The 144,179-nt window shown below is 32.9% G+C and overlaps 7 protein-coding genes and 2 long non-coding RNA genes across 9 annotated transcripts; 3 read left to right on the top strand and 6 right to left on the bottom strand.

Moving 5' to 3' along the window:
* Positions 1–14,469: 14,469 nt before the first annotated feature.
* On the bottom strand, positions 14,470–18,083 carry LOC134686071 (uncharacterized). The gene is made up of 3 exons (XR_010101527.1): positions 17,760–18,083; positions 15,638–15,683; positions 14,470–14,589 (listed from the first exon to the last, which is right to left on the bottom strand). It is a non-coding gene; the product is annotated as an uncharacterized LOC134686071 (long non-coding RNA).
* A 20,166-nt stretch (positions 18,084–38,249) lies between these two features.
* On the bottom strand, positions 38,250–54,813 carry LOC134686070 (uncharacterized). Its single transcript, XR_010101526.1, has 3 exons — positions 54,675–54,813; positions 38,967–39,085; positions 38,250–38,485 (listed from the first exon to the last, which is right to left on the bottom strand). It is a non-coding gene; the product is annotated as an uncharacterized LOC134686070 (long non-coding RNA).
* Positions 54,814–63,940: 9,127 nt separating this feature from the next.
* On the bottom strand, positions 63,941–78,109 carry LOC134687753 (putative ankyrin repeat protein RBE_0220). Its single transcript, XM_063548210.1, has 4 exons — positions 78,010–78,109; positions 77,264–77,360; positions 72,420–72,523; positions 63,941–65,244 (listed from the first exon to the last, which is right to left on the bottom strand). Exons 1-4 carry the CDS (start codon positions 78,107–78,109, stop codon positions 63,941–63,943), a joined length of 1,605 nt encoding a protein of 534 aa, XP_063404280.1.
* An 8,451-nt stretch (positions 78,110–86,560) lies between these two features.
* On the top strand, positions 86,561–87,109 carry LOC134687752 (uncharacterized). The gene has a single exon (XM_063548209.1). It carries the CDS (start codon positions 86,561–86,563, stop codon positions 87,107–87,109), a length of 549 nt encoding a protein of 182 aa, XP_063404279.1.
* Positions 87,110–94,777: 7,668 nt separating this feature from the next.
* Positions 94,778–95,722, top strand: LOC134687751 (uncharacterized). Its single transcript, XM_063548208.1, has one exon. The coding sequence runs from the start codon at positions 94,778–94,780 to the stop codon at positions 95,720–95,722; it is 945 nt and encodes a 314-aa protein (XP_063404278.1).
* Positions 95,723–97,907: 2,185 nt separating this feature from the next.
* On the bottom strand, positions 97,908–99,245 carry LOC134687750 (uncharacterized). Its single transcript, XM_063548207.1, has one exon. The coding sequence runs from the start codon at positions 99,243–99,245 to the stop codon at positions 97,908–97,910; it is 1,338 nt and encodes a 445-aa protein (XP_063404277.1).
* A 12-nt stretch (positions 99,246–99,257) lies between these two features.
* On the bottom strand, positions 99,258–100,292 carry LOC134687749 (uncharacterized). The gene has a single exon (XM_063548206.1). The coding sequence runs from the start codon at positions 100,290–100,292 to the stop codon at positions 99,258–99,260; it is 1,035 nt and encodes a 344-aa protein (XP_063404276.1).
* Positions 100,293–100,607: 315 nt separating this feature from the next.
* Positions 100,608–101,396, bottom strand: LOC134687748 (uncharacterized). The gene has a single exon (XM_063548205.1). It carries the CDS (start codon positions 101,394–101,396, stop codon positions 100,608–100,610), a length of 789 nt encoding a protein of 262 aa, XP_063404275.1.
* A 40,417-nt stretch (positions 101,397–141,813) lies between these two features.
* Positions 141,814–143,157, top strand: LOC134686069 (uncharacterized). Its single transcript, XM_063545759.1, has 2 exons — positions 141,814–142,003; positions 142,292–143,157. The coding sequence occupies exon 2, from the start codon at positions 142,292–142,294 to the stop codon at positions 142,772–142,774; it is 483 nt and encodes a 160-aa protein (XP_063401829.1). The 5' UTR covers positions 141,814–142,003; the 3' UTR covers positions 142,775–143,157.
* The last annotated feature ends 1,022 nt before the right edge of the window (positions 143,158–144,179 follow it).

Below are 144,179 nucleotides of genomic sequence, written 5' to 3'. Positions count from 1 at the left end.
CTCCCTTTTTCCAAAGTCCGATATTATTATATGCTTCTTGGACAATCAATCAGCGCTTTTTCTTTTGAGAACCGTATTAAAATACCAATGGTAGGATATGAATCTTGTATAAATGATTAAGACCGACTTAGGCTAAGTTGAGGAGTGGTCGGAGGGATCACGAAATCCCGAGATGCAGAATTTAAAGAAATTCATATCCCGAAATCCTGAAAATTGAAAAATATATTCCCGGATCCCGTAAGGATCAATTGCAATCTCCAAATCCCGAACTTAAAACACCCGATCCCGACGTCCCGAAAAAAGTCCTGCCTCCCTCTAATCTCTACCCTACATTTATTTTTGCCAAATCACTACTTTCACTTTCAACAATAAGTTTGTATGCCCCATTTATGGGCATTATGTTTTCTAGTCTGTGCATCCGTGCGTTCGTCCGTTCGTTTGTCCGTTCGTCCGTCTGTCCCGCTTCAGGTTAAAGTTTTTGGTCGAGGTAGTTTTTTATGAAGTTGAAGTCCAATAAACTCGAAACTTAGTAAATATAGTGCCGATGTGGCATCCGTGTACTATGGACACATTCTTGTTTCAACATGTTTTACTTATTTTGATATATATATGCAACTGGTATGACCCCTTAAATAGTAAAAATTTCAAAGAAGAAACAGTAGACAGAATACAGAGAGTCTCTATATATAAAAGTAGTATAATCGTAGTTTACATGTAGATTAACGCGAAAAATAATTATTGTCCTCTTTAAGTAGGTATTATAGTTGTGGTTCTTGCGATCTAAACACCATGATATGGAGAACACTCTGATTGGCTTATTCATTTTTCATTTGGGTTATCTATCTTACGATTTGTTGTACTTGTGCAAATATATGCAACTGGTATGACCCCTTAAATAGTAAACATTTCAAAGAAAACAGTAGACAGAATACAGAGAGTCTCTATATAATTAAAGTAGTATAATCGTTGTTTACATGTTGATAAACGCGAAAAATAATAATTGTCCTCTTTAAGTAGGTATAATAGTTGTGGTTCTTGCAACCTAAACACCATGATATGGAGAACGCTCTGATTGGCTTATTTATTTTTCATTTTTGTTATCTATCATACGATTGGTTGTACTTGTGCATGTTTCAAACAGGAAGTCTTATCTATGACTAAAATTCAGTCTAATGACGGAATCAATATCCGGACTCCTTTTTTGTCGTTTTTCTCCAAAAATAACTCAATTTGAATAATTATAAGAATGGATGACAAATGCGACTATGCATGTTACCTATAGAACATAGAGGCATGATGATTAATTTATCGTGGAAGGAAGAGAAGCGACACACAAAATGAGGTCTTCTCGTTTAATAGTATAGATAGGCATGATGATTAATTTATCGTGGAAGGAAGAGAAGCGACACACAAAATGAGGTCTTCTCGTTTAATAATATAGATATCTGGTAAGACTTGTACATGTGAGAGCGCTAACGAGGCAATTTTCCATAAATTTTATATTTCCAAGGAACATAGTTCTTTAAACAAAGTTGATCATCCACCATTTTAGAACTTGTCCAAGATATTTCTGATATTAACCTGTAGTTTAAGTTTTATAAAAATATTGCTAGAACTGTACCTATGAGAGCGCTATTTTTCATAAATGTTAAATTTCTAAGGGGAATTACTCTTTTAAAAACAGTTGATCGTCTACCATTTTAGAAGTTCGAGATATTGCTGATATTAACCTATAGTATAGGTTTTATAAAACACTAACAAGGCCATTTTTCATAATTCTAATGCTTCAAAGGAACATAACTCTTTTTAAAAAGCTGATTGGCCACCATTATATAATTTGTCTGAGATACTGCTGATAATAACCTATAGTATTACGCATTACGCAGGGGACAAAAAGATGTGGTATGTTATCCATTGAGGCTTCTCTCCACAAGAGACCAAAATTACACAGAAATTAAAACTATAGGTCACCATACGGCCTTCAACAATGAGCAAGACCAATTGCAGTAAGTTTAAGTGAACTTTTGAAGGATAATTTGACAGCTTTATTGAAGCAATAAAAACCAAATTCGAGATAGCAAAATGTAAAACGTAAGTCCCAATGAATTATTTTTAAACAGTTGCACTTTATCACTAAGGGTTATGGACATCAACTTGAACATGGGAAATTAGTTTTGATAAGATAAACCTTAGCCTTTGAGTGTTCAATAGACAATAGTCAGATTATTATACCATGGTGATAGTAAAAATATACAAAAATGAATTGATAGTTACAGATTCAGCTACACTTAAACCAGAACACTTTCTGGACCTGGTCACTTGTTTTATATACTCTTGATTTTTTGGAGATCAATCTTGGAAACATTTGTTGTTCATATCAAAGGTTATAAGGCATCGTTTTTCCTGATTTCATCCCCGAGGGTATCACCAGACCAGTATAGAAGTCAGCACTTCAGGGTTGACATGAATATCAATTATATGGTAATTTTTATAAATTTCCTGTTACAAAACTTTGAATTTATCGAAAAACTAAGGAGTTGCTTATCCCAGGAATAGATTACCTTAGCCGTATTTGGCACAACTTTTTGGAATTTTTGGTCCTCAATGCTCTTCAAGTTTGAACTTGTTTGGCTTTATAACTATTTTGATATGAGCGTCACTGATGCGTCTAATGTAGACGAAACGCGCGATAGTATATAGATTCAAGTTACTGGTTTTGAATAACATACAAAGTTGATGTATTATTTTACTAGGTTTGACTATTTTATCAATTTGTCTAAAAACATGAGTTGACAGTAGGAATTTCTGTAGATGGACTTTTTAGACTATTTTTTTTATTTTTTTATTTGTACATTTTGTTGATCATTGTATAATTTGCTCTAATGTTGTGTTTTTTTAGTCAGTAGTAAAAGAAAGATTTTTTTTTTGTTATAATAAATATGTAAGTATGCTACGAAATAGTTCATAATCCTTTGTCATATTACTGTGACATGGAATAAATAAACTCATCATAGATACCAGGACTGAAATTTTACACTTACGCCAGACGTTTGTTTCGTCTACACAAGACTCATCAGTGACGCTCGAACCAAAAAGTGTTTAAAAGGCCAAATAAAGTACGAAGTTGAAGAGCAATGAAGACCAAATATTCCTAAAAGTTTTGCCAAATAAAGCTAAGGTAATCTATTCCTGAGGTAGAAAAGCCTTAGTATTTCTAAAATTTAAAGTTTTGTTAATAGTTTATTTATTATCATGAACAGATCAATGATAACTCAAGTCAACACAGAAGTGCTGACTACTGGGCTGGTGATACCCTCGGGGAAATAAATCTTCACCAGCAGTGGCATAAATTTTCCGGAATATTATTTTCCCTAGAACAAATATTGCAGTATTTCTTTTTAATGAAATGAAGGGTTACGAATGTTTGATCCCAATAGAACTTCTTTTAGACAGAACAAATATGACAAGCAATTTGTTATCAATAACCATATGTCATCCATAAACTTTTAAAGATTCAGTCTATCATATGTCAATAGTGCTTGACCTCATTGTCAATGTTCAGTGACTACTTGAAATACTTTTTGAATGTTAATTTCTCCCTTATTATAAGTAATATAACAACTAAATTTGTATGTGCGTACCATGCAAGGTCCTCATGCCTGTCAGACTGTTCTCACTGGACCTCGACTTCATTTTATAAATCAGTTAACATGATTACGTTTTCGTGGGCCATATCTTAAACATTATAACCAAAAGGTCTATCATATTTGGTGGATGGAATGATTATCAGGTGTACATGTCCAACTGGCAGATGTCATCTGACCATGATGTCATGTTTATAGATCAGGTGTTAAAATTAAGTACTTATCTTTTGGTCTGTTTTTCTAATACTGTACATGCTGTTTGCAAAAAGTCAACTATATTTGGTGTATGTTAATATTTTACGATATACATGTCAGTCTATTTGGTTTTATTAGACTTTGAACCTATTTGCAAGGTTCACTGCTAAATGTTCAGTTTTCGTTTTTAAGCAAAAGGTCAACCATATTTGTTGAATTAAATGATTGTAGAGATTATATGTCTGTCAGGTATCATCTGACATTTCCCTATTTTAATGGTTAATTGGTCAATACTCAGTTTTCCTTGTAAACGTTTTTTCTTAGATACTTTACGTGATAGGTAAACTATAATACTAATATTTGATGCATGTAATGATTTTAAGGTGTGCATATAAAAAAGAAGATGTGGTAGGATTGCCAATTAGACAACTCTCCACAACAGAACAAAATGACACAGGAATTAACAACTATAGGTCACCGTACGGCCTGCCACAATCAGCAAAGCCCATACCACATAGTCAGCTATAAAGGGCCCGAAATGACAATGTAAAACAATTCAAACGAGAAAACTAACGGCCTTATTTCTTTAAAAAATTAACGAAATTTGTCTGTCAGGGTTCACCTTTCATTGAGATCATTTTCATGGTTCATTGGTCAATATTAAATTTCCATGTTTTTGTCTGTTTTTTTTTTATACTTAAAGCAGTAGGTCATCTATATTCGTTGTATGAATGATCGTATTAAAGGTGTACATTTATATCCGTTTTAATAGTCTGACCTTGACACTTTGTTTTTGGGTGGGGGGATCATAAATGTTAATGTGACAATTAAAACTTTATATTTGAGACTATCAACTTTAAATCTATGGTCAGTGTTGTAGGCAAGAGATTTCAATATGAGCACTATTGTATTTACTTGTTTTCTCTGTACCTTGAAATTGCTACTTATCAAGAAAAAAATAAGATGGTTAAGTACTCACGAACCTGGAAAAATATCACATTATGGCTGTCCAACATTTAGAATCTGTATAATTGTATATACATTGAGGTAATTTGATAAATGTGCAAAGGAAAGGAACTAGATTTTATCTATAAACGAGTGATATCAACAGGGCTATCGTGTAATAAAAGGAGGTGTCTTTCAGCGAGTGTCTTTTTCCGCAGGCTTGAGCATTCCAACGAATAAAAACCCATATGTCAATGTAGCAAATTTTATTCCTTATAACATGGTGGTTTTTTGGATATTATTATTTAATTTGATTTTTATAATATCACAAGCTGTTTGCACTCTAGTTGTAATACAACTGTTAGACAGTATGAGATTCGTCAAATAATTTCCGAATCTCATATTAATCTAACATTGACATATTGAATAAATGAATTATTTGATGGAGTCGAACGCACCTTTGATAAGCAAGCACGTTAATTTCAACAGGAAAACAAATCTCCAATATATGTAGGATTTCCAGGATTTCCAGGATCCGTATTCATGTTTTGGCAGCAGAGCTTACTAGTTTAAAGTAAGTGGTGTTTCTATATTGAAAACTTTGATGTCCCTGTTTCACAAAGACATTTTAAGCCGATTAATTATAACTGTAACATCGACCTAGATATTAACCTTGATATTTATTATCAATATGGATAAATTACCTGTTTATTTGATGAAGTCTATAGAAAATGCATGTAGTATATTTGACAATTTAACATTCACAATACACGGGGATGAAAGTAAAGCACAAATATAAATAATGTTCGAACAAAGTGATAATAAACAAAGTAAACGAAAATCAAAATCTACGGAACACCGAAATAACAAAAGAATGGCTGAATATATTCAAAAAGTTACAAAAGTAGATGCAAGTCAAGATAGAAATAAAAGTATTTTACAAGAAACTGTCAATATCGATGATGATCAATTAATGGAAAATGAAACCGCAAATATAAGGAGCTATAACACTATAGTAGAGAATGGTGACCTTGCATTACAGGAAAAGAATGCACTTTTTTCAAACATACATTCCAAAAAAGTTGAATTGGAAGATTTAAACAAAGTAACAAAACAACAGGAAATTAGTGAGCATCAATTATTCGAAACTATGAAAACAGATGATAACGATACAACAATACCAACTCAAAATGAAAATCAAGAGCAGTCATATGAATCTGATAAAAATGATGATGGAGATGATGATGATGATGATGGTGACGACGACAATGATGATGATAATGATGATGATGATGATGATGATGACGACGACGATGAAGACGATGATGATGATGACGACGATGGTCATAATGATGATATGATTGCAGTTGAAATCGACGATATCATTTCAAAAGCGGTGATAAAGAAAAGTAGACTGTTTTCTGATAAATTCATCGCGAAATTGAAAGGAACTGGAAATATTATAAAATATGATCGAGGATCTGATGAAGTAGAACAAGTGAATCCAAATGATGTAGATTATCAAATATATAAGAAAAATGTAGAACATGACTTTATGGACGTGAGAACTTATGGATTCCGTCCGAATGATACTAACGATAAACTTTTGTTGATGGCTAAATTCGCTTTTGACAAAAAACTGTTCGTTTGTATAAAATTATTGATGTTTATATTAGATAAATTTTAAATTTTGAGAATATTGATTTCCATGATTTCGAATAACTTTCTTTTCTGTAATATTTCAACTAGCAAGTCTTTTAGTAAACAGCTTAGAATGTCATAAAAAAAGTTGATATGTGACGGAATTGGAAAACCATCTGCATATATACAATATTTATGTTCATGCTATAATAACCATTGTGACTGAGAGTAATGTTTAGAAATATAAATTCGATTGATTGTTGTTGATTTTTAGATAGTTTTTTACTAAACTTCTTTTAAATTTAAAGATCAGAAGAAAAAAGATAAAAATTCTTAATGGACATGATGTAATGTATGAGAGTATATGTGTATGTAGGGTTGTTTGGACTATCTTCATAATATTGAAACGATTGTATCATGAGTATGTATAGATATGTAGTATGATGAATAAAAAATAAAAAAAGAACAAAATTCAAAAAAAAAATAAAAAAAAAAAAAAAAAATTCTTTATTTGCAAAAGTAGTTACATTCCATATCAATACACACATATGTACATTTTGACATACAATAAACATCAGAGAACAATATTCTAAGATAGTGACAAATAATCAAATAAATTGTGAACTAAGCTGCTTAGCAGATTTGAAATAATTACACTTTTTTACAACATCTAGATTTTGTTTGATATTAAAACTTTAGTTTTGTCATGTTTGACCACAAAAAAAATATTTTAACAATACTGCAGCCTTTCGATTCGAAAAAAAGGACAGACTAAAGTAAAATGGAACTCATCTTCAACAGTTTTCATATTACAAGTACGCAATATGTTTTCTCTTGGTATACCAAACCTAGAAAAATAACTTCATAGTACCACTACGTAGATTGTAAAAAGAAATGTGAGCAATAATTATAATCTATGTTATATTCAAAGCAAAACTCTAATTTTATATTTAAGTACATAGTTAGTTTCTCTCATTTGTGTTAGAGATGCAAACCAGCTTTGCATATACTAATCTTTTATTCTATCTTTTATAACATCTAACGATCTGTTTATATCAGACTACTGATACCATACACAGTTTAAACCAATACATAAAAACAGATGACGAACATCAGTATCCAAATACTAAATTTCTACTTACATGCATACAAAAGCAAACGCCCTAACTCGCCATATGAAATAAAAAGAATTCAATTTGATGTACATTTACAAAGGTTTAACATAGATCGTCAAAACCGTTGTAGATGTTTCAACAGCATTTCCTCAACGAAAACCCAAATTTCGATTCTGTGTTTGTAAATTTTTTCCGTTAGATTGTTTCACCGTAACAAAATATATGTACGAATCGACAAAGTTTAGTTCTCTCTTGTAGAATTATTTTGCAATTACCGGTTGCCATCCATTTTTTAAATCAACAACTTTCGTTTTGTTAACGTTCACCTGTATTTTCTATTTGTTACAGTAAAGAAGTAGTTTATCAAGTAGTTCTTCTAACATTTTAGGAGAGTTTCCAAATAATATCGTCTGCAAATGGAATCAGAACTTCATTAATATTTACTATGTCAACTGAAGGATTATTATTCATTTCTTCAATCTTATCACTAATCAGGTTCCCCTTATTTATCCTAAAATATTTACTTATGAGTCAGACAGTAAATCGACAGTTTTAACAAGCATTTTTACAGACGAACATACTGATCTAGCCTTAGTCACAAACCTTGAGCTTACATCACTCCGTAGTTGTTATCAAAATTTCTCTTGCACACACATACAACATGGATTAGTATTACGTTCATCGCAAACCAAAAAATGAAAAAAAAAATCACATATAATTCCCAAAGATGTTCAAACGTTTCTATTTGAAGACTGTTTTAAATATTGTTCGAACGGTATAATCAAGAAACCCTATTATTTGTTGAATATACTGGCTATTTGACATTTGACTTTTGGGACTTCAAAATCAATAGATGTTGCTATGGTCTCAAGGGACATTAGCCAATCAAAGTGGGAATAGGATTCATAAACATTTGTTTTTTGTCTAAAACTTCATTCAATCCAAAATGGTTGAAAATGACATTTCACATAATTTACCCAAAATTAGCCTATGTGACTGATCAAGTCCAAAATCAAGCAACCGAAATATTGCAAAAAAATCGGTCTTTCCATAACTTCTTTGAACCATCGACCTCAAGATAAAAAATCATCTTGTCCAAGTCCCAATGGTGCAGCACAAAGAAGTCAAACCTTTTGAAAGATACAAATTAACACCAATCAATAAACAAAATATATCAAAAACAAATTCATGTCAGGACGATTTTAAAAGAGAATGCATTTAGTCTTTTTTATAAAAAAATAAATTGAAAAAAAAACGTAGGAGTGAGAGTGATTAATTTTTGCAGATACGTTTTTAATTTATTCAGGATTGCGAGTAGGATGAGAGAATATTTTCTTGAATGATTTTGCAAAAATGTCATCAGTTTATTTTTTCTCAACTAACGCGGTATTTCTTGTCTTGACAAATTTTTTTTGATACATGTAAGCCGTAAGTCTGCTAGTTATGATATTGGAAATATTGTGTGTGGTTTTTTTTTAAACACAAAATGACACAATTTATCTAAGCTTTGGTAGCACTTTTGATTTCTGAATTGAAAATGTTCCACAGCAGAGGATCTCTTTAATAAACAGTAATATGACATTCATATGTCAAGTATAAATATAATTTTTTCGGTCATCAGAAGTCAAAATCTAAAAAATTATATATGTACTTCTCTTAGAAAATCTTCATAAGTTCTTTTGTAATTCGTAATTTCATCCTTACATTTATAATAATAATCATACTAGACTAAACATACATCCTCTGGTTCTACCGGCATATATCGTTCATCGGCCAATTTGTAGAATTCACACTTATTACTATCTTAATTCTTTTGTTGGTTTCTTGTTTCTCAAAAGCATCTGTATGAAAAAACTTCCTCAAACAACTTGATAATGATCTTACTGTAACCTATTTCTTCTTATAATTGTTCTAATTAAGGCTTCCACTCTGACATTTTGCTTTCGTCACCTGGGTGTACCATAATAATGTCTGCTCCACAATCTAAAAGTCAAATAATGAAAATTGTTATGAGACCAATATATTCTATAAGAATTCTACGCTTTCAAACACATTTCTCTTAGTAAGAACACTTTTAAACAACTAATACACATATAGATTTACGTGAATGTGTCAGGAAATATACGACAAGGCATCTAAAATACAGCTAGAAGAAAAGTTCAATTCTCCAACCATAGACATGGATTGCGTATAAAAAGTAATATAGGTATTCCTGAATTCTATAACAGTTTCGAATGATTCTTACCAAATCCTTTAAATGCATGAATGAATCTTTATGGCAAAAGCATATACATGCTATGGCTGTCTTCGTACAGATCTATAAGCTGGACAAACAAGAACAAAAAGGTATTCATCTTCAATAACACACATTTTACAACATTCGCATAAACAATTTTCTTTAGGAATATTATTTTGTTATATTATTCATCATAGATTTACAATCAAAACCCATAATATGATCAATTATAGAATGTGTTGATAACAAATGAAAATTAAAAATCCTCATAACTCCGTTCTGATTAAGCGAGAGTGTTTTCTTTTACGTTAGAAGTAAACCTAGTCTAAAAAATATTTAAAGGCAAGAAGCGTAAAGTAAAAATGTCGCGATTTCCTATGAAAAAGATATACGAAATATTTTGGCTGTTATTATTTTGGCGGATTCTAAAACTTTTATCAAAACCTTTACGTATTCACCTTTAAATTTGCGCAATTTATTTTGGCGATTCTGTTCTATCAGTGAAAATCAACACCCCGCGAAAATAACCCGCATTATGGTATGAGGACGTTAAGGTTGATATTCCTGTCGTGTTTGTTTGAACTTTTCATAGATGCTTTAAAGAATAAGCAACACGAACTTCGAAATGAATAGGGGCATGATCTTATGGGATATGAAACCATTTCCTGATCCTGTTAGTGGATTTATATTGACATGGAAAGAAGTATTCAACACTTTTGCCAGTTAGTTTTTAGTAAGAAAAGTGTTGCATTAAGTGTTTTCTTCCTGTCGATAACGTACGAAATTGTATTTCACAATAGGAAAGAACCAACACAAATATGGAAAAAGATTTATAGCATTCTAAAAAAACAACAGGTTCATGCAATATGCAATCTTGCAATAAAAACATACAAAATATTACTTAGTAAATAGTCGTTAACAATTTGAAGTCGCATCATATATACGTTCTCGACTCATTATGAAATTAACCTACATTTTAAAAATGGAATGTAACACTAAAGATTTTCAACAGGTGAAAAAAGAAAAACTTGATAGAAATAGTGTTTAAAATCGTCGGTAAAAAATTTAATTATAAGTATTGAATGCTTCTTTAAGTAATTTTATGGGGTCGTTAAAGCGTTGACCAGGCGCACATTTTAAGAGAGCGGAAGCGCTTCATACAAAATGTACTTCGGTCATTGATTTACCTCTCAATAAATTTACAGCATTTAATTCTTAAATCATATAGGAGAGGAATTTGTACAATGTACAATTTGTAAAACTGATTTTGTTTTCCAATCAAAGTAAAACTGTCATATTTGTGATTTTTATGTTATTATTTTCACGATTATATATTGTAAAAAAATTGAAAAAAAATGGTATGGGCTTTGCTAATTGTTGAAGGCCGTACCTATAGTTGTAAATTTCTGCTTCATTGTGATATTTGATGAAATAAAATGGTGATTGTAATAGGATTTGAAAAAAAGATAAAATTAACTGTCAGTACTCTTATACCGGTACTTATAAAGTCTCATTGCATCGTTTTGCTTTTTTTAATAGTACTTTGTTCTTCGTGATAAAATTATAAGTCACGCTCTTTTCACATGGTTAATACAGACTGATCATACGTTGTACTGTTACACCAATGTCCAAGGTAAGGAGAAGTGCCACAAGTCAGAGCCTGTATTATAGTGGTATTTGTTGGTTGCTGTTTGTCATATATTCTTTTCGTTTATCATTTTTGTCATGCTTTATGTTTTTGATTTTCTGGTTTGAATTGTTTCTCATTTGTAATGTTGGGGTAATTGTAGTTGGTTTAATAATAGTAAACGGTCGAAAAGCAACCTATTGATGCTAATATTCATGTCAGTCTGACTAGCGTCCTCGTTGGTAATCATACCACATTTCCCGATTTTTATATTGTAATGTTGATCATCTGGCAATATTTCACAAAATTAATGTTTCCGTTAAAAAGGCCATTGTTTGAGTTTAAAAATAGCAATTTTCTGGTACGAATACGGAACGAAATAGTAATGATCAGAACTAAACAGCTTAATTTGTTCTGACGCTCTTCATTCAACACATTTTTCAGTTGGATGATTCTAGATAGGTAAAGTGAAATTTTAAAGATGACACAATTTCAAGTGTAACATGCTTCCATTATGAACAAATATACGTTCAAATTCACCAAGTGGTATTAAGAAAATAGGAGTAAGTTACCTGTTAGATTTGTAGTCTGGTGTGCAAGTTTCATTTCCTCTTTTTCTTTTAAAAGATTTACACATACATCATGATCGTTTTTAGGTGACTCTTCATAAGTTTTTGCAATATCTGCATCTGCGTTAGTTGAGAAATAAAACAAAACAAAAGATTACACACGCTGTAATGTCTCGCATGTTTACTGATCATGTTTGAAATAATATTGAACATCTGAAGGGTAAAGTTTTAATTACAGTATTATATAAACTTATTATGTAAATGAGGTAGATAATCGTCAAACGAACTCTGCCAGTCAAACATACCATACAGCAAAGACATTTAACGTATTGCTTATTGTATCAGATAAACAGTTATAGCCACAAATAACAAACATTGACACAAAAAAGCTACTTAAAAAAACACGAGAAAACATTATGTCGGATGAACTCAGATATAAAAAAAATGTATAAACACTTGCAAATATACCAAATATAGGTGACCTACTTCCGTCTGAAAAATCAAGCTCGAAGAACTTAACATTGACCAAATTACCAAGAAAATGATGCCAACGACAAATGAACAAATGGATATAACCGGTTGTGCTACCAAATTACTAGCTGTCATTTTGTTTTTAACCTCTTTGTACACCATTTTTTTTTATCTGCAGTCTGCAGTAGCATGGGTTCGAATCCCGGCGAGGGAAGAACCAAAAATTTGCGAAAGCAAATTTACAGATCTAACAATGTTGGGTTGATATTTAGACGAGTTGTATATACATTATGTAAACAGCCATGTATCACCATCATTGATGGCGATCCGATGGATACATCTGTTGTAGGGTTGTCACTGACTCAGACGTACTTATGAATATAATTATTTTCTGTGAATGTATCTTACATTAATTTGTAGGATCCTTTACTATAGATAATTTAGCTGATCTGTAACAATAACATCTTCATACCTTATATATCATGTACTGTAGTACGCCGCTAGATTAAAACTGACGTGGAAAGGTAACACATGCCCACCGAAAGCTCTAGCGGGACGGCTGCAGTGCAGGCGATTTGGTGTCACGATATCACAGTAGCATGGGTTCGAATCCCGGCGAGGGAAGAACCAACAATTTGCTAAAGCAAATTTACAGATCTAACATTGTTGGGTTGATGTTTAGACGAGTTATATATTTGTAAATAAACTGATGCAGTTACTAAATTGAATTATATAAGTGTCAAAGAATGTAACTTTAACACACTAATGAGTGTTATAAAATTAGGGGTTATATTTTATATATTATTCACGCAATATTTCGCTAAACAAATTAGCTGCATCGGGCGTGTGATCTATCTAGGTGAAATCGGATGCATGATAAAAAAATATCTTTGTAGCTTGAGCTACACAAAAGTTTAACATATTGATTAATGATCTGTATAAAACAAATTTTTGACGTTTATTGTACATAAATATTTTTTTCAAAACATAAAACAAATACTAAAATAGTAGTTGTTTTAGTTAAATAGAAGTAAAATTGATGAGTTATTCCTTTGGTTTCGGGTAGAACTGTTTTTCATCCCTCTCATTAAGTAAACTCAGAAATGAGAAAAAAGAGAGAAAGGTTCTGGATGCATCAGCTACGTACTCTTGAACCTGATGGACTTAATGAGACGGACCACTGAACATAGAAAATGATAGTGCGAGTGGGGCACCCGTGTACTGGGGACACATTCTTGTTTTTTTCGTTTTTGGCAAATAATTTTTATTGCAACCAAAATGACAGAGGGCTTGAAGTTTTAAAGATGGACGGGAAACTATTCCAACTTTAACTTTATCTGACACGGATAAAACATTCTTCATACGCTCATCTGATTCAAACTTGAGTATTTTTTTTTATCTTTCTAAAATGTTTTGTTGCAACCAAATATGCAAGCGCTCCAGTTGAACAACTGCATTCTAGAACGCGAACAAATACCCGAAACTGAGAGACAACAGTCCGATAATTGTATGTCGTCATTAAATATCAGATCCTCGCTCTAAAAAGGGGAACTTGTGTTGCAAATATCCATAACTTATAAATGTATAAACAGGCTATTTGATTTTAGACTTTGTATTATCTATTAGTAAATCTTCCACTTATTTCTATTTCCAAATAAATTTTTCTTGCAAATCGTGATTTTGTATTGATAAGTCTGTATCTATTTGATAATAAATGTAAATCTGTGATAGTTGAGGAATAAAAGAAAAAGAAATTTCGGAATTACGTTAAATTTCATAAACAAATGCATAAAATGCATTAAAAGGGAATAAAAATGCACACAAGACAAGACGCACACGCGGAAATATTTTGTTTTGCTTTACTGATTATGATTGATTTCATGTTGATAGTCATAAAGATATAGTTTTACTACAAGTATCACATAAACTAGACCTAAACAATATACACAATTATTGCAATTTAAAGAACAGCTACAATAGTAATACCTTTATTCATGTTATATCACATTCAATACTGGATTTCCTACCGAAATGTAATTTTAAATACTTACTTCTTTTTTTTATACGCCTGTTTTGTTTAAGTTTCAGTATAAATACTACAGCTGCTATAATAAGAATAATAACTGAACCAATCACAGATCCAATTCTGCAAAATATATGTATGCACATGATGAAGGTGAGAAGAGAGGGTTTCCATAAAAACATAGACCTCAAAAGTAATGTTGTATTCTGATCCTTTGCTGGATGTCCTCTATTTTCAAATCTGTTCCCTGGAGAAACTTCAAGGGGATTTGGAGTCTAATACTTTATCTGATTAAATTTTGAATGGATTACAAACAAGGCAACATTGATTGCATATACATTTTCATTTTTGTTATCTGAATTATGCAGTAAAAAGGTTGGCAAAATGGAACCAAGAAAAGATCATGCATTTAAAGTTCATTCCCATGATTATGATTCTATTCTTAGTCTAGTTAAAACGGAAGCAATCTTTGACTCTTATAGGGCAATTTAGAAACAAAATTGCATTCCCTGACATATATCAGTTGAACAGTTGCAATTGTTGGTTTTTTAACTATTCTTTTTAACCTCTAATAATCATTAAATTTAATTACATGTACATGTCTACTAATAACCACTGGTATCTGCCATTTGATTATAAGTAACATTTTATTTTATTTTGCAGTAGTACATGGATACCCAGACTGGGTAGTTAATGAAAGAGTATTAGGATATGGAGATAATGTGACATTATTCTGTGTGATTGATGATTGCTGCAAGAAAACATTTGTTTAGGTAGCAAAAACGTCAAAAATAAGTCACGTTACTATAGACAAAATATGATCAAGAGGTACATAGGAAAGTACTAAATTATGTTATTCATATAAATGCAAATTTTGTTCACAGTACTGTGGTTTTTTTTCCAATTCAGAGATATTTTTTACTAGTACTGCCTGAAAGCTTTTGAATGAATACTTTGCTAATCGTACATATAGTATAATAAACAACATAGTTCTCATATTGATGCTTAATCTCTTTATGCAATTTTCTATGCTTCTTATTTTTTGTTTAAATAAATGAATATAAGTTATAAATATGTGCTGTGTTTGTGTTTAATAATTGATTTTAGCATCTGCACAATATTCATGCAATACTTGAGACTATATCGTCAAGACAATAAATCTCACGCTTACATTATTCCAGCTACTGGTAATTCAGATCCAGATCTTGTTTCCTCATCTGGAATCAAAAAGAACAATTTATTGACTACATTATGGATATCTTGTTTTGTTTCAACTACATTCATACCACTAACCTTTTCTCTTTTTATAATTGAGGTTCTGCAATCAAAGATGACAAAATTATAATGCACAAACAATGAAAATATTACCATCTGACCTCTATTCCGTTTACTATAATCATTTTGGTAGACAGAAAACAATATAATATCAATTTAAAATTGGCACTTATTTTGAATAATAAAAAGTCAAATCACAAAAAAAAAATGAACACCGAGGAAAATTCAAACGGAAAAGTCCCTAATTAAATGACAAAATCAAAAGCGTAGGCATTTTCTTATGTAGAAAACGGCGGATTAAACATGGTTTTAAAGCTAGCTAAAACTTTCACTTGTATGACAGTCGCATCAAATTCAATTATATTGACAACGTGAACAAAACAGACGTAAAAGGTACAAATGTCAAAAATAGGGATACAGCAGTCAACATTGTGTTATAATCTAATTAACAAGAAAAACAAACAAGCAGAAACAGGCATATATCAAATTTAACAACCTCATCCATTGCTTTTTTATTCTAGTATTTTATTTATTTTATTTGTGTACGTTAAATCAACCCATAAAGGATTGAAAGATTATAATTACTGGAACCGAATAGATTCACATTAACATTGACGTATAATCACTCATTTGACGTACATCACTTGGTCCGAATGTAAACGTCACACAGGTAAAGATATAACATAATTTTATCATTTAAAATATCAAAAGAATATTGTCTATAGTTCTTTTAGACAAATCATCTGCAAAATGTAAATTAGAAGTTTCCCTTGTCCTTCTTGCCGCTTGTCTATATGATTATTACGAATTTCTTCTACAAAAAGTCTTGTCTTTGTGTATCAAAGAAAACTAAAAGGATATTCAGGCAAATCATTAGCAAATATGAAAGACACGAATACAAATTTATTAGCAGATTCCGGCCATGTACTTCTAATTGTAGATCTAATTGTATTGTTTAGTAAATTTTGTTGACCGTTTCAGTGTATCTTTTTAAATTATCAAGATATTAGCCATAAATTTAGTGAGTAAAACTTTGCATTCCACACATTTCACCTCACCAATTATCAACTAAATTTAAACGGTCTTTAAGATATGATAATGTAGTGATTACATGTCGTTTATATTCTCAAAATCTATGGTCTTTTTAAGCTGTGGCAAAAATGTTGATTGGTTGGATGATGTGTTCATCTGACCAAATTTGTTGTTGAGGAAATTATTTTTTGGGGGGTGGATTGGCACCGAATAACAAACTATATGTATTTTTTCTCTAAATAGCTCAGAAGTAAGTCAAAATTTCAGTACTTTGATCCTACAGGATAAACCGTCAAGGATATCGTTTAAAACAATTTCTCTTAAATAACTTAATATGTTTATTCATATTTATAATCTGAAAAGGATATTATAAAAAGTAACCAAAAGTAGTTACTAATTTTGTATTTTAACAAAAACAACCACATGAAATCCTGAGCATACTAGTTAGAGTAAGATTTAGTTTCAATAGTAAATCATCGTAAATCGATAAGGAAAAATAAATCAAGGTAACAAAAAACAAAAAACTGCAAGCATCATCCGCTATGCGATTCAAACACAGTCAAAATATTAAAATTGTGAATCGCAGAATAGCACATAAATAGTAAAATTACATAATAGACCTGTAAGTAAATGAGTCGGTTATTACTGAAAGAAACATGTATCCCAAGGAAATTGTTATTTGAGACTGAATATTCTTAAATTGCATATGCATTGTCCATGGAAAATTATAAGTTATTTTAAGATGTAAATGTGAAGTGGCAGTCTAATTGGGGGAAATCTTACTTTATTTTAGGAAAAACTCGGCAATTGAGAAAATTGAAGTTCAACATTTATCATAAAGGAACAATTGTCAAATATAACAAAAACAAGTTGTTCTCAAAAATAAAAGCTCTAACGGAAACCATTTATTATGAAAATATGCTAAAGAAATGCAGAAAAGCAGTTCCGGTGAAAGATATTTATAAAGTGCTATCTGTAATATTTACCTCTGAAAGCTTCTGATTGAAGAAGAAACTTTTGTCTACTTTTTTCAAAACCGTACGAGCATAAATACTTTACATTGAAGTCATCTTCTTGAACATTCGTTATAACTAAACTGAATCCCGTGCTATTAGTTGTTGCAGCATACTTCTCCTTTTTAGAAGTTTTATATCGAAAGTCCCGCACATCTAAAAAGATTGTTGTATAATTAGGATCAAGTTTAATCCACCCTGCTGTTTTCTTGCAGCAATCATCAATCACACAGAATAATGTCACATTATCTCCATATCCTAATACTCTTTCATTAACTACCCAGTCTGGGTATCCATGTACTACTGCAAAATAAAATAAAATGTTACTTATAATCAAATGGCAGATACCAGTGGTTATTAGTAGACATGTACATGTAATTAAATTTAATGATTATTAGAGGTTAAAAAGAATAGTTAAAAAACCAACAATTGCAACTGTTCAACTGATATATGTCAGGGAATGCAATTTTGTTTCTAAATTGCCCTATAAGAGTCAAAGATTGCTTCCGTTTTAACTAGACTAAGAATAGGATCATAATCATGGGAATGAACTTTAAATGCATGATCTTTTCTTGGTTCCATTTTGCCAACCTTTTTACTGCATAATTCAGATAACAAAAATGAAAATGTATATGCAATCAATGTTGCCTTGTTTGTAATCCATTCAAAATTTAATCAGATAAAGTATTAGACTCCAAATCCCCTTGAAGTTTCTCCAGGGAACAGATTTGAAAATAGAGGACATCCAGCACAGGATCAGAATACAACATTACTTTTGAGGTCTATGTTTTTATGGAAATCATGATTATGTTGATTACAAACCTTCAATTTAATATTCCTATCTATGAAATAAACATTTATAGCTGACTATGCGGTATGGGCTTTGTTCATTGTTGAAGGCCGTACGGTGACCTATAGTTGTTAATGTTTGTGTCATTTTGGTTTTTTTTGTCGACAGTTGTCGCATTGGCAATCATACCACATCTTCTTTTTTATATAATGATTTTTTTGCACGCAAGCCATTTTAAGTTGAAAAGTGACATTAATTTTTTGGTCAAAATACTTGTTGAAAATTTACCAATCTGACATCCTCGGATTTGCAATAAATTTTCTTGGTCGCATTGGTGGGATGAGGGCAAAATACCAAGATAAATTGCAGTAAAGTAGGTTCGTCATACGTTTTCGACATTTTTAGAAGGGTCAATTTAATATGATTAAGGGGTCAAAACATATAGTGGGAGATATTATGGACATAATTGTGCAAATCGTGATACAAGCATGAAATTTGGTATAAAGGTTAACTAAGTGATACTTATAGGAAATCAACTGCTGGCCAGAAAATAAAACCAATTTTTCAAAATGGCCACCACACATTTTGGAAATGGCGTCATTACAAATTGGCAATACTACGTTAATCCTTTGAAAGGTGTGTTATATGTAAAATTTAATGTTAGATTTGATTAAAAGTGAATGACAGTACCTTAAGTACGACTAGACAATACATTAATGAAACTAAAGATGATTTCCGGTTTCAAAATGCCGGCAAAGAGGTCAAAAAATTAAAAATTTTATACTTTCAAGCAACTTGACATGGGATATAAACTTGATAAATCCTTGAAAAACGTGTTATAGGTATTATCCAATGTAAGTTATGATAAAACGTTAAAACAATTCCTACGTACGACAAAACAATAAATAAATGAAGAAAAATAGTGATTTCCGGTTCCAAAATGGAGGCAGAAACGGAGAAAATATTTTTAAAATTTCCATCAACTGAACAAGTGATAACACTCTTTGTTAAGTTTAAATACCTAGCTTGGTTAGAAAGACAGGTTGTTTTTCTTAAACTTATCTAACAGTAACCAATAAAAAAAAACGTATAAGGAAGGACAGAACGGTAGCATTTACAGTTACCAACACAGCCTCATCATTTCAAAAGTTCCCGACAGGATGATGCAACTTTAACGGCAGCCGAAGAAGTCCTTTTTGATTTCCAACTGTCATCGATTGTTTTCTGTCATCCAATCCTAGTGTTCATGAATTGGTACATGTACCTTTCAAATACAAAAATCAGGTTGAGCCAAATCTTGTCCTCCTTGATATGCTTCTCTTTGGATGTGCTCTGGAAAACACCTCTTGTAGGCGGAACTACATTACAATGCCGCCGCTTCCTGGGTAACAATTTACATCTTGCCTCGTTAACAGCAAATGTTGATGTTGTTCTGTCATACATGATGTAAACAAATGATTCTATGATGTCCATGTATGTGTCGTCTTTATACTTCAGCAAAGAAAAGAAACGTCCCATACATCTTGAAATACCTCAAATGTCATTCAAACTGACCTATTCCATTTCCCACGAAAATCCGACAAATTTTTACATTCACTGAATGCATGAACGAAAGGCATTTTTGCTACAAGAGGACCAAACGCATTTGATATGTAAGCCATCAAAAGTCTTCATTCCTGCCAAAACCTATCCACAGTTTGTTCCACCATATGTTTGTAGTGATGCAATTCTTAATACTACTACATCTGTGTCAGTGCTACCTAAAATTACTGTCTTACAAAAATTTTCATAATCATGCCGAACATGGAAAAACATTCGTATATCTGCTTCTCCATGCTTACAAGGGGTAGCTAGAAAGTATCATTATTAGTCTCTAAAGAAGAAATTCTGTCGGCAAGAAACTTGAAAAAATTTCGTTTCGTTGTCATCTTCACAGAGAAAACTACTCGTATCCCCTGGTGTTCTACCAGAACCAACTTTTGTCTCGTCACATCTAGCCTTTAAATTAATCATTTAGTAAACATCTAACACAATGTCAACTCTTGAATACTTATCGAAGCAAGATGCAAGGCAGTATGACACATTTGCAAAATCATCAAATATTGCTGCCCAATAAGGTGGCTTGGAGTTAACCATTGCTGCCTTGTCACCGATAAATGCGTCAGAATTTGGATTTGCAAATTGCAAAATGTTTTAAGTTTATCCATTTGCACCGATTTTATATCACTGTTTAAAATGACATCCTGAGAGAAAGGAGGATCAGTTTGTCTTTATGGATAAAGAAATACTCCAAGTCAATATGTCGACTGCGACAAGAAATAAAAGTCTAGAAAAGATATCGTAATCACTCTTAAGGTTCTCTAGCTTTGTTTTTGACAAAACTTTTACAGTTTTATTTTGCAGACATAATAGAAAGTTTTTCTTTTTGATCTGGTTATAAGAAACAAGTTCTCATTCGTTTTGCATTTGCTTCTAACGATCTTCGTATTGTTTACCTTTGATCTTTTTAAAGAAAACCTTTTGTGTTCATTAAGTCATTAATCTGTTATACATGTTATAGAAAGCCTCAAACCACTAGATCATGCAAGTTCGTCTGATAGTCTACTGACTTCTGGTCCAGCTACCATCAATACGTCTAAATGGGGTCTTCGATTAAACCTATGACAACAACATCGCCCTTCACAATTGCATTATTCTGGTTTGTTTTGCCTGATCAATTGTGCTCTAAGAAAAATATTTGCTGGTCTTGCGTACAGTGAAATTGTCATTTTCAAAATCAATTGCTACCTGTGTGTTATGTAAGAGAAGGGAAGCCATATTTCGGAGAAGGTCGGTAACGATCGAGAATAATTTACACAATCAAGACCTAGATAAACAAAGGCAACAGTAGTATAACGCTGTTCAAAACTCATAAATCGATGGACATAAATAAATACGGTATATGGACTGTTTGTACAAAATCTGACTCATGAAATGAGGATTCTACCAAATTCACAAGAAGTTCTTATTTTATAATTGAAGGTCAGGAATTAAACTGTGGTCGAGATGAATATATTTTCTTACACCAGTCTATCAAATCATTGAACGTCATGACATGATCATATTTTTTTTTATTTATCTGTCTTAAGCCGATATATATGATTCAAGCTAAACCACATAGAGTTATCTGCTGCGCGTGTCTAGTCCTAGGTGTATTTGAACATACACACAAAGAATATTCCGTTCTAAGTGTTGCAATATTGGTTTTAGTGTGATCACATGTTTATCTACTATCACGTAATATATCACCCAGCATTTTATAACAAATCGTTTCAATGTGCAATCCACCTCACATGACGATAAACTTATCTTCTCTGTACAAATCAGGCCATTCCCACTGAATAGCAATTACCAAAAGTGGCTGATCTGTCATTACTATTGATAATTCTCTCGTATTAACCACATTTTCCGCCTTATCCATCGAAAACATGATTATTGCAACTGAAAGGGCTTGTTGTTAAAAAGGGGCATCATAGATTTTACACTTACTTGAACATCTCTACAAGAACCTTTATTTTTAGAGTAATGAGATGAACTACGATTGATACCAGTTTGCCCTGGTAGTGCGTATGTGAGCCAAAATTTGTTCCTGTGAAAAAAGTTCCAGTGGACCTAATTTCACAGGTAATTTGTTCTGGGAGAACTTTTTACACAGACAATTTCTATATAATTTGTTCCATCTTTATGAAATAAGTTCCACACTTTACCTGGTGAGATAAGTTCTGGGTTGGTGAAATTTGTTCCTTACCTAGTGAAATAAGTTCCATGTTTGTGAGATTTGTTCCTTACCTGGTGAAATAAGTTCTGGATTTGTGAGATTTGTTCCTCACCTGGTGAAATAAGTTCCTTGTCTATGAAATATGTTCCACTGGTTTAACAAGTTATCTTATATACTGAGCACTTGTCATCAGTCAGTTTAAATTCATTATAAAAAAAAACATGTATTTAGTCTGTATTATATTGATAATTTAATAAATAAAAAATTTAAACATCCAATTTGGATCATGTGGAATTACAGCAAAAGTTAAATAACATACTCAATTAGTAATACTAAAAATGACAATTATGAACCAGGAAAGAGTAGAATAAAAAAAAATAATAAATGTCATTCCCCCCAAAAAGGTATCTTGGTCAAAGATGAACATTTGTACTTTAAAAAAAAGGACAAAGTAACTGATTAATTATTTTAAAAGACAAAGAAACAAAAGACACACTCTTTAAAAACTGCAATGACCATAGCTAAGTACATGTATGATAAGAACACCCATGACAGATCAACAGGAAACAAGGAGGTGGAACATATTTCATATGAAATTTGTTCTGGCGGAACAAATGTCACGCCGGAACAAATATTTTGTTACACGTACACATCGTTCAGTATGTCTATAAATAATTTGCGCATGCGCAAAATTGTTAAATCATGTGTATCATAACCTTGAAAAATGTTATCAAACCAAATCATAATATAATTGAAAATCCCTAAACACTAATTTAAGGTAAATAGTTAGACTGTTTTTTAATGAATTTTGTTACATTTTCGCGCATGCGCAAACCCTGTATATGTCAAATATTCATGTCTAGTGAATTCTTCACATGTGAGGGAGGTGGCTACCAAACCATATAGGTTTTTTTTACTCAAAGAAGGTGAACGAAAAATTTTCCAGAGAAAAATCAGTATTTTAAAACTGAAAAAACTGCCATTTTAGAAAAAGGCCGTGGCCATCTTGCTTTTTTTTTTTTAATGGCCAGCAGTTGTTTCTTAAAAAGTATATAATACTGATGCTTTGTGGTAATTTTCATGCTTGTATCATCATTTGCACAATTCCCTCGATTTTGCCTGCTAATATCTTCCACTAATAATGGCATCAGAAGAAGGGCAAAACATTTTCAACATGATTTATTTCAGATAATTGCTGTCGCAGAATAAACTTTGGATAATGAAAAAACGTTAAAAGAGAGAAAAAAAATAGTCAGTTGAGGACAAAGAGATGATTTCAGCTTCGCAATAGTGAACTTTCCATTTCTATGTAGCAACATTCCAACAACGTCTGCGTACGTAGTATAAATTTCGTTTCAAATTGGTACGATATTCCCAGGCTTGTATTTCCTTTCGTGATTTCCTTGATAGAGAATTGCTGTTCACAAGGAAGCTATTAAACCAAGAGTTCAAATAGTGAAGTTGAATATCCCTTTGTAAATTTTACGGAAGCCATCGCGAGTTGGTTGACCGTTATGGAATAACCGTTTCATAGATGATATCGGATATGTTCTTTACATCGTAACTACCCTTCCCTTTTTTACGATTGTGACCTACCGAATAAGACTTCTTACCGGATTTTTAATAACATAAGAAACACGACGGGTGTCACATGTGGAGCAGGATCCGCTTACCCTTCCTGCGCACCTGAGATCACCCCCAGTTTTAGTGGATTTCATGTTGCTTAGTCCTTAGTTTTCTATTTTTATCTTCTGTACTATTATTTGTCTGTACTCTTATTTGTCTCTAATTTGGGAACTAGGTACAGGGTATAAAATATTTAAAAAAAAAAAGATGGGAGAGACGAGAACTATTTTTTTTTTCTAATTCTTTGGAACGTCTTACTATCGATACCTACTTTTTACAAATTTGCACTACGTTATGCAATTGTTTTGGCTATTATTTATATGTGCTTTATGCTGAAGTTGTCCAACAACATTTTGATTCAAACAAAATATTTTTTTTCAAATTTCTACTGTTATACGGTATTTGATACCTTTTGGTTAAAACGAACACGCAAATCATTAAATGTACATCACATATGTGTATATATATTTTCAATAATCTTTTTATTTTTTCATTACAAACAAAAGAGCTAGATTTGAAATTAAAATAAACAAGAAAAATACACAATGTGAAGACAAGAGATTAGCCAACAGAACACAACAACAAAAATGGAATTGCAAGAATTCATATTGCACATTAATTTAGTAATTGCGGGATCTCTCAAGTACACTTTAATTAAAATTCGTTTTCTTGTTTATTTTCCTTTAAGAAAATATCAAAAACATTAGACTATCATATCCCCAGGTGGAAAACATATTGTTATGTATTACTTTTCTATCTAAAGGTACCAATAAGAGGATCTAGATTTTGCAGACGACATATGCCTTTTATCAACAACTAGAGCAAACATGCAGAACAAAACATCAAGACTACATGAGACTGCTATATCTGTAAGGTATAAAGATAAACTAGAACACACCCGTGATATCACGGGTCCATGACTGAATTAAAGTATATAACAATGCGCAAGCCTTACTTTAGTATTAGTATTGTCATCTGATAAAGTCATGCCGATTATAAGATACACAGTCTCTGCTTTCAAATCTTTCTGTTTGAACCCGTCGAACTGGAACTTATCAATTATTGGTAATATTAATTATTTGGGAATCAAAAGGTCCAGGAATGGAGTATTTTTTTAATCCACAGCATTGTCCTTTATTAGTTATAAATAAAGTTGAATTCTTTGATTCGCTATTTTACGTCATGCCCACTAACAAATTGAAAACTGTACCTATACGCCTTATTTTTAGTCCAGATTTTTAGTATTCATATTGTTATCTTAGAAAGTCTTACTAATTAAAATACAACAATAGTAACAATTTGACAATTTAGTAGTTTCAACCGTGTGATTATGACCCGTGTATATAGCATATTAATCATGAATACACAGTTTGGTGATGTGCCTGTCAGATGCGGAACGTACAGATAAGATTATAGGTAACAGGTGGATATACTATTGGTATCGGTATCGGACTCGACCCGGAATTTTTTAATTATTTGCAATATTAATTACGTGGAAAGCAAAAGGGCCTGGAGTGGTGTAATTTTTTAATCTACACCTTTGTACTATATTAGTTATATATAAAGTTGCCTTCTTTGATTTGTCGTTTTTACGTGGTGACGGATGACAAGTTGGACCTCGTTATTTTAGTATAATAGATGCACAAAAGACAAAGATAATTAGCCTTAATGACAAAACCAGTAATCAACCAATAACACTTAAAGGAAACAACATAGAAGAAGTGGAAAATATTTTACTTATCTATGTACTAATTTCAGCCAGGACAACGGCACTAGCAAAGATATAATGGCAAGGATCTACAAAGCCAGAACTTCTTTCTGCAGATAACGAACAGTATGGAAAACCAAATCAATATCCAGGTCCACAAAAATCAAAATCTATAATAGTAATGTAAAATCATATGGAGGGTTATAAAATCTTACTTCAACAAATTTGCAAGATCTTCTGGCCAAAATCCATCAGTAGTAAAGAACTATACACCTTTACTTTTCAACGAGACATCAGAGCAGAAATTAAAGAAAGGCGATGGAAATGGATAGGCCATGTTATACGAAAAGACAAACATGACATAATAAGGATAGGACACCAGAAGAGGGGAAGGAAAGAGAGGGAGACCGAAAGAAACATGGCGACGTACAATAGAGAGTGAACTAAAAATCATGGGAATGACATGGGGAGAAGCCGAAAGGCACAAGACAAGCAACAGTGGCGGCCGTAGGTAGTGGCATCATGTGCAAGTACGCACGAAGAGGTTTAAGTAAGTAAGTAAAAGTAGCAAACATAATTAACATATGAAGATAGAATAGGACGAAAACTCTAAGGTAAAAAAAAGAAAGGAAAATATCCAATGCGATGAAAGAGTTTGAGCAATATAACACAACAAAAATGTAAAAAAATAGTTTACATATTTCACATTAGTTTTATAAGTGATCGAATGATCGCTCAAGTATAGTTTGTCTTCTTGTTTATTGTTTAATAAGAATCAGATCAAATACATTAGACTACCATATCACAAGGTGGCAAAACTATCGTTATGTATTACTTTTCTATTTAAAGGTAGCAAATTAAGATATGAAGGTTAAACGTTGAAATTTGATGATCAAACATGGTTAATATTTTGTTTACCCACAGCTTGCCCATGGATAGATAATTAAACTACCTCACAACACTGCTTGGTTTAGTAGTATGGATATTAAATTGATTAAGGGGTGTATTAGATAAAAATTACTAAAATAAAGGTAGGAAAGCGAATGACTGTTTGGTGTGTGATATTAAACAAGGAGTGCGAATATGCAGTCTAAACAATGATTTATGTAAAATATCTAAATACTGTAACGTAAAACACGACGATATTGAAACTAATATTTTCAAAACGTGGAAACGAAACTGAAAGTACAAATGTACGAAAACATATTCCAATGGCATTTATAATGAAAATTTGCCTTTAAAAGTAAAATAATTATCTTAAAACAAGGTATATACACCTTCATTTGGTGGGTTTCAAATTATCAAGGGACATATATAATAAACCACAGACTGATCCACGGTTACCTTTTCCAATTTTAAAGTTTGTGATAACCACGTTTTACAATTACTCTTCAAGATTTTAAAATCATTTTCTAGCTATTATACTCACTATGAATGTTAAACATTAACCAAATAACACAGAAGGTGTCTGTCAGCACGATTTTCATTCTAATATTATTATTCTATTAATCTTCCGTTTGTTTTCAAAGATGAACATTGTCTTTTCGAATTACCTGACAATTATTTATGGTACACTGGGTACGTAACTAACAATTAAATATTGAACCAATCTATAAATATCCCTTCCGTTAAAGCGTTTACAAACAGTCAATTCAATATAATGTAGTGTATTTAAACTTATTCAAATGTAATTCTTAATCATAATGGGAGAGATTGTGCTTGATATTCATATGATGAAGACATAATCTTTCAATCAGTTTTATTGAGGTCTGGAGCTGGCATATCAGTAACTACTAGGAGTCCTTTGTTAATTTATGTATTATTGTCATTTTGTTTGTTTCTTTCGTTACCTATTCTGACATCGGACTCGCACTTCTCTTAAATCGAGTTTTACTGTGCGAGTTGTTGTGTGTTTTTTTCTACATTGGCTAGAGGTAAAGGGGATGGTTAAGATCTTAAAACATGTTTAACCCCGCCGCATGTTTGCGCCCGTCCCAAGTCAGGAACCTGTAGCCCTTTTTAGTCGTGTATCATTTTCAATTTCAGTTTCTTGTGTATGCTTCGGAGTTCGGTATAACGTCAATTGTCACTAAACCAGTGTAGTTATTTGTTTGGGGCCATCTGAAGTTTCTCGCTGCGTTGAAGACCCATTTGTGGCCTTCATCTGTTTTCTAGATCTACTCTATGGTCGGGTTTTTATCTTTTTGACACATTCCCCATTTCCATTCTTAATTTTAGCTCACTGATTGATGTCCATTGTGCATTTTAGACGTTTTCAATTATTGAAAAAAGTAAAATCACAAAAATACGGAACTCAGAGGAAAATCAATTTGGAAAGTCCATAATCACATGGCAAAATCAAAAAACAAAACGAAAGTGCTAATACGGCTTCACACACCATTTCAAATATTTTTTTTTTTTACTGCTGTATATACTAGTATCCTTTTAGTAGTTTTAGTTTATACACATTATTTAGATCTTTTAGTCAAGTCGTGTTGGTTAAAACAAATAATATTATTTAATTTGTTGCAACTGTCGTTCAAGTGAGAGGTTTAGCGCTATAAAACCAGGCTCAATTCACCTTTTTCTACATTTAAAAATGCCTGTACGAGTCAGGAATATGACAGTTGGTGTCCATTTGTTTTATGTGTTGTGTCATTTGATTTTGCCACGTGATTTAGGATTTTACGATTGAATTTTCCTCAGTATTTTCGTGCTTTTACTTTTCATTAACACATGGCATGAGTAAAATCTCTTTGTTTTTACTGTGCTTTAATCTGGATAATGCACAGCTTATGTGTGCATTAACTACCTCAGATATACTGCAGAGTTCAAATCTATTTTTACCTTTAGGGGCGGTTCCTAGATTTTGAAGGGGTGTTATTCTATCAAATTAAAAAAGATATCGCCGAGTGTTGCGAGACTAAGAACAATATTGACTATTTTTAGCTAAAACACGATACTTTGTCAAATACTAGGGTGACGACATGTTGGCACCTCCCATCCCCACACCCCAAAATCATCCATCTGCCTTGAAATTACGACAAAGTTGAACGTTGTACAAACATCGTAGTTTCAAAATAGGAAAAATGAAAGGTTTCTAATTCCTTTTTTTTCATCTTAGCTTTAACATAAAATGTATTATTATATTTTGTGTACAAGATAAATCTTAAATCAGTGTTTTAAATTCAAAAAGATGGTAATTTCTGCCAAAAAAGAAATGTATCTCAGAATATCCGAATGTAAGAATTCTGATTTGGATTATTTTTAGACTTAATGGAAATTATAACGACTTTTTGAATATCTATTCCCCATATTTTTGGATCGAATTCAAAGGGGATCATGTTAACGTTTTCTTTTAAAACAGGGAGATTAGCAGGAGATCAAACAGACTTCATTTAGATGGACGTATTTAAAAAAAATTAATACAGAAGATACAAAGCAATTTTGGGGAGAAAAGGGGGGGGGGGTAAAGATTGGAACGAGAAACGTACTTTCTGTTTATTCAACATTAAAATTTAGGTAATCTTCCTCGGTTTATCTTTCTCTTTTAAAGCATATCATTGAGTGAAAGAAATGCAAAAGCTCAATAATCCTTTCAGTTATGGTTTTTTTTCATACAAAGATTTGAAAGTACACATTTGTTTAAGTCTTAATTGTCACTTATCAAATAAAAAATGGGAATAGAATTGACAGAAACATTAAAAAAAAATTTACCATTAAATTGCAATTTTACAGTAAGTCTAAACCAAAAAAAAAGTTATCAATTTAAAACTTACCCAAGTCGTATTTCCCCCTTTCTTTACCCTGCAAGCCTACAAGAAACGTTCATAGGATCCGTGGATTGTGGAACATCGTCCACATCTAAAGCGTTCTCGTAAATTAATAGCGTCATGTGTTAAAACAGTTATTGGCCAATCAAATCGGTATGTAGAGGTTAATCTGCACGCTCAGGGGGACCCTCTAACCCGAACTCCTTCGTCGTTCGGGTTAATAAGATGATTGTTTTTTATTTGTATTCTTTTCAATAAAACAATTGTCGCAGTGTCCATGTAGGGGCGGGATCTGGCAAGATGACAAGGAGGGGGGGTTATATTGCACGTGGTACCACAGCAAAGTTGTGATTTTTATAATAGATCTCCTCTTGTATACCAGAGCGGCAGGTTCATTACTGCTACCAGGTTTGAATTATTTTATTCTCCGAAAACCTGGGAAAGCAGTATTAAGGTAATGGCCTACCGTAAGTGTGGGGTCGTGCTCCTTGTTCACTCTAATTCCACTAGAGGTCTTTTTTTACTTCTGTTACCAGAATTGCACCTTCTTGCCAATATTACAAATGCCGGCGGTTTGTATCGTCTTGCCAGACCTCGTTTACTGTTTTTTTCCTGCGGCCGATATTATTCCACATAGTGTTTCTTGAATTGTTCAAATTTTGGATAAGAATGTAGATGTGGATTCATTGCCTATGAGACAACTCAACTGTATAAACTTGGTGTAGACAACCAAAGTTGACCGAACAATCTTCAATAATGAGCGAAATCCATACCACTTGCGGGCGATTTATTCCACACAGTATGTCTTGAATTATGTAAATCTTTATTTAAATATTGATTATATTATTAAAAGATTTAAATCGAACTAAATATTATTGTATGTTCTTCACGTTCATACAATCTGTCGATACCTATTTTTTGGGTAAGCAGATTGTCACGTTTTTACCTTTTGTAAATGCCTTCTCTTCACTTTATTCGTCGGTTTTGGATTAAACATATTTTATTCATTTGCAACTCACATTAATCCCTTTCCAATTTGCGGGTGCGAGTGCTGCCTTGTATCGGCATTAGCCTGCGCTTTTGCGAAATCTACAAGGGTATCTTTAACGTGTAAGAGATATGGCTCTCTCTTAACACGGATCCGCCACTTATCTTCCTCTTCCGACGGACTATCATCGTTTCCTCAAGACCATACTCACAAATGGTGTCAAGGGAGAGCCCAAAATTCAGTCCCTGAAATTTTCATCCCAGAACGGGAATCGAACCAGGAACCCTTGTGTTAGTTGTCCGATGCACTAACCACTACACCACGGCTCTCGGTTGTGGATAATAACTGATATATAATGTAGTCATGATTTTTTATTATTATTTGTTACTGGCTTTGAACTAGTTTTCAGTAACTCTCAGATCTATATTGTGTGTCTTTTGTGTCTTTTGTTAGTTCATTTCGTACATTGTATCGATCTGAAAAATCAAACTGGATAGCTGAAATTAATTTAGTAAAGAAATCTATACCAAAAGACTGGGCAGCAATTTTAAAATCGGAAAATTCTATAAAAAGTATTGTTAATATAAAAAGAAACCAATTTATATTGGATGGTTTACCTATAAAATTAGAAGCATTAACAAATAAACTTTTATATAAGTCTCTGATGAATAAATAAAAATTGAACCAGCTATTGGACCCAAAAAATGGCTGCGTATATTTGATATAGATGATGTGTTATATCAAAACTATCTAATATATAAATTTTTATTCAGATATTTAAAAGAAAATAAACTTAGAATTTTTAGATGGAAATTACTACAACATATTCTACCTACAAAGAAACTTTTATGCAGGTGGAAAATTGTAAACAATAGTTCTTGTAATTTTTGTATATAAGAAGAAGATTATGATAACTTCTTTATACTGTGTCCGTATTTAAAACTTTTTTGGAATAAAATAAATGAAGTTTAAAAGAACAGTGAAATATCATTTAAGATAAAACTAAGACACTTAGTATTTGGATATAAAACTTCTGAAGAAGAATATTTTGACTTAAACTATTTTTTAACAATTGTGGGGTTTTCAATTTACAAAGCCTACTACATATCTTATCAAAAGACAAAAAATGTCAATGTTTTCTCAATTTTTCTCAATGAGTTCAATAGAAGAGTATGTTTGAAAATTAAAAGTAATGTTTTAGCAACTATTAGAAAACATATGAATAGTCATATTATGTGATTAAGTGATATTATCTAAAATATATATGATGTAAAAAATGTAATATGTATTTTGCAACTAATCACTACCCTGAGTGATTAGTGGATTGTAACAGGGAAAATCAGGAGGAGCTTGGACTCCTGAATGATATTGTAACAAGCCAATATTTGAAATAAATATTTATTTATGTTGAAAAAAAGAAAAAAAAGAAAAGCCTTCAGTTTTTAAATGATTTTTTACAGTTTCTTCTTAGGTTGTACTATCGCATCACTGTGCGTGGTAAGAGGTCGGGATTGGTGCCTGGAATCATGTTTATCCCTGCCACATATGTGTATGTGTCTGTCCCTATTAGGAGCCTGATCTTTAGTGTTGGTGTTTTGTTATCATAAGACAAGACAAGACAAATACTTTATTAGAGTCTCACCTCAAAATTGACATACATTTATACATTTATAAAATTACAGTAATATTTAAAACAACATGAGCCACTCTAAAAAGAGTTATGAGAGACTATAAAATTTCTACAAAACACATTATTATCTACAATTATATAAAATACCTTTTCTTTTTAATAAAACATCATAGCAGATTTTGGCTAAAAAGTAACACACATTTTCATCAGTGAATAAAAATTTGAATTTATCATCATCAGACAAATTAACAAAATCACAATTAAAAGAGCTAGCATGTCTAAATAAAATAGCTCGTAAATCTGCATATACTGGGCAGTTAATTAAGACATGTTTCTCATCTTCAATAATGTTATTTTTCATACATTGCTCATTAAAACATAATCTATTGTCAACCATAATGCCTTCATATCGGCCAGTTTCTATTCTCAGAGGTGCAACACCACATCTAAATTTAGCATATGCACTCTTATATTTTCCAGGCATATTAATACATAAATATTTTTCTCTATTAAAACATTGCTTAAACATTCTATACGTTCGCAATTTACTTCTTTCATTGTACATTAAGTCAGAGTACCACTTCTCTTTATATCTACAAAAATTTTCCTTTTCAATTTGTTTAATTGTATTTTTATCAATAGAAAAATCAGTATTACATAAAAACTCCATATCCATTTCTTTAAATTTCACATTGACTCTATAATTCCAATTTTTAAATTTACTATTACAGCATCTATTGCCCCATAAGAAAACCTTTTCATTAACTCTACAATGAGACATTTTAGTAAGTCTCGACCATAATCTAAAAATACATGTCCACTGAGATATAATACTGGGCATCCAACCCATATCTCCATATAAGGCTAAGTTAGGGGTGTATTTACCCACACCCATAACAAATCTCATTGCTCTATTTTTTACAGCATTAATACAAGAAAAATCCTGGTGACCCCAAATTGAGGCACCGTATTCAATTACAGACATAACAAGGGTATCAAAAAGTTTTGTAAATGTATCAAATTGAAAACCTCCATTAGCTTTACATTTAGCTATTAATAAACCTAATGACCTACTTGCAGATTTAGCTACTGCCTTAGCCATACAATTGTAGTCTAAAAATTCTGACAACAGTAAACCTAGATAAGTATAACTAGGAACAATTTCCATATCATTATTATTAAGTACAAAAGTAAAATTTGTCTTTGGTATAGACTTAGTTCTGAAATGTACAATTTTTGATTTCTCTAGATTTACAACTAAATCATTTTTACAACACCATATATTTAAAGTATCCAACATTTTTTGTAAATCTTTCTCATTTTCTGTTATAAATACAAGATCATCTGCATAAAGTAGTACACACATTTTTATATTTCATATTTGTTTTTCGATTATTGTTAAGATATAAACCAGGCAATTAGTTTTGTAGTTCGAATTGTTTGAATGTTGTTATTTTGGGGGTCTTTTATAGTGTAACTTGCTGTTTTTTTGTTTTGCCTATTTTTGAGTGCAGTGCGGTAAACTATACTTGTTAAATTCTACGTCATTTGGTCTCTGAGAGAGATTTGTCTCATTGACAATCATACACTACCAACAATTTGACTAGCGTTTAGATGTACATTAAATGCCGCTATAAAAACAGTACTTTTAGGAAACATTACTAATCAGTACATTAAATGCCGCTATATAAACAGTACTTTTAGGAAACATTACTAATCAGTACATTAAATGCCGCTATATAAACAGTACTTTTAGGAAACATTACTAATCAGTACATTAAATGCCGCTATATAAACAGTACTTTTAGGAAACATCACTATTCAGTACATTCATTTTTATATCATTTTCAGTAATGTTGGGAAAAAATTGATTACAGTACTGAAAATTACAGTCTTTTTCAGTACTGAAAATTTCAGCCATTTTTCAGTACTGAAAATTTCAGCCATTTTTCAGTACTGAAAATTTCAGCTATTTTTCAGTACTGAAAATTTCAGTCATTTTTCAGTACTGAAAATTTCAGTCATTTTTCAGTACTGAAAATTTAAGTAATTTTACAGTACTGAAAATTCAATCATTTTTAAGTACAGAAAGTTGTAGTCAAATTCAAGACCTAATAAAAAAAAATCGGTTATGCTATCACAAGGGGCCCTATCACAAATATCATAAGCCCCAAGGGTGAGTTGGGAATAGAAATATGCTCACTTGGTCCTATTCCGACCGGCAGTAAAAAGCTTGTTAAAGTGGGGCGTCCGTCTGGCTGTGAAAGATGTATCAAGTTTGCAGCTATGTCCTGTCAGAATGCATATATCGAGGTTTAATCCAATGCCTCAAGTAAAGAGAGTGACAAGATCTCTGCACGTTAAGAACCCTTGCAACAACTCTTCTTGTTGCATGGCAAAATGTCTGTCCCTTACTTATATACCTTTATTTTCCAGTGGAATCGAAATTCCCCCTGATCATCATCGGGATGGGCCTCTATTATTACAAGACCTACTAGTACCTGTTGTATTTATTGTTAACTTGTTCTCAAGAACCATCGTGAAATATTTGCCACTGGACATAAAGCAATCAACAATCAATAAAAATTAATCATCAACAAATATCATAAGTTGGTTTGGGATAAAAACAAGAATTTTATTTTAAAACTCCATGGCTATATGTATTCTTTCATTTCAACACATTAATACATTAACGAGGATTCTTTTGAAGAACTTTATGACCACATTCTTTATGTGCCTGTTTCAAGCCACGACTTCTCATTTTTGATTGTCGTTATTTGTTGTATGTCATAATTGGTGTTATTCAATGTTTTTGGCGTAAACCAGTGCGGGTTTTTTTCCCTGACGATTAGTTTCGCTAGTTACCAAGATGACTTTACAGCTTTCCATGCGCAATGATGTTTTCATTGTTGATTAGTGTGAACGGCGGAAAAGGAGCTGTCATAAAAACAGTCAAATTCAATCACATTAGCAACAAATACAAAACTATCAGACAGGGGTCACCAATACAGTTTTTCAATATTAAGCAGTCAGCACCATACAAGAAGTTCTGAATAGCTCCGAGAAAAAAAATAGATGTCATCTAGATGTAAAGCACAATGTCAGAATATCGTTCATCAAACTAAATGTATAACTACACAAAGACATATCTATAACATGACTTTGTCCGACTTGGGATAGAGGTGCATATAAATATGGCGGGTTAAACCGATTTTGTCGACGTCTGGCGTTGAACATAATGGTTATTTATATAGTATCATTGTTCTGTTGTTGTTAGTTGGGAGGCATACCACATCTCCTTGTTTTATTAATAGAACTTAATATGTAGATTATATATATGCAGTCGTCTATATTAAAACTGTTGCTCTTTCATACTTTCTTGTAGCACTTGAAATGCAATGACGTCTTTAATATAGTTCACGTTTCTCCTATACATAGAAAAGATTCTTTTGATACCATGACAGTTTGTTATCAGTAATAATTTAAAAGTAATTTAAAAGAATAAGCACACGTTTCAAGATATTTTTATAACATTAACCTTGGATCAAGTCAGGAACCTGTAGTCTAGTGGTTGTGGTTGGTTCATTTCGGTCATATTTATTGTTTGTAAATTGTTTTGTTATACATGTACATTAGGCAGTTAATATTCTGATATGAATTGTTTCATATTCATATTTCACATGTTTAAACCTTTTATAGCGACTTTTACTCACTCTATGAAGGTCGTACAGTCGACTACAATTGCGTAAATCTACCTAAAACTTTGGTGAATTATTATAGTTGTATCATTGAAAATTATAACAACATTCCTTTTTTTTACCAACACTGATATTTTCTATTCAACGGCAAGAAAATAGAACTTTGCTTCGTATTGTTCTTTGTGTGGTTTTAATATAGCATAAGAATTTTGACAACAGTAGATTTTGAAGAAAAGCTGGACTAATTTTTAGGGTAGTAAGGCAGAATCCAATTAAAATACATAATTCTAAATATGAAAAGAAATGTTAGTTAAATCTTCACAAAACAGTAACACTTCTACAAAAGATATTTCAGTCTATTACTAATTGGAGTCTTATTCGGTTTTCTTCATCTTTTACGTTACAAGTAAAAGAGTGTTCAACTGCATAAAATGATTTTTTTGTCCTTGACCTAAAGCACTTTCAAATTCACGGTTAGTGTAAAACATCTAAACTACAGACAAATCTACTACCTATGAACCCAAAGTGAATCGATTTATCACATGATTTTTTTAATTGGAAATGAACACGAATCGAGTCTTCACAAGAATTCAACAGTAACTGAACATATTGTAGATAATATTATAGAAAGTAAATATGACTTTTTTTTTGTCGTGAGCATGTTTTATACAACCTTTCTTTATTTCTTTCTTGTTGTTCAAATTTCTTGGTCCTCAACAATTAAAGTCAGTCCTGTAAGCTCTAACCAATAATGTCTCAGACAAATACAACTTATAAGATGCAACGAGAATGCTCAAGCTGAAACGTTTCGCCTGCTTTTATATTCACGAATCATTTTATGCTGATAGACCAAGTTAAGAGTTTTAGTACAGGTGTCACATACATCACACATTGTCAAAAATCCATGAAAATGAAGTCAATGTGAGATAAACCAATTTAAGTCAGAAAGACATGTATAGCTGACAATCATTATACACACGTAATATAGTTTTTCTATTGCTTATCTCATACAAGAAACAGCCAAAACAATGAAAATTACATATTGACAAATGAACCATGAAAAAATAAAGTCAAGGTGACTCGTCAGATGACCCCTGCTAGACAAGACATTTTTGCGCCTGTCCCAAGTCAGGAGCCTCTGGCCTTTGTTAGTCTTGTATTATTTAAATTTTAGTTTCTTGTGTACAATTTGGAAATTAGTATGGCGTTCATTATCACTGAACTAGTATATATTTGTTTAGGGGCCAGCTGAAGGACGCCTCCGGGTGCGGGAATTTCTCGCTACATTGAAGACCTGTGGGTGACCTTCTGCTGTTGTGTTTTTTTATTTTGGTCGGGTTGTTGTCTCTTTGACACATTCCCCATTTCCATTCTCAATTTTATTTAAATCATAAAATCATTTCATACACTATATCTAGTTTTATCTACTAGTATTGCTAAAAGAAATAGACAAAAAAACTAAATTTAACATTGACTAATGACCTGTGCAAATTAGGCAAACAATAGTTCACAAGACACATAGAAAACTAATGAGTAAGCAACACGAATCCCACCATGGGTTTGATCTCGGGTGCTCCTGAAGGGTATGCTGATCCTGTTCCACATATAAATATAGCACCCATCCTGTTGCTCATGTTATTACAAACCCGGTAAATAGTCCAATTCGGTAGTTCACTAATAGGTAAGTGGGAAATTAACATAATAAAAATAGACATTTGTTTTCAAGCAGTTGCTTGACAATGAAAAAGAGGTCAAGGTCAACAGACATAATACAGACTTTCGTTATACATGTGTAAGCCACAAGGTATGAAGCCTCCAGTTAAAGTCAATTACCATATAAAATATCAAGCTCAATACAAATAGCTAACGCCGTAGGATTGTTATCTGTATCTTTCGCATGTCACAGGCACGACAATAAAGCAAGAAGACAAGCAAAGTCATGTACATCGATGACTTGCATCCTGGATTTTAGTTGTATTTGTTGATCAACTTTGAAACAAATTACTCAGGGAAAAGGGTCTTACTTGCAAAAGACAGAACAAAAGATTTTTTTTCTAATCCATTTATCAACTTAATATTCTAAAAATAATTTATTCAAATGCCTGTACCAAGGTAGGAACCTTCTCATTGCTTGTCTCATGTCAAAAAAACATAAAAAAATCTTTGTTGATTTAGTTTTCATTCACAATGCAGAGCATGCTACATGTATCAAGTGTCGATGGTATGTTACCCTTTTGATTTTTGTTTGATGTTTTTTATCGATTGATTGCTGTCTGATACGAATGCGGTTTTTTTTGGGGGGGGGGGGGACAGGGACCCATTCCTCTATATGGAGCTACATGAATGGTGAAAGCATAAACTTTCTACATGTCCCACAACATGGAAAGGACTATTTCAATATTTTGTACTTAAATGTTTCATTTAAAACTAAATTTTCTCTTTTGAGACATTATCTGTAATGTTCATACATTAATTTTAATTTAAATTGTATATTATCATGAACGAGTTTCTGGTTTGGAAAATATACACTCATGGCAAGTTATAACAGGTTCTTTCGGTCTCTTTAAAAATACACCACTGTATGTCTCTTACAGTTTTGTTTAAATGTTCTTCCCTGCACATAATTACTTATTTGTATGTTATATTCTTGTAGGATGTTTATTCAATGATAAAATCCTGTTTAATAAACCGTATTAGACTCTTGGAATTCTTCATTCTGTTGCTGAAATCTAAAAAAAAAATTCAGGGTACAATTTTCTTACATAATCATCAAATACTACAGTAACCTTACCAATCAGGGTTATTATTAAGGAATTTAAAGATGAGTCCATATATTTAGCATTTCTGACATGTGCAATGGTGAGATTAAGGATTGTGATTTATAATTTATCATTGCCGTCTCCATGATAAACTAGAACAAGATAAAAAAATTAATAATAACATTAACGGTACCAATTTTTCTGCACCAGATGCGCATTTCGACAACACTTGTCTCTTCAGTGATGCTTGTGGCCAAAATATTTAAAATCCAAAGCGTATATAAAAAAATGAAGAGCTATAATAAGTTAACTCTAAAAATTAGATCTATGAATATTGTTTAGTTATTGCTATAACATTGTTTTAATTATCCATAGTTCATTGATGGAGTATGATGATACATGCACATATATTATTTTTTAAATTCTATATTTTACTGATAAATATACTCACTACTATAGTCAACATCACACTTTTACACTAACAGCAGCAACTACAGGTGAGACACAGAGTTCTGTGGATCCATTTAGAAAATGTTCAATCTATGTATCCCTATGAAGATTTCTTGTTCCCTAGTTTGGTAAAATAATTAAGCTCATTAGTATGCAGAGGAAAACAGTTTTTACAATTTTAGATAAGTGAACGGACAATGATAACGGATAAAAATTTATGAATATAGCAAAGTGGGCTAAAACAAATATGACAACCAATTCTTTTAAATGGATTTTTTTAAACTTTACTATAGGCTGATAAGACTTGAAAGAAATTATTTTGCCCAACATGCCCAGAGCACGAGGAAAATTAACTCTCTTCAACTTAAAATGCAGGAACTAAATTGTGTACAAATTAAAATAAACAGCTGCGCCATGAGCGCATGATACTCCTGTCGTCTTGTGTGATAGTTTAATGCAATAATCATAAATAATTTTTGAGAAAGTTTTAAGCAATAACCATATATTGTTTTTGAGATACAGAGGGACAAATGAACCCCAAAAAAAACTAAATATCACTACAATAAAATTTTGAATCAAAACCAAAAAGAATACAGATCTTAAGATTAATGTTACAAAAAAGTATGTAAAGTTTTAAGCAATAATCATAAATTGATTTTGAGTTACGGCGTGACATGCATGTAAAAATACCCTTCCCTTTTTGACAAAATACTAAATAACTGAAAAATGAAATTTTAAATCATCACCAAAGAGTATACAGATCTTAAGATCAATATAAAAAAGAAGTGTGTAAAGTTTTAAGCAATAATCATAAATTGATTTTGAGATACGGCGTGACATGTAAAAATACCCTCCCCCTTTTTTTTTTATACAAAATACTAAATAACTGAAAAACGAAATTTTAAATCATCACCAAAAAATATACAGATCTTAAGATTAATATAACAAAAAAGTGTGTAAAGTTTTAAGCAATAATCATAAATCGTTTTTGAGATACGGCGCGACATGTAAAAATCCCCTCCCCCTTTTTACAAAATACTCAATAACTCAAAAATGAAATTTTGAATCATCACCAAAAAGTATACAGATCTTAAAATTAATATAACTAAGAAGTGTGAAAAGTTTTAAGCAATAATCAAAAATCGTTTTTGATATACAGTGCGACATGTGAAAAAAAAACACACTCCTATTTTAGTTACAAAATGCCGTAACTCAAAAAGTTTTAATCTTATTTTGACTAAAAAGTATACAGATCATTTGACTATCATAAGAAACAACTACAATAAGTTTCGTGAAATTTGGATAAGTCGTTCTCGAGTTACGGCGGGACATGTTTTCGCCGGACAGACGGACTGACGGACGGACACCGGACATTTGTATAACATAATACGTCCCGTCAAAATTTTGACGGGCGTATAAAAAAGTAAAAATGAAGCTTTGCTGTAGTAAAATATAAACTTGCGTAGCAACAGATCAAAATGATTATATTTATTCGTCAACTCACCCCCCCCCCCAAAAAAAAATAAAACTCCATCAAATTATTGTCCCCTTAAAACAAGATAACCCTTACCATGGCAACCATAAAAGAACCATTGTAGTACAGTTACAGATTGCATTACAATATACCCGGAGACAAATTATTAAGTGACACAGTTTTGATGGCAACATCCAGTGGCGGATCCAGTAATTTTCATAAGTGGGGGCCCGCTGACTGCCTAAGAGGGGCCTCGCTCCATTCAAGCTTCGGTGATTCCCTTTATAAGCAAGCAGGTTTTTTTCCCAAAAAGGGGGTCTGGACACCCCCCCCCCCCCCTTAATCCGCCTCTGAAATCATTTCGGCAATTCGCAAGAGATTCACTTTTTATCGAGTATCGAGTTGCAAGTTAAGAAAGTCGAGTTGCGAGTATCGAGTTGTGAGTAACGAAAGTCGAGTTGCGAGTTACAAAAGTCGAGTTGCGAGTTACAAAAGTCTTGTTGCGAGTTTTAAAAGTTGAGTTGCGAGTTATAATAATAATAATAATAAAAACTCATTAGGATTAAGCCAAATTTCAATAAGGCTCTCTACATACAATATCAACTACATAAAAGAATAATTTACTAATATACAAATGTAAACAATAGATCTAAATAAACAAACTATAATTACAACAACCAGGTGCTCTGCAGGGCACATCTTTATACCACCGCAGTGGTCCAACCCTGAACGGTTGGAGCAAATTTGATCACAATATTCAAGCTTGATACTGTCTGAATTTGGATTGTGATCGAATTTTTGTCATAATAAAGGTTTTTGTCACAAAATAAATGTGGCCAGAGATCTAACAAATCTACTGTACAATACTGTGCAATTGAAGGCTTCTTCTTTAAATTTTTCAAAAATTCGAATTTCAAAATTTTTTGAAACAAGAGGCTCTCAAGAGCCTGAATCGCTCACCTGAATTTTTTTGGTTTAATGTCTCATCAATGATTATTTTGGCTTTTCAATTTATTTAAATGTTCTTTGAATCGTCCTATTTTCTTCAAAAGCATAAAAAAATCATTTTCTCCTATGTTCTATTTTAGCCATAGGAGCTATGTTTCTTGACATACAAGGAAATGAAATATAAAATTTATACTAGATACTCTGAAACTCTGAAACTCATTTAGCCTAAGTTTGGCTGAAATTGATACAGCAGTTTCAAAGGAGAAGATTTTTTAAAGTAAGTCAACATGATGAACAAATTGTGAAAAAAGTCTTTAAAGGGCAATAACTCCTTAAGAGGTTAATTGACAATTTTGGTCAAATTGACTTATTTGCAGATCTTACTTTGCTTAACATTTTTGCTATTAACAGTTTAATTGTATTTTTGCTATTAACAGTTTAATTGTATCTATAATAATATTCAAGATAATGACCAAAAACTGCAAAATTTCCTTTAAATTACCAATTAAGTGGCAGCAACCCAACAATGGGTTGTTTGATTCATCTGATAATTTCAGGGCTGATAGATATTGACCTAATGAACATTTTTACTCCATGTCAGATTCGCTCTAAATGCTTTCGTTTTTGAGATATAAGCCAAAAACTGCATTTGACCCCTATGTTCTATTTTAAGTAACGGCGGCCATGTTTTTTGACGGATCAAAAATCGAAGCACACACTTTGTGCAGGATAATCTAAGGAACAATCATGCTAAATTTCATCCAAATCCATTCAATAGTTTCAGAGGAGAAGATTTTTTAAAGTTAGCAAATATGATGAACAAATTGTGAAAAATTGTCATTAAAGGACAATAACCCCTTAAGGGGTCAATTGACAATTTTGGTCACATAAACTTATTTGTAGATCTTACTTTGCTGATCATTTTTGCTGTTTACAGTTTATCTTTATCTATAATAATATTCATTACAAGATAATGACCAAAAACTGCAAAATTTCCTTAAAATTACCAATTAAGTGGCAGCAACCCAACAATGGGTTGTTTGATTCATCTGAAAATTTCAGGGCTGATAGATATTGACCTAATGAACATTTTTACTCCATGTCAGATTCGCTCTAAATGCTTTCGTTTTTGAGATATAAGCCAAAAACTGCATTTGACCCCTATGTTCTATTTTAAGTAACGGCGGCCATGTTTTTTGACGGATCAAAAATCGAAGCACACAATTTGTGCAGGATAATCTAAGAAACAATCATGCTAAGTTTCATCTAAATCCATTCAGTAGTTTCAGAGGAGAAGATTTTTTAAAGTTAGCAAATATGATGAACAAATTGTGAAAAATTGTCATTAAAGGACAATAACCCCTTAAGGGGTCAATTGACAATTTTGGTCATTTAACTTATTTGTAGATCTTACTTTGCTGATCATTTTTGCTGTTTACAGTTTATCTTTATCTATAATAATATTCAAGATAATGACCAAAAACTGCAAAATTTCCTTAAAATTACCAATTAAGTGGCAGCAACCCAACAATGGTTTGTTTGATTCGTCTGAAAATTTCAGGGCTGATAGATCTTGATCCAATGAACATTTTTACTGCATGTCAGATTTGCTCTAAATGCTTTTGTTTTTGAGATATAAGCCAAAAACTGCATTTGACCCCTATGTTCTATTTTAAGTAACGGCGGCCATGTTTTTTGACGGATCAAAAATCGAAGCGCACACTTTGTGCAGGATATACTAAGGAACAATCATGCTAAGTTTCATTCAAATCCATTCTCTAGTTTCAGAGAAGAAGATTTTGAAAAATTGTTAACGACGACAGACGACGACGACGACGACGACGGACGCCTTTTAGGCCAGGTGAGCTAAAAAAGGAGTCCCTCAAAAAATTACCCCCCCCCCCTAAAAAACCCTTATTGAAACCCCCTTTTTAAGCAATAACAATCATTTCCCTTGTAGTATGGAACCTTGTTTTACAATTTCAGAGAGATTCATTCACCTAAACAATTTTTGTTTGGAAACAAGAAACATGCTTCTTTTTTGCCTTTTTTTTTGCCCCACTAATTCCTACATATTTGGGCAATTATTCCAAAACTTAATCCTAGCCTCCCCTTTGTTATGTGAAACATTGTGGTACAATTTCAGAGAGGTCAATACAATTACACACAATTTACTGTCTTGAAACTAGAAAAATGCTTGCTTTTGGTCCCTTTTTGGCCCCTTCTTCCTAAACTTTTGACCCATAACACCCCGTGAACGAATCCAAACCTTCTACTTGTGGTTTTAAACATTGTGGTACAATTTCAGAGCAAATGAAATACTTATACACAAGTTAGTATCCTTAAACTAGAAAAATCCTTGTTTTGGGCTTCTTATTCCAAAACGGTTGGACAACCATCCCCAAAATCGATCCTAACCTTATTTTTGTGGTATTGACCCTTCAGAAAAAAAATCATTAAGATCTATTTTTTAAACTAAAGAAACTGTCCGGAAACCAATTGGGCTTCGGACGACGCAGACGACAACTACATCATACCATTATACGATCCAAAAAAATGTTTGAGGTCGTATAAAAACACCTATAGTATAATACATTGTGGCTTAACTCATACTTTTGACACTTAAAAAAATATAATGACTTGTAAGAGTATTTGAAAGTAGATATACTTTTTTATTTTTTTATTTCACTGGATAATGAATTCCACGCTTTTGGGCCACTAAAAGAACCAGATGCTCCGCAGGGCGCAGCTTTATACGAAAACAAAAGCTCCCCAAATCAATCACAACCTTCCTTTTGTCGTCATAAACCTTGTGTGAAAATTTCATAGATCTTATACTAAAGATATTGTGCAAACACTTAGAAAAATGCTTGTTTTGGACCGTTTTTGGCCCCTAATTCCTAACCTGTTGGGACCAAAACTCTCAAAATCAATCCCAACCTTCTTTTTGTGGTCATAAACCTTATGTTAAAATTTAAGAGAATTCTGTTTACTGAAAGTTCTTGTGCGAAAACCAAGTAAAATGCTATTTTGGGCCCTTTTTGTCCCTAATTCCTAAACTGTTGGGACCAGAACTCCCAAAATCAATCCAAACCTTCCGTTTATGGTCATAAACCTTGTGTTTAAATTTCACAGGTTTCTATTTACTTATAATTAAGCTAAAGTGCGAAAACACCAAATGTTTTCGGACGACGACGACGACGCCAACGTCAAACCAATATACGACCGAGACCACAGTTGTCTGTTGACGAGCTCTTTTGTGGCCGGTAACAGAGTAGAGAGTAAAATCACAAAAATACTGAACTTAAGGTCGTGATAACGTCGCTGTGAGATCGTAGCGCAATCTCTCCGAATAGAAACACGCTTTCGCTACGCTCTCGCAACGATTGTACAGAGACATTTGCGATCTTACTACGATCTTAGTGCGCTTTCACTACGCTTCAACCACGACCTAATTTCGCCACGACCGCACCACGATTGTTTTGAACATGTTCAAAGTTGGCCACGCTCTTCACGATCTTGAAGATCTCACCTCAACCGTGGTACGACCTTACTGCGACCTACACGATCATTAAAATTTGCATTTTTTCCACAGATCGTAGTGCGATCGTGGCTTAGTGGGACTGGGGTACCCCAGTCCCACTAGGCCACGATCGCACTACGATCTGCGAAAAAAATGCAAATTTTGATGATCGTAGTACGATCGTGTAGATCGCAGTAAAGTCGTTGCACGGTCGTGGTGAGATCTTCAAGATCGTGATGAGCGTGACCAACTTTGAACATGTTCAAAACAATCGTGGTGCGGTCGTGATGAAAACAGGTCATAGTAGAAGCGTAGTGAGAGCGCACTAAGGTCGTGGAAAGATCGCAAAGGTCGCTGTGCCATCGTAGCGAGAGCGTAGCAAAAGTGTGGTTCTATTCGGAGAGACTGCGCTACGATCTCACAGCGACGTTATTACGACCTAACTACGACCATCACGTTCTCAACGCGACCCAACTACGCTTCCACTACGACCATACCACGTTTACACCACGCTGTTCAAAATCACAGCACGATTCTAGCACGCACTTGCCGTCCTCATCACGCTCTTCGTACGACCTCACTACGTTCATACTACGACTTTCACTCTTATTGTCATTTTCGCATAAAAAATATGAAATCTCCCAAGGTTTTTGTTTGTCTGTTTGTAATAAGGATTCCTTGTCCATTTTCCCAACCATGCTTCTCGTTTTTATATAGATTAGACCGTTGGGTTTCCTGTTTGCATGGTTTCACACTAGTAATTTTGGGGCCCTTTATTGTTTGCTGTTCGATGTGAGCCAATGTTCCGTGTTGAAGGCCTTACCTTGACCTAGAATGGTTTACTTTTATAAATTGTTACTTGGATGGAGAGTTGTCTCATTGACTTATACCACATCTTCCTTTATCTACTAATATTGACACATGTGTGTCATCTCAGCTATCGTTCACTAGATGTCGTCGTTTGAGCTTGATGAACCAGCAATAGGTTGTAATTTATGTTGCATTGGTCGGTCCGTCATTTCTGCTGGATCAGGATTCGTTACTATCAGACCTCCCTTTGCCTCTACATCAACCCCTACTTCCACGCCCACGTGTTCTAGTAGATTTTGGTGGCATGACTGTATTGTTTCAGAGAAATCTACGAATTAATCAGAAATAGAAAGAATGGAACTTTATTGATATGGAACACGATGTTTACGTTTTTGCTGAGAACGTAGTAAGATCGAAGTATGAACGTAGTATAATCGTGGTAAGAACGTGCTAACAGCGCAGTAGAAACGTGGTAAGATCGTGTTGCAATCGGATAACGCGTGGTATGGTCGTAGTGAGAACGTTATGAGCGTAGAAAGATCTTGGTAAGCGTAGTGAGGTTGCAGAATAAGCGCGGTTAGAACGTCTTATAATCGTAGCGCGATCGTCGTAGAAGCGTAATGAGGACGTAGAAGCATCTTGCAAGCAATGGAAATTTACATTTGTATGCCGCTCATACTGCGACCTCACCACGATCTGAATTTATTTCAGATCGCGGTGAGCGTGGTGCGATCGTGGTCTAGTGGGACTGGGGCTTAAGATCCTATCAAGGAACCCTTTTAAGGTGACTTTATCTGAGACAAAAACAAAATGTATACAATAGATATAAAAAAAGAAGATGTGGTATGATTGCCAAATAGACAACTCTCCACAAGAGACCAAAATGACAAAAATTACCAACAATAGGTCACCGCACGGCCGTCAACAATGAGCAAAATCCATACCGCATAGTCAGCTATAAAACTTAAAAGGCCCCGAAATAACAATGTAAAACGAGAAAACTAACGGCTTATTCATGTACAAAAAATTAACGAAAAACAAATTGAACACATAAACAAACAACCACTGAATAAGTATACAAGACAACAAGAAAAGGACAGTACAAAATATGTTAAGAATCTATAGCTAATCTACAATAAAAATGAAAATAATCCTCGTACAAAATAAATATTTATATATATAAAAAAAAGGTGACTAGATGCTCTGCAAGGGTAATTAGCATATTTCGAATTTTACTTATTACGCTTTTCACCAGCAATTTAAAAAAAATAATTAATACATATTTGAACAATAAAACAATGAATTTTTCATCATAGGATCGGGATATTGTAACTTGATAAAGGAATGTAAAATGGTAGTAGCTAACCACGGATCCAAGAAAAGACACGTATTATATATGCCAATAAACACGATATTAAAATAAGAAGATGTGGTATAATTTCTAATGAGATTTTTGTTTACTACAAGCTATAACTACTGGAAGAAAAAGCTCAAGTAACATTAACTTTTATCAAGGATTGGAGAGGCCTTGTTATCTGAAAGACAGAGAAAACAACATGATTTTTTTATATCGGGAACTTTTCAACATTCCCAACTATAGAATCCGACAAATTAACGAAAAAGTTTGTTTTTTAGTGAGAACAACATTTTATCAAACCATATTTATATCTTCAATATAAAAATAAGGAGATGTGATAGGATTTTCAAAGTTAAAAATATAAATGGATTTAAGCAATATAGTCGGCAATAACAGGTTCCGACATGAAAAATAAGAATTAATACACAAACTGACGGCCTAATTCATAATAAAACAATTTACGAAAAACATATATGACATACACGAAAAAACGGGCACAGGACGTTTGCGCTTTTTTACTTGTAAAACGATAGGACATTTGCGCAAAAGAGGGACGAAAGATACCAAAGGGACAGTCAAACTCCTAAATCTAAATCAAACTGACAACGTCATGGTTAAAAATGAAAAAGACAAACAGAAAAACAATAGTACACATGACACAACATAGAAAACTAAAGAATAAACAACACGAACCCCACCAAAAACTAGGGGTGATCTCAGGCGCTCTGGAAGGGTAAGCAGATCCTGCTCCACATGCGGCACCCGTCGTGTTGCTTATGTGATTACAAATTCGGTACAAAGTCGTAATTCGGTAGGTCAAATTCATGAAAGGGAAGGGGATTGTAGTTACGACGTAAGGAACATATCCGATATCATTTGTGAAACGGTTATTCCATAACGGTCAACCAACCGAAATTTACGAAGGGATGATTTCAACTTCACCTTTTGGAAATCTTGGTTCAATAGCTTCCTTGTGAGCAGTAACCATCTATCAAGAAAATCATGATAGGAAATGCAAGCACAGGAATATCATATCAATTGGGAGATATATACCCCGTATGCAGGTGCTGCTGGAATGTTGCTATGTGTCCCAAGCCCGGATAAAAGAGGAGGAAAGTCATAGATATATATATATAAAAAAAGCGCAAATGTTCATTTTTAAAAAGCGAAAATGTCCTATGTTTTGAAGCGCAAGTGTCCACAAAAAAAAGCGCAAATGTCCTATGAAAAAGCGCAAACGTCCAGTGCCGGAAAACACGACAAACACTGAACTACGGGCTTTTGACTTAAAACAGGTACATACAGAATTTGGCGGGGGTTAAAAATGTCTGAGTGCGCTCATTTCTAAAAAAAAACCAACCTATCACAACACAAGACCAAACTATAAAAAAAACAGATGCTCCGCAGGGCGTAGCTTTATACGACCGCAGAGGTTGAACCCTGAACGGTTGGGGCAAGTATGGACACAACATTCAAGCTGGATTCAGCTCTAAATTTGGATTGTGATTAAATAGTTGACACAGCATAGGTTTCTGACACAGAATGAATGTGTTCTAATGAACTTAAATTTTTTTGTTTTCTCTTAGAGCAATTCACTATGCTGTTGAATATTAATCCTCTCAAAAAAATGTTTGAAGAAATTTTCTTTTTATTTATGAAATTTCAAATGAGAAAAATTGAACCCAATTTTTTAATCACATCCCCCTTTCCCTTATTCCAAAACTAATCTCAATTAAAATATTCTAATGGAGTTTGCAACAATAACTACTCATTTAAATACATCATAAAATATTAAGATGTAAAAAAAACTGCTTTTTATCACTGAATGGTAAAGATCATTTAAATTTATCAGTTGGTAGTAAAAAGTGAATATACATTGTATATTGTATATAACAAAGATTTAAGTTGATTCTGGACAAAGAAAGATAACTCCAATTAAAAAAAATTCTTGCAATAAGATATTTCTTGCTTACTATTCTGGACAAAGAAAGATAACTCTAATAAAAAAAAATTGCTATTTCACAATATTGTGAAATTAGATATTTCTTGCCATTGCACAATACTGTGCAATTGAAAAGACTTGCTATTGCACAATACTTAATATATTATTTTAGATCCTGATTTGGACCAACTTGAAAACTGGGCCCATAATCAAAAATCTAAGTACATGTTTAGATTCAGCATATCAAAGAGGCCCAAGAATTTAATTTTTGTTAAAATCAAACTTAGTTTAATTATGGACCCTTTGGACCTTAATGTAGGCCAATTTGAAAACGGGACCAAAAATGAAGAATCTACATACACAGTTAGATTTGGCATATCAACGAACCCCATTTATTCAATTTTTGATGAAATCAAATAAAGTTTAATTTTGGACCCAGATTTGGACCAACTTGAAAACTGGGCCAATAATCAAGAATCTAAGTACATTTTTAGATTCAACATATCAAAGAACCCAACCGATTCAATTTTTGTCAAAATCAAACTAAGTTTAATTTTGGACCCTTTGGACCTTAATGTAGACCAATTTGAAAACATGACTAAAAGTTAAGAATCTACATACACAGTTAGATTCGGCATATCAAAGAACCCCAATTATTCAATTTTGATGAAATCAAACAAAGTTTAATTTTGGACCCTTTGGGCCCCTTTTTCCTAAACTGTTGGGATCAAAACTCCCAAAATCAATACCAACCTTTCTTTTATGGTCATAAACCTTGTGTTTAAATTTCATAGATTTCTATTTACTTATACTAACGTTATGGTTCGAAAACCAAGAAAAATGCTTATTTGGGTCCCTTTTTGGCCCCTAATTCCTAAACTGTTGGGACCTAAACTCCCAAAATCAATACCAACCTTCCTTTTGTGGTCATAAACATTGTGTTTAAATTTCATTGATTTCTATTTACTTAAACCAAAGTTATTGTGCGAAAACCAAGAATAATGCTTATTTGGGCCCTTTTTTGGCCCCTAATTCCTAAACTGTTGAAACCAAAACTCCCAAAATTAATCCCAACCTTTCTTTTTTTGGTCATAAACCTTGTGTCAAAATTTCATAGATTTCTATTAACTTAAACTAAAGTTATAGTGCGAAAACCAAGAAAATGCTTATTTGGGCCCTTTTTGGACCCTAATTCCTAAAATATTGGGACCAAAACTCCCAAAATCAATACCAGCCTTCCTTTTATGGTCATATACCTTGTGTTAAAATTTCATAGATTTCTATTCACTTTTACTAAAGTTAGAGTGCGAAAACTAAAAGTATTCGGACGCCGCCGCCGCCGCCGACGACGACGACGCAGACGACGACGACGACGCAGACGACGACGACGACGCAGACGACGACGCCAACGTGATAGCAATATACGACGAAATTTTTTTCAAAATTTGCGGTCGTATAAAAATCAGTTGAATGATCGGATCATCATTTAATACTATCAATAACGATATCAGATCAGGTGCGGGATCCAAACCACGGAACACCCTGAAATTCCACAAAATAAAAAAAAATCGAAAAACTTGAATGGGGTTTCAATCACCAACACTCCCTCTCCCCTCAACTTTTTAGTGTGTAATTTAGGTATAAAAAATTGATAAAAATTCAAAAAATTACTAACTGATATTAAATTGTAACAGAAAAAGGAGAGAAAATCATTCCAGACATGTGTTGCAGCATTGGATTACAGTAGTTTTAATAAATATTTATATGACAGAAGTATCATGGAAAACATAAACTAATTTTAAATCATGAATGTGGCAGGAGAGATAGTACACGGTTTATGTTCTTCTCATAGATATTGTTCAGAAAGGCTCAGAGTGATTGTACAGTAAACTTGCAAGCGATTGTACAGTCAATAAAAATATCCGACATGGAGAAAATGAATATATTTATGTGGAAATTCAGGTACAATGTAGCAAACATTGAGTTTTCGATGTTTTTTTTAGACATTTTTTGATGTTTTTTTTATACATTTTTGATCGCTGTTGTGAGACAAATTTGATCGTTTCACATGGAGCTCCATCATTCTAAGGAAAACGTTTGGATGCACATAGCTTTCTTATTATTTTATTGGTTCTTTATAAGAATATTTTAGCTACCAAAACTTAAAGCAGAAACGTTACATAGCTATATATAGTAACATAAGAGTTCATCAAATTTTCATCAAGCAACTTGTTTTTTTGCAAATGTCGGGGCCCCTTTTGACAGTCTCCCGAATGACCAAATTATTAGAAAACCGTACAGTTCCGTTTCCACACTATGGTACTTGTCTCTTCGAATAGAATCACGCTTTCACTACTCTCTCGCTATAATGATACAGCGACCTTAGCGATCTTACCACGACCTTAGTGCGAACTCACTAATACCTGATTCCACCACGATTGCTTTGAACATGTTCAAAGTTGTATATGCTCATCACGAACTTGAAGACCTCACCACGACCGTGATACGACCTTACTGTGATCTTCAAGATTTCACTACGATCGTCAACATTTGCATTTTTTCACAGATCGTAGTGTGACCGCGGAATTAAACTTTATTAGTTCAATAGAGCTACATGAGCTTAACAAAAAAATATTACTACCCTTAGCCCCATATGTTTACCATTTTCTGGTAACAGGACTCAATTTGGCAAAAAAAGAGGGAAAGTGTAGAGTTTATAAATTAGCCAAATTATATTTAATAAAAAGAAATAATATAGATATTCAGACATTTAAAACTTTTTTCAGTTTAAAAAAAACAAATAAAAATAGTGTTCAAAAGTAAACTTTCGTTAAAAAAATATGGATTATTTGAAGAAAAAAACCCCAACAAATTGCACACATTTAAAGCACATTTTATATATAAAACAGAATTTACAAATAATATAACATAAAACAGATTATGTTTATCTGTTTATCTTTTAATACAAAAAAGTTATGTATTCCTGTCGACAGGAAAAATATGTCCACAAATCCGAATTTTGAGCGTCCGTCGTCGTTAACTTATAAACAAATTTTCTCCTCTGAAACTACTGGGCCAAATTTAACCAAACTTAGCCACAACCATGATTGGAGTATCTAGTTTAAAAATTGTGTCCGGTGACCCGCCAAACTAACCAAACTAACCAAGATGGCCTCCATGGCTAAAAATAGAACATATGGGTTAAATGTATATTTTGGCTTATCATTCTGAAACCAAAGCATTTAGAGCAAATCTGATGAGGGGTAAAATTGTTAACTAGGTCAAGATCTATCTGTCCTGAAATTTTCAGATGAATCGGACAATGGGTTGTTGGGTTACTGTCTCTGAATTGGTAATTTTAAGGATATTTTGTCCGTTTTCTGTTACTATCTTGAAAATTATTATAGATAGAGACCAACTGTAAACAGCCATTATGTTCACCAAAGTAAGGTCTACAAACAAATCAACATGATTGAAATGGTAAGTTGATCCCTTAAGGAGTTGTTGCACTTAATAGTCATTTTTTAACCAATTTTTCGTAATTTTTTTACCAAAATCTTCTCCTCTGAAACTACTGGACCAAATTCAACCAAACTGAGCCAAAATCATTATTTAAGTATATTTTTATATATCTGCTCTAACATTTTCATATGAATTGTACAACTGGTTGGTTGGTTGCTGTCCCCCAATTGGTAATTTTTAAAAACATTTAGCCGTTTTTGGTTATTATCTTGAATGCAATCATATATAGAGATAAACTGCAAATAGCATTAATGTTCAGCAAATTAAAATCTACATATAAGTCAACATGATCGAAATGGTCAATTGACCCCTTTAGGAGTTATTGCCCTTTATAGTCAATTTTTTAACAATTTTCATTAATTTGGTAAATTTGGGTAAGTTTTTACAAAATGTGTTCCTCTGTAACTAAAGGGCCAAGTTCATTACAGATAGAGAAAATTGTAAGTAGCAAGAATGATGAGTAAAGTATGATCTACGAACAGATCACAATCACCAAAAAAACAATTTTGTCATGAATCCATCGTTTTCCTTTGTTTAATACACTCATAAACCAAGGTTCGCAACACAGGCTCTTAAGAGCCTCTAGTTATCCTTCATTGAAATTTGATGTCGTCCCTTAGGCCGTTAGTTTATTTCGTCTTAATTGTTTCACATTTTTTTTGACGTGGCCTGTTATAACTGATATACAGTATGGGTATTTGTCATTTTTTGTCAAAGGCCGCACGGTTGGTTATAATTGATAATACTACTTCATTGATCTCCAGTTGATATTTGCCAAATTGACAGTCATACCACATCTCCTTACTTGTTATGATATTGTATACATTTTTCGTACATGACTTTAAATTTCGCGTCCTGTCTAAACTATATATGAAATATTAGTCGCTTGACGTTAAAAGCAAACAACTAACAATCAATCAATTTAAACTCGTGTTTAATAAGTAGAAAATCAATTATTTTTTGGGGTTAAAAGGGGGAGGTGGCAGGAGGTCTTTGAATATGAATATGGTGGCCTGGTAAGAGCTGGAATCAATAGGCATGCTTAGCGACAAGTTAAGACAAGTTAAAATAATAAAAAAAATCCGCAAAAAATCGTGCTGCCCCATTCCCATCCTTAGAATAACAAAAGGTCGTACCCTGACTGTTATTGTCCGTGTGTTTTATTATTTATCCAGCTAGTTATCCATATAGTGTCCTTCTAAGGAGGCAACTGTTTAATATTCGGGGGGGGGGGGGGGGGGGGTTGGGGCAAAAATAAATGGTTTGTTCTGTGGTAGTTTCAAAATACATAACCTGACTTACAATGCATTGAAAATAAACTCTGCAGGTCTATTCGAACGTATAAGATGGCAACAGTTTCTTCATAATATTCATTTTTTCCCAAAAAAAGGCGTGAAACACTTCCGAAAAGTTCATATACATGTAATAAGATTTTTAATATTATTTAAAATATACTTGAAATGTCTGAAAAAGGGTTTCATTTAACTTGAGCTATATTGTGTCAGATACACATACCTCACTTTTATTACAGGGCAGTAACTACATTGAGGCAAATTTAATGCTTACGTTATAATTTTATATATACTCAAAATTGGAATAAAAAAGAAGTATCAATTTAGATATTTCTCATCAGACTCGTTATTTTTCCTTAAATCTTTTATTTATTTATTTATTTCAAAGTCTAATTTTCTGACAACCAATGTATTCGCTGATACTGTTTTTCTCTTTAGCCCTTTCGAGCCTATTTTGCTGCAATATACTTGATACATAATTTTCTAAGGTTGTTATTTTACAATTTTTTATGCCTCAATTATGGGCATTATGTTTTCTGGTCTGTGCGTGCACTCTCCATCTGTCTGTCCCACTTCAGGTAAACGTTTGTGGTCGAGGTAGTTTTTAATGAAGTTGAAGTCCAATCAACTTGAAACTTAGTAAACATGTACCTTTTGTCTGTCTGAGTTGTCATTATAGATGGTCCTAGCTGTCTTTTTTAGACGGTCCGAGTTGTCCCAGGACGGACATGTTCTGCAACCAACTAAAATGCCCAAAGTTTGAACACGTTATTTGATTTCGTGATCACCATACTAACCAAATGAAATATGAACTACTTTGATATATTTCGTAACTTTTTACCTTAAAAAATCCTGGTCCTAAGTAGATTTGGAAGTTGTCGTCAGCAAAAGATTAAAACACCGTTCATTGCGGGCTTCCGTTGTCGTTGATTTCTATATTTTATGCAATGTCAATTTCATCATGCAATACTTTCTCCGCAATCAGGGGTTCATTAAGGGATACAAACAGTTTGATATTTATGCTAATAATATATGACAGTTACGATTTAAATATCAATTTTAATTTAGGTTACAGTAGGAAAAAAACAATATTAGATCAATGTCATAAAGATATAAACTTTTTAGTATTCTGAATAAAACTGGAGAAAGGAAGGGCGCAGTAAAATCTTGCCCTATCCCAGTTTCGCAGTCTCATACATATTTTTTGTATGAGGCTAAGAAACTGGGGAAGGGCGAGGTTCTACCGAGCCCTTCCCCAGTTTTGCGCCAAGCACAAAAAAAGTTTATATTTTTCTGACATTGACCTAATATTGCTTTTATACTGCAACATAAATTAATAAATTGATAGCTATTCAAATCGTAACACAAACGAAAGACTTATTTTTATCCCTTCATGGAACCCTGATTGTGGAGAAAGTGTGCCATGATGAAATTGACATCGTACACAATAGAGCTTTGTTACAATATTTTATATAAAATAAACACAACTAGTTGCAGTATAAAAACATTTTATATTTTTCTGACATTGGCCTTATATTGTATGTGTAGAAGTACTTAAAGATGACAAAAAGTTTAAGTTCTGAAAATGATTTAAATTTTCAGTACTGAAAAATGACTGAAATTTTCAGTACTGAAAAATGGCTGAAATTTTCAGTACTGAAAATGGCTGAAATTTTCAGTACTGAAAAATGGCTGAAATTTTCAGTACTGAAAAATGGCTGAAATTTTCAGTACTGATAAATGACTGAAATTTTCAGTACTGTAAACAACTTTTTCTCAACATTACTGAAAATGAATTAAAAATGAATGTACTGAATAGTGATGTTTCCTAAAAGTACTGTTTATATAGCGGCATTTAATGTACTGATTAGTAATGTTTCCTAAAAGTACTGTTTATATAGCGGCATTTAATGTACTGATTGGTAATGTTTCCTAAAAGTACTGTTTATATAGCGGCATTTAATGTACTGATTAGTAATGTTTCCTAAAAGTACTGTTTTTATAGCGGCATTTAATGTACATGTAAACGCTAGTCAAATTGTTGGTAGTGTACTATATTTTCTTATTTTAAATCTACTAATGTATCAGTTAAATAGTGAAAGATGACACTATCAAAATTCTTGAACATAAAAATGACAGATTTTGATTGGTTTACACGATTGACCTATAATACTTTCTCTCAGGGTTTTATACTCTTACCTTTAAAAGAGACGGTTGATCATTTGTTCGCCATATTAAATATTGATGTTTGCTTTGCATATACCGTCATATATAGTTTACTATTTTTTTTTAAATTTAAAGACAATGATAAAAGAACATTCAGTTTAATAGATAAAATAACTCATGCTGATATAATAGATTGTTAAAACTCATGATAACATTGATAACCATGGCTCTGTCTAAACTAACAATGTTTTTCGGAACAAAAATCTTGTCTTTCGTCCTCACAGCTATGTTTCATTATTATAATTAACACAGAATTTTGGCGAAATGCTGATTTTGTGCAGTTTACATCCACATTTTATATCATCAGCAGGCGAATAACAAGAAACATAAATAGCTAATCAGTACTGGTTTTGATAATTTTGGATACAAATTTCATAAATATCACAAAATGTATACAGGGCTAGTAATACTGGATACACAAAGAGACGCGTGAATAGATGCCACAGAATTTAACCTGTAACTCTGCTTTACAGCTTGGAAAAACAAATCTAAAGACGTCTGTAAGTTAATTAGAGACTTACGTATTTAGATTTGTTCGGGTTTAGGAAAATGAATGAAATAATTCCTTTATTTGATAGATGACCAATGAAAATGCACCCATGATTAACTGGTCATGTCAATTTTTCCCGTTGTGTATGTTTGGGGGAATATTTCCTCTTCCATTAATTACAATTTTCTTGGTCTTTTGCACTGTGCGATTACATTGTTTTTCTCTCAAATATTCGCACATTTTGAACTTATATAATTAATCTGGATCAGATAGTTGAGCAGAATGAGTAACAAAAAATCCTGTTACTTCAAATCGAATGAGAGATTATTATTTGGCAATGACTAAATCAAAGAAATAACATGTTGACGTTCGTGACTGAAAGTAATTAAGTGTACTTAGAATAAGACGGTATTATGGTAAGATTTTAAGAGAAGGAAAAGGGCGAGAAAAAAATGGTTCTGGTTACACTCTTAAAATATTCTTAGCGCACTCTTTGTGCTATCGTAAACTATGACTTACGAGAACGTTTAGAGATGTTTCTTGTTACCGGCTCCAGTTTGCTAAGTTGTTAAATAATCAAGGCACTGAGGAGAATGAGAGTTGTCATCAAGACATTTTTACCCTGCTGTCAGTTTTTGAACTTAAACATGCTGAAGGTCATTTAATGTTGGCATTTAATTGCGAAATAGAGAGCATTCCATTGCCGAGATGAAAGTTAAAGTTTTTTTTTTTTAATAAAATTCATCCGATCGGTCTTTAGCTTTGACCGGCGCCTCTGTAATGATTGATTATATAATATTTTAAGGTTTTAAATCTTCATAAAATATTATCAAGTATTGTCTAGTAACCAATTAAGAGTATATTTACAACAAATAAGTCTCTCATTGTAATAGAGGCCGGTCATTTAAAAACGTATCAATCGTATCATATACGTTGACGTATACGCATCTGCATTATATACCAAAAAATATTATGTGATTCCGAGCTGATGAATATTATACGGTATGCGTATTTTTTTTAATCTTATTAAATCCATTTCAAAACAAACCTACAATCCTCTTCAAAAGGAGAGATTGTTGGGCAGTGAAACGAGTTTCGTACAAAATCATTTAATAAATCATGTAAAAATATTGCAAGATCTAACCAGAATAAACACAAACAAGAGGCTCTAAAGACCTTTGTCGCTCACCTTGGTCTCTATATAGGCATATTAAACAAGGGGCACATGACAAAATTGTGTGTTGGTGTTGGTGATGTGTTTGTAGATCTTACTTTACTGGACATTGTTGCTGCTTACAATTATCTCTAACTATAATTAATTTGGCCCAGAAGTGACAGTTGAAAATAATTACAAAAATTACAAAATTTTTTAAAATTTTTAAAAAATTTACTATTAAGGGCAATAACTCCTTAAGTGTAATACCAGCAAATCATGGTACGCCACATCCGGTTGCATACGAAAGTAGGCCTTAAAAAATATTCCCTTGAATTTGACAGTTGTAGAAAATTAACCCTGCATTTCAATGCACTTAAATTTTTCTGAGTCGTAAATATATATGTTGGATGTCTGAATGCATCATTCTTTTTTTATTTGATGGTCTTATAAAATATTTTGGAACGTTAAGGTTACATAGTTACCAGATCAAATAACCAGTAAATGACAGTGTAAAAATTGGGTTGTTTACTTCCGGTGATGATTATTTTCGTATATGCAATGAAATGTAGTGTGAAATTTTCACTGTGTCACTGGAAAGGATTAAACTTTACACATGAAAAGTATTTCTTTGGTTGAAATAAAGGTAAATACTGTACAATTTTTTTAAAAGTGCCAATTTAACAAAGACTAATAGGGAAAAATCAATGGTGGTATTACACCTTAAGGGGTCTATTGACCATTTTAGTCATGTTGACTTATGTGTATTTCTTTTTTTTGCATGCTTTTATAGAAGAGCTGTACTATATAATGCAAAGAAGCGTTTAAGTCTTTCGCCAAAAAATAATATCAATTTATTTTTGTCCTATGTAAACTTCCGTAACATTTCCTTCCATTCATGATTATTAAATTGAACTGTAAAATATTTCTTGGTACCTTCTTAATTCCTTTATAAGTCTTTTGTAAACATAATTATGACAATAACTGTTGTGAGCACAAGATTCACCTTTAAAGTTCATCAAACATTAAAATGTGAACTTAAGTTTTGAGACATTTTTAATCGACACGATTGGGATTTTTGTATATGATAACATGGTTTATCTATTAGTTTAAAATGCGGCTTTGAACTAGCTTTTAGTACCTGCGAGCATTCGTTGTTCAATAATGTGTGTCTTTGTGTTATTATTTTATGTGATAAATTGTTGTGTTAGTACACCACTGTAACAATGAAGGAGGAAATGAGGAGGGTTGGTTGGGTGGAAGTGGGGAGGGGTATGCGGAGCGCTAACAAACATGTCTATGCGGCTTGGGCTTTGATCATTGTTGAAGTATCAATGTAAGGGGCATTTAATATCTTAATAAAACTATTCTTATTTTAGACACTATATATTGTTATCTGATATTGGACGAAAGATGTTGCTCTTTTATGTAATTATGTAATACGAGTTACGATCATTTGAAAACACATATTAAACAGCCAAATGGATGCACAAGAGCTAAAATAGGAGTCATAGATCCTATTGACAACAATTATCTGCCCAATTTTATTGATTTTGTAACATTTGTTTCAAATATGACCAACTTCTTATCCAAAATCACCAGCACCGTATCAGGACCCACCAGCACAATGACAGGACCCACCAGCACAGTATCAGGACATGAATAAATTGAGAAAATGCTAAATTTTTATAAATTGCAATGTTTTTTCACAAAATAGTTTTGTCGTGTGGATTGCGGTATAGAAAGCGGACTCTATGAGCACTTTTGTTTTATTTTTTCAGTTCGAGATTTTCTGAAAATGAGCATTTTTTTATTACGATTACTGAAACAGTTTAGAGGGTCAACTTTTTAATGGTTTACATATGAACCCATAAGAAACAAAATTGGAAAATCTCAACTGTTTTCTTCCATTTTTTTTGAGTGAAAACGTCAAAAATCATAATTTTCGTCTTTGTTTACATTTTTTCATTGATCAGCAGCACCCGTCAGGACCGAATCACCAGCACAGAACGTTCTCTCGCAGGACAACCATACCCACCGTGATGTATTAATCTCTTTATCATATACTTCCGACAATTGTTTTATGTACAGCAAATAAACAAATGAAATAACTTAAACAGCCAAAAAACTTTATAAAGATGATCCATAATTGGCAATGGCCTTTGTTACTTCCTGTAGATCCATATTAGAAAGTACTAAACTTTTACTATTTTGAAAATCATTCAATGTAAGCATGTTTACATCTGTTTTTAAATAACAGCTGGTTCTGTACAAACAAATTTAGCACTGGATCCAATATCCATTATCGCTATTTGTCCGCCATTACTGAACATTATAATCCTGGTACTTTTGATAACTATATAACAAAAGTTCCCGTAAAATTTGACGTCATAATAAAAAATGTATGACGCTACAATGGCAAAGTAAACAAACGATACCAGAAATACACGAGAAGCACTGTTATGGTTTTTTTTGCACGAGAGGCCATGGATATTGGTTATCAGCCCGGGTGTGAAATTATGGCTTGTATACTTCCGTTCATTACACATATCCAAAAGCTATCATAGTAATGCTCAGTATATATGATAAATATCTATAAATAACAATAACTAAGATCATAACTCTGTATTTGGCAACATGGATGATATCTTTGAACAAATTGAAAATAAAAAACAACAAATAGCACATAATTATGTAATAAACAAATAAATATTCACAGGACACTCATGAGGCACAGTAACACAATGCCTGCATCATTAACCTGAAGCTGGTCCGGACCAAAATTGTATTTTTTCTAATTGGTAACTTTATAGTAATTATTTGTGTTGATGCTCATCTATGTAATTTACAGCAAAAACAGCAAAAACAGTAAACATCAATATTTCAAGAGCAACGACTCAGAGAAGAGTTAAAAATGTTCAAAGTTAATGCTATCGATCTTACATAAGCTCTTGTAATTTTCACAATTGCAGCCAATAACTGCTAAATATTTGGGGCATGACATCGGTATTTCAGGGGCAATAACATCAAAAACAAATTTTCAATTTTTGTCCGATTTCTAGGGTGAATACACCTTGAATCATGCTATTAACTTAAGGCTTCAATATTACAGATTTTTTTTGACAGAAAACTCTTTCGCAAATTAAATGTTTGAAGACTTCATCAAATGAATAATTTTTATATCTATATATAACAAGAACTAAGATCATAACTCAGTATTTGACAACATGGCGGATATCTTTTGACAAATTGATAAATAAAAAAACAAAAAACAAATAACACATAATTATGTAATAAACTAACAAATATTCACAGCACACACAAGAGGCACAGTAACACTTTGCCTGTATCATTAACCTGAAGCTTGTACGAAACAATCGTAATTATTCTTATTTGTAACTTTATAGTAATTATTTTTGTTGATGCTCATCAATGCAATTATGCAATCAACAGTCAAAACAGTAAAAATCAATATTTGAGGAGCAACGACTCAAAAAAGAGTTTAGAAACTTTCAAAGTTAATGCTATCGATCTTGACATGCTAATCATTTTTGTAATTTACATATTAATCTCTTACAATTTTTGCAATTTTAGCCAATAACTGCTAGAAATTGAGGACAGGAGATCGGAATTCAGGGGCATGCTGATAATTTTTGCAGTTTAAAATCTTTTAAGCTAGCTCCTATAGTTTGTGAAATCGGCTAGAAAATGCTCAAATATTTTATATTTGCATTTCCATTGCAATATCTCCATAATAGGCTAGCACACTTTTCAAAAATGTTTATGGTAGACAAAACTTGTTATGTTGATCATTTTAACCCTGCAATAGTTTTACTTGGTTTTAAAACTCTCAAACAAACCTTAAGTTTGACCCCCTTCGTTCTAGTTTTAGACTGGTACTTTGGTTTATGCAGCTAAACGAAAATGACAAACTTTATAGTATATATTCTACAGATGAAGCAGACAACCTTTTTTTCAATATAATGAACAGTCCAGCAGAAGACTTTTAAACTGAATTTTCTTAACATCCGACGGACACAAAGCTCAAATTGGCCTTTGGTCAAGATGAGCTTTAAAAGAAATTTCATTGAAAAATAAAATATGATAACAATAAAAATGTATTTATCGGTTGACACATATGTTTTAGACCATTAACTTTTATTTTACATTCTTCTTTGTTTACAGTATAACAATTCTAATTAAAAATTGGCATTCCTGTCAGATGAGTTCCAGCACAACAACTTTATTATTTTTATATAAAAGGTCAGAAAGGTCATGATTATCACATATTTCAAGTATTATAATGTGAAATAAATTCTAAAATCACTTTATAAAAATGAGATATGTATAAAGAATATTTCATAGTGACTTGACATTGACCTTAGCATTCATCAGTAAATGTCTATTAAGTCAATAATAACAGAATTAGAAATAAATCTCACACAATATCAGGTAAAAACATTTCAAACTAATTATGGCTTTTGTTATTTGTCAAACTTAATTACACAGATTTTTTTTTTAATAAGCAAGTACTTCATATCAATTTGTTATAATGACATTGTGAATCAACATGCATGTTATATATATATGTGTACAAAATATAGTATGACACAAAAATATACACCCTGCAAATATGTCACCTTGTACTTTCGATGTATTTAATGTTAGTCATATTATGTGTTCATTTCGATTGAAATTGAAAAAAAAAGATAACCAGACATTTCGGGTAATGCATTCTTCAGTTAATTGGGTTTGAACTGTTGAATGAATTGAACAAATTCTACAAATTAACCTGTTTAGTTAATTATTTTCGCAAAATTTTAGAACAGTGCACATGGTAAAGTATATAATATCGAGGTTTTACTACAAATATCCCATAATTTTAATAATATCAATGTTCCATAAAAACGAGGTTTGGTAAGATGAACCAAGACACATTACACTCATTCCGTGAACCAATGTAGTGATCCTAGTGAGTATAGTTTTTCAAAAGAGGTAAAAAAAGAATAAAAAAAATTGATCAATGAACCTTGAAAAAAGGTCATATGAACTCTGCCAGACAGACATGTTCACTTTACAATCATCACGTCACTAAATATTGCTGACCAATTGCTAAAAGTATCAGACAACTGACAAAATCACGAATACTTGATATTGATCAATGTATCATGGAAAATGATTCTTTGTGTGCACCTTATAACCTTTGACCTCGGTTGAATTGAAAGATCTAATGAAGTTAATATTATTGACGAAGGTCCCATGTCTCTATGACTTCCTGTTCTGGTGTCCACAGTTATTACTCTACGTATTTCTCCTGTATCGGTGTGGACAATTCCATGTTACTGTTACTGATATGTTCCTCCTATATAAGGAGCACTCCCGAAGGATACGAATATGAATAAAGTCACATGTATATGAATATTTACAGGGACCTGTTAGTAGCGCCATTACCAATATAAAAGTCATCTCGCTGTACAATATATTCCTTAAATTCTGATGTCCTGATTACTTTAACACGACACATACTTTATATATACAATGTCTTTTGATACTTTAGATATGTACAAAATATAATATGACTCACACATATACACCCTGCAAATAGGTCACCTTTTACTTCGATGTATTTAATGTTAGTCATATTATGTGTTCATTTCGATTGAAATTGAAGAAAAAGCTATATATTATTGACGAAGGTCCCATGTCTCTATGACTTCGTGTTCTGGAAATAATCTTTTTTCAAGAAAATTTAATCATATAAGGATTTGTAACAAATATATTGTTCTTGTTTATTAACAGATGTCAGTTCCTGTAAATGTTATTATTTTCAAATCTATCGTTGAATTCTTAACAGTTAGATAGAGATGGCAACTTCAAAAACAAAAAACAAAAAGTGAGTTTAAACATCTGAATTTGATTGTAACGGTAATGACAGATGGCACTTTAGCATTCATATAAATTCAGTATGGAATACCTATAAATTATATTAAAATATAAGATTTCTTTGTTCAAGGCATAGAAACAGGTAGACAATAATAGCATGGTTTTGCAAAGTTTTTCTATCCTTTTTCAAACCGAATACAAATACAATTTATATTATCAGGCAAATTATCATTATGGCTGTTAAAATATTTGTCTCTTTACTTAGAAGAGCAACTTTCAAGCTGATACTGTCAGTAATTAGAGAGTTAGTTCCCTATAGTATATTATGGCAAACTCAATTATGACTGGATGGTTCTTAGATTTTTTTCATAAGTGATGTCCATTGATTTTTATCAAATGCATTGTTGTTTGCTCCATTTGCTAACAGTAGGTTCATAATATTATTATGATTAAATAAGGAAGCATACATCAACGGTGTCCAGGAATTTGCGTCTGCTTCATTTATATCGACATTCTTAGATATAAGAAATCTAACTAGTTTGATATGTCCATAGAAACATGCTGAGGTCAATGAATTAACGCCGAACTTGTTAGAGGTATTCAATGTAGCTCCATTGTCAGTCAGCAGCTTCATAACTTCGAAATGCCCCAAAACAACACATGACGTTACAGGAGTATCTCCATTTCCATTGACATGATTGACTTCTGCACCTGCATTTATCAACAATTTAACTATCTCTAAATTACCAGCGTAACAGGATTCAGTAAGAAGGGTCCATCCATCATCAAAGCAAGCATTGGGATTTGCCCCATTCTTTAAAAAGATATCAACAGTTTCTAGCTGCTTATCGTAACATGCAATTCTCATCGTACTTTGTCCCTCAAAATTTGCTATATCAGTATCTGCATTTTCCTTAATTAAAAATTGTGTTATGTCATCATAACTCTCGCAATATGCATACATGAAGAAAGTCGAACCACTCTCAGTGCTAGCAGCATTTACTACTTTTAATTTTGTGTGGGCGTCAAGATTTTCCATAAAGTTAATCAAAGCTGATCTGTATGTCGGGAACTTCATTTGCTGGTTGTAAACTACTTCAGTGACACATCCCTTCAACAAGTCATTAACAATTCTATTGAAATAAGCATTTTCATTATTACGCGTTATCATGACTGTTAATCCGTCAGACTTTTCTTGTAGTGAGACAAACTGTGTTCGTCCATTCAATATCTTAGTATGTGAAAACTTAATAAATGTTCTTTGGTTATGCTTACCATAATAAAAACAGACAAAATCAAACATTTTGTCATCTATTGGGACAAATTCATCATATGTATTTAACTTAGTGGTAATGTATCTAGTTGCTTTCACAAAAAAATAAACATGAGCTTTCAACTGTTCAAATATGTAAAGTATACTTGTGTCAAATATGCCAAATTCTTTAAGTATATCTCCCCTTCTAGATGCACCATCTGATGTTAACACTTTCTTGCTTAAACATCCATTATACACAATTAAAAGAAAAAGTGCACAGTATTTAGTTTTGTCCTCATCATCTTGTAATTTTTTTATTTCTTTTATATACTGATCAAATAAGTCATCTTGAAGTAATCCTTGCTCACACTCATCCATGGCTGTTAGTTCAAATTGGTTATTACCTGAAATATTTTATATAGTGGTTACAGGCAATAACAAAGCTCAGAGATTGTGTATACGTTATTCTTTTTAAGTTATCATCCTTTACTTATAAATGTTAATATTTTTTCAAAGGTATGTATTTTTTCTTTGCATAACTATTTATTAGATTGTAGCCAATATAATTCAACAAGCTGAGTCATATTTTTCACATGGCACAGCACGTATGTTGGCATGCGACCTCTGTTTGACAACTTTTCTTTTTTCTTAAACAGAAACTTTTCAAGCACACGCTAAATGTATTGCAAAACCATGGCTTTATCCTTTAACTTCACTTTTTGTTTAGCGATGTCTTTTTACATAATAAATAAAAATATAGAGACTATGTTGAAATAGTGACTATTTTGACTACATCTATCCACTTGAACCATGAAATTTATGACATTACAGTTATAGTTCATTCTGCCTTATATCTTGATATACATTTAGGAATTGACACTGAGGGTCAGTTGGGATTTAAACCTATTGGCCATAGAGATGACTTCAATTTCCCAATTGTGCACTTTTAGTTTCTGAGTAGCAACATTCCAGCATTGATGCTAATCCAGGGTTTGAGTGTCCTATAATGATTTTCTTGATAGAGAGTTACTGGCAACTTATAAGGACGTTATTGCACCAAAGAGACCAACTAATTAAGTTAAAGTTATCCCTTTGAAAGTTTTACGGATATCATCCTGAATTGTCCGACATCTGTACCACATATGGAAACAGAAATATATTTTAAAATTGTCTTATCTTAAATCCCATCCTCTTTTTCTCAATTGTGAAATTACATGAATACTTTATTCTCATAAAATAAAAGTTATATAGAAAGCGACGTATTGCATGATGTTTTACTTGCTGGCGCAATACAACAGGTAGGAGAGGATGAACTGTTTATCCTTTTTAGGCACTCAATCTCTCTCCCAGATTTTATTGGGAGTTGTGTTGCTAGGTCTATTATACTTCCTAATTGAAGTGTATTTGAAGGGCTAATACAGTCAGGAAGTATGAATTTAACTATTGTAGGTGTGGAATAAACAATAATTGTATTTTCCATCATTATACATATATTTCCTCAAATGTTATTTTATAATAGTGCTTTATTTATTTCCTTATGCAATGCATTTATAAACTTAAATCGTATGTTGTATAAATTGTGTTTGCAATAAAAGACAACTTGTATATTGGTGTATTTGTACCATGAAAATCATTCACAAACGAATGAATTATGTATAAACTTTTATATTTTTATAACTGAATCTCATTGTTTTGTCATTAGTTGTACATATATATATAGACGAGTTGTGAAGCTTTATTATTGTGAAGCCCAGGTGGTCGTGTGGTCTAGCGGGACGGCTGCAGTGCAGGCGATTTGGTGTCTCGATATCTCAGTAGCATGGGTTCGAATCCCGGCGAGGGAAGAACAAAAACAAAAGAGCGAAAGCAAATTTACAGATCTAACATTGTTGGGTTGATGTTTAGACGAGTTGTATATATATATACGTGTGCATTTAGAACAAATTTCGTTGTAGAAGGGTCTAAAACTATATATATTTATAAACGAGTCTAAATTGAAAACTACGTTCAAACCTATGATTGCGTTGGATAAAAACCGCAATTTTTATACGTGTGCATGTAACACAAATTTTGTTGTAGAAGGGTCTAAGACTATATATATATATAAACGAGTCTAAATTGAAAACTACGTTCAAACCTATGATTGCGTTGGATAAAAACCGCAATCTTTATACGTGTGCATGTAAAACAAATTTCGTTGTAGAAGGGTCTAAAACTATATATATATATAAACGAGTCTAAATTGAAAACTACGTTCAAACCTATGATTGCGTTGGATAAAAACCGCAATTTTTATACGTGTGCATGTAAAACAAATTTCGTTGTAGAAGGGTCTAAAACTATATATATATATAAACGAGTCTAAATTGAAAACTACGTTCAAACCTATGATTGCGTTGGATAAAAAACGCAATTTTTATACGAGTGCATGTAAAACAAATTTCGTTGTAGAAGGGTCTAAATACAGCACACACAACATTTTCCAAAAGACCAAAAAAGTGAAAAAGTATATTTAAACAAAACGCATTTGACTAACAGGTCGAACAACTGATGTTATTCAACCCTGCTGACTGCCATTGGCGATTGCCAAATAAAATTGATCACAAGATGTAACAAAATGGATCTTAATATAAATTTAATACTAAACTGAAAACAATTAACTTGTGGCCACGATTTTATGCCACAAACATAAGATGTCAATATATATATATATATTTTTTTTGTACATCAGATCCGGATTTCGACAATAAATGTCTCTTCAGTGATGTTAGGGATCGAAACGGTATTTGGAAGGCCATATAAAATGTACCCTCACTTTTAGATAGACTCTTGAATTTTAATAGTCAATATAGGATGAACTGATCATATAAACCGGAGGGAAAATATGATACAAGCCCAAACGAAAAAATATAAACGAGTCTTAATTGGAAACTACGTCCAAACCTATGATTGCGTTGGATAAAAACCGCAATTTTTATACGTGTTAATGTAAAACAAATTTCGTTGTAGAAGGGTCTAAGTACAGCACAAACAACATTTTCCAAAAGACCAAAAAAGTGAAAAAGTATATTTAAACAAAACGCATTTGACTAACAGGTCGAACAACTGATTTTCTTTAACCCTGCTGACTGCCATTGGCGATTGCCAAATAAAATATATATATATATATAAATTTAATTTTGTTCTTGTGGTTGAAATATTGATATTTTTAGGTCTGACCTTTGACCTCAATTTCACATAATTGTGACCACTCTGGATTTTTACGACCCAACTTTTCTTATTGTACACATTTTCCTCTTTCCATCGATATATAATTTAGGTGTGTGTTCTTCCGGACCATTAAACTTTTAAAAATGAACTCTGGTTGCAGTACTAATTATGTATATACAACTCGTCTAAACATCAACCCAACAATGTTAGATCTGTTAATTTGCTTTTGCAAATTTTTTTGTTCTTCCCTCGCCGGGATTCGAACCCATGCAACTGAGATATTGTGACACATAATCGCCTGCACTGTAGCCGTCCCGCTAGACCACACGACCACCTGGGCTTCACAATAATAAAGCGTTCGGTGGCCGTGTGTTACCTTTCCTCGTCAGTTTTACTCTAGCGGCGTACTACAGTACATGATATAAAAGGCATGGAGATGTTATTGTTACAGATCAGCTCAATTATCTATAGTAAAGGATACAGTCACAGAAATATATATATATATGTTCCGGACCATATATATATATATGAGTATTTGAACCATACGCGTATGATCATGACCATATGGGTATATACTTATATGGTCGGGGTAACTAACACTCTGTTACAGTTAACTTTTAATACTTCTTAACTTTTCATATGGTATGATCGTTCATTAAAAAGACGCTATCATATAGATAATTTTATTTGGATTATAGCTCTAATCTTTTATATAAGCATTGGATTTCAAATATTTGGACCACGAGCATCACTGAAGAGACAGGTATTGTCGAAATGCGCATCTGGTGCAGGAAATTTGGTACCTTTAATGTTATTACTACCACAGGGTCGATGCCTCTGCTGGTGGACTGTTAGTCCCCGAGGGTATCACCAGCCCAGTTGCCAGTACTTCGGTACTTGCATGAAAATACGTTTTTTTTGTGTTATCAAAATTTGCTTTTAAAAAATGTTAGAATTTTTATAAATTAGGGAATGTATCTCCCTCATGCAAAGCACTGATTCCTTTCAATGATTTGGCTATACCTTTTGGACCTTTTGGATTATAGCTCTTCATCTTTTATATAAGCTTTGGATTTCAAATATTTTGGCCACTACCATCACTGAAGAGACATGTATTGTCAAAATGCGCATCTGGTGCAGGAAAATTGGTACCTTTAATGTTATTACTACCACTGGGTCGATGCCTCTGCTGGTGGACTGTTAGTCCCCGAGGGTATCATCAGCCCAGTTGCCAGTACTTCGGTACTAGCATGAAAATACGGATTTTTTTGTGTTATTAAAATTTGCTGTTACAAAATGTTAGAAATGATTATAATTTAAGGAATGTATCTCCTTCATGCAAAGCTCTGATTCCTTCCAATGATTTGGCTATACTTTTTGGACCTTTTGGATTATAGCTCTTCGTCTTTTATATAAGCTTTGGATTTCAAATATTTTGGCCACGAGCATCACTGAAGAGACATGTATTGTCGAAATGCGCATCTGGTGCAGAAAAATTGGTACCTTTAATGTTATGATACCAATGGTCGTTACCGATTTGTTATTACGAGTGAATGGCAATATGTCGACTTAAAAAAATTCCAAAAGTTTCTTAATGAACCGATACACAAGAAGTCACTGGAAAGTAAAATAGTTTATTTAAGTTGTCTTGTGAATATGGTGTGTTGCAATCCTTTGACGATATTTGAGATCTAGAGCTTCTTTAAAACACCGTAGAAATATCGGAATGGCCCAAGACCTCGGTATCACCATAGATGTAATATCACTGTACGCAGCTTCAACAAGGGTAGCTTTTCACTCGCAAACAAAATGTGTAAATGAAAAGGATCGTGCAAAACCAAAACTTGCAAATGCAAAAAACCTATGATACCATGTGGAAGTAAATGTCACCCCAAGCCTACATGCAAGAATGAACTTAGCGATTAAAACTAACTATGGCATCAATATTTAATTTTTACGTAGTATTTGAAATATAAAAACAATACATTGTCATGTAACCATCATTGTTTTTTTTAGATACAGTTTTTGTATTATTGAAACTTTTATAATGTAATTTAAAAAATACCTAAATACTCATATGGTCCGGGCCGGAAATAATCAAACTAGTATTATACTCTTATGGTCCGGATCGAGACTGAGTTGATATTAAATTATTGACAGAAAAAAAAATACTCCATTCATCCATTTTTTTCTATACAAATGAAAATGGAATTAAAAAACAAAAAAATACCTGAATATATAGAAAACATTTATAAACTATATACATAAGTTAGATCAAACTATTCAATTAAATTTTCATTACACCTTTATTGTCTGCTTTGTTTTCTTTACCAATAGATATATATTATTGGTATAATTAAAACATGTAAAACTCATTATCAAATTTACAGATCTAACATTGTTTAGACGAATTATATAGAAAAATAAATATTCAGATTGAACTCATTAAACTATTTATTCATCGATAGCTAATACAATGACAAAGTAGGAAATACAATCTTTTGTTGAAAATTTACCAGTTATTTTAGCGTTGCTGATCATTCTTGCAATGAACATGTTTAATCTAGCACTTAGACACATAATAAGTTTCTGACACAGAATAACTGTAGTCAAAAGAACTTAGAATTTGTTATATGATTTGAATTTATATTCATTTTTTTTGCTATGTGCAATACACCATGCTGTTGCGAATTGACCACCCCTTTTTTTCTTATTGTGTGCTTGTGTGCAATACACTAAGCTGGTGAGAATCGACCCCACTCCCTCAATCCTATTTTTGGCAAAAATATAAAAAATTGAAGAAATTGTCTTTTAAATCTTTGAAATCTTAAGAACAATTGTCCCCAACAACTTCATGTTTACCCCCCCCCCCCCCTTTTCCAACAATTTCTTCTACATTACCCCCTGAAAAAACAATTCTTTCACTCAAGCTATGGTCAACATCTCATTTCAAATTTACAATGGAGTTTGCAACCATACTTACAAATTTTAAGTAGTGTGAGGGAGGTAATCCAAATTTTACTTAAAAGTTATTATCCATTAACCAGGTCATGCTGGTTGGATGACAGGTCATGAGATACATTTTACCCTATTGAAAATTGTAGCGTTATTTACTTCTATATGACTAAAAAGATTAAGTGTAGAAGTTTACGAATAATGGTGAAAAACAGAAATTAAAGGACAATAACTTCTTATATGATTAATTAAAATCACGTTGACGTATTTGAAGATCTTGTTTTGCTGAACAATTTTTCTGTTTACAGCTTATATCTATCTTTTATAATATTCAATGTAATAACCAAAAACTTCAAAATTGCCATAAATTACCAATTCAGGGGCAGCAACCTAACAACGGGTTGTCTGATACGTCTGAAAATTTCCGGGCAGATAAATCTTGACCATATGGAAATTTTTACCCAAATGTGAGAATTGCTCTAAATGCTTAAATTCAGTGATATAACCCAAAGACGTCATTATACCCCCCTTGTTCTATTCTATGCCGTGGCATCTACCTTGGTTGATGAGCGGGGTCATCGGATTCATTTATTAAACTTAAATACCATAAGGATAAATTAAGCCAAGTTTAGTTAAATTGGGCACAGTAGTTTCAGAGAAGAATTTTGTAAAATTAACGACGAAGACGACGGACGACGCACGAAGACGACGGATGACGACGACGGATCCTTAGTGATAAGAAATGCTTACTCGGCTCACTGGGCCAGGTGGGCTAAAAATGGATATTTCAGGAGCATACACTGTAAAACACATTGACAGATAATTTTTTTTCCAATTAACCATGGTATTATTCCTAATCTACCTTCTATAATTTTCACAGAAACAGTCAATAATTGCAAAAAATTGGAGGAAAAAATATTTCAGCGGCAATAAATCCAAAATAATTAGTTAAATTTTCTGCAATTTTCAGGTCGGATATATCTTTTCATGCTGATCAATTTACACTTCTATAGTTATCATAAAAATGGCTAGGAAAAGCAAAAATGATAAAAATCTACATTTCAGTGGCAATAACTCCAAAATATATAGAAAGGAAAAAATTCCCCATGTTTTCATGGTAAATAGATTTGTAAAACTGACTATTTTTACCATTTTTACCTATTGCTAAAGTTTTAGAAATATCAGCCAACAATGTAGTTTGACCAACATGTTCTATTCGTATACCAGGTGTCCGTGTCGGGCCATCAACCTGGACAAATATAACACACTTTATACACTGTTATAGTTCACATGATTTAAATGAATCAGATAAACTTTGATTTCAATCCATAGAACAGTTTTAGAGATAAAGATTTTTAAAGAAAAGTTTACAGTTAATAAACGATGAACAGACAAGTGGAGCTTACAAACTTACATCTGTTCCTCATAGCTAATCTCTTTTCTTGTTGAGATTTCAAGATAACAACGAGGTTTGCTCCAATCGCTATACATATCAACACAGCTGATGTCACTGCCATACTGCAAATAATAAGGTTTTAATAATAAATATAAACTTGTTAAACATTAACATTTCTATTTGTACCTCTTTATATATATTTTTTCTCTTATTTTTCAAGGTTTGTTCTTTTCGAATATAAACAGTGAACTACACATGATATGCCTTTATAATGCATTTTGAATTCGTTGAAAGATGAAAATGGGATATTTCAAAGTCATTTAATCAGGAGCAAATAAAATGCTCTCAAACAGTCATGTAAATTTACAATTAATCAACCAAAGCATTTAAAATTGTAAGATTAATAGACGAACAATTTACAAAAATGTGACAACTTAAGTTCTAAACAAAAGTAGAAATCTAGAAAGATAAACCGCAAATCAAAATAAATCAATTTCCTTTCACCAATTGCAATTCCTAAAATAATGTAAAGTTTGGTGGGAATCAATAGACAACTTTCGAGTTCGTTGCATATCTGTCAAAAAGTTTGGTTTCAAAAGTAAACATAATTCGCGCTTTTAGGGGCGTCGTCACTTCCGTTCCTATGTTGAGCGATTGGTTGAAAAAATTAAATGCTATATTGCACAAATTATTCGGCAAATTATATTCTTATAACTGATATTCAGCACTGCTTTCATTAGGAAATTTTGATTTAGTAAATTGCTGAACAAATATTATTTTTAGTTTATCCTGCATAATAACAATTTCAACGATGCTGGGTACAGGCTATCTCCTCCATCTGGTTAATGAGATCACAAAGGCACATACAATTGACTAAATTTTCCGGTTAAGGACATAACTCGAAATTGGTCTATTAAGGAATACCGGAGTAATTGCACTCTTTGTGAATATTGTCTAAAATCTAAAGGTAAAATTTTCATTATTCTAAAATGACAAAGTCAAAAACAACAAAATCAAAAGGAAGCTATCGTCCATCCATTCTAATGTTGTATTTAAGTTATGTGGGAATTGTCTTAAGCGGGTTATAGTTATCGTACAAAGAGTCGGCGGATGGGCAGATATTGATATACCATCGTCCTCAATGCTCTTCAACTTCGTACTTTATTAGCCTTTTTAACGTTTTTGGATTCGAGCGTCACTGATGAGTCTTTTGTAGACGAAACGCGCGTCTGGCGTATATACTAAATTTAGTCCTGGTATCTATGATGAGTTTATTTGATTGGCATATAATAAAAGTGGTTTTTAAAATCAATCATCTGCAGCTTATTCAGCTTGTTCAATTCTTCGCATTACATTTGTAAACCTCTTTCTGCCATAAGACTAATTCACTCATTTATTGTATATGGAATCAATATTAATCTATCAATTTTAGTTCCTGTCTATAATCATGCACGTTTATCACATTTTGTCTAAGACAATGTATGCATGTATTAATCATGGCTATACATGGTCATTATTGTAACTGTATCATTGAAAATTGTCATGAGTGGTTTTGTGAATGGTATTTATTTTTATGAAGCATACAAATGTTGACTGTAGAAAAAACCATTGAACACATTTAAATTCATGAATTCAGCTGTTCTACTGATAAATATTTCATGTAAGCATAGTCAAACCTTGAGGACTATTGAATCAAGGCTATTAATTCATCACCACATCTACATAGAACTAGAAGCTCCCAAGAGCCTGTGTCATTCACCTGTGACTACTGTGGTTATGGAAACCATGTAACATAAGGTTAAAATCATAATAAATAATAAAACATATGGTGTAACATTCTACTGTTTTCATTGAAAATGGCGATCACGTGTTTCAAAGGTTATTTTACGTATCCTCAAATTTATTGACGCTATGTCTCTATTTAGGTAGAACTCCACAGTAAGTTGTGAAGTTTCGCATTTTTGCCCCTGTAGATTTTTCAAATATGAGAGCTAGTGTGCAATAAAATTAATTTTTGGATAGCTTAATATTAAAATAGCCTTCATGGTGGGTTTATATTAACATCAAGATTATTCAATATATGTAATATAGGCTGTTTTCTGTTTGACAGTCCGTATTTGCATATCCATACCAAACATTGGTCCGGCAAATATTGTAATGTTTTTTTCCAACCTTTGTCTACTGGACTTTGTGATTAAAGGAGTAGGGGTATTAAGGCCTGGTTTTGGCCCAAGAAATAAACTGTTAGACAACTATTTCAGATTTGCACATAATGAATGGAAATGCATAGGGTCAAAAAATATAAATGAAAAACATAAAGATTTTTATCTGATGACGTGACAATCACGTCATAGTATGTACCGTTTTCTCTAAAGTGATGAAAAATAAAGAATTTATGCAGTTTTTCATCGTTATTTCCATTGTGGAAACATCGTGCACAGCCAAGAAACAACAAAATAATTTAAGAGAAGCTTTATTAGGACTATTAAAATAACCTCACCAAATATAAAGTTGTTTATTGCGTGCGCACATACTTTTCCGATCTAAATTATACTTAAAATTTGATGCAAAACAAGGAAAATCATTAAATTTTACAAAACATGCAAATTATGTTATGGTTTGTTGCCATGGTAAGCTTGATCAATGTGAAATTTGTTTTTATTTTCTAAATACCTTGTACCTTGGTCTTGTTATGACACATTTAAGAATATGTATGGTAATTTTATAATTTCCAGTAATATTTTGGCCAAATAAGGGCCTTATTGCTCTACTCCTTTTACGAAAAAAGGAGGCGAAAGACACCCATTTTCTTTTTTCATGAGGGAGATTAATGTCAACAGTTTCTGAAAATGTAGCACTCAAAGGCATTGAAATTCTAGTTTGGTCCAATTTTTTTTTTTGGGGGGGGAGGATATTTGATATTTTCACCCCCATTTTGCAATATTGTATGCATGGTAAATAAATGCAGAATGCTTCCATGGTTATACTAAAAAATTATATATTACCCTTTAACTTTTGAAAATCAATTCTATGGAAGATACCGATTACATACATATGCACTCATATAGCAATGAGAAAAGTCTGCAGTTCATCTTAGTCGCAATTTGTAAAAGTAAATCATTATAGGTCAAAGTACAAGTCTTCATACCGAGCCTTAACTCAAACCGAACAGCAAGCTATAAAGGGTCTCCCAAAAAATATATGTGTAAAACCATTCAAACAGGAAAAACAACGGTCTAATCTATATATCAAACTACACGAGAAACACTTATGAATCACATCAACAAAAGACAACTACTGAACATCAGATTCCTGACTTAGAACAGGTGCAAACAATATATTATCAATTTTACCGAACACTTGTTTGTGTAAAAAATATATTCATGACCACTATTTTCCTTGTGCGAACAACTTCTTCGGAACCATCAAAGATTATGACAAAATTATTCTACCAAATTGCTTATCATATCCATAGGTTGTCGAGATTAATTTTATCGAAGGGATCTGAAGATTCCATATGGTGGTTATTTCCCGTTATTTATTTGTCATCAGAGATGTATTAATAACTCATGAACCATTAGTAATTGAGACCTATAGGATCTTTTGATTTGAGGTCCTTGATCCACCTAAATACATTTGTCACTGATGAGCCATGGTACTGCAAAGGAAAAATGAACTATGAACATTTTACAGATTTTTTTTTTTTCAAACAAACATTTTGATAAATTTTAGAATCTCAGAATTTCTATGAATATATAATTACTATTTCAGTAAAATTTAAATGCCAATTATCAGTAAAATGTTCATTTTATCAAATAGACATCATAGTTCTTATTTTATTTTTATTGTGAGGTTTTTATTGCATTATCGAGAACTGGTCAATTTGTATTCAAATTTGGCATATTTTTAGTATGTGAATCAAGCATGCCCTAAGGTGACATTATAATAGAAATTAAACAACCAATCAGATCCTTTTATTTCAAATAAGGTCAACTATGATCAAACAAAAGGTCATGAATCAGTTTGCACGATTCAGTCGGTAAACAGTAAAAACCAGTGTTAAATTATCGAGCACTGGTCAGGAGAGTCTAGAAAGACATAGTTACATGTATATCTAAATAGTTGACAACAAAACTAATCCAAATCAGATTTTGTTTATTTCGATATTCTAATTAAAATTAATACATTTCTTTTTGGCAGAAATTATCAAAAAATAATTATTTGGTTTGACTGTGAAACACTGATTTTAGGTTTAAATGGGAATAATACATCCTTCTTTAAACGTGTTATCGATTACCACTGTGCCTGTAGTGATATGATTATAAATAGATATCAGAACGCGGACGTGATAGAAAGCCTATTTATTAAATTGTTAAGACGGACGCCGATAGGAAATAAGATAAATAAAAAATATTAAAACCTTAGATTTGCATTATGTAAGTTGCTTGCATATTCAAATAATCAAAAGAAGAAAGGCTTTGTGAAACGGTACGAAGGACAATAGCTCTAAAAAAAAATGTCTTTGGAAGATACTATATAAAGGTCATAAGGTAAATTGTGGTTAAATTGTTGCATGAAACATATCAGAAAAGCGTCACAAATTAATCACAAATTCAGGTGAATAATCACTTTACTCTATACATAAACTTACTTTGACTACATTCTTTCAGCAACCATGCCCAAATATTAAAGGTACAAATGTACACAGAAAAATAAATGGATGTAAACTATATGATTGCCAATCTATTTACAGGAGATCGCTGATGCAGAATTTAACAACTATATCACTGTACATGTTTATATTTACTCATTTTGACAACTCTTTAAAATACTTTTTATAAGGCTAAACTTTTCACACTTACATTATTCCTCCTAATTGAGGTTTCTTTTTAGTCTCTGTACTAGACCATTTAAGGGTTGTTTGTTCGTTTGTTTTTCCATCTTCATCTTTGAAAATCTCTGAAATATAATATGATATTATTACGTAAGTATTTCTGTATTGGCCTGAGGCGAAGCCGAAGGCCAATACAACTGGCCGAGGACTAATAACAAGGCCAATACAGAAATACACGTAGAGTATAGTATCTTTATTAATTAACTACAGTGTTACAATATTTTTTTTAATTTCATTTCACAACAGATAAACATTTTTACCTTGAAGTGGAACTATCCAAATATCACTTTCTTTTTATTAAATGCAATATTTTTAATGATCTGGTTCTGTTTCCAGGTGTTTTCGCAGCATTTTCTCATCTGATGAATCTACCCTTTCCGGTCACTATAAAGTGTTACAACTTAAATTTTGATGCAACACATAAATAGTAATTGGAAAGGTAGTGCCATTGCATGTGTTATGCAGAAACTAGTTGAATATATTTTAAAAAAAATAATGTAGGAGTTGAAAATGATCATACAACTGTCCATAAGCCAAATTACCAAAGAACGAAGATTTGCATAATTACAGAATGCATATGCCTGGTTCGGATTTAAAAATAAACGACAGTTTACAAACAAAAAGCGAAAGTAAACAGTTAATCGATTTGTACCATCGTGAAATTGTGAGGTCGTCAAGAAATGAACTTTGTGATAATCTACACGTTCCCCAAACCTGAAATAATTTTATCGTCTGCTTTCAAAATGCTTTTTGATTGAATATGACCATCTTTAGCCTGAAATATATGCCAAACTGAACGTTTCAACATGTTCATGATGGCTAAATGAAAACTGCGTCTTCCAAACAACTGTTTACTTTCAGTTTGTGTTTATCGTGACGTTCGATGTAAAAACTAGAGACGTTCCGAAATCCTGTATTTGTGTCAACACGGCCAATACAGAAAAAAATCTATTTATTGCCATGGCTGAGTTATTCTGTATTGGCCGAGTTTACACCTTATATCGCATAGGCAGTTTTCATCATATTAAGTCCAATAACAGTGTAGTTAATTAATAATAGAAAATATGTATTGGTTTTGGGTACTGAACAAGGATGCTTATACTGAAATGTCTTGCATGCTATATGATTATGTTGAACGTATGTTGAAAGTCTTTAAGGAAAGGTTTTACTTTTTATGTTGAACGTATGTTGAAAGTCTTAAAGGAAAGGTTTTACTTTGTCTACAAGAACCTGATTCACATAAGCACACCATGATCAGTCATCAATATGAACATGTAAACCATACAATAATTCTTGACCAAAAATAGTTAATCTATGACTTAAAGTATTTAAGAAACAGACCTAACCACAAAAACTAAATGCAGGCCAATGCAATGAATTATGATCATTTGCTCAAGGACAAATAAACCCTTGCTTGCAGATATGTACACCATACAATTATTCCACACAACAAAAATACATAGTATAGTATAAGAGAAAATTGACACAAAAGACAAAAGATTTATCAATGAAACTTAAAAATAAAAGCATTGCACGCATCAAATATAATAGACCTGTTTATAGTATCTGGGATACATACTTGACCATAAAACTTTAACATACATCATGAACATGCAGATCACCAATCCTTGATTTTTAAACAAATAAAGTTATAAAACTCCACAATGTCATATATCAGAAATTTATAAAAATAGAAAATGAGAGCCTATGTCAAAGGCATGAAAAGCCTATGTAAGAGATAAAAATGTAAAAATAGAAAATGAGAGCCTATGTAAGAGGCATGAAAAGTTTTCAAAACATTCCTGAGTTGTTGTCCGAAACTGGAAACTCCACCTTTTTATGAATGAAGTCCGAATACTCCAAATTGTAACAATCAGAAATGATAAAAAATCTAAAGAAAATATTTGTCAATGCATATTAAATTACACAATTCACGTCTAATGAAAATTGCACAAAGCTGGAAAATCATCCTACTTTTTAATGAATGATCTCCAATACAAGAGGAGAAAAGATACCAGACGGACAGTCAAACTCATAGATCGAAAATAAACTGGCAATTCCATAGCTAAAACAGAAAAAGACAAATAATAGTTCACTAGACGCAACATAGAAAACTAAAGACTAAGCAACACGAACCCCACCAAAAACTGGGGGTGATCGGGAAGGATAAACAGATCCTGCTCCACATGTGGCACCCATCGTGTTGCTTATTTCTTTCAAACCCGGTAAATAGTCTAATTCGGTAGGTCACATTCGTGAAAAGGGAACGGGATCGTAGTTACGACATGAGGAACATGTAGAACATATCTGATATAATCTGTGAAACGAATATTCCATAATGGTCAACCAAATCTTGATGGCGTCCGTAAAATTACGAAGGGATGTTTTCAACTTCGCCATTTAGAACTCTTGGTTTGATAGCTTACTTGTGATCAACAACCCTCTATCAAGGAAATCATGATGGAAATACAAACAAGGAATATCGTTTCAATTTGCAGATATGTACTTCGCATGCAAGCACTGCTAGAATGTTGTTACATAGAAATAAAAAGTTTACAATTGGGAAGCTGAAATTATCTCTTTTGTCGTAATTCATCCCATGACTTAGAAACATAAAATATATAATTTATTAAAATCGAAAGGGATCTCAAATGTACGTCAATACATATAAATAAGTCACTGAAGTTTCGTGAACATTGGTGCACTAGATTTTGAGTAATGATCGTTTAAAATGTTGAAGACGGTTAGACAAACCGACGATTTACGGACGGACGAACAACTGTTCACCATTATACTTCATTTAAAATAAGCGTAAGCAAACCAATTGCCTCATTTAATTAAGTAGAAAAACAACTATCAACAAAAAATAAATGCCCCACATGATACAGCTTGATAATGACCGCATTGGTACATTGAACAGCAAGCATTGACACTTAATATCGCTCTGGATTTGGATTGAATTTAGCAATCTGACACATTACATGTTTATAATGAAGGTAAATTGAGGTAAAATATTTAAAAAAATAAATTCTAATATTTCATATAAATCTAAGTGAATCTTTAACAAATGTAATTGCAGAAACTAAATAATTATTGTATAAAGCTGTTTGTATGTTTTTTTATAGCTCAATGGATAGTTTCCATTATGAAACTTATGTACATATACTTTTTTTCTGAAGAAAATTCTTTAATTTGTTCATATTAAGAAGAAGTTTACTTCATTTGAATTGTGTCCTTCCAGGAAGCAATAATTATTCCCCGACATATTTTCCGTATGCAAAGTGACCTCCGTGAGACCCATCTCGTAAAAATCCGGTGATCGCAATACGCATGAATGTCCTTAAAATAAACTATTATCTGATTGTACATGTTAAACACCTTCTCAATAATATCCATGCTTTTTGTTGATTGTTGACAAACAGGTGACAATTATAAACTTCGGCTTCAAAACACGAACTTTAATTACTTGCCATATTTTCACAACACTGACCGATTGAAACAAAAATTGACGATTATACGAAATTTAAGCGAAAAAAAAATAAAATCATGCACAGAAGACGAAGTTTATGATGTTTGTATGCATTGGTTCAAGACTTCGAATAACATTATTTTTCACCGGTCACTCGTTTATTACGACTCTAAGTAATTTAAAATAGTAACTCCAAATTATGTAAAAATGTAAATTAGGTAAAATGTTTAACCAATAGAAACTGCTGTTATAAAAATGAGTATTCTTAAAGTCATTTTGATTGGTGAATAAAACAAGTCCAACGCGAACGACAGTTCCCCAAATTTTCAAGAAAAGTCCTGAAAAGTACCAAGATAGTTGAAAGCGCTAGACAATGCTGCTTTTAAAACTCTTTTTGTGTATTTAAGTTTTAATATATAATTCTGTACACCGCTTGAAAAGATTTGTTTTGTATATACATATATATTTGTATATATAAACGCCTAAAAAAGTGTACACAACTCCAAATACAAAACTAGAGGCTATAAAGAGCCTGTGTCGCTCACCTTGGTCTATGTACATATAAAAAACGATTGACCTATCGAACAAATTTATCCTCGTCGGATTTGCTTTAAATGCTAAATGGTTTCTGAGATTTTAGCCAAAAACTGCATTTTACCCTATGTACTATTTTTAGCCATGTCGGCCATCTTGGTTGGCAGGCAGGGTCATCGGACACATTGTTTAAACTAGATACCCTAATGATAATTGTGGACAAGTTTGGTTAAATTTGTCTTAGTAATTTCAGAGGAGAAGATTTTTGTACAAGATAACAAAAAATTACGAAAAATTTACAAAAATTTACTATAAAGGGCAATTACTCCTTAAGGGGTCAAGTGACCATTATGGTCATCTTGATATTTTTGTAGATCTTACTTTGCTGAACATTATTGCTGTTTAAAGTTTATCTCTATCTATAATAATATTCAAGATAATAACCACAAACAGCAAAATTTCATTAAAACTACCAATTCTGGGGCAGCAACCCAACAACGGGTTGGCCGATTCATCTGAAAATTTCAGGGCAGATAGATGTTGACCTGATAAACAATTTCACCTCCATGTCAGATTTGCTTTAAATGCTTTGGTTTCAGAGATATAAGCCAAAATCTACATTTTACCCCTATGTTCTATTTTTAGCCATGGCGGCCATCTTGGTTGGTTGGCCGGGTCACCAGACACATTTTTAAAACTAGATACCCCAATGATAATTGTGGCGAAGTTTGGTTAAATTTGGGTCAGTAGTTTCAGAGGAGAAGATGTTTGTAAAAGTTAAAAACGACGACGGACGACGGACACCAAGTGATGGGAAAAGCTCACTTGGCCCTTTGGGCCAGGTGAGCTCAAAAGGTGACTATAAATGTAATTATTTATAAATATTTCGGATAACAGATATCCTTCCTCAGTCAGATTCTGATGTTAAATGAATCATCTTTAAGTCTTCTTAAATTAAACTATTACGACCTTTAAATTTGTACAATAAAAAAATCAAACCGAACATCAGTTAATGTTCATCATAACCTTTTGGTTAAAATGGCCGTATTTACACCACCAATTTTACTCTGAGTACAGACAAACCTGTGCACCTGCGAAAGTTTAAGGCATGGCCGGACCTAGATAATTATATTTTAAATGCATTTTATGGTTCAGCAAATTATAAACTTTTCTTGATTCTGCTATTTATTTTTTTTCATTCCTGCAGAAGGTGCAAAAATAAACTAAGTTGGGAAAATGTTTGAGAAGCTCCCCTCAGATAATCGATGTTGTGAGTAGTATTGATTTAAATGGACAATAGATGGACAACAGACACCTGTAAACAATAGGTGATTTTAACTGTGTAACTGAGTGGACCGTATCAAATAAAACTCGTGTGTTTGTTTATTTTGCGATCTTCTGCAGACTGGAAAAAAAAATGCACGTCAAAATCCATTAATTTTCTGAAACATAGACTTCATATCCATGTTACTTGTAAATACCTAGGTCCAGCCATGCCTTAAAACTTTCCTAGATGCACCATCTTGTCTGTACTCATAGTATTTTGTTTGGTGTGAAAATGGCCATATTTTTCAATTCCGTCAGATGAACCTTAAGACGCTTGCACCATTCTAAAAATTTGTTGATTTATAACATGACATAGATTATATGGCTTATTAAAACATAGAGTTCAAATATATGCTTTAAATACAAATAATAAAGTGCGATATGAACTAGCACAATTCTAAAACTTTAACGGGAACGACAATTATGATGGTACAAGAATGATAATGATTACGTCAATAAAATTACCAAATAGACAGATCTAAATTTATAAATATTTCAAATTGACAGATTAAAGTAGTTATAACAGAGTCTGAGTATTTAAACATTGCGAACAGACGGCCGTTAAAATGTAATAAGTTTTGACTTAGTATTACTAGGAGAACGTGGCTTGGTACTTTTACATCCCTAAAAAAATTAAGCAATTTGAATTGGTATCTTCAACAAATTTATTTAATAATGAGAAAGGTTAAGAAATAGAAACAGAGACTGTAATAATAAGTAATATAATCTGAATGTGAAGCACTACACGGAGTCGAACTACATCTTTTCATTTATCCCATTTGGTGCCAACGTTGTTAATTTTCTTATCCAAAATCTTTCCCGATCAAGTCCATCCTCCTTAGTCAAAGCAGAGTTGTGGTCAATGATTTTAACGGTCAGTCGATTAAATTGAGATCTGTCTAAGTGTGGCCGAATGCCAGGCTGCTGGTGGACGTTTCGTCCCCGAGGGTATCACCAGCCCTGTAGTCAACACTTCGGTGTTGACATGAATATCAATAGTGTGGTCATTTTTATAAATTTCCTGTTTACAAAACTTTGATTTTTTTTTGAAAAACTAAGGATTTTCTTATCCCAGGCATAGATTACCTTAGCCGTATTTGGCACAACTTTTTGGAATTTTGGATCCTCAATGCTCTTCAACTTTTTACTTGTTTGGCTTTATAAAGATTTTGATATTAGTGTCACTGATGAGTCTTATGTAGACGAAACGCGCGTCTGGCGTACTAAATTATAATCCTGGTACCGTTGATAACTATTTTGGGCCTACGGAAAGCCAGTACAGGTGGCTCGGGAAAGATCTTGGATAGTTTAGGACGTTTTTCGATCTCTTTCCAATTTTCGCGGATAAGGTGAGATAAGCTATTAAATTTTGGATGGTAAGTCATCACAAAAAGCACCCTCTTGTTGACCTTTTTGTCTTTATATTGTAAAACCTCATCTGGGCTGATGTTGTAAGCACGAGAAACACCTCTATCAATGTCTTTTCTTTTGTAGCCCCGATGTTTAAGGTGACCGCGAAGTTCTTGTAGACGTTTTTTTGCAATATCGGTGGTGGAGCAAATCCTTTTTATTCGTATGGCCTGGCTGTAGGGAATGCTCTTGGTGCAGTGTTTAGGATGACAACTCAAATGAGATAGATATTGATGTTTGTCTGTGGGCTTGCAATTCAGATCTGTAAATATGTTTCCATCCCTCAATTGCGTTGTAGTGTCAAGAAATGTGATCTTAGAGTCAGAGATTTCATATGTGAATTTTATTGAGGGATGGGCATCGATGGCATGATGAATGTACAAATTTAGTTCTTGTTCAGTATTGTCCCACATTATGTCAATATCGTCGATAAATCGGAACTAAGAGAGGGGTTGATGAAGAGATGAATTGAGAATTCTCTGTTCTAATTTCCCCATAAAAATATTGGCATAAGACGGGGCCATCTTTGTTCCCATTGCAGTTCCATTAACTTGGAGGAATTGTTCACCATTGAATGTGAAGTTATTGCATTTTAATACCAAATCAAATCAAATCAAATATTTTATTGTCGTATAAACTTTACAGTTTGTGACGAACATATATTAACTCAATAAACACAATAAACATATATACATACATATCAAGCATACACCATTAAAACAGCATCAAAATTTATAACAACAAACAAGCTGTTAACAGTCCCCTGCCCTCAGTTCTAATGACTTTTTCAAGAAGGATCCTAACTTATTTGTTTGTAGAGGTGTTGATGAATTTAGTAAATAATGATTTTTTTCTTCTTTAGTTAAATTATTAAAATTATTATTGTCAGTACATATGTGTTAAAAAAAGTCATTTCTTAGAGTTTTATTATAATCACCATAGAGTAAAAAATGTTTCTCATCCTCTAGTATTTTACATTTATGGCAAAGTCGTTCCTCTCTTGGGATTTTAAAATATCTCCCCTTTTCAATCAAGAGGGAGTGATCACTTATTCTAAATTTAGTGATTAATCTCCTTATCTGAAAATTAGATGTATTAAGATAAGAGTCTAGTTTGTAATCTTTTTTAAGTTTTTTATAAAGATAAAATTTACTTTTATCATCAATGTTTTCAAATTTAGTTTGAAGCAAATCTTCATATCTATTTTTCATTTTTAACTTTATATCGTTTTTTATTTCATTTACATCTTTAATGTCCTTACAAGTAGAACGAATATTAAGGTCAACATTAGTCTCTTCAACAATATTTTTGGCATATGTATACCATGAATAATAAGTTCCTGCCAAATCTAGAGACTGTGCTAGAGAAAAAGCTTCCTTTATCAATGGATTAATATTATTATTATAAGGTCTAGCTAAATATAAAAGGGTTTGTGTATTAATAAACATTCTATAGGCAATCTCCCTAATTCAACTCTTGCTCCTAAATTGGATGCATTTTTTCTTATTCCAAGAGTAGATTTACAAAACTTAAGATGCATATTTTCAATAGGGGTTTTGTCTGTATAATCAAGTTGATTAATTGACCAAAGTTAGAAGCTGGATGAGACATTCAGTGGGTGGATGTAAGGTGTTACGAGAGTTCCAGACTTCCCTACAGGCTTCAATACGATGTTAGTATAGAGGGAGAAAACATCAAGCGAGACAATGATCGTTTCAGGTGGGAGAGGGTTCAGAGATTCCATTTTCTTGAGATAGAGTGTTGTGTCTTGTATATAGGATGGTAAATTTTCTACATGTGGTCTCAGATGAAAGACAATAAATTCTGATATTTTCTCTGTAGGGTGGTTATTGGCAGAAACAATTGGTCTACCTGGATTATTGGCTTTATGTATTTTGGGCAGAAGATAGAAACGCCCGGGCTTTGATTTTTCAGGTTTTAGATATTTAAATGTGTCTTCATCAATATGTCCCTGTTCACGTATGTTTTCAGGTTTGTGGTGATTTCTTTGTTGAACTGAGGGGTGGGGTCAGAGTCTAATTTCGTTTAAAATCTCTGAAAAACATGTAGACCTTCTTGAAACCAAATTGTCGGAAGACCTTGACAATTTTGCTAGAAGTCTACGTATTAAGGAATATTTCGCGTCGAAGGAGGATAAAATAATAAGCTCGGATAGTGACTCAGAAATTACAGAAGACGAGAACAACTACAAATTTATAAAAAAGAGTTCTTAAACCGAGCAAAAATGCTACCCTGGAATCATTTATTGATAACTTTAAGTTGGACATTATTAGAAATACTAAAAATAACAATAAACCTTTTGACAATGATTTAACGAAAAAAATAACGATCTAACAACAATATCGTATTAAACCTGCAAACAAAGGCAGTGCAGTGGTTGTCATAGATAAATATGCCTATATTCAAGAGGCTGAACGACAACTTGGCGATGCAAGGTTCTACCAAAAACTAGACTCTGATCCTACAACATATTTTAGCAGAGAAATAACTGATAGTTTGGTACAAATGGATAACGATGGTTTCATCAATGACAAAACTCTTGAATATTTGAAACCAGAAAATTCAAAACCGTGGAGATGTTATCTTTTACCTAAAATTCATAAGGCCAATAACACAGGAAGACCTATAGTTTCAGCGAACGGTCATCCGACGGAAAAAATATCGGAATTCGTTGACTTCCACCTTCGTCAACATGTTGAAGACTTACCATCTCACATCAAAGATACAACCGATTATCTTAGAAAAATGCAGGCCTTAAATACACTTCCCTCCGACACGACCCTTGTTTCCATCGATGTCACCTCTCTCTACACTAATATTCCTCATGCAGATGGCATTGATGCATGTAAAGAAGTTTGGAATTCCAGACCAGTGAAATATCCACCTACTGAATGCCTGGTCAAAATGCTCACGTTGGTACTTAAAGCCATGGGCACCAAAATGGCTCCATCATATGCCAACATATTTATGGGCAAATTAGAGAAACTCCTTGAATCTTCCATCGAAAACCCGGTTTCCTGGTTTAGATGTATAGATGATGTGGATATGAAATAGAATAAAAGCGACGAGGATTTAGATACTTTTATCACTCATGCCAACAACATACATCCAAGTGAAAAATTTATTCATGAGAAATCTAAATCCAAAATCGCCTTCCTCGATACTTCAAGTTCGCTCACAGAGGGCATCATATTTACAAATCTATATTCTAAACCTCCTGAAACTCATCAATATTTGTTCCCTCAAAGTTGCCATCCTGCTCATCTTACCAAGAGCATTCCCGTACAGTCAGGCACTAAGAGTCAAGCGAATATGTTCCAACACAGAAACAACTAAAAGACAACTACGTCAACTTGAAAATCGCTTGAAGAAAAGGGTCTACAAACACAGAAATATCAAAAAAGGTTTTCAGAAAGCGGAATCAATTCCTAGGCGTAAACTATTGGAATTCAAAGTAAAAAGGAAAATTAAAAGGACTCCATGTGTTCTTACTTACCACCCTTCTCTCAAAAACAGCTTTGGTGTCATTGGTGAGCATTGGAAAGCAGTTGAAAAGAATTCCAAACTATCCAAGATTTTTCCCGAGCCTCCTATGATAGCTTTTAGGCAACCTAATAGTCTACGGAACCTGGTGGTGCGGGCTTAAGTGTCTGATAATAGAAGGACTTCTGGAGAATGTCGTTCTTGTGAAGAAAAACGCTGCAAATGCTGCCTACAGATGCAGCATTCATCAACATTTCACAGTAAGGCAACCGAAAATAACTATAAGATATTTTTCAATGTTACCTCCAAAAGTATGAATGTAATTTGCATACTAGAATGTTCGGTTTGTGGCCTCCAATATGATGGTGAGTCAAAGCAGCCCTTCCACAAACGCCTCAATGGCCATAGGAGTGATATCTCTAAGGAGCTACTTCTCCCAGTTTCTCAGCATTTCAGAGAGTCGGGTCACAAACTTTATGACAGTAACCGCATGCAAATTCTTGTTATTGAACAGAAGATTCAGCGACAGGTTCGGGAAAGCTTTTGGATAAAGGAACTAAATGTGCATCACCCAAACGGCATCGATAAGAAATACTAACAGTTTTGTTTTTCACTCATTTTTTTAATGTTAATATACACAGTCACGTATATTGAATTATAGTGTTTTGTTTATATTATGAGATTATCAATAAACCAAAACTTACCTGTATGACTGATCTATTTTTACACTTAGATCAGTATTGTTTTAAAAAACTTTTGACACTGACGAAAGCCATTCGTTGAGCCAAAATATTTGTCAACACGATTTAATAACAACATTTTCATATAATAACATCTTATCTCAGTATAACCAATGTTATTTCAACTGATCGGGCGGAGCTTATGTTTTAATTTACATAAGGACACAGTCTATTTGAAGATAGATAAGGATGATTGCCGTTTAAATTATTATTGAATTATAATCACTAATCAGTGTCACAAAACGCATAAACAAAAGAACTGAGTGTATGATATGGGACGAATAACTGGACACTTCATTGATGAGCTTATCCCAAAACTCATGTCTATAGATCTATGGACTTGACGTCTTAAATGAGCGAACTTCTTCAACTCCGCCCAGTCATTTGAAATAAATCTAGTAATACCGTTGTGCAAATTTTTAGACTGATATAATGTTTTCCTTATCTGCATAGTCTATTCTAGACGATCCGGTACATAGTAAATTTGCTGGTTGGTCCTTTTTATAGACTTCTCTATATATATATATATATATCAGTTGCTCGACCTGTTAGTCAAATGCGTTTTGTTAAAATACATTTTTTCACTTTTTTGGTCTTTTGGAAAATGTTGTATGTGCTGTATTTAGACCCTTCTACAACGAATTTTGTTTTACATGCACACGTGTAAAAGTTGCGGTTTTTATCCAGGGCATTGGTCGAGTTAATAGGAAAATGATCGGATATTAGTCGAGCAAAGATCAAGATAATCGAGTACTGATCGATGATCGGTAAAATATTTGTATTCCGACCAAAACTCGATCTCTTCACGATCTTTTCCCGATCAATTCAACCGCTACTCGATGAATTCTCGATCTCTCCACGAGTGACTTGCTTCTCGGTCCGTACTCGAATATTTTTGACATGTCAAAAACTCTTGCCGGGTAGAAAGTCAGATCGATGACGACCAAGGTCGACAATCCCGAACATTCTTGTCGATGAGCCAGACCAGTTTCCCGATCGCTTAATCTGTCTTGATCGTTATTAACCGACTTAATCTGATCGACAGTGTGAACCTAGCTTAAGCGAGCATTCAATCAGTTGAAATGAATTATATATTTTCTTTTTGACACTCTTGCCCACAAGGAACATTTACATTAAATTGAGAATGGAAATGGGGAATGTGTCAAAGAGACAGCAACCTGTCCATAGAGCAGACAACAGCAGAAGGTCACCAATAGGTCTTCAATGCAGCGAAAAATGTCCGCACCCGGAGGCGTCATGTTTAGTTCATGCATATTCCTTTCCATTTGCTTTTTTCGTACATTTCGTTAATCTAAAAAAATTTCTTCCCACATTATGTTTACTTCAAATAAATTCAATTTTAACGAGCATTATTCAATTTCATGTATTACTGACATGCTAAATTCAGGAGATTAACAAATTAAATGAACGCGCCTTTGTTGTATTTCAGTTGCGATTTAATTGTTAGATTTCAGTTATGTTGATCTGTAATGTTCATTTGGATCTAATACACTTGACAAACTTCTTAAAATTAGGTAGACCGTACGCGTACGGTCAAAATACTCATATGGTCTGGAACATACATATGTTGTAGGTGACTTTAACACAATTTGAAGATGCAAATTTGATCAAAACACTCCTAAATAAAATTGGCTGAAATTGCATAAACTAGTTGATACTTGTGTCTTCTTCTTTTTTTATAACAAGAGTGCATATGCTGAAATGTCTCGGCTCCTTTATACTAACCATTGATATTATGTTGATAGTCCTAAATATTAAACTTTACAACAACTATTACATAAACTTAACATGATTAAAGAAAATGAGGTCAATTCATATAAACCAAATGAGAAATACATGTTCACCTTACAGTCATTCAATACACTCAATATTGTTGACATATTGCTTATCGTTTCTAAGAAATAGACTTAACCAGGAAAACTAAACACTGACCAATGAACCATGAAAATGATGTCAAGGTCAGATGACCCATGCAAGGTAGACATGAATAGCTTATAATCCTGCCATACAACAAATATAGTTGACCTATTACTTACAGTTTAAGAAAAACAGACCAAAAGACAAAAACTTAACAATGAGCAATGAACCATGAAATGAGGTCAAGGTCAAATAAAATCTGACAGACCGACAGTTACATCATAAATATTTCCATATACCAAATATAGTTGACCTATTGCATATAGTATTAGAAAAGAAGATCAAAGCTCAAAAACTTAACTTCTACCAATGAACCATGAAAATGAGGTCAAGGTCAGATTACACTTGCCGTCGAATCACTGCCCCTATGTCGAGCTTTCTGCAACTAAAGTCGAAGGCTCGACAAAATCAACATAACCTTATAAATAAATGTAAAGTTTTGTTTACATTTTCTTAGAAGTTTACTTACTAATTATATCAAATAGTAATCACTTGCTTTAAAATTGAGAATAGAAATGGGAAATGTGTCAAAGAGAAAACAACCCGACTAAAAGAGCAGATAACAGCCGAAGGCCACCAATGGGTCTTCAATGCAGCGAAAAACTCCCGCACCTGACGGCGTGCTTCAGTTGGACCCTAAACAAAAATGTAAACAAGTTCAGTGATAATGGACGTCATTCTAAACTCCGAAATTTAAATAAGAAACTAAAATTAAAAATTATATGTACAGTTCCAGACCATATGCGCATTTGGACCATACCAGACCGTAGACGTACTTATTCAAAATACGCTAACGGTCGGATTTTAGGAGTTTGTCAAATTAATCTAGAATATAAAGATGAAATAAAAACTTTAACAAAATACAAAAGTCACGCTACATAAGTTTTCAGAATTTTAATGAACTTTACTACAAAAACCGTCAAGCCAGTTGTTACTTGTGAGAAGACTGAAAGAGTTAAACTGAAATGCTTAATAATAATAATATAGTGTTAACAGTTTCTCAGATAGTATAATTAAGTTATATTTAAGTCATGTTTATATCTTGTGTATTGATAGTTGTAAGGTGTACATGACTGTCTGTCTGGTCTGTGTCATATTTCAATGACCTAATTTAATGGTTCATTAGTCAAATTTCTTATTTCTTGATGATGCTAAACTTTGCTTCCGAGATGATTTATATTTTCTCGTTTGAATTGTTTTACATATGTCATTTTGGGTTGAATTTATACGGCCTCCATGTCTGTCTGAAAAGATTTATCTCACCTTGACATCATGTTCATTGATCATTAAATTGTTAATTTAGTCTAATTAAAGTTGTGAAAACTTATTTTTTGCACTTTCATACAAATTCATTATAAAGTAAAACACTTAAACATGTATGACTTTTAAGTGTGTCCGGTCTTTTCAACAATCCAGTTCCATCCTCACTAGTGACGAAGCCTAATGATAAAGCCTCAAAAGAGAAATAGAGAAATGAATATTCAGTTACAGTATCTTTAGGAAAGACGACAATTTCGAAGCGAAAAAGACTAAATGTTGGTAGTAATAGACCCAATGCAGCGTTGCACCTCGTGCGAATTAGAACATTGATGTGGTGGCTATACTTTTTTGCGGAGTTTAACCCAGACACAGAAGACTAAGGAGAACAATTGTAATGGAGAGCTGTTTTTTCAGTTTAGGTATTGTCAAAATCGGCTAAATATTTTAGTTCAAATTCCTAGTTGGATAGCGATTGTGTTTTAAAAGAAGGTGCTCTTATAGTGAATAACAAGAAACCAGTTTCTTAAACCAATAAAGATACTTGGGATTTCGGCCTTAATGATTTACATGGCAATTATTTTTTAATGACCGTCAAAAGCCCAAGAGTACATGTACTAGTAATCAAATATATGCAAAGCATGCGAACAACGGTTTTTAGATGTACAAAAATGGTTGGATGGCGTATGTTGTCACTTGTCGCTAATTTGGTATTAGAGTCAATCCAATTTTTATTAATGATTTGTCAATAAATATTTTACATATTTAAATTGCATTTGCAGATTCGCAGTGTGAAAGCTGTCCAAAGAGGTATCTCTACGTCTTATTACCCTTCTTGTTTTATGAGCATATCACGTGCCTTTTCAAACTCAATACCCCTTTCACAGAAAAAACCGTGTTTTACAATTTAAGTGAGTCTCATTTGACTCGTTTTTCAGTTTATTTCCTTATTTAAGAAATTCCCTTTTCGTGGCGTTAAAGACCAGACACTTGCACATACGTTAATATTTTAAAATAGATGGAGCATCGCATTTGAGCAGAATGTCGGATACAGAAATAATAGTTGGATGTCTGGTGTATACACCAGCTGCATTCGTATTTGGTAAATATTAGAGATATAGAGAGCATGAACATATATTCTATATGTTTTGTATAAATTTTAAGCCAAACTTCATTTTTGTCAAGCCTACGAAGTCAGTTGCAAAAAGCTTACTATGTGGATAACGCCGGATCGTCAGTGGCATGTTTAGCTTAAAACAAAAGGGAAAATGGATACGAAGATGAAAGCCGTCCGAGCGGGACACAAAGGTGCAGTAACGAAACTCCTGAAGAAATTTGAAGAAATTCAACAAAGTTCCGAAGCGGATTACGAGGAAATTTTAAAATTATTAGAAGTAGTCACTCAGAAGAAAAGAACTTTAGAGAACATCAACGAGAAGATCTTGGAGCAAACTTCGGATGAAGATGTAGCAGTGGAAATACAGGAATCAGATGAGTACATGTTCAATTTAGAATATAAATTACGACAAATTACAAAATTGGCAAAGTCAATTCAAAATTAGAGTTTACCCGCAAATGAACCAATTTCATTCAATTTGAACCCTCATGCCGATAGTTTTACACAATCAGTTCCATCTACATTTATTAGTCAACCTTCAACATCTGCAAACCAACAATATACGCATAGCTCAAGTTCACGCTCATCGTCTAGCGCAAACACCGAGTATCACAAGCTACCAAAGTTAAACTTACCTATATTTACCGGAGATATACTAGACTGGCATTCGGTTTGGGACTCCTATGAAACCGCGATCCACACAAATCCTTCACTGAGTGATGCACAAAAATTCAACTACCTAAAGTGCCTTCTACAAAGCGAAGCTTTACAAAATATTGCAGGTTTTTCCATGACGAACACAAATTATGACAAAGCAATTTCATTACTCCAGGAAAGATACGGGCAAACTCATAAAATCGTCCAAACCTACATGCAGGCCTTACTTGATTTACAGGCTCCAAATCATACAATTACTAGTCTCCGTAACTACTATGATAAGACAGAAACTTATGTAAGAAGTCTCGAGTCACTCGGACAGACAGACGATACGTATGGATCACTACTAGTCCCTGTAATTCTAAATAAATTACCCGCAGAGATACGTCAACATTTAGCACGAGAACACAGATCCACAAACTGGACACTACATGATTTACGCAAAGCCCTTCTCGAAGAACTAAATATTATGGAAGCCGGCAAATTACCGGAAAAAGTAGAAAACCCACTCGCTACCGCTACATTCTTGACCAACGCAAAATCACGTACAATATCTTCATTCAACAAGAACGAAAGGTCGTATTCGGATAAAAAGATAAACACAAAGCAATGCGCATTTTGTCACGAAATCGGACACACACCCGTTAACTGCACTAAAGTCAAAACCGCTAACGCGCGGATGAATATAGTCAAGAGCGAACGACTGTGTTTCAACTGCCTAGGTCACCACAAACTAGCTGATTGTAAATCAAAAAGTATCTGTCGAAATTGTAACAAACGTCATCACACTAGCATATGTAGTAAAGATGAGAAATCTGAGGAATCGAGCAGACCGCCAGCCAAAGAAACCGAAAATACGGTATTACATTCTTCCCTAACACAAAGAACTACAAATGTACTGTTAAAGACAGCCGTCGCTACTGTTAGTTCGAGAAAACAAAGTGCAGAAGCCAATATTTTGTTAGATGAAGGTGCGCAGAGGATCTTCATAACGGAGACACTTGCAGAGAAGTTGGATTTAGTTTCAAGCGGAAACGAAGTAGTGCACCTTTCCGGTTTCGGAGAACAAAATAGACAAGTAAGACATGAAATCGGCAACAGTTTATATTCAAACAGATGAAGGCGAAAATATACCACTAAATGTACTAATTATTCCTGAAATTGCAATGCCACTACAAGTTCACATGAAATCCGTTACTAACATGAGACACTTACGAGGACTAAAATTAGCACATTCTGTATCGGACGAAGACATGTTCGAAATTGAAATACTAATCGGAGCAGATTATTATTGGAGAATAGTTGGAGATAACATTATTATAGGTGAAGGACCAACCGCCGTTGAATCCAGGCTTGGATACCTCCTATCAGGACCCACAACGGCAAGTACATGTACCACAAGTAGGATCTCTATTCTTAATGTTATCGTATCACACAAGACAGAGGAATTAAACCTAGAGAAATTCTGGGAGATTGAATCGCTTGGAGTTGAAGATTACCGGAAATACTGAAAACGACGAATTTCAGAAAATGTACGAAGAAACAGCAATATCTTTCAATAACAACAGGTATATAGCCAAACATCCACCGCTACCAACAAACAAAGCTGTTGCTTTCAGAAGGACTGAGAGTGTACTTAAACGTTTACAAAAGGAACCAAAATTACTTTTAAAATACGTAGAAATAATTAATGAGCAGGAAAAGCGAGGGTTCATTGAGAGAGTTGATAACGAAGAAATCAAACAAAATATCAAGCTGCATTACCTACCACATCACCCAGTAAAGAAGGATTCAGTCACGACGCCAATTAGGATCGTATATGATTGTAGTTGCAAACAGACACCAGATAGTGCTAGCTTGAATGACTGCTTACTGAATGTACCGCCTAAATTAAATGAAGTAACCGCCATACTACTCAGATTCCGCTTGAATAAGTATGCAGTATCTACAGACATCGAAAAGGCGTTTCTAAATGTTGGACTGGACATTGAGGACTGGGACGTAACTAGGTTTTTCTGGTTGAGTAAACCAACAGACCCAAACAGCGATTTAACAACATACAGTTTCAAGTCCGTACTATTTGGTGCTACATGCTCGCCATTTATATTGAACGCCGTATTATCAAAGCACTTGAATAACCATCCATTTGATTTCACTGAAAAACTAACCAAAGATTTATATGTAGATAACATTGTATCAAGCTTTGAATCAGAAGAAGAACTGTTGAAATACTTTAAACTCGTTCGTAGTCTATTTGCAGATGGAGGATTTAATTTGCGCTCATGGGCCTCCAACAGTCAACTATTACAAGTATTAGCAAGAACCGTAAATGTTATGGACAAGGATCAACTAGTTAAAATCTTAGGATTACGATGGGATATAGCCAGTGACACATTAGGATTCGTTACAGTTAATACATACATCAGAACTAATAACAAAACGCGAAGTACTAAGACAATCATCAAGGATTTATGACCCGCTAGGAATACTAAGCCCTATAACCGTCCGCAAAAAAATGTTGATGCAAAACATATGGGAGAAAAACTTCAACTGGGACGAATTACTACCTGACTCAACGATCACAGAATGGGTGAATATCAGAAAGTATATACAAGAAGCCACGAAGACAGTTGTACCCCGACATTACTTTGATGAAAGTTCAGACACAAACAACGACAACGTTATACATGTATTCACAGACTCTAGTTTGAAAGCCTACGGCGCATGCGCGTACATTGTCGCAAACGGAAAAAGTTCTTTAATAATGGCAAAGAACAGAGTAGCACCTCTGAAACAACTGACAATACCAAGATTAGAATTGATGGCTGCCGTAATTGGAAGCAGACTTTTACCACACATTAGGAACACTTTGCAGATAACCCGTGCAGTTTTATGGTGTGATAGCCAGATAGTTTTGACCTGGTTAAGTTCAAAGAAAACTTTAAAACCGTTCATTTCAAACCACGTTAAGGAAATAACAGAGCTAACAGAAGAGTTAACCTGGCGATACTGTCCAAGTAAGTCAAATCCTGCTGACTTACTGTCAAGAGGGATAACCGTTGATAAATTCAAAGACAACTGACTTTGGATGCATAGCCCAGATTGGCTCACACTTGAAGATAATAGGCCAGAATGGAACAGAGATGAAGCACAAATTTTATCCACTATTTCGCACCAAGAAGTCGTAGTAGATACCGTACAAGCTACACAGAACTAATTAACTATACACATGATACAAGGGATCGGAAATGTCATCGATTTTAATAAATTCAACTCATTCAAGAAACTTCTTCGAATTACCGCTTACGTGAGAAGATTTATTACAAACTATAGAACACGAGCTATACAAACAGGTATGTTAAACACGATCGAAATACAAAACGCATCTTTAACGTGGATACAATACATACAGAAAAAGCATTATTCAGAAATCATTCAAGATTTGTAAACAGGAGAGGGGAAAAAACACAATCTTGTCAAACAACTTAAATTATACATAGCTAAAGACAAATTAATTCGCTGCGACAGACGCATTCATAATGCACCTCTTGAAGAATATACAAAATTCCCGATATTGCTACCCGCAAAGGACAAATTGACACAACTTATCATAATGGACGCACATGTAACTCATTTTCATTTAGGATTATCGAGTACCGTAACATTACTACCCCAAACCTATTGGATACCATCGATACGACAAGTTATCAAGAGCATTATACATAAATGCGTGATCTGCAAGAAAGTTGCTTGTCAACCGTATTCGGCTCTAGATCCACCTCCTTTACCTAAAGACCGACTAACAGAAGCACCCCCGTTCACAGTAACCGGGGTAGATTTTACTGGCGCCTTGAATGTTAAAACCACAGATGGACTTACCAGTAAAGTATACATTTGTCTATTTACTTGCGCAAACACTCGTGCTGTACATTTAGAAGTAGTGATGAATTTATCTGAAGAGACATTCATATTATTAATTTAGCGTTTCGAAGATTTGCTAGTAGAAAATCATTACCAAAAATTATGATTTCAGACAACGGTACAACATTCATTGCAGCCGCCAAGCAATTAACAAGATCATCATCCGTTATTGAAAAACTGAACAACTTCGGCACTACTTGGAAGTTTATACCAAAACGAGCACCGTAATATGGTGGCTTTTGGGAGAGGCTTATAGGACTAACGAAGGACTCTATCAAAAAGGTATTAGTGCGTTCATTGATTCAGATTGAACTATTAAGAACCATTGTTACGGAAGTTGAAGCTATACTCAACGACAGACCTTTAACATACATGTACGTATCATCCGACCCCTTAGATGAACCGCTCACCCCGTCCCACTTACTTTACGGACGTAGAATAACATCACTACTATCTTAGAGTGGTATTATCAGACTTTTTAGGCACAAATAAGAAATACTAGCTGTTTCTACTTGTATTGATTCTAAACTCCATTTGCCCATAAATCTCAACGTCATAAGTCGCATGACGTTACAATACATACATAGCGGTACCGCGAACGTCTAATGAACACAGTCCTGAACATCCTGGGGGGCCGCGAATGAAAATTTAAGCAATAAATAAAGAAAAAACTTTAAAATGAAATAACTATTGTCTCTCAAATGAAATAAAACTTTAACCGTTTACACTTAAACAGTCTTTATGCTTTCCGGAACGGTTGAATCCAACTTTTGATTTTCTTCTTGGCATCAGTTTTTGCTTTTCTGGTTGAAGTAATAGTGTTGTCACTTGAATCACACGGACTATCTGTTGATAAGAGTTCAAGTGGATATAGCTTACTTATTGGTCTAGACGTCGTGCCATTTTTAGTGCGTAAAATAGCAGACCTACAAAGTCCATCTCTCCCATAAACTAACTTAACGATAATCGCTATATTCCACACTGTCCTTGGGGTATCATCATGAATCTGTACAATGTCGCCCACTTTATTGATTTGAGTGTTAATTCCGGTGTTTCTATGTTGTTCCCTAAGTGAAGTGAGGTATTCTCGTCGCCATCTGTTCCAAAAGTCGTGAATAATGCGTTTTTGAACACTAGATTGTCTATTTGATGTGTAATGTGTTAAGTTTTGTACGTTCTCCTCACTGCTGAAATTAATTGTTCCTGAATACGGTAAAGTTTTAACCCGTCTTCCATAGAGAAGATGAGACGGTGTAAGCGGTTCATCATCGGTAAGGTCCGTTGATACGAGGGTTAACGGTCGATCATTTAATATAGCCTCTATCTCGATCACAATTGTCTCTAGCACTCTAAAAGTAACTAGTGCTCGTCCTAACACTTTCTTTATGCAATTCTTGGTCAAGCCGATCAATCGTTCCCACCAACCACCATACCATGGTGCACGCTTCGGAATAAATTTCCACTGAGTTCCATATATGTTGAGTTGTTCCTGAATAGTAGTAGATTTTGTAAGCATTTCAATTTCCTTCGCTGCTGCGGTATATGTTGTACAATTGTCAGACATCATGATTTTTGGTAACGATTTGCGGCTGGTGAATCTCCTACACGCTAGAATGAATGTTTGTTCTGTAAGGTCTTCAACGATTTCCAAATGCACAGCTCTAGTGTTAGCGCAGGTGAATAGACAAATATATGCTTTACTAATACTGTTGCTTTTTGTTCTCACTTTCAATACTCCTGTGAAGTCGACACCGATTACAGTAAACGTTGGTGAATCATTAAGTCTGTCGGACGGCAGTGGTGGTGGGTCGGGTGTATGATATGGTCTTCCGGTAATTTTACGGCAAGTAACGCAATTACGGAGTATTGATTTCACACATTGTCGAATCGACGGAATCCAGTAAGACTGGCGAATAAATGTCACTGTACTTTCTAATCCAGAGTGAAAATTCTTTGCGTGTGCATCCATCACAATTAATTGACAAAATCTGTCTTTGTTCGGTATTAGTACTGGAAATTTAGCTGATTCATCAATAGGTGCATTGTTAATTCTCCCGCCACTACGGATAATGTTCATTTTATCCATGTACTATCCAAGTTGCTTCACTAGCGCATTTTTCTCTGATTTATTGTTTAAACTCTCAATAACATCCGGGTATTTACGCAGTTGCGAATCTCGAATCCATGAAGTCGAAGCAGTCTGAATTTCATTGACACTAAGATTTCCTGTTAGTTTGTCATTATTTCTACAGTTGTTTATGAATCGGTACATGTATGCAGTTATACGCAAAAGTTTTTGGTATGAGCTGTAGCGTTGTATATCCATAATTTTACTTATTCCTTCATAAGATCTGATTTTCTGTTGCGGTTCACTAGTTGATTGTCCTTGCTCAATGGTAGTGCTAAGAATGTGTGATTCTTTATTCTTCCACTGTGGCCAGTTTGATTTGTCAGTGAGCCATTCGGGTCCTTTCATCCAAAGATCCATTTCTAGGAATTTGGTTGCAGTTACTCCTCTCGATAGCATATCTGCCGGATTTGAATCTGTCGGACAGTACTTCCATGTGTATTCTTGCGTAATTTCGTTAATTTCCTTCACTCGATTACAAACGAAAACGGGTAATTGTTTCTCAGTAGTGAGCCAACTTAAAGTTATCTGACTGTCACTCCATAATGTGACGCTTGTAACATCCAAGTGCGATTTCAAATGCTTGACGAGTCTTGCGCCTATCAAAGCTGCACTGAGTTCTAACTTCGAAATTGTTAACTGTTTCAGTGGTGTCACTCGTTTCTTTGACATGATAAGTACGGTTTCTTTTCCACTGACTAAATATGCGCATGCTCCATAGGCTTTCAAGCTTGCATCCGTAAACACATGTAATTCTACATTGTCTGATTTTTCTTTGAAATACGGTCTATTAATTTCCAAATGTGAACATTCATTAATATCTTTTAGTACACACTTCCATTCTGTTGCAATTTCAGATGTAAGAGGTTCATCCCAATTTAATCCTTTCTCCCACAAAGTCTGCATAAGCATCTTACTACGCACAGTAACTGGACCAATAAGTCCGAGTGGATCATAGATTTTAGACGATTGTCTTAAAATATCTCGTTTTGTCATACGTGTATCTTCAATATCGGTGTATTCCGGTTTGGCGAAAGTAAGTGTGTCGTTACAAGTGTTCCATCTCAATCCAAGCACTTTTATGAGTTCATCTTTGTCTAATACGCTGTGTGAATTTGCGCGGTCTCGCAAAAGTTGAGAATTTGAAGCCCATGAGCGCAAGTTAAATCCTGCTTTAATGAATAAGTCTCTTGAAGTATCAAAATATTTCAGTAATGCACTCTCTGTAGGAAAACTCGACAGTATATTATCAACATACAAATCGTTCTTTAAAGTGTCAGTATATTCACAACGGCTCTCTCTCAAGTGTTTTTATAGAACGGAATTCAGTATGAATGGCGATGAAGTGGCTCCAAATAATACAGACTTAAATCGGTAAGTTGATAGTGGAGTTGATGGGTCTGTTGGTGTATCGAACCAAAAGAAACGTGTGACATCTCTATCCTGTGTCTCTAATCCAACGTTCAAGAACGCCTTCTCTATATCAGTAGTAACGGCAAATTGGTGTAAACGAAATCTTAAAAGAATGCCGACTAAGTCATTTAAATTGGGTGGAGTAGTCATCAAACAATCATTAAGACTAGACGATTCTGGTGTTGCTTTACAACTGCAGTCGAATACGACCCTGATTGGTGTTGTAGTTGAATCTTTTCTCACAGCATGATGCGGAATATAGTGTATTTTGCTCTTTTCATCGGCCTCATTAGTAGTATCCACTTTCTCTATGAAACCCCTTTTCTCCTGCTCAGCCATTATTTCTCCATATTTTTCCAGAAGTTTGGGTTCTTTGCTAAGTCTTCTTACTACACTTTCCGTCCTAAGTTGTGAAATGGTTTTATTGGTCGGTAACGTAGGGTGATCCTCTTTCCATGGTAACGTTACAAAATATCTGTTGTCATGGTAACGAATTTGTTTATCTTCATAAGTCTTTTGAATATCCATCTGTTCTTCTAACTTTGTAGTGTTAATTTTCTCGGTAGCCAGTGACTCTATTTTCCAAAATTTCTCCAAGTCGTACTCATCGGTTTTTGTTGCGATCATCACGTTCATCATTGAAGCTCTCTTGTATCCATCTGTGTCAGAGTTGTGTGAATATAGCATTCCAGACAACAGGTATCCGATTTTTTATTGAACAACTGTCGGTCCTTCGCCTCGGATAATATCATTCTGAACAATTGACCAGAAGTAATCAGCTCCAATTAGAATAGAAATTTCAAAGTTTTCATCTGCTGTTACTGGGTGAGCTAATTTGATTCCTGACAAATATGTAAGTTTTGCTGCTTGGTGTACATAGGTTCTCATCGGTACTGCGATCTCTGGAACGATCAAGACTCGAATCGGAAGTTTAACCTCTGCCGTTATGAGATATACCAATCCTGTACTCAAATGGCGAATTTTAGTACTATTTGCATTGTCTCCAAATCCGGATAGGTTAACGCTTTCAGTTCCAGTAGGTTTGAGTTTCAATTTTTCGGCTAATTCCTCTGTGATAAATGAGCGCTGTGCGCCTTCGTCAAACACTATTTTTACATCAAGTATTTCATGTTCTGAACTTACTGGGTTAATTGCTGTCTTCAAAAGTACACGATCTGTCGATTGCGAGTGTAAAACAGTGTCTGGTTCCTCCGCGTTGTGTTGAATTGTGCCTACGGTTATATCCCCTGTTGGTTTGTTGTCTTCATTTGTTTTAACATTGTCTTTGCAAATGCTGGTGTGATGACGTTTGTGACACTTGTTGCAAGTTTTTGTAGATTTACATGCGGACAAGCTATGGTGTCCTAGACAGTTAAAGCATAAACGATCTTTCAGTTTTCACGGGCTCGTCTCCGTCGTCTCGGATGTGTCAAATTTCTTCAAAAGTCGGGAAATAACGCTTCTGTGTCCTGCACGTATAGAACGTAGTTTGGAACTCATCTTGGTCCTACGGCACCAATATCTTAGAGTGGTATTATCAGACTTGTTAGGCACAAATAAGAAATACTAGCTGTTTCTACTTGTATTGATTCTAAACTCCATTTGCCCATAAATCTCAACGTCATAAGTCGCATGACGTTACAATACATACATAGCGGTACCGCGAACGTCTAATGAACACAGTCCTGAACAACTACCTTACCCTACGAATCAGGAATTGGAACATTCACTAAATGATATGACACATAAATCTTCGAATAAACTGTTTAAGATGAAATCACAGATTATTCAAATTTTTTGTATAAATGGAAACACGAATATTTAACAGCTCTAAGAGAATATCATCGCAATACAGGACAGCTGATCACCATTGGAGACGTGGTACAAATCTATGAAGATTCGCCGAGGATCAAATGGACACTAGCCGTTGTCGAAAAACTCAATGTAGGAGAAGACGGACTAGCAAGATCTGCCGTCATACGGACCAAAAATGGACTAACATCGCGTCCAATCACAAAACTGTACCCACTTGAAGTTAGTTTGAATAGCGATGATGATAATACAGACTGTTCAATTAAAACATGTCGCAAAGCCAAAATGGTTGCCATGGAGAAGATAAAGAAATGGACTAAGTGAATTATAAAAAGACTTTAAATGTGTTAATAGCGAGATTCAATTTAGTTCCATGGACATTAACTCATTTGAGAAATGCTTAAAGTTTTTAGATATTTTATTTTCTTAATAGTTAAATTCAATGTTTTTTGTTAATTTCACTTTTGTGCGGCCCCAAGTATATCGTAAATACCGCACACTCGACGTTTACTATTTACCGCGCTTTATGTAACGTCACGTCTCCCTGACGTGTTATAGATATAGGAAGATGTGGTGTGAGTGCCAATGAGACAACTCTCCATCCAAATAACAATTTAAAAATTAAACCATTATAGGTTAAAGTACGGCCTTCAACACGGAGCCTTGGCTCACACCGAACAACAAGCTATAAAGGGCCCCAAAATTACTAGTGTAAAACCATTCAAACGGGAAAACCAACGGTCTAATCTATATAAACAAAACGAGAAACGAGAAACACGAATATATTACTTAAACAAACGACAACTACTGTACATCAGATTCCTGACTTAGGACAGGTGCAAACATTTATACTATGCTTTTCTAATACATCTATCAAATAGTCAAGACGTCTTTTATTTCTATCAACCACTTTATGATAAGAGGTTAATATTTCAGAAGGTAGAATACCTGGATTCTTCATACATATATGTCTTATGTTATGAAGTTCGTCTGTCTTTGACCTTTTCTTCATTTTCATGGTTCAGTGACTACTTGATAAAATTGGGTAATGATTTTTTAGAATTCTCAATTTCTCTCTTATAATGAGTTATATGATAACTATATTTGGTACGTGAATTCCTTGCAAGATCCTCATACCCGTCAGACAGTTTTCGTCCGTATCTCATATACTAGCTAGAAGCAATAGGTCTACTTTATTTGGTGTATGGATTGATTGACTTGTGAGTTGTACATGTTTATCCGGCAGGTGTCGGCTGACCTTCTCTTCATTTTTATGGTTCAGCGGTTAAAGTTAAAAGTGTTTGCCTGTTCTTCTTAGTGTTCTTAAAGTGTATGCAAGAGATCAAGCAATATATCAACTATTAGTATGTTTGGTGTTTGAGATTATTTTTAGATATACATGTCAGTCTGATATGTTTTATATGACGTTAACCTCATTTCGACGCTCAATATTGATTTATTTTGGATTTTGTCTGTTTTTCTTACATTAATAGCAAACGGTCAACTACATTTGGTGTATGGAACGATTGTAAGGTGAATATTAAATTGAAAAAGGAAATGGGGAATGTGTCAAAGCGACAACAACCCGACCATAGAACAGACAGCAGCCGAAGGCCACCAATGAGTCTTCAATGTCTTGAAATTATCATCTGACCATGACCTCATTTTCAAGGTTCATTGCTCAATCTTTAATTTTTCCGTTTAGTGTTTTTCTTAGATACTTAATGTAATTTGTCAACTTTATTGAAAGCACTTTCTGATTGTAAGGCATATATGTCAGTCTTGCATGGTTCAAATTCACCTTGGCCTCATTTTCAGGGTTCATTGATCAATGTTAAGTTTTCATGGTTAAGTTTGTCTTCGATGTGCAAATAAACTCATCATAGATACCAGGACTAAATATTTTATATACGCCAGACGCGCGTTTCGTCTACTAAAGACTCATCAGTGACGCTCGAATCCAAAAAAGTTAAAAAGGCCAAATAAAGTACGAAGTTGAAGAGCATAGACGACCAACATTCCTAAAAGTGTCGCCAAATTCAGCTAAAGTAATCTATGCCTCAAAGGTTCTTTAAATATTTGAAGCGTATATGGTGTACTAGTATCTAATGGTGTATATGTTACAGGCATTTTCTAAATTTAGGCATTTTGTAAAATGACTGAATTTTCAGGCAATTTATAAAATGCCTAACCTTGACAGGCATTATACGAAATGACTAAAAATACCTAGTCATTTTGTAAAATGACTGAAATTTTGAAGCAAAATTCAACAAATTGCCTGTTCAGTTTCAGGCAATTTGTAGAGACAGTTACCATTGACAAAAGAGGACAAAACACAATAGCTTGTAAAGAAAATATATATAATGGTTCGGTAGAACTAATTTTATTTTCCAAAAACCAGCTGTGAAGGTTTGTATGTCATATGATGTGTACTTTTAAGTGAAACTACATAAAGTACCTTCTCTGCATTTCAGATACAAATAGAGAATTTGAGATTATTTTGTCAAAATGGCAGAAGGACAAATTGTTCTGTCAATATATAACAAAATTTACAATAGAAATTTTAGAAATTCTGGGTTCAAAACAGTAAATTCAAATGAAACATATGAAGCAGAGAAACAGATTTTTTTAATTGACTGGTTGTGTTTTGTTTGCTGCTTTCAGTAGCGAATATGTCATGCATTTTTTAGACGTGAACAATTTGGTTATAATTCATATCGGTTATTCCTGTAGGGGATTGACCCGGATAAAGTACCGACATTTCAACTGTCGCTTGCAATTGAAATGAAGGTATTTTAGACAGGGACAGAAAATTCCACCTGCAGAACAACCATAAATAAAAATAAAAAGTTCTTAACGTGAAGACAGTATTGCATTTTACTAACAGGGCAATAACTCCATAAGGGGTCAATTGACAATTGCTTATTGTGAAACAAAATGCTGTAGAACGTTAAGTTATTTGTCAGTCAAGGTAATGAAAGCCTTAGAGCTAAATGTGTGATGATTCCGGTTTCTCAAAATATGGTTGAAGTGCTAAAACCAGTTATGCCAAACAGTTATGTATTTACACAAGTTCAGGACATATATTGTGTAACAGATCTTTAATTCAAACATTTTGAGAAATGATAAATAATTGTCGAGTTTTTTGGGGGGTAATTCAGTAAAATTTATTCTTGATTTAATTTCTTAATTTTTAATTCAGTAATAAGTATCATAAATAATACTGTTCCAGTGTTCAATGATTTCAATTGTTTTTATTTTAAATATTTTATTCTTTAAAATAATTTCAGGTATTTTGTAAAATGCCTTTCAATTTTATCAGGCATTTTGTAAAATGCCTAGAAAAATTAGTCATTATGTATAATGACTGAATCTTGCAGGCATTTTAGAGAATGCCTAAAATTTTCAGACATTTTAGAAAATGCCTAAATTTAGAAAATGCCTGTTACATATATATTATAATTCCAGTTTGGTTTTTGTGTCCTTGAAATCTTTTTCTTGGATCATGTTAAATTCTTGTGATAGATATAGAACAGCTTAACATTTAAAACTATTTACATAAAATCAGTGGTAAGTAAAGCAGGTGAGACATTTGTTGACATTTGTTGTCATAGTAGAACTGAATATTGTCGCATTTAGGTCTTGAGATCATCTATTATTTATCGGACGACCAGAAATGTCTAGCGAATATTTAGGCCTCAAAACTCGAAAGGTTATGTTTTTCATATGTATTGACAGTGAAGGATGAAATGTGACGTTGCCCCGTAGCTTTTGGCATTTGGCAGATAATCAGGTGGCTAGCAATGCAAATCCAAAGAGTTGATCGTATTATCATTTAAGACGAAACATTCTATAACACTGTCACCAATCCAACTAAATCATACACAAATAATATGAAAACAAGTGCGTTTAACCGACTTCCGAGTATGCAGTAGAAGTAATAAACAATCAAAAATTGCTATACATTCACAAGGTAAGTCACCTATTTATATCATAAGCTTTATATTTTTCAAAAAACCGAGGATGTCATTCGACCCTTCATTTTGTTTTCCTTCATGTGTTATCACAACTTTGTTGTGCATTGAGTAGTATTTTTACTACAGCTTTTCTCCCGGCGAATAACGATACAAACTAATTCATTAACAGCTAACACAATTATTATAAACCAAAAAAACCTATTGTGGTATGGAACCTTGTACTTCAAATTCATAGAGATTCGCATATTTATACTCAAGTTATTGTCTAGAAACCAAAATGTCTTCAGACGACAACGCAGACATCGCCATAACATAAAACGAACATTTTTTTCTGCTATTAAATCGAATGAAAAAAAAACATGCACTAGGCTCAATCTACCTTAATTTTATTTTCATTGCTTAACCATGTTAAAGCCTCGGTCACACCTTACCGGATAGCTCTAACGAACGCCTAACGGATAACTTTTTTTCAATCCGTTCATGTCCGTTAGACGTCCGTACGTATCCATTAAGCGTACGGTTAAGCGTACGTTTTATCCGTCGACGTCCGTCCTGTCCGGTAGAAAATTTTTGAGCATGTTCAAAACTTTGAACGGACGTCCAACGGATAAAATGTCCGTTGAACGTCCGTGTTGTGCGGTACTCGTCCGTTTCGTTTTCGTTTTGTTTCCGTTACGTGTCCGTTATACATCGGTTGGAGGTCTGGAAGATAAATTCACCAACGGTTTTCTACGGACGGATAAAACGGATGTTGAACGAATGAAAAACGGACTTTTACCGGACGTATAACGGATAAAACGGATGATGAACGGATCTGAAACGGATAAATGCCAATTGAAAATTTTGCGTCAGAAATCTTATTATTCATAATCGATCTTAGAGTAAAGGCACGTCTTCACTATCAAGCAGATCTATTTCAGGCCAGACACTGCCCTTTGGCGGTATTTTGAAGAACAAACCAAAACCAGTTACACAGAAACATTTTGAATATTAATGCGATTTACATGTATTATTGTCGCCTTTAATTTTTTCGTATATCTTGTTCGTCCGTTTTATACGATACGCTTCTCTTAGGTGTCCGTTTTATACGGTACTCGTCCGTTGGATGTACTTTCGACATCCGTTCTGTCCGGTACGTTTCCGTTACTCGTACATTGCATATCCGGTGTGTGTCCGTTATGGCTGCATTCGTTACACGTCCGTTTTATTCGGTCAGTACATCAACGGACTCCCAACGGATAATAATTTCGTCAACGGACAACTTTTATTTCCATCCGTAGGGCGTCCGTTCGTGCTATCCGGTAAGGTGTGACCGAGGCTTAACGGAGACGTCGGGTCTGGAAGAGTGAAACAAAACTGACAAAACTTCTGCACGTTAACAGGAAGATGAATTAAAAGACTTTTGACTTTGATTTTTTATTATAAATTGTTTAATGTCATTTAGAACGTTTTCCTCATATCATTCAATATTTATAAAATTACTGAATCATTGCCACTGATAGAAAACTTCTAGCTTCATAGGATACCATCAAACTGATAGCCAATCATTCCGTATGTTCGAAACAAGCAAAACGAAAATTCCTCATTCTGTCTGGAATGTCTGTTTCATTAATAATTCAATTGTTCTTATTTTATAGGGTTGCATCTCCCTCAGTCAAAGTTTTCCTTTGATGAATTTTGTTGATGATAACTTTTTAGATTTAAAATTAAATAAATACATGTATCAGGAATATAGAGATTTTGATGTCAGTAGGGTCCTCCCCACTGGCGGATCAAGACATTTACATAAGGGGAGGGTGCGTTGACTGACCTAAGGGGGGGGGGGGGGGTCGCTCAAGTCATGCTTCAGTGGTTCCCTATATATACAATCAGTGTATACATTAACTGAGTATATAAATATATATGACTCTTATAATTCAAGAGTCTACCTAAAAATGAGGGTACATTTAATATGGCCTTCCAAATATCGTTTCGATCCCTAACATCACTGAAGAGACATTTTTTGTCGAAATCCGGATCTGGTGTACAAAAAAATATTAACACCTTATGTTTGTGGCATAACATCGTGGCCACAAGTTAATTGTTTTCTGTTAAGTATTAAATTTATATTAAGATCCATTTTGTTACATCTTGTGATCAATTTTATTTGGCAATCGCCAATGGCAGTCAGCAGGGTTAAAGAACATCAGTTGTTAAAAGATTGCGGTTTTTATCCAACGCAATCATAGGTTTGAACGTAGTTTTCAACTTTGACTCGTTTATATATTTACTTATATATATATATACAACTCAACAATGTTAGATCTGTAAATTTGCTTTCGCAATTTTTTTTTTTTTTTGTCTTCCCTCGCCGGGATTCGAACCCATGCTACTGAGATATCGTGACACCAAATCGCCGGCACTGTAGCCGTCCCGCTAGACCACACGACCACCTGGGCTTCACTAAAATAAAGCTTTCGGTGGCCGTGATTTACCTTTCCTCGTCAGTTTTAATCTAGCGGCGAACTACAGTACATGATATATAAGGCATGGAGATGTTATTGTTACAGATTAAGTTGTATATACATAATGTACACATTGCTGGTGATCCGATGGATAAATCTGTTGTTGAGTTGTCACTGACTCAGACGTACTTATATATATATATATATATATATATATATACAACTCGTCTAAACATCAACCCAACAATGTTAGATCTGTAAATTGGTTCGAATCCCAGCGATGGAAGAACAAAAAATTTGCGAAAGCAAATTTACAGATCTAACATTGTTGGGTTGCTGTTTAGACGAGTTGTATATACATTATGTACACAGCCATGTATCACCATCTTTGCTGGTGATCCGATGGATAAATCTGTTGTAGAGTTGTCACTGACTCAGACGTACTTATATATATATATAAACGAGTCTAAATTGAAAACTACGTTCAAACCTATGACTGCGTTGGATAAAAACCACAATTTTTATACGTGTGCATGTCCAACAAATTTCGTTGTAAAAGGGTCTAAAAACAGCACAAACAACATTTTCCAAAAGACCAAAAAAGAGTGAAAAAGTATATTTAAACAAAACGCATTTGACTAACAGGTCGAACAACTGATGTTCTTTAACCCTGCTGACTGCCATTGGCGATTGCCAAATAAAATTGATCACAGGTTGTAACAAAATGGATCTTATTATAAATTTAATACGTCACAGAAAAAAAAAATTGTTAACTTGTGGACAGGATGTTGTGCCACAAACATTCGGTGTCAATATTTCTTTAGTATATATATGAGTCTAAAAGATTGTGTAACAATACCGATAAATAGATGGAAAACAAAACACTAAAAAGTGTTGAATATCATCGCACAAAGATGGAAAAACTGAACAGATGATATAAATTATTCAATAATTGCAAATAATTCGGCTCAACAAATGGCCTTCTTCGGTGCAAAAGTTTTAACAATACTGATATATAATGTATAAGGTGTAAACATAGACCAGTAATAATACAGGTAAGTTTTGGTCGATTGATTTTAATCCAAATTCACCAATACTTGTCCGTGCTGACCTTTCCAAACCTAACCACACTGTAGGTAATTGCCAGCCTTGTTGGGATAAGCGCTGCAAAAGTTGCAACCAATTGCAGCATTCATCAACATTTCACAGTAAGACTACAGAAAAACATACAAGATCTTCTGCAATGTCAACTGCAAAAGCTCAAACGTGATTTACGTTCTTGAGTGTCCTAGATGTGGTCTCCAATATGTTGGTGAATCTATGCAGCCATTTCACAAACGCCTTAATGGCCACAGGAGTGACCTCACAAAAAAACCGTATATTCCGGTCAGCCAACACTTCAGGTTACCAGATCACAATCTGAAAGATTTTGATCACATAAAGATCCTTGTGATCGAACAGGATTGTACATGGCAAAATAGGCAAAGAGAGAATCGGGAGAAGTTTTGTATAAAAACACTGGGTGTCCTCCATCCAGACGGAATCAATAGAAAGAAATAATTAAATTTACAGTTTAGACGTGTTAATATTATTATATTCAGGATTTTGGATTAAAATCAATCGACCAAAACTTACCTGTATTATTACTGATCTATGTTTACACCTTATACATTATATATCAGTATTGTTAAAACTTTTGCACCGAAGAAGGCCATTTGTTGAGCCGAAATATTTGCAATTATTGTATAATTTACATCATCTGTTCAGTTTTTCCATCTTTGTGCGATGATATTCAATACTTTTTAGTGTTTTGTTTTCCATCTATTTATCGGTATTGTTACACAATCTTTTAGACTCATATAATTTTTCCTGTTTGTGTAGTATTGTCAATTTTGATGATCCAATACCTATTAAGTTTACTGGTTGGTAGATTCTTATAGACTATATATTATTAATATTATGCTCCGCTTAGGTCACAAAGTCACGTTTATATATTGCCTCAGGTCCCTTGTCAGTAAAAAAACCCGTTTTGGCGATTTTTAAAAGTCAAGTTCACTGTTTTATTATGAACATGATATGCTAGGACATGAAGTACCAAACTATATTTTCATAAGATATCTTTGATCGGTGTTTGCGTTTAGCCGCCTCAGCATAAGAATATATTTTTTAGTTCCATATTTGTAGGTTAAAAAACAACTATATGTTTGTGCTAAAATATCAAAAATAAAACAAACAAATATACTGATTAAGGCCCTTACTGCATCTTGTACCTAATTTACCTTTGAAAACATCCGAAGGATGTAGTAGCTTTTCCCTGCTTCTTTCAAAACCATACAAACAGGCATAAACTATGTTTAAATCCTTTATTTGCAGACTTTTGATAACTAAACTAAATCCTGTACTTTTTGTTGTTGCAGAATACTTGTCTTTTGTAGAAGCACTACTTCTAGAATCTCTTACATCTAAATATATTGTTTCATAATCAGGATCAAATTTAATCCATCCTGCTGGTTTTACGCAGCAGTCATCAACGGAACAGAATAGTGTCAAGTTGTCCCCATAACCTGTCACTTTTCCTTGAACTATCCAGTTTGGTTCGCCTTGTATTCCTGAGAAATAAACAAAGAATTTGTTCAAATAAATTATAGGAAATGGTCCTACAGATAATCAAAGAGGAGCGAAATATACCAGAGGAACAGTCAAACTCAAAGGTTGTATACGGCAGCCCTACTTTATTCTTATCAAAATCAAATGAGAATCATTCATAGAAAAAAAACCTTAAACATTATTTTTTCTTGGTTTAATTTTGCCAAACAGGTTGGGAAATAATGAATAAGAATGCCACTATATCTATTTTTCAATCAACACTAAATGAGGAAAGTTAATAAACTGTCTTTCAATTATAAATCCCTAGATGTTTTAAAACATATGGCTGAATGGTCATGATATCATTTACTGTTACACAGAGGTTTATTGAAGATGATCTTTCATTACCACTACAAACTTTTCTTAAAGGTGCCTATTAAAAGTCCTCAACTAGAGATAACAGACACAACAGTTACAGCTTCAACTGCCTTATATACAGGAATGAGTTTCACAGAAATCTTCTGACTGGGGTTGATCGTAAACTTGTAGAATTGACCTTAATTGTGTCATAATTACAATCAACTTCAGTCGTAAGACTTTTGTGAACTTTGACTACTGCTGCTCATAATAATGTGTAAAATGTCTTCAGTGTCTGAGCAAAAAATGAACGACCCAGAATTTGGTGGAAGCATGTCACGTCCTTTTTTGTAAATGTAATCATTAGAGAGTACCAAGCCTAATACAATGTAAAAGCTACGACTTCAGTCTCTACTTCACAAATAACAAGATAGTCTTGAGTCCTAGATTATAGGTGCTGACTCTGACTCTATGTAGAATTTTATTTAATTTACAATGAACTGTGAAAATTAGGTCAGGGTAAAATAAAACACGCGAGACAGATATGTGCATTATTAAATATTTCCATACACCAAATATAGCTCACCTGTTGCATATAGTATAAGAAAAAAATACCAAAACACAAAAACTTAACTGTGGCACCTACCAGTTCTACGTCCTTCCATATACTAGATATTTTCTTATAGTATCTGAGATATGGACTTGACCACCAAAACGTAACCTTAAAATTGAGAATGGAAATGGGGAATGTGTCAAAGAGACAACAACCCGACCACAGAACAAACAACAGCAGAAGGTCACTTGTTCACTTTTTTCAAGTAGTCACTGAACTATGAAAATGAGGTCAAGGACAATGGACATGTGATAGACCGAAACTTCGTAGCATAAGGCATCTATATACAAAGTATGAGGCATCCAGGTTTTCCGCCTTTTAAAATATAAAGCTTTTCAGAACTTAGCTAACGCCCCCGCCGCCGGATCACTATAACAAAAGTCGCAGGCTCGATAAAAAACTGAAGCAGGCGACAGATAAACTTATGTTTTTGTAAGGCAACAATCGGGTGTGATCTTATCAAATAATCCGAACCAATGGCATTTAACCTTCATAGCCCTATTGGCAAACAGACCAATATTTTGCTATAAAATTACAGATATAAATCATTATGTGTTTAAAAATGATTTGATTTGGTGGATTTTTACAGAATAAACGGGAACAGATCTTTTACAATCCTTTTTTACAGATCACCTAAAAGCTGTACCGGATCTTCAACAATCCAAAATATCACCCCTTAATTATTCTCCGATTCAAATCATAGTGCTGAACTATTTTGACACACAATTTATTTTTCCAATAGTTGTCTTTAAAATTCATTAAATATGATTATTTTCTGACGTTGCATGTGTGTTTTCAATAAGATTTCAGAAAAGATTGTGTACTAGATCGTTTACGGATCGTAGATCCAATCGATAAACCTGACCACTGCTACTTAATCTTTCACGACCATTTTTGTCGATGAAACGAATGACAGCCGTGAGACAGTGTCTGATATATATCAGATCTGATGTTTGTTTATTTCTACACCAACAGGAAGGAGAAAAAAAATTTCCATCAAATTAAAAAAAAAAAATTTATGTTTTTTGTTGTTGGTCGAATAATACAATCAATTGATTTATCTTTGTTTCACTTTTAATATTGACATTTTTTGTTTAAATAACCATACACGCACAATTCATGCGTTATCAATCTCTAACTTGCAAGTGAATAATTCATCATCAATGTTTCTTAGCTTATTTTGACAAAATTGAACCATATTGGCTGCTAAAAGCGAAGTATTATTTCACTTTTCAATAATGGTTGAAAAAAAATATTTTTTAGATTTTTTATATAACTCGCAGTTAAAACCCATTTAACAGTACACTTAAATCAGAGATATCATAGAGATTATGATATGGACAGACACATTTTTCAAAACACAGTTTTTATATATAAAATTAAATGAAAAAAATCTCACAGATTTTTACATCGTAAGTCTTTACGGAAAACATCTGTTTTTTCTATGGCCCCTTTCATATTCGGAATAAAGATTCTATTCGGAACTACATGCGCAATAGCTTATTAATAATACCAATTGAATACGGTATGATTGAGGTTCTGAAGGATTGCGCATGTGTGAATGAAATATGTCGGGTTTTGAAATCAGGAGAGAAAAATATTAATTTATTGAAATTTTCTATGATTGAAATGACAATTTTGAGAATCAAAGTGGTTTCCATATCTGTGTTGATGAATGAATTAAAAAAAAAAGAAGGAACGAAAGGAAAGAAAAGGAAGAATGATACCAAGGACCAAAATATTAGTGGTGAAAAACCGAGGAAAAACAAACGAATGAACGGAAGAACAGTACTCACACTACAAGTAAGAAGGTAAACAAACATATCAGTACACAATATGAACTGACAAAAACAAGCAATATGACTTCGTTTTGTAATTCACCAAATACTGTGCAGGAAAAACAACCTTATCCAACTTATCAACAATATGTACAGCCTATGCAACCTATGCAGCCCAAACAGTTTCGTATAAAAAAACTAGGGGTTATTCCCCAACTAAAAATAGACATGGAGGGAAGTCCCTTTTTATCAACATAATTGGTGAAAAAGTATCATGTTTTTTGTATTTGGTTGTAAAGATATGTTAATTAACTTCAATTAAAATAGGTTGAATGATTAAAATAATTTAAAAAAATAGATTCATGTTTTGAGGGGAGACAACACTGTAAACAGTCTGTTTTTTGGCAGTGAAAATTCAAAACTAACAATAAAATCATCATTTTTCCTATAGTAGTAAAGTTTTCTTGTGTTAACATCGAAGATTAATGAGTCATGTTTATCTAACTTTTTAAAGTTCTGACAAGTGCTAGAAATTAATATGCTGAAAGAGTTCATCCCTGAAATTATTATGAAGGAAGCATTCGATTGAAAAATGACGCTCATCCTCAACTTTATCAGCTGTACCATACGTTTTTTTGAGTATCTGGCATTTTCAATTCCTTATGTAATGAGTTCTTAATTAACATATGAACTACCTTTCTTAAATCAATGATATCTAAATAATTTTCTCCTTGAAACGGTCTTTAAATGAAAAATAAGTGTCAAGTATTCCACAAAACACAAAATGTACTAAGTTTTTACAATTAGATAATTTGACAAAGACACAAGCGTGACAAGAATGTCACACATTGTCTTAGAATTTTTACTAGTTGTAATTGGCTTTTATACTGCACTCGTTCTATTTAAGCATTTAAATTGCGTTGACTGTATGCTTTGTCATATACAGTCACTAACCCGATATTACTTTTCCTCATGAATATTTGTTTTTCGTAATAAGTTTTGTTGTAAATCATAAGTCCTGCACCTCCCCCCAACCATTATAAATGGGGCATATTTTTCTAGATTTATACAAGTTTGTAAGAATAACAACATGTATATAATGAATGGTCGGATAGGAAATGAGGAAGTAGGTAAACCTACGAGCAAGTATACAAGTGTCGTAGATTATGCAATAAGTACTGCAGATGTATTGTATTTAGTAGAAAGTTTTGATGTTCTACCATTTAGCAGTTTATATTCTGATATCCATTGTCCACTCGAATTAGTACTCAATTGTAGTTAAACTTAGCATTTAAATGTAAATATAAATGTAGAATCTGGTGAAAATAATCCATATATTGGAAAATGGAATCATGATCAAGTTAGTGAATATAAAGAAAATATTGACAAAGAAAGTATATCTCAATTGTTATCTTTTATAATGATAAAAACTGAGAATGTTCAAAATGTTGATAAAATTACTGTTGATGAAATTGTAAAAATGAAATAAGAGATGTTTTACTCAATTCTGCTAGTAATACATTTGGGGAGTTCGTACAGAAAACTTATGGATTTGATTATACGGAAGGGAAACAAAATCACCGTGATTGGTTTAACACAGAATGCCGCCGGGAAGGAAGGGCGTTTAGAAAATCAAAAAGGTTATATAAAAAAACTCATCATAGATACCAGGACTAAATTTTGTATATACGCCGGACGCGCGTTTCGTCTACAAAAGAGTCATCAGTGACGCTCGAATCCAAAAAAGTTAAAAAGGCCAAATAAAGTACGAAGATGAAGAGCAATGAGTACCAAAATTCCTTAAAGTTTTGCCAAATCCAGCTAAGGTAATCTATGCCTGAGATAGAAAAGCCTTAGTATTTCAAAAATTCGAAATTTTGTAAACAGTTGATTAACGATATGGTTCACGCATATTCAAGGAACGTTTGAGACGTAGTGAGACTTTATATAAAAAAAACTATGGATACAAATATTAGATCTTTTAACGTTGATTTACGTTCAAAAATGAAAAAGATGCGATAAAAAAAATTTTAAATCGAGGTAGACGAAGGAAAAAAATTGATATTAATATTGAAGATTTGTTTTCTTTTTTTTAGGATCTGAATCAAAATAACGAAACAGAAGATCGGTACATTTTATAAAATGATGTAAACGAAAATTCATCAAATGTATTTCTTAATGCTTGTATCACTAAAGATGAAATATTGAAGGCCATAAAAAGCCTGAAAAATAATAAGACACCTGGGGCCTGTTTATCGAAAATATCCTAAGTTCCGTCGTAAGAATTTCTTTGGACAGGATTTAGGATAAAGTTAGGCCCGACTTAGGACACGTCTCAGCATGCACATCGAAGCTATCTTATGAATATTTAGCTAGGACGTCCTAACCGATGTCCTAAGTATTGGCGGAAAAGAAAATACAAATGAAAAACGAAAAAATAAGATATGATTTCATATTTAATCAATATTTTTTGTTTGTTTAAATATGTTTAATTAGAAACTTATTATTAGTTTTAAATTAAAGGTAATAAATATTTTTTGTATAATAATTGTACATTTAAACTGTATAAAACAAAACATAAGACACAAATAATAACTACGTATTACTCAATTTATTTCACTTGACTGGGCGGAGTTTAACCGGTTCGCTCACAATACACCAGTCCATCTATATATAGGTGTTTTAGGATAAACTCATCAATGAAGTGTACAGTAATTCTTTTGTAAACTCCTTTCATGACACTGATAGGTGATTAGAAATCTGTAATAATTATAACGGCAATCATCCTTATCACACACATCTTCAAATAGACTGTCCTTATGCAAATTAAAACCTAGCTCCGCCCGATCAGTTGAAATAACATTGGTAATTTTTTTTTAATATTATATAAAAATTTAACAAACTAGTAATTGTTATCTAGATATATATAGTCGGTAAAAATCATTCCATATTTTTGAGTGAGTTGAATTCGAAGTGTCACGGATTCATTTTTTCGAAGGCAAATCTCGTGCATTTTTCATATAAATACGGATAATTTAAACTATATTACTACTGCTTAAAAAAGTGTGAAAATGAATAAAATACGAAATTCGAATATATCCTAAAGTTAGGACCATCCTAAGACCATCTTAAGACACCTAATTTGATATCCTAAAGTTAGGACAATTCCTAGGATTTTCCTAAATTGTGACATGTTTGAGAAACCCACTTAGGACTAAGATGTATCATAAGTTGGTCGTAGGACATGTCCTAATCCTAAGAGAGCTTCGAGAAACAGGCCCCTAGTGATGATCTTATTGTAAATGAGTATATATGCTCGTCTATTGAATATTTTATTGATGTTTATGTGAGTTTCTTTAATCTTATTTTTGACACAGGATTGTTGCCTGAGGCATGGTTAATAGGAAATGTAATTCCATTGTTTAAAAACAAAGGCTCTGAAAATGATCCACAAAACTATAGGCCTATAACGTTATTGTCTACCCTGGGTAAACTTTTTACCTCAATATTGAACACAAGATTATGTAGTTATCTTAATGAAGTATGTATACTAAATGAAAACCAAACAGGTTTCAGAAGGGATTATTCTACGACTGAACATATTTTTACTATACATATTTTATTTGAATTATTAAAATTGGGAAAGAAAAAGCTACATTGTGCTTTAATCGATTTTGAAAAAGCTTTTGACTCTTTACAGCGAAATTTACTACGTTTTCAAATTATTGCAGAATGAAGTAAATGGGAAATGTTTTCGTGTTATTCAGAGTATGTATGATTCTGCCAAATCTCGTATTATACATCAGGGTAAAACATCTGGGGTGGTGTTCTCGAAGGTATCCTAAGATTCGTCCTAAGACACATCTCTCAGACGAATCTTATGTTAGGACATCCTAAACATATCCTAAGTCGAAATTTTAAATCGTTAAAGTAATTTTTTGATAAAATATTTATTAATGACGAAATTATTTAATAAAATTGTTCACGAATTTTATAATAACATGTACAGAATTAAATGCATAATTACCAATGTAATTATATCAAAAAGGATTGTTATTTAAACTTGAAAACAATTTGTTTTGAAATGAGAATTAAATTTGTAGTGTAATCGTATCGTGAAACACGAAGTTCAAAGTTTAAAATCATGCACAATTTCTTTATATACGAGTCAATAACCGATGGTGCGTTTCATTTCATGTTCATTTTCACGTAAAATAATGAGCAAAAAGCGAAATTCAAACATTATTACACTAGGATGAAGATAGGATGCTCTTAAGACACCTTTTTGGGTGTCCTAAAGTTAGGACGAAAAATGAGATATATCATAAGTTAAGAGAGCTTCGAGAACACGACTTAGGACAAAGACTTGTCATAAGATAGACTTAGGACACGTCCTAATCCTAAGATAGCTTCGAGAACACCACCCCAGATTTCTTCCCTTGTGAGATGGGGGTGCGGCAAGGGGAAACCCTTTCACCTGCTTTGTTTTCTATATTTTTAAATGATCTTCAAACTTTTAAAATCTATATCACAAGAGAGCTGACAGTATTTTTGAAATTATTTTTACTTTTATATGCAGATGATACTGTTTTATTAACAGAAAATAGCACTGATCTACAATACATGTTGAATACATTTTACGAATATTGTGAAGAATGGAAAATGAAAATAAATACAAATAAAACTAAAGTTTTGATCTTTTCGAGTGGCAAAATGCCAGCAAATCTCAAGTTCACAGTTAATTGTAACGGCATTGAAATTGTAAAAGAATACAAATATTTAGGTATTTTATTTTCTAGAAGTGGATCCTTTTCATCAAATAAATAAGAATGTGTCCAAAGTACACGGATGCCCCACTGGCACTATCATTGTCCATGTTCCATGGACCGTGAAATTGGGGTCAAAAGTCTAATTTGGCTTTAAAATTAGAAATATCATATCATAAGCATCAAGTGTACCAAGTTTCAATTTGATTGGACTTCAGCTTCATCAAAAACTAACTTGACCAAAACCTGATAATCCCACTTTCATTTTATATGTTCAGTTGACCGTGAAATTGGGGTCTAAAGTCTAATTTGGCTTTAAAATTAGAAAGATCATATCATAAGCAACAAGTGTACTAAGTTTCAAGCTGATTGGACTTCATCTTCATCAAAAACTACCTTGACCAAAAACTTTAACCTGCGGACGAATGAACGAACGAACGGACGGACGAACGAACGGACGGACGGACGGACGAACGAACGAACGATGCCACAGACCAGAAAAAAATAATGCCCCTCTACTATCGTAGGTGGGGTATAAAAATATTTAAAAGAAAAAGCCACAAAAGCTATGTATAGTGTTTTAAAAAAAGGTAGACAAAACAATTTGTCTATAGAATGTCAACTAGATTTATTTGACAAAATGGTTTTACCAATATTGATATATGGATCAGAAATATGGGGTTTTGAAAATATAGATATACTTGAACGTGTACATTTACAATTTTGTAAAATGATTTTACATTTAAAACAGTCTACTCCAAATTTCATAGTGTATGCAGAACTTGGCAGATATCCTATTACTGTTTCTATAAAACTGCGAATGATTAATTTCTGGAGTAGACTTCTTAATGGAAAAGACAGTAAAATGTGTGCTGTATCATATAAACTTGTATTTTTATATTATAATGATTACGGAATAGACACTAAGTGGATATCATATATTAAAAATATTTTTGATAATTGTGGTATGTCCAATAAATGGAATGCACAGTTTGCTGATAAATGGGTGTCAAAATGTATTGAGCAAAAACTCAAAGATCAGTTTCAACAAGAATGCTTTGCATTTGTTGCAGAATCACCTAAAACTATATGCTATCGTATTTTTAAAAATAATTTTCAATTTGAAAAATATTTATGTATTTTACCTTACAAATTCATTTATGGTTTATCGGTAATTATGACGTCACACAATGTATTGCCTAATATTTTCAGTGATACAGCCAGTACGTTGATACTCGAAAATATTAGGCAGTAAGATCAAAGGGAAAATATACGAATTACCGATAAATTGAAGATATAAGATCAGAACCTTTTCTTAATTAAAAAAATAAAATAAAATATTTATCTTATATAATTATATTCAAATATTTATAATTTACCAGGTAAATTTCCGGAAAAGTAATAAATACAAATTGCGGAAACGTATATACTTTAAATTTGCGGAAACGTAGTATTGGGACTTACGTTTCCGCTAATTGCCATTACTTTTCCGGAAAAAAAGATGACCTTTCCGAGAAAAAAAATAGTTTACGTTTCCGCAAATAAATATCTTACTTTTTCGGATAAAAAGTAACTATTCCGCAAAAAATAATTATTACTTTTCCGCAAATAATTAAGGAATACCTGTTGATCGAAAGCAAAGCTATAATAAAAAAATCAATATTTATCAATTTTATGGTCATCAAAACATGCAATTAAAATTCATCATTAAAATGGATGAAAACGCATGTTCAAAAGTTAGCACTAATCCGATACATCTTGATATGAATTCATAAGTCAGTTCTGGCAGATTATTTGAGCCAACGCGTCGTAAAAAGTCCACAGTAGTACATTCACCGTTTACAAGTTTTGTATTTTGTTCAAGAAGGAAATTCACGTCCATCTTCTCCTTTTCATATTTCCGAACGGGTGCTTTTACAGTTAAGAGTTCTCATCTTTATGTAAGATGCTGTTTGCAGTTTCAATAACACATCGACACAGACAAAAATGTTAGGATGGCTAGCGTCACGTCACTCTGCTCGTTCAGGTGGGCATGAAAAGACTCGGCACCATTCGTTGTTCTCTTTTGGTCGGGGTCAGGAGGTGATGCCCAAATGGTTGGTGGAAATCTCGAATTGCTATCTATATAAAATTCCAATATATAATCGGCAAACTTCATGCATTTATCGTCAGATGGAGAATCGGCTATTAATTCAACAAAGCATGCTTTAATCATTTCAGTTGGCAAGTAAGCCAAACTGAAGAAATGTGTTAGCCATTTACCAAAATCCTTACCAGAGTCAACTGCTTAATTCATGTTATATTGTAATATTAGAAAAACTATGTAAATTTATCAAAGTTATAAATGTGAAAGTCAGTCCTCCAAGTTAATTTCATTGTATTGTTCACACATACTTGTAAAATTGTACCTTATATTTACAATTATGTATGTTCTCTATAACTACGAAATTCACTGGTATTAAAGAGATAATGGTAACTGCAATTACGATTATCCCAATATGGCGACGGTAGATATAGGTAAAATCTTTACACTCATTTTTCTTACATGTAGCATGCTTTTGTCAATAGTTACTCAGCTGCAAGGTTTATCTATACCATTACATCATATTTGAATCGTAACGGTGCACTGGAATTGTCTAAGCGCTGTGAAAATAGCCGTTGAAAAATTCGGGATGATAATCGTAACTCTATGGTATTTTTCTTCTTTGATAATCGTAATTTTCTTAGTCGGATAATAGTAACTGAAACATAATAAATGTGTCTTTCAGCATTTCAATGGTATTTTGTGTGTTAAAAATGTAATTTAATAGAAAAGTATAAAAAAACACAAATCCATGTTTGTCAATGAACTCCACGTTACTTAATTTCATAATACACAAAGAATCCCATGTATGGCCAATCTTTCTCTAATCTTATTTAAGAATTGAATGCTTCTTTTTGTAAATTTATTGGGATGTAAAAGCGTTGACCGAAGTACATTTTGTATGAAGCGCGGAAGCGCTTCATTCTAAATATGTACGCACGGTCAACGCTTTTACAACCCTATAAAGTTACAAAAAGAAGCATTCAATACTTATAATTACATTTTTTAGCTAGGATTATAAAAACACGATTTTCATGAAGTTAAATTTTTAAATTCACCTGTGAACTTTATTGTGGGACCTCGTGTCATCATGAATGAAATGTTATTGTCTCATGCAACTGCTTACGGAATAACATGTGATGTGCAATTAGCCAATCAGAATAACGTATTATAATGAAACATACATCTAATGTAATTATATAGCATTAAATGTTTTAAGGATGTCATATTATCATAATTCAAAATTAAATTTGATTTTTTTATAGTTTATATCTGAGATACTGAAATTTCAGTGACAGTCATGAAGTAGCCAATATAAATAAGAAGATGTGGTATGTTTGCCAATGAGACAACTTTCCACAAGAGACCGACAGGACTCATCATTAACAAATATAGGTCACCGTACGGTCTTCAACAATGAACAAAGCCCATACCGCATAGTCAGCTATAAAAGACTCCGAAATGACACTGTAAAACACAATTTCAAAGTTTTCCCTTGTTCATCATAGCTTTTAAGTTATGATATCATCCATGAAAAATGATCGAAGTGACATGAAAACTGTAGCCACTAATTTCTCGTCAAACGGTTTTTGACGAATACTAAATGTCTTTCCTACTTCGTTATGGCATAATAGGGTATGTTCTAGAATTAAATCACCGGGGGCAGAAATAGCACATATAACCAACCACCTGCAATAAATGAATTTAAACAATATTAACTATATTTACTATTTACTTCAGAAATTAATTTTTGTTTACTGTCTTAATCAGAAATCTGATATAAGGTGACACATGCGTGTTGCCTGACAATTATTATCATGTATCATAATTTCCATCGCTCATTCACATATTTTGTGGCTTACCTAGTGTTTGGAAATTTCTGTAAATTAACAAAGTTTGTGTTTTCCCATTTCCAAATTTCTTGAAGCTTGTTCACCCTTCCAATTGTATGATATACTAGTATGTAGCTGTTTTCATAAGAACTATTATTTATATATGCATAAAAAGAAATGTCATAAGATGTTGGTACGTTTCGTAAATAATTCATCGCCATAATTTCATAAAATGCTATCAGATTTACGTTTTTAGTGTCAATATTAATAAAACAGTTTCCAGTTACGATTATCTTTTTTATTTTTAGATACATGATTACGATTATCTTTTTTTCCGAGTTACGATTATCATCCCGAATTTTTCAACGGCTATTTTCACAGCGCTTAGACAATTCCAGTGCACCGTTACGATTCAAATATGATGTAATGGTATAGATAAACCTTGCAGCTGAGTAACTATTGACAAATACATGCTACATTTAAGAAAAACGAGTGTAAAGATTTTACCTATATCTACCGTCGCCATATTGGGATAATCGTAATTGCAGTTACTATTATCTCTTTAATACCAGTGGAAATTGTAGTTTTATGAGAAATAAAGTATTCGTATATATTCGACCGTAGTCATTTTAATTAAAGTCGCATTTGTTACAAAATTTTTCATGATGCAAGCTGTGTTAGTAATATTGATTTTACAACTAATTATTTATCAAACAATTAACTTTCATCCATAGTCATTTTTTTTTTTTTTTTTTTTTTTTTACAATTCAATATTTTATTACCATATAAACTTTACAGTTTGTGACATATAACTAAAACAAAAACAAATGAAGACAATATATCTAAGTAACTCAATATATATATACAGGTTCATGTAAATATTATATTATATTTTTTGAATACTGAAATTAAAAGAAAGTCTTTCTTGCTCTTTAATAAAATTTGACGTCTAGGATAGGAATAAAACAAAAGAGGATTCTTAAAAACAACTTGTTAATCTAAATCATCTAAAAACGTTAAAATCAATTATGAATTTAAAGTACATTTTAGGTTTTTCTTAAATTCAAATTTCAAAATGAAATAGTTAATATTATTTTTTGTTTGTTTATATTTTGTAACATTATTTCCATTTTGTTAAAATTAAAAATAAGATTGTTATAGGTATCTCTGGATCCATTTTCGAAATTAAAATGTGAAAAAAGTAGAAATAAAAAACCAAAAATCTAAAATATTAAAAAAAATTACATTTGATCATGCAGATGTTAGATATGCAAATATGTTAAGCAAGAAATTACAAATTAGAATGATTAACTGAATATGCCGCGAAGATTACAATCGATAATATCAAAGTTAATTATGTAGAATAATTAATTCTGGGCCGATTTTCATTTTTTATGCATCAGTCGATTTGTTTAAATAAGTTGTTCACGAATAAAGGTCTACCGACGCGATTGAAATAAGTAAAGGTGTTTTCCGACAGGTAATATAGCATATTTACCTGACGATATCAAGAATTTGGTATTTAGTCAAATCTTAACCGGAAATTGTGATTCTAAAATTTATTAAATGTAAACAACTTGTCGAAATATTTAGGCTTGAAATAAATATATTTTTGGATTGTTAATGCAAGCACACGAGGTGTATAGTGTCTTATACGATTACAGGTTTGTAATGTTTAACAACCATATTATATCAGTGTGCAAACACGTTAATTATGAGCTTTGAAAGTCAAGTAGTTCGAGCATTTTTCTGAGTAAGTGTTAAAAAATTTCAAACAAATATTCTTTACTGTGGTTAGCATTCATTAGTCGTCAGTATCTATAGATTAACAACTTGTGCATGGTTATATTGATAATTTAGAATCTTACTTGAAGGTGGCATAGAATTCGCAGCTAAATAACTCGATTGATGTGTCATTTGTATACAAAAGTTATATTCCTTTGAACTATGAGTCTATGTTTAATTTCATAAAGTCAATATGTTGATTGTCTACCTTGAACAGGGTTATAATTATATCATATAAATATAGTTTTTTTATTGAATTTAAAATCGTTACAAAATCTGTAATGTACTAGATACTCGTATTTTTCATTAGTTTATCAAAGACATTTATGTATATCTATAATTTCTTTTATTTCTTTTGATATGTTTAAAATTAATATATACCAATATAAAGAATTATTTTGTTATCTTATAAATATTTTTTTGTTATGATATCTGTAAGTATTCATACCGTGTTGATACGTAAAAAAGAAGCAAAGTCAAATCTGCCTTCATCATCACTAACTTTCTTAGAGCGATGAGACAAACTGCTCTAAATCACAGATCACAGGCACTCGTTACAGAATAAAACTTTCCATTGTTAGGGGGAAATATTCTGAAACAAGTGACTATTTCACAGAAAAGGCATCTTCCCAGTATTCATGAGATTGCTCTCTATTAAAGCCATATCCTGGAAATCATTAAAAAAACCCACTTTTTTCCTACTTTTAATTTGAGGTACAATATGCCGGTGAAAAACATCAATTGTGCTGTCAAGAATACACTGTTTCAAGTTGTGATATGCATCAAAAACTGTCCAACAGCATTCGTCATTCTACTCGTAATGGCATTTGTTTCTAAGATCGGTATGGTGTATACCAATATGCCAGAACTCAAATGAAGCAGAAAGCTGATGTTACTTATCTGCTTTACTCGATCCCTTAAGACACATACATTAAAGAAGTGTATTAACGCCTAACACAAACACAAAACAGTACACCATAGCCACCATTTTATTCCAGAAGCTTCTAACTGATGCCGAATGCTAGAGTGTAAAATTGTAATTGGGACCTACCCAAAACAGTTAGAACTTTTCTGAAAAAGACTATAAATGAAAACAGAACTATATCATCTTCCTATAATGATTGAATGTCAGGAAAATTTACCAGAGTTATCTTACTTTTATCACAGAGAGGGGAAAGCAAACAATTTTTAATTTAAGCCTAATTAACATTAAAACAATTTTTGTCGAGCCTTCGACTTTAGTCGAAAAAGCGAGACTAAGCGATCCTACATTCGGTCGTCGTCGGCGTCGTCGTCGGCGGCGTCCACAAATATTCACCCTGTGGTTAAAGTTTTTGAAATTTTAATAACTTTCTTAAACTATACTGGATTTCTACCAAACTTAGACAGAAGCTTGATTATGATCATTAGATAGTATCCAGAAGTAAATTTTGTAAAAATAAAATTCCATTTTTTCCGTATTTTACTTATAAATGGACTTAGTTTTTTCTGCGGGGAAACATAACATTCACTCTGTGGTTAAAGTTTTTAGAATTTTAATAACTTTCTTAAACTATCCTGGGTTTGTACCAAACTTGGACAGAAGCTTGTTTATAATTATAAGATAGTATCCAGAAGTAAATTTTGTAAAATTGAAATTCCATTTTTTCTGTATTTTACTTTTAAATGGACTTAGTTTTTCTGTGGGGAAACATAACATTCACTCTGTGGTCAAAGTTTTTAGAATTTTAATAACTTTCTTAAACTATCCTGGGTTTGTACCAAGCTTGGAAAGAAGCTTCTTACAATCATAAGATAGTATCAAGTGGAATATTTTTATTGATTTTTTTCCTCACTTTTGTTGAGCCTGCGATTTACAGCAAAAGTAGGCGAGACACTGGGTTCCGCGGAACCCTTACAAATTTTTCATTAACAAATAAAGTTACCTTTTTGAAATATAAGGACTTTGTTAGCTAAATCTATTAATTTTATTAGATATTATGAATTTTTATGACAATAGAGAAACATGCTAGGTAATATTGTTAAGCTGTCTCGATTAAAACCACGTGATTGATAAGAAGTATCTCTGGTCAATTTATGACCGCGGCATCGCAGATAGTCACAAAAGAAATTAACGACAGCGTACTAAGGCCACACCAATTTAATTTCTTGTTCTACGGATTTTTGGACTTCAAAAATTGGGGCGAGCGAGCGATTTGAAAATTTTAATAAAAAAATATTTAATTTGCAAATTTTTGAGGCGAAGCTTAAAAAGTAGAGGCGAGCGATTATAATTTTTTTTTGTAAACATAAAATAGTAGGTTTTGACTATATTAAAACTTGATTTATCACTTGTACCTTGACATTTCTTTAATTTATGAAATATTTTTCCCCTGTTCATGCTGTTCAACGAGAAATAATTGAATAATTAAATCTGGTCTATGTATGTGTGACTGACAATGAGACAATTCTTCATCCAAGTCATAATCAGGTTCAGAACAACCCCTTAATGTTATGAATATCCCTTTTATGAGGGGTCATTATGTAAGTTATAATATATTTTTTTTGTAAAAACACTTTAAGTACAAAAGGGCTAATATTTCCCCAAAGAACTATAATATTTGGTATTAAATGGTCAAAACGTGCCCAAGAATTTTGTAATATTCCTGGACTTTAACCATGTTAACACATTTACTTTAACAGTTTAATATTATTCAAAATATGTGGACCCATCCCTCTTTTAGAAAAGTTGTTTAAAATATAATGTATTTCTCCTCTTTTTGAGTAAAACATTCTAAGTTGTCAAAGGTTTTGTATAGTAGCACTATACAAATCCTTAGTATTTCTATTTTCTTTTCTACTTCAGTAAGGGGACGACCATTTGATATTCTGGGGGGGGGCAGGAGGATTTTGAAAATAAATAACTCAGCCTTGATAATCACAAAAATAAATGGTTTGTTCTGTGGTAGTTTGAAAATAAATAACCTGACTTGCAATGTATTGAAAATAAATAACTTAGCAGGTCTATAGCTTCTTGGGCCTTCAGCAGTATCAAAACCCTTCAATTTTTTTTGGCCTCGCTCCGCTCGGCAAAATATGTTTAACAATACTTTTGAAAAAGGCTAGATAAAACCAAACTTAATTAACTTTAATACTATGTATGTATGTTGTATGCAATACATGTATATTGCTTGGGAATATAAATGATTCATTTCGTGAAGAAAATTATAAAATACTTAATCTAATTATACCAATTGTCTTTTATAATATACTTATTACTATGTATTTGTGTTTCACTAGTCCTGTCTCGCTATGTATTATCTTAGTATATTTGTATATATATTGTCCTCTTGTACACAAGTCATGCAAGTATGTGTCTGAGGTTATGAAATAAATCTTGAATCTTAAAATTTCTGCAGGGGATACTGATCTTTTCTGATTAAATGGTACATAATGACTTGACTATACATGTATTAATCATAATTAACAAATATTTTAAAAAATGTATGTTTTCGACTATCATAAATATAGTTGTGAAAATGAATAATCAGTTCCTTGCTTTAATGAAAATGAAAAATCTTGCTTCAATAGTGCAGAAAATGAATAATCTGTCCTCTCAGTTTACAAAAATAAATAACCGATCAAAAACAAATCCTCCTGCCCCCCCCCCCCCCCCCAGAATATCAAATGGTCGTCCCCTAAACATGGTAAAATTACCCCTTCAAGGCCCCTTGTCTGAGGGAAGGTTGTTTCCAACCTGATAATAACAAACATATGTCAAAGTACGGCCTTTTACACAGAGCTTTTATCCCGACCAATCAGCAACCTTTAAGGGACCACAACTTAGTTTTGTACACAATTCGAACAGGAAAACCAACGATCTAATTTATATTTCCAAACGGTAAAATACCAATGAACCACATCAACAAACGATAACGGCTGAACGACAGGTCCTTGAATAAACCTGGACAGGTGCACAAACCTGCAGCGGGTATGATCGTCACCATACATTATAATTGCAGTTGAAGGCAAATCCTTCAGAAGTTCTTTGTACTTTATTTTAACAACGAACATTTTTTTATAGGGAATACAAGTTAGGGGGAAAGAAACTAACGTTTTGTTCTGTACTGGTATTTCCGGTTATATCGGAGCACTCCAGGTGAAATAAATTGGTTTCATGCTGAAACAAATATTCTCGCAGATATTTACAGTGTTGTGGGGGTACTGATAGGTTTTAAATCGTTATATAAAGGCTAGACTGAGATTTTATAAACAAATGTTGCGATCTTTTTATAATATTTACAAAAAAACGGTGCGGGAAATGGACATGATTTCATTTCCGGATGCGGGAAGCGGGAATATATTAAAAATAAAAAAATTCTGTTTTGAAAAAAATAGGTGCGGGCGGGTCCGTCGAACAAGGAATCAAATTGGTGTGGCCTAATTAGACAGTTTCCATATCTTTTCTACAGGGCTACCTGGGTTATAAATCAATGCTAATTTATCGTTGTAGTTCCTGTCAATATAATACTTCCATGATCCAACCAATTAGTGACTTGGGTGGCCTATAAACAAAGCACAATAAAAAAGATTTCTTATAGCTGGGTTTAACTTCAAACCACATGGTTTCAATATCACTTATTTCAAAATCATTTTTTCTAGAAAAGGAGGTGCTTTCTGTTAAATAGACAGCCCAGCCACCCCCACCATCGGTCATCATATCTTTCCTTTGTAAAATATATCCAGGTATATCTATTTCTCGATCAGAAGTATTATCACCCAAAAAGTTTCACAATAACCAATTATATCTGGGGGATTTTGAGTGGACATTAGATTGTATCTCATCAAACTTGCATTCCAATCTATTCACATTGTGGGAACATATTTTTAGACCTTTGCATTTGTTAAATCCATATGTTACTAGATCATCATTTTCTGTATCCTTATCAATAAGATAAGTATTGTCAATAACACATAAACATGATACACATATTATATAATAAGTAAATAAAAATATAAAAAAAATCCTCAATACTAAAAGTGTCCTCAGTGACTTGTATTACAAAAGTATTTGTTTTGTACATTATGTCTTGAGAAACTTGAGATGGCAAAGATAGGGATAGGTCTGGTACCTGCTGAGAGGTTGTATCAACTTGATTTAATGCTGATGTCATTTTATCAGAGTTATTAATTACATCCTTATGCTTAGATAATTGGTAAACAGATTTTGAACAGCTGGATTCAAATTTCTGATTAACTAAATCCTTAATACAATAGAGACATGTGCAGGAAATATTACATTCTTGACATATGTGGTTTATAATTTCAAAAGAATTTTTCAAAATTTGATTTTGTAGGGCTTTGTCCTCTTTGCCATCACCCTAATTATAAAATTCACGGAATTTTTCTTTGTGACCAAAATTGTTACAAGAGTGACATAGAACCTTTCTACCATGTCTACATGATTTTGAATTATGATTTGGTTCACCACAGTGAACACAATACCTATCGGATTGATCTGTATGCTTTAATATACTAACATGCATGTTGACTGATCTTAGGAACGCTGATGTCCCTTTTTTTGACAAATGAATCCCATCATGATGAAAAAAAGAATAAAAAAGATTGTAATTCTTATCATAAAACATATTGGTATGATCAATCAATTGTATGTTGAGCTATTCACATAGGTCTTTCAGCATTTCATTCGGGTTATGCATATTAAGTCCTTTTCTTGGTAGAATTCCGGAAACTACAAATTTACAATGTGGGTGACATTTGATATTCAGTAAATATAAAAGAGATTCGTAATTATCTCTTATGCTTTGGAGATTGTCACCATTATCTAAGTCATTTCCACCAATATGGATAATAATTGTTCTGTATGTTGACATATCCTTCTTTTGTAGTACATCTATCAGTCTATCTATGTTGGCTCCTCTGTTGGTACATACCTCAGTGTTTTGTAGTCCACGGGGTTGAATACCCTTTAAAATGGAACTCCCAATTATTAGTGTGGTTTTGTTGTTTTCACCAGTGATACGATTGGAATTGGGAACAGTATTGTCATTTGAGTAATCTGTTTGTACAAATTCTGTTTTACTTGATTCAGGTTTTTGAGGTTTTGGTTTTGGTTGGTAGTCTACTACATTATGTGGAGGAGGGTCAAAACGATTTTCTTCAGATCCAATGGGTTTGTAGATCTGTGTGGAAACAGTTCTATATTCAATGTGCATCGAAGTATGCCGGGTCTTTAGTGTCTTTTCCTGTTCTTCTGTCTGAGTACTAACAGTTTGTGTTGACGAATTAACAGTTTTTGAAAGAGGGAAACTTTGATCCTACTTGTTTGAATGGATTGTATTGATAATGATTTAACCATTTGTTTTAAATCAATTACTTCTTGTTGCAAATCTAGATTGTAATGATCTAGATCTTGTAGATTACGAAAAGTACTATTCACAGACGAGTTTCTATTTGGGATTGATGTTAACAAGGTGTTCGACATATCTGTTACTAATAACTGTTGGTCTGTTACTGAAGTGTCAAAGCTTATCATGGATTATAATAATAGGTTACCAGAAGACATCTGGTCAGTGTTATTTTCTATTAAAGAAGTTTGGAAATATGTTACCTCATTGTGTAATTGTTTTCCTAAAACACGTAATTCTTCCTTAAACCAATTCCCACATCCTTTTCCTTGAATATGAAGTGTTGCAGACGAACTGTAGAGTGTAATCACAACTTTATTCCCTTCATAAATGAAATTATATACAAATTCGTTCTTGTCTTTCTGAATGAATAAATTTCTGTCATAATTTTGAAAAATAATGTTTTCAAAAATAAAGTATATTTTCTCACTGCTAAAGTTTACAACAATTGACAATGTTCTATCTGTACAATCCTCAATTGAATAAAGATTACAGTTGTTTAGGTAACAATTATAGTCATCACTTTCAAATCCAGAAAATTCACCAGACAAAAGATGTAAATAAGTTGTTCACAAATGTAGAATTGAAATCCATTTTGTCTTAATAACTAATAATTCCAATAAACAATGTTGATATGATTTTGATTCACATATACAACAAGAATTTAGCTCCATTTTATTAACGAGATGGAACTCATGAAAACACATCTGTTCACCTCAGTGTCTTATCAGATTACTCTTATTACTCTTATAGGATTATTGCATGCAGTGCTAGCATTATTTCCTTATAACAAGTTTATTAATGTAGTTATTGGTTAAAACAAATAAAAATATGAAACAAATCAAGTACACCATTTAGGGTGCGCTCGACTTTAGTGACTCAGCACGAGGTATTTTGGAATTTACAGGTTGGTTTGAACTTTTTGTAAAAAATAAACACTAGCACATCATAGAAAAGCAAGTGAGTAATCTATGTTTCAAATTTATAACACAAATCTCTGTATTAAAGGCTGTGGATTTTCTATTAAAATCTTGGTTTATTTCCCACAAAGTTCTCTTTTTCTATTAAATGAAATGAAACAGTAAATAATAATGCTTTGTATCAAGTTTCCCCCTGGTGTATGTACAACATGGCCTATCTCTATTATTCGTTATATCTGTAGTTTTGATACAATTGAAGTTTGAAAAATTCGTACAACTAGAGGCTCTCAAGAGCCTCTGTCGCTCACCTGTTACTGTATTTACTGATGTCGGCCATCTTGGTTGGTAGGCGGGGTCATTAGACACTTTTTTTAAAATAGATACCCTAGTAATGATTGTGGCCAAGTTCGGTTAAATTTGGCCCATAGTTCTAGAAAAGAAGATTTTTGTACAAGTTACAAAAATGACGAAAAGTTGTTCAATAACTCCTTAAGGGGTTCTCTGACAATTTTGGTCATGTTGACTTATTTGTAGATCTTACTTTGCTGAACATTATTGCTGTTTACAGTTTATCTCTATCTATAATAGTATTCAAGATAATAACCAAAAACTGCAAAATTTCCTTAAAATTACCAATTTTAGGGCAGCAACCCAACAACGGGTTGCAGGATTCATCTGAAAATTTGTGAGGGGATAGATCTTATTCTGATGGACATTTAAATCTTGAAAGATTAGCTCTAAATGTCTTAAATTCAAAGATATAAAGCAAGAACTGCATTTTACCACTATGTTCTTATTTTAGCTATGTCGGCCATTTTGTTTGGTAGGTGGGGTCATCGGACACATTTTTTAAACTATATACCACAATTATGATTGTGGACAAGTTAGTTTGAATTTGGACCAGTAGTTTCAGAGAAGAAAATTTTTGTACAAGTTACAAAAAAGGACGAAAAAGTTGTTAAAATTGACTATAAAGGGCAATAACTCCTTAAAGGGGTACTTAGCTACGAGATATATAAAAAATCTAAAGTAAGATTTTTTTTGTTAAATCAATAATGAAAATGAATAGTGAAATAATAATTCGCTTTTAGCAGCCAAAATAGTTCAATTTTGTCAAATTAATTAAGCGAAAAAACATTGATATTTTCTAATTCACTTGCAAGTGATTCAGTCGACCTCATTAAATCCGTATTCATGTGAACGTCACTTTAACCCTTAGCTACAGATTGACAACGTATGCAATGTACGTGTACTGGTTATTTTTAAAGAAAAAGAATGTCAACAATGAAAGTGAAACTACGGTAAACGATTTGATTACTTATTCGATCCATATAAAATCATTCTTATACGGTTAAAAACAATGAGAAACATATATGTTTAATCTATAAAAGCAAATCAGACAGACCTATAAAAATCTAATTGCACGTGTTGGTTTAATCTATTCATATCTTTATTATGTCTACATCGCTTATATGGTCATTTGAGGTCAAATCGATAGTTAATTAGATGGCGTCTGGACTAAAATTCACACGAAACGAACCTACATATTCTCTACCCCATGCTCTGTAAACTGTTTCTTTTGGACTTTTGGTAGTTTGGATAGTTATCAAAGGTACCAGGATTATAATTTAGTACGCCAGACGCGCGTTTCGTCTACATAAGACTCAACAGTGACGCTCCTATCAAAATATTTATAAAGCCAAACAAGTACAAAGTTGAAGAGCATTGAGGATCCAAAATTCCAAAAAGTTGTGCCAAATACGGCTAAGGTAATCTATGCCTGGAATAAGAAAATCCTTAGTTTTTCAAAAATTTCAAAGTTTGGTAAACAGGAAATTTATAAAAATGACCACATTATTGATATTCATGTCAACACCGAAGTGTTGACTACTGGGCTGGTGATACCCTCGGGGACGAAACGTCCACCAGCAGTGGCATCGACCCAGTGGTGTAAATAGTTATCAAAGGTACCAGGATTATAATTTAGTACGCCAGACGCGCGTTTCGTCTACATAAGACTCATCAGTGACGCTCATATCAAAATATTTATAAAGCCAAACAAGTACAAAGTTGAAGAGCATTGAGGATCCAAAATTCTAAAAAGTTGTGCCAAATACGGCTAAGGTAATCTATGCCTGGAATAAGAAAATCCTTAGTTTTTCAAAAATTTCAAAGTTTGGTAAACAGGAAATTTATAAAAATGACCACATTATTGATATTCATGTCAACACCGAAGTGTTGACTACTGGGCTGGTGATACTCTCGGGGACGAAACGTCCACCAGCAGTGGAGGACAAATGTTTTACATTGTTATCAATCAAATATGAGAATTTGAGTCAAATCGGTGACCACGAATTTGACAGCTAGTGCCCCTTCAAGGGTTGACTGACAATTTTGGTCATGTTGACTTATTTGTAGGTCTTATTTTGCTGAACATTATTGCTGTTTACAGTTTATCTCTATCTATAATAGTATTCAAGATAATAACCAAAAACTGCAAAATTTCCTTAAAATTACCAACTCAGGGGCAGCAACCTAACAACAGGTTGTTCGATTCGTCTGAAATTTCAGGGCAGATAGATCTTGACCTGATCAACAATTTTACCCCATGTCAGATTAGCTCTAAATGCTTTGGTCTTAAAGATATAAGCCAAAATATACATTTTCCCCCTTTGTTCTATTTTTAGCCATGGCGGCCATCTTGGTATGATGGCCAGGTCATCGGACACATTTTTTAAATTAGATACCACAAGGATGGTTGTGGCCAAGTTTTGTTAAATTTGGCCCAGTAGTTTCAGAGGAGAAGATTTTTGTAAAAGTTTACGGACGACGGACGACGGACGCCAAAGGATGAGAAAAGCTCACTTGACCTTTCATGTCAGGTGAGCTAAAAATGGCTACAGAAGGGGTTATAAACCTTAAATGAGTAAATTGAATGGAAGCAATATTAAACGATACTGGCATTGGATATATGTTTGCCAATCAAACAGGCTACTGCGATAAAATGTACTTAAAACAAATACTTTTTGATCAATTTGTACAACAGTGGTTTAGTGATACTAAAAACTCATCACGAGGACAATTTTACTCAATATTTAAAAAAGATTTTACTTTAGAAACATAACTTCTAAAACTTCCTGAATATTTCAGGCTTTGGATCACACACTTTAGGTGTTCAAATCTGCGTCTGCCTATCGAAACAGGCAGATGGCAAAATATCCCGAGGCATGATAGAATATGTACTTTGTGTTAGAGTAATATTTGTGATGAATTTCATTTGTTATTTAAATGTACTTGTAATATTGTTGTATTAAGGGCAAAGTTTCTACCAAGCTACTACACAGTGAACTGTAATTATAATTAAATGGAAGGTCTTATTTCAATATGTAATGTACAACTATATAAACGACTTTCTGTATTCATCAAAAACATTGTCAATATGTTCTGAAAATATTGAAAACATAGCTGTATATTATTGTTATAAATCTATATGCTATATCTATGTCATTGATACCACATACTTACTTCGTCATGTTTATATAATGCTATTATGCATGACCTCATGTTACATATGTATCTGTGTCTGAGTGTTCAAATAAAATCTTGAAATCTAGAATCTTGGAAATGTCCATGGTAAACTTTCATGCCTTCATAAACCTTTTATGGCCAAAAAAAGAGAGTTAATTCCGTACAAAATATTTTTCGTCCTTGAATACTATACCAATTAAAAGTTCTTTAAAAGTTGAAATTGAAACACCAAATTATATAAGGATTACAGGTTATCTATATAAATCAAATACAGATTAATGAAAGTGTCTTGCAAAGTTGTCCGTTAACGTTATTTTACGCCGCAACAAGCGTTATATATGACAGGGACAGCGTGAACTGCATTCGCGGGTCACTATCTCTTACTGTTAATTTCCTGAATTCAACAAAATGGTAGCAATATATATCTGACGTTATATTTATACAGGTGTTAAAGAATATAGCTATATGTTTGAGGAATGTAGAAAAAATATTGTAAAAAGCTGTATTGCTCATAATTTATTTAATGATAAGTATTTGTATATTGTAGCTGCCATTTCCATTTGAATATATGTACTGAATTCCTCTTGTAACACTATATAATTATGTGTCTGAGAGTTTAAACTGAAGAATTTGAACTTGAACTTTAAAAAAATGATTGACATTTATGTTTATTTATTCAATTTCATTTTTGATACCGGTATTGTACCCATGTTGGATATGAACATCATTTGAAATTTGATAACTTTTTGTACTACCCATTCTGCAGACCAAAATCTAAAAATAACATATATTTTGGTGGTCTAGGGATTCTCATACGCAAAGAAATTCGTAAAGGTGTAAATTTTTGAATAATGGGACCTCAGAATACCTATGGCTAAAATCGAAGAGAGAATTTTTTAATTTAAACAAAGATATATATCTGTGTTTGACATACTATGCTCCCAAAAGCCAAACAGACCTATTGGAGATAATAGAAAAGGATATAACTGATAGTTATGGGTCTATGGGTACATCATGTTGGTAGGGGATCTTAATGTCAGAACTGGGTCAGAAAAAGACTATATTGATGGTGACAGCACCTCCCATGTTCCTTTATTTGATGAAATTATGATGTAGACTGTTTTACAGAGGAAAGAATCAGTAAAGATTTAATAACTGATTCCAGAGGGAAAAACTTGCTAGAATTTTGTATAGGTAATCAGTTACGTATCTTGAATGGGCGTATGTGTGGTGATAGCACCGGTAAATTTACATGTTTCAAACCTAACGGATGCAGTGTAGTTGATTATGCTTTAGGTTCTCAAAGCCTACTCCAGGAAGTTTTATATTTTAATGTATCAGATTTTAAGGCAAATTTTTCAGATTGCCATTGCAAAATCACTTTTAAGATTTTAGCATCTTTCCAATTGGAGAAAAATAAAAGTCATATAAAAGACTTTCCTTTGAGGTATAAATGGGACACAGAAAGTATTCAAAATTTCCAGGAATCATTTACACATCCTGTCATTCAAAATGAGCTGAAATATTTTTTGTATAACAAAATTATCTTAGACAAAAAGAATGTGAATGATGCCACATACAGTATTCATTCAATATACGAAAACGAATACAAGGTATCACTAAAAATGAAGAAGAAAAGGGTAAAAACATGTAATAATAAAAAATGGTTTGACCAAGATTTAAAAAGTATGAAAAAACAGGTTAATAATAAAGCTGTATTAATGTCAAAATTTCCGAAAGATCCGATATTGCGTGGCTCTTTTTTTAAACTTAATAAACAATTTGCCAAACTTAGGAGGAAAAAAAAGAGAATTTAGAGAAAATATTATTGAAACCTTGTCAATGAACTTCGTCATGAAAATAATTCAGAAACTAAAAACAACATAGATGGTGACATTTGGTACAAAAATTTCTCTGACTTGTCATCAATTCCTGAAAATGAACATATAAAGTCCAAGATAAAAGAGATAAAGAGTAAACTTGAACTATTAGAAAATAAAAACTTTGAATTAAGTAAGATTGACTTTAAAATTACCCCTGGTGAACTCCAAAAAGCCCTGAGGCAATTAAAATCTGGGAAAAGTCCAAGTCTAGACACTATTACAAATGAAATGTTAAAAGTTTCACAGGGTGGACGAAGCAACTGGGGTGTAACGGGTATAACAGAAAATAGACATTTAGGTCATCAAACCAACAAAGACAATGAAAACTGTATTGATACCATACTTGATTTTTGTGAGAATACACTTAATAGTTATCAAAGGTACCAGGATTAAAATTGAACATGCAAAAACAGTAATACAGATTGAAAGTTTAAAAAAGAGGCAGTTAGACCGCGACCAATAGTCGTGAAATGGTACGAAAAATGTCAAACGTTTGAAGGGTTCCGGTTTCGGAATAAGTCAGCAATTTCCACCTTAAATTTTGGAGAAAAGGAAAAACTGCTACCTGTGATGTTTCAGAAAAGACAAGAAAAACTATCAGCTTACTTAGTTGACGATAAATTGTATGTCGATGGTAAATTATGGGTGAAATAGGAATCTGAGGCGGAGGATATTAGTGAAAAATCAGTTTCGAAAAATTTAAAAATATGCTCGTGGAATATTTCAAAGGGCTTACTACGTAAATTAGCAGACGATGAATTTGTAAATATGTTGTGTGAATACGATGTTATATGTTTTAATGAGTGTTGAGTCAAATGCCCTAGGGAATTCGATTCCATTGGATATGAAAAGAAGTATTTATATAGAGAAAAGTGTAACGAGGGTGGCGTAATAGTGTTTTATAAGAAATGGTTAAAGTCTTATTTAGAAATTATCGATTGTTGTATTGATTGTATGATATGGATAAAAATTGATAAAAATATAATGGTCGATAATGAAAATTTCTTTATTTGTGCTATGTACATACCACCCGATAAAAATGTTTATTATAGAAAGTCTGATATTTAAATTAGGGAACATTGCCGTTATTGGTGATTTAAACGGCCGAGTGGGTAATGAACCAGACTATCTTTTACAAATACCTTTGAGTACTATTTACAAGACGGGATAAACAAAGAATTACTGGACAAAGTTGACAATTTAATTGACTTTACTGCAAATAGTTAGTTAATAGATTGACTGAAGATTTAAAAACACCGAACTCTTTTGGTAAACGCATATTAGATTTGTGTAAATCTGCTGGCCTTAGGATATGCAATGGACGTTAACGTTTCGGTGACTCAAGTAAACAGTTTACATTTCAAAATAAAAATGGTTGTAGTGTTAAAGATAACATGTTGTTATCTAGTAACTCATTTTAAATTTTAATAGTATTATTGTAGGAAATTTTACAACTTTTTCATGTCATGCTCCATTATTTGTAGATATTAAATTAAAAGGTTTATGCCAGAAAACTGTATGTAAAAAAATAAAGTATAATACGATACGATGGAATGAAGAGTTTAGGGATGAAGTCAGAGAAGATCTTATACATAATGCACAGAAATTCGAAGAACTGCACAAAAGTATTACAGAAGATGCTGATGCTTTTAATAATGCTGTGAATGAAAGGAATGCTATTTTGACAAATATTTTTGAAAAATATGATAAAGAAGTAGAACGAACAATACGCTGTGATAATTGCACTGGTCATAAACCGAATACAAATTCGAACTAAGCAAGACAAACCATGGATACATTATGTAACAGACGATTGCAAATTACTATATAAGAACTATAAACATGCACTTATAGTACTGCAACTGACATCGAAAAAGACGCTTAGTTAACGAGTTTAATGGTCCGGCTGGAAATTGTTTTAAATGATAGAATAATATCTATATTTTAATTTCCGTCGGGTCGTAAAAAGTTTCTATGGTCAAATTTTTGTATTTTATCTCTTTAATGGGGGTACCCCTCAATTTACGGTTTTGGGTAGTTACCTTAATATCCAAAAATATTTTTTTGGGTTAAATTTCCCTCTATTTTCGTAAATATTTTCTATGCACATATCATCAAGGATCATCGGAATAATGAAGACATAAATATAATACCATCTCCAAGTAAAACTTTCAAACTTAAAGTTGGCTGTTTTTTCGATAGAAATTTAACACGTTTTTCTTTGAAAACGAGAAAACGTATGAATCAAAAACAGTATTTGAAATTTGAGAGGACAAAACATATTAATGCTATAATGCATGCAAATTTTGTTGGGCAAATTCCAAACAATTTGGTAAAAAACTCAAAAATAAAAACATCATTTGTACCTTTTTTAATTACGGAAATTTCCTATCCGTCAATCAACTCCAGCATTTATTTTTTCCTTCGCAATCAATTTGATAGTTTCGATGTGATTATGTAGATTTTGGAGGAGAAGTTAATTTATTCCTGAGTGATTTCATATTTAGTAGTTTTTTCGTGTATTGTCAGTAAATAAGTTATATTTTTGTTAATAAAATTTTGACTTTTTATAAAAGTTCACCAAATCCTTAGGATAAGAGGGTTTTCCGGATAATGACTATAGTTGACATTGTGTGAAAATACATTGTATGTTAATGTTTAACCTCAAAGCAATTAATATGCATGCAAGTGGTCGGGGAAAAGTACTATACGTTTCGCAGAGATTTGGTGTGTGACAAGGTGATGCTAAAACCAGCTTCTCTTGATATTCTGCTTTTCTTTGGCGAATCATCAGTGATGTTATGAGACTTTCACCAAAAGGCACAATTTGTGCGTCTTTTAATTAGATTGATTGTTTGATTGTTGGTTGCTTAACGTCCAGTGGCAAATAGTTCATGCATGTTCAGGACGAAAACAAGTTAACCATTAATATAATAGGTAGGTTTTGTCATAATAGAGGCCATTCGGGATGATGGTCGGGAATATTTAGACTGCCACTGGAAAATGATGGTATATAGGATTGGGACAGTAATTTGCCAATTGCAACAGACCTCCTACGGACCCCTCAAACAGTTGTTACAAGGGTTTTTAACGTGCAAAGAACGTGGCACTTAACATAGACTTCAATTTTCCTGCAGCAGATATGGCATCCCCTATATTGAAGAGGAATCGGATTTAACGTCCTCATTCTGACCGGACGTGACTGCGAACTTGATACATCCCGCACAGCAAAATGGACGCCCCACTCCGTTTTACTGCCGGTCGGGAGAAGACCAAGTGACCATATTTCGTTTCCCCAGTCACCCTTGGAGAAATTTAAATTAGAAACAACAGAAATCCATATATTTGATCAAACTGATCGACATGTACCCTCACAACCTGACACTTTTATACGATCTCACGCTCAGTTTCTTCCTTGTAGTTTGGATATGAAAACAGGGTTTTATGTAAAAGAAAAACCTTTACAAAAAACAGAAAACTACACAAAACTGAGTACTCTAAACGTGTTGACAGTCTTTTAAGTTGTGCTTATTAATGTGAGTAATCATTTATCCCTGCATAACCAAGTACTTATTGAAGTCAACACCTGTGCAATTAAGTAAAATAGTTATTGAAATTAGAATTGAACTTGCTGTCAGTTCATTAATAACGATTGTTAGTGAGGTGATTTGTTCTTCCATAAGAAAAAGCCTTTCTCATGAAGCACATACTCTGCATCTACCGATCACTTTTACCCAAGATTGTCTCTGATGCTTACCAAACTGCCAAACTCCAGAACTAACTAGATATTGTGACACCTTACAATTTAGACACAGGGGGCCAAGGGATATGAATTATAAAGTTTAGCTCTGAATTCAATATAGGAGATGCCATATCTGCTGCAGGAAAATTGAAGTCTATGTTAAGACATTTAAAATGTCTAAACATAGACTTCAATTTTCAATAACATTTAGAATTACACCAAAATGTCTGAAAAAATCAAGGATACATTAAAAGAAGAACAATTACTTCACCCTGTCACCAGTGTTCTTATGAGCTACATATCGAGGGTTTAGTGCCAAAAGGTGCTATTTCGATTTTTTGCAAATTTTGAGTTAAATGTTAAAAAACAATTGAAATATGTTATATTTTATTAACAAAAAAATTTAAAACAATCTTACTGATAATAAAAAAGTTATTATAGAAAACCACAGGGTGTTATCTAAAATATGCATTAAATCGAGTGCAAGAGGGTGCCATCTGGAAACAATAAGTGCTAGATGGTGTTATATTTCAGATAACACCTTATTGCATTACACATGTAAAATTATTTTCAGAGATAACCCCTGTTGAAATCCAAAACATATTATTCTTACAGCTTCAGAAATATGATACATAACTATAGAGAAGATGTAGCTTTCCCACACTAATATTTACCATTATTCACAATAAATGATAGCAGACACAACACTGGAAGTTCATAAAACTATTTTCCTAAGAGTTTTTTTTTTGTGGTTATTTAGAAGAAGATTTAACTGTTTGAGGTAAGTTTTAATTAAAACAAATATACATAATTTTTAAGCATTTTATCTACAATTATTATTTCATTAAATTGATAAAAAAATTATTAATAATAATAAAAGATAAAAACAGTTTACCTTACAACAAAATATATTTTGTAACTTCAATTCATTTTAATTATTTTTTATCACTCATTTTTAAATTAAAATCTGTATTATCTATTTTCTTATATTAATCTAATTATTCCGTAAAACCGTAAAACATAATTCATTTAAAGGTATTTATAACTATCATCAATTAATTGGTTGCAGATGAGTTCGGACGAACAATGGAGCGATTGGTCTGAAGCCAATTATATAGATTGGGAAGATCTACAAAAAGTTTACATCGCAGAAAGGATCCCAGAGTCAGATATGAATGAAGTTACAACAGATCATACAGACCATGACGATTGTTCCTCAACAGAAGAAACCTCAGAGTGGTCATCTGATGATGGTAGATGGGAAATGAACGTACATCAATACCACCAATATTTGCGAAATGAACCCTGTCGTCGTATAGGCAATATTTTAAGGTCAGAGGAATGGAATGACACAGATGTGTTGAACATTCAAAATATTGAGAAGATAGCTAGGGAGCCAATATTTCTACGAACAAGTTCCCCAGAAGTTGAACATGCAGCCTTGTCAATGGAAGACAAAATTGTAGAAGAAAACATCACTGAATGTCCTCATGAGAATGATACAGCTATTGAATATTCTTCTGAAGAAATAATATCCTCTTCTGATGAGTAAGTTCCAACTAAGAGTGACATTAGCAATTCAGATTCGAGTTCCTGCATCAATGTGTCTGAAGAATCATCAGATGGGTTTGAAGTCGTCCAATCTAGAAAACGCAGGAGATTTAAGAAGAAACCAAAATGTCTATTCGAAAGTAAAACTGGTGAACCAATTAAACACTTGAATAACTCAAAATTATCCAGACAAAAAGAAGACATTTCCATAGAGATAAAAAGGGCAGAGCAACAAAGTCTTTCTGAGTATAGAAAACGACATGATTTAAACAGAAATCACTCAAAGAGGTTGGATGTATTGTTGAAAAGCAACGCATTATGTCGCCAGCATGTGCCTGCTGTAGGTAATTGCTTCTTTGAAGCTGTGTCAAGACAAACATCAGAGAAAATGGATGCTATAACACTTAGACAACTACTGTGTAATCATATAGAAGAAAATGCCCATTATTATGGTGAGTTTTTAAATTCCGCCGAAGACAACCTGTGTAATGAGATAGAACTTTTGCGCCAGGAAGATAGTTGGCAAAATAATTTATCAGATACCATGCCATTGGCAATAGCTAACCTTTTGGCAGTTACAGTTAAGATATACAGCAGTAATCCTGATCAACCAGTTGTTGTAATCACTCCTTCTTTAACAGAGACCTACGAGAAACAAGAAATAACTCTTGCATATCTTTGTGTTACGGGACATGAACACTATGACTCAGTAAAGAAACGTGTTATTGGGTTACAATTGGAATCTGAAAATGAACTGGAAGTTTTCGACGATCTTGACTGTCAACCAAGCACCGCCGACATAACTATTGAATATTCACATGAAAATAATGATGCTTCTACTTTTGGTACACCATCAAAAGTACAAAATCCTTTAAGTGATGCTGAAATAATTACACCAAGAAAGCAGGCAAAGTATCAGTCTCCAAATAAGAAGAGACTAACTAGAAAGAAAATAGCTAATCCTGAAAGTTGGAAGAAAAATATTCGAAAGATCAAATGTCAGAGTGGTATGGAGTATGTTAGTAACACAGGAAAAACTGTAAAGGCGAGATCAATGAAAAATCATGCCTGCAGTAAATGTAGATTTAGGTGTGCAGATAAACTGAGTGAAGATGACAGACTCGCATTATTCAAGGACTATTGGAATTTAAAATCCTATGAACGACAGCGAGATTATATTAGTTCGCGTGTATTGGAGCGGAATTCTCTCGGATCACCTAGCAAGAAACGAAAGCAGGTAGCTAGAACATTTACATTTATAGTAGAAGGACAAAGTGTGCGAGTTTGCAAAATGTTTTTTACAGCCACATTAGGAATAAGTAGAAAAACCATTGAAACAGCTTTAAAAAAGAAGCAAAACAATTCCAGTCCTATTTCCGATAAAAGAGGAAAGCACAGGGCGCACA

This window comes from Mytilus trossulus, chromosome 10 (assembly GCF_036588685.1).
Source record: "Mytilus trossulus isolate FHL-02 chromosome 10, PNRI_Mtr1.1.1.hap1, whole genome shotgun sequence".
Classification (NCBI taxonomy): Eukaryota; Metazoa; Mollusca; class Bivalvia; order Mytilida; family Mytilidae; genus Mytilus; species Mytilus trossulus.
This window is presented reverse-complemented; position numbering and strand designations above follow the sequence as displayed.

Excerpts from the sequence above, each read along its gene's own strand:
- LOC134687752 (XM_063548209.1), top strand. The coding sequence starts at position 86,561 with ATGGATAACGATGGTTTCATCAATGACAAAACTCTTGAATATTTGAAA.
- LOC134687748 (XM_063548205.1), bottom strand. The coding sequence starts at position 101,396 with ATGCTATATTCACACAACTCTGACACAGATGGATACAAGAGAGCTTCA.
- LOC134687753 (XM_063548210.1), bottom strand. The coding sequence starts at position 78,109 with ATGAACATGTTGAAACGTTCAGTTTGGCATATATTTCAGGCTAAAGAT. Across the intron at positions 72,524-77,263 it reads CCTCAATTAGGAGGAATAAT|TATGGCAGTGACATCAGCTG; the intron begins GTAAGTGTGAAA and ends TATTATTTGCAG. Across the intron at positions 65,245-72,419 it reads ATTAGCTATGAGGAACAGAT|GTAATAACCAATTTGAACTA; the intron begins GTAAGTTTGTAA and ends AAAATATTTCAG.
- LOC134687750 (XM_063548207.1), bottom strand. The coding sequence starts at position 99,245 with ATGAACATTATCCGTAGTGGCGGGAGAATTAACAATGCACCTATTGAT.
- LOC134687749 (XM_063548206.1), bottom strand. The coding sequence starts at position 100,292 with ATGACAAAACGAGATATTTTAAGACAATCGTCTAAAATCTATGATCCA.
- LOC134687751 (XM_063548208.1), top strand. The coding sequence starts at position 94,778 with ATGTACGAAGAAACAGCAATATCTTTCAATAACAACAGGTATATAGCC.
- LOC134686069 (XM_063545759.1), top strand. The coding sequence starts at position 142,292 with ATGAGTTCGGACGAACAATGGAGCGATTGGTCTGAAGCCAATTATATA.